The sequence below is a fragment of the Stegostoma tigrinum genome, chromosome 9, assembly GCF_030684315.1.
Source record: "Stegostoma tigrinum isolate sSteTig4 chromosome 9, sSteTig4.hap1, whole genome shotgun sequence".
Lineage (NCBI taxonomy): Eukaryota > Metazoa > Chordata > Chondrichthyes > Orectolobiformes > Stegostomatidae > Stegostoma > Stegostoma tigrinum.
The window spans coordinates 46,825,659-46,947,359 of record NC_081362.1 but is presented as its reverse complement, the minus strand read 5'-3'; the positions used below and the strand labels follow the sequence as shown (position 1 = coordinate 46,947,359).

Genomic DNA, 121,701 nt, shown 5'->3' with positions numbered 1-121,701 from the left:
TTTCTTTCCACAATGCTGCTAGATCTATTGAGTTTTCCCAGCCATTTCTTTTTTGTTTCAGATGTATAGCATCCACCGTGCTTTGTTTTATACCAGACTATGTAGACTGGTCTGAGCTTGCCACCCTGGTAGATATGGTTTCAGCCATCTAGAAAAATGCCCAGCCTGGTAGGAAGAAGGGCTATGTGAATGATTTTGTCCACTCCGCCAGCATAAGTGCCACCATGCTGTCTCCAATACCTCTCACGCATTCTATCTTTGCCACCACAGCACCTCCCACCAAGGCTCATGCTCTACCACTCTCACTATTGCCTGCGCATCTTCCTTCACGTACTCTCACGCACCCTGATCCCCAATACTGCCAAGACGGCATGCCTTCAGTGCTGCATACTCATTTGCTTGGGCCGCATGCACCAAAGTTAACAGCTGTGCTATTCACTTTCATCTCTCCTAAGATCAGCTATTTCTCATTCCAGGAGAAAAACAGCCCACAATAGGATAGAGTCGAGATGGATGGTAGGCTGCCCATCACTTGGCTTCTCATCCCTTATGAGAAGAGGAATCTGATTCTGATTGCTACAAGCAGCTGACTGATTGTGTCTCTGACTGGGTGTCAGAGGCTACCCGTGACTTCCTGTGCAGAGATGCAGTGCATGAAGACCATGAAGATTCTTAGAGGCTGGCACATGGATGCCAATATCCATGATCATGGGCTGGATGTGGTAGATGCCCATAGAGTGTGCCCTGAAATGTTGGTACCTGGTATCTAACATGGAGGTCTTTTGGAGCAAGTAGCTAGTTGAAGTTGCTGTTTATCTGCACTGCTGAGAATTCTTGGCATCTAATTTTGCTCATGGCAGATGGTACAGTAGAAAGTTGCATATTGAGAAGGTGAGATCTGCAGTTAATAATGATCCCTTGCAAGAAAAAATCCTTCATTGTAGGAAACTCACTCACTGCTATTTCGCAAGAGTCTTGTCTTGACCTATAGACGTTAGTTGAAAGATGCTGTGATTTGTTTCCAGAATCATGATAGACCTCATTTGACTTCTCACATGATTCTGCCACATTTCTTGCCATTCTTCATTGTACATAACAATCCATTATTTTAAGAAGTTACAACAAAGAACTTAGATAACTTCAAGGCAATCTGGCAGAATCAACATGGTTTTGGAACTTAGGAACAGGGGTAGGTTATTCAGCCCCTTGAACCTCCTCTGCCATTCAGTAAGAATGGCTGATCTGTAGCCTAATTCCACTTGCCTGCCGTGGGTCCACATCCCTTGATACCCTTGCTTCATTAAAAAAAATTCTATGTCAGATTTAAATTTAACAATTGAATTAGCATTGACTGCCATTTGAGGAAGAGAACATTCCAAACCTACACTACTTTTTGCACGTAGAAGTGCTTTCTAATATCTCTCCTGAATGGCCTGGTTCTAATTCTTAAAGTATACTCCTGGCTTCTAGAATCTTCAACCAGTGGATTTAGTTTATCTACTTTGTCTTCCCCTTTTAATATCCTAAAGACTTGAGCCTTCTAAATTCTAGGAAATAAAGGCCTAATTTGTCTAGTCTACCCTCATAATTTAATCACTGAAGTCCAGGCGTCATCCTTGTAAACCTGCATGGAGCTCCCTTTAGAGCCAAAACATCCTTCCTAATGCCCAGATCTGCTCACAGGACTCTAATTACAGTTTTGTGGAACTGAAGCATAATGTCTGTATCCTTATACACCAGCCCTTTGAGTATAAGACCAGGATTCGATTAGCATTCTTGTTTATTTTCTGCATTGTTCGTGACATTTTAAAGAGGAATACCTCAACTCCCAAATCTTTTTGGCCATTTGTGAGATGAGTTCTTTGAGGAAATAAGATGCACAGTAGTTAAAATAGAGCTGGTGGATGTACTTTAATTAGACTTCTGAGTAGATTTCCAGAAGGCATTTGATAACGTGCCATTGCAAAGATTATTACAGAAAGAGCTCATGGTGCAGTAGATAGGGAAGTGACACGGACAGAAGATTGGTTGGCCAATAAGAAGCAAAAAGCGAGCATAAATGTGTATTTTTTTCAGGTTGGCAAAATGTAACACTGATGTGATTACCACTGTTTCAAATTATGCAAATTACTTGGATGAATGGACGGAATGTACAGTTGCCAAATTTGCTGAAGGCTCAACAATAGGTAGGAGAATAAGTTCTGAAAAGGACAAAAATATGCTACAAAAAGATACGGGAGGTTCTATTAGTTGGCAAAGATCTAGCAAATGGTGTATAATATGGAAAAATGTAAACATATCAATTTTGGCAGGAATAATAAAAATAGTCATCTCAATGGTGATAGATTGCAGATCTCTGAGATACAAAAGGATCTAGATGTTCTTGTGCATGAATTGCAAAAAGCTAGTGTGTGGGTCCAACAAGTAAAGAGGAAACAGAACAGACATTTATTCAGTGTGTTATTTATTGTAATGGGCATTGAATACTTAAGTAGGGAAATAATACTTCAGTTGATTAAAATAAAGAACTGCAGATGCTGGAAATCAGAAACTAAAACAGAAATTGCTGAAGAGACTCAACAGGTCTGGCAGCATGTGTGGAGAGAGAGAGCAGAATTTGTTTCAAGTCTAGAAGAGACTTTTCTTCAGAACTGATATTGTAGCTAGGAAAAGATGGTGTATATGCTGAGGACAGGGATAGTAGGGAAAAGGAGTGAGCAGATAGGTGGAAATGGAACCTAAAGAGGGAGGCAACAATTAGGGAGACAAAGGGATAGATGGTATGCCAGGCAGAAAGAAAACTGATAATGGAGATCATAAGTAGGTGAAAGAAATCCATGTCATGACAGGAACAAAACAGAAGTTGCTGGAAAAGCTCAGCAGTCTGGCAGTATCTGTGAAGAAAAAAATCAGAGTTAATGTTTCAGGTCTGGTGACGTGGAAGGAGGTGTTCAGATTCTCGAATGATTGAAATCGAGTCCTGAAGGCTGCAGGTTACCCAAATGGAAAATGAGATGCAGCTTTTCCATTTATCCCAGGCGGTGTCATGATATGGGCTGCTTTCTGATCTGCTGAGTTTCTCCAGCAATTTATGTTTTTGTTTATTCAATATACAAGGTGCTGGTGAGATCACATCTGTAGTATTGGTCACCTTTTTTACTAAGATGTAAATGTTTAGGAAACAGTTCAGGGTAGACTTAACAGATGACGCAAGTTGTCTTATGAGGAAAGGTTGGGCAGTATAGGCTTAAATCTGCTGGAGTTCAAAATGTTAGAGGGGACTTCTTTGACACATAGAAAATCCTTAAGGATATTGACAGGTAGATATTAAGGAATGTTTTCTCTCATAGTATCACGGTTTAATAATGAGGGCTCAGTGATTCAAATCATATAAGGCGATTTTGCTCCTCAAAGAGCAAGAGTAAGTCGTTGCTTCTCTTAAGCAAGAGAGTTCCAGAGTATTTGAATATTTTTAAGTCAGAGTTGGATCAATTCTTGGTAAAGGGGGTTGAAAGGTTATCAGGGATAGGTAGGAATGGGGATCTGAGGTTAATATCAGAGCAGCCATAAATTATTAAATGTCAGATCTCGCTGAATGGCTCCTTGTTCGTCTGTTGTATAGCCCATCACTTGCTGCACCATTAAACAGCTTACACTTCCAGCAATGTCACAAGCAAATATTTTCAGCTTAAGAGTAAAGGGCCATTAAGTTAATGGCTGATGCTGTTAGATGTCCTGCTGCAGTGAATTCTGTGATTTTTGGGTTCCAATTTAAAGCAGTTTCCTGGTTGTAGGGGATTTGGGGCAAAACACGACTTTTAGTATTAGGAAGAAATGGCAATTAGACATTGGGATAAAAGTTTGCTTAAAGAAAACACTTGCCCCAGTGATCGGGCTAGCTTGCATTTGATTTGAAGTAGCTCCTTATTACACTTGGCTACATCTGTGGACAGAGAAAGAGAGAAAATGTTTTCGGTCATAAATGACTCTTTGGTTCAGATGATACTGCCAGACTGGATTTTCTTCAGGTTAACAAAGTGTGGAACTGGATGAACACAGCCGGCCAAGCAGCATGCCAGGAGCACAAAAGCTGACGTTTCAGGCCTGGATCCTTCATCAGAGGGTCTAGGCCTGAAACGTCAGCTTTTGTGCTCCTAAGACGCTGCTTGGCCTGCTGTGTTCATCCAGCTCCACACTTTGTTATCTCAGATTTTCCAGCATCTGCAGTTCCCATTATCTCTGGATTTTCTTCAGCTTTTTCTGTTTCTATTTGAGATCTCCAGCATTGACATTGTTTTGCTCTGCTCCTACTCATGCTTGAAGGATGAAATGTATCACATGCAAGGACCGGGTTCAATCCCGAAATGTTAACTTCTCTGTTGTCTGCAGATAGATGTTGATTGGCCAACTGTGTGCTTCTTTTCGGTTTTATCAATATTAGTCATTGTGATGACCACATTGAAATGAATTGTGAAACCATTGCAGTGATGTTTTCAAGAAACAGAGAGGGTCAGTTTTCAGAGATAATGGGAACTGCAGATGCTGGAGAATCCAAGATAATAAAGTGTGAAGCTGGATGAACACAGCAGGCCAAGCAGCATCTCAAGAGCACAAACGCTGACGTTTCGGGCCTAGACCCTTCGTCAGAGAGGGGGATGGGGTGAGGGAACTGGAATAAATAGGGAGAGAGGGGGAGGTGGACCAAAGATGGAGAGAAACAAGATAGGTAGAGAGGAGAGTATAGGTGAGGAAGTAGGGAGGGGATAGGTTAGTCCAGGGAAGATGGACAGATCAAGGAGGTGGGATGAGGTTAGTAGGTAGGAAAGGGAGGTGCGGCTTGAGGTGGGAGGAAGGGATGGGTGAGAGGAAGAACAGGTTAGGGAAGTGGAGACAGGCTGGGCTGGTTTTGGGATGCAGTGGGGGGAGGGGACGAGCTGGGCTGGTTTTGTGATGCAGTGGGGGAAGGGGAGATTTTGAAGCTGGTGAAGTCCACATTGATACCATTGGGCTGCAGGGTTCCCAAGCGGAATAGGAGTTGCTGTTCCTGCAACCTTCGGGTGGCATCATTGTGGCACTGCAGGAGGCCCATGATGGACATGTCATCTGAGGAATGGAAGGGGGAGTTAAAATGGTTTGCGACTGGGAGGTGCAGTTGTTTATTGCGAACTGAGTGGAGGTGTTCTGCAAAGCGGTCCTCAAGCCTCCGCTTGGTTTCCCCAATGTAGAGGAAGCCACACCGGGTGCAATGGGTACAATATACCACATTGGCAGATGTGCAGGTGAACATCTGCTTGATATGAAAGGTCATCTTGGGGCCTGGGGTAGGGGTGAGGGAGGAGGTGTGGGGGCAAGTGTAGCACTTCCTGCGGTTGCAGGGGAAGGTGCCGGGTGTGGTGGGGTTGGAGGGGAGTGTGGAGTGGACAAGGGAGTCGTGGAGAGAGTGGTCTCTCTGGAAGGCAGACAAGGGTGGGGATGGAAAAATAGCTTGGGTGGTGGGGTCGGATTGTAGATGGCAGGAGTGTCGGAGGATGATGCGTTGTATCCGGAAGTTGGTGGGGTGGTATGTGAGAACGAGGCGGATCCTCTGGTGGCGGTTGTGGCGGGGGTAGGGTGTGAGGGATGTGTTGCGGGATATGCGGGAGACACGATCAAGGGCGTTCTTGATCACTGCGGGGGGAAAGTTGCGGTCCTTGAAGAACGTGGACATCTGGGATGTGCGGGAGTGGAATGTCTCATCCTGGGAGCAGATGCGGCGGAGGCAGAGGAATCTATGCCTGCCTCTTTGTAGGTTACGTGGAACAGTCCCTCTTTCGCACTTACACAGGCCCCAAACGCCACCTCTTCCTCCGTTACATTGATGACTGTATCGGCGCCGCCTCTTGCTCCCTAGAGGAGCTCAAATAGTTCATCCACTTCACCAACACCTTCCACCCCAACTTCAAGTTCACCTGGGCCATCTCCAACACATCCCTCACCTTCCTGGACCTCCCAGTCTCCATCTCAGGTAACCAGCTAGAAACTGATGTCTATTTCAAGCCCACTGACTCCCACAGCTACCTAGAATACACCTCTTCCCACCCACCCTCCTGCAAATATTCCATCCCCTATTCCCGATTCCTCCGCCTCCGCCGTATCTGCTCCCAGGATGAGGCATTCCACTCCCGCACATCCCAGTTGTCCACGTTCTTCAAGAACCGCAACTTTCCCCCCGCAGTGGTCGAGAATGCCCTTGACCGCATTTTCCGCAACACATCCCTCACACCCCGCCCCCGCCACAACCGCCCCTAGAGGATCCCTCTCGTTCTCACATACCACCCCACCAACCTCCGGATACAATGCATAATCCTCCGACACTTCCGCCATCTACAATCCGACCCCACCACCCAAGACATCTTCCATCCCCACCCTTGTCTGTCTTCCGGAGAGACCACTCTCTCCGCGACTCCCTTGTCCACTCCACACTCCCGTCCAACCCCACCACACCTGGCACCTTCCCCTGCAACCGCAGGAAGTGCTACACTTGCCCCCACACCTCCTCCCTCACCCCTATCCCAGGCCCCAAGATGACCTTCCATATCAAGCAGATGTTCACCTGCACATCTGCCAATGTGGTATATTGTATCCATTGCACCCGGTGTGGCTTCCTCTACATTGGGGAAACCAAGCGGAGGCTTGGGGACCGCTTTGCAGAACACCTCCGCTCAGTTCGCAATAAACAACTGCACCTCCCAGTCACGAACCATTTTAACTCCCCCTCCCATTCCTCAGATGACTTGTCCATCATGGGCCTCCTGCAGTGCCACAATGATGCCACCCGAAGGTTGCAAGAACAGCAACTCATATTCTGCTTGGGAACCCTGCAGCCCAATGGTATCAATGTGGACTTCACCAGCTTCAAAATCTCCCCTTGCCCCACCGCATCACACAACCAGCCCAGCTCATCCCCTCCCCCCACTGCATCCCAAAACCAGCCCAGCCTGTGTCTGCCTCCCTAACCTGTTCTTCCTCTCACCCATCCCTTCCTCCCACCACAAGCCGCACCTCAATTTCCTACCTACCACCTCATCCCGCCTCCTTGACCTGTCCGTCTTCCCTGGACTGACCTATCCCCTCCCTACCTCCTCACCTATACTCTCCTCTCTACCTATCCTCTTTTCTCTCCATCTTCGGTCTGCCTCCCCCTCTCTCCCTATTTATTCCAGTTCCGTCTCCCATCCCCCTCTCTGATGAAGGGTCTTGGCTTGAAACATCAGCTTTTGTGCTCCTGAGATGCTGCTTGGCTTGCTGTGTTCATCCAGCTACGCACGTCATTCTTTGAAGTTTGTAGCACATATAGATAGGATGGTTAAAAAGACTTTTTTTTAGCATACTTGCGTTCATTGCTGAGACCACTTGAGTATAGGAGTTGAAATGTTGTATTGAGGTGGGTGAGGCCTTTTCTGGAGTACTGTGTCCAGTTCTGGTTGCGCTGTTGCAGGGAAGATATTATTAAGGTGGAGAGAGTTCACAAGAGATTTACCAGGAGACGGGCACTTTTTTAAATTGGAGTGCAGGAGTTGAGAGGTGGGCGGGGGGAGGCTGTGTGACCTTATAGAGATTTAACAAATCATGAGGGCCATAGATAACATGAATTACAGTTGTTGTTTCCCTAGGGTGGGGTATTTCAAGATGAGGAGGCATATTTGTCAGATGAGAGGAGAAAGATTTCAAAAAAAGACCTGAGGGGAATTATTTTACACACAGTGATTTGTGTGTGGAAGGAGCTTGCCGAGGAAGTGGTGGGGACAATAAGGATTATAGTTGTTGGAAGCCAGGGTCTACAGGTGTGAGACTGGCAAAGCATAGCAGGTCAGATAGTATCCAAGGAGCAGGTAAGTCAACTTTTTCTGTGGAAAACCCTTTATCAGGAAGTGGTGGTTGCAGCTACAGTCACATTATTTAAAAGATGTTTGAATATGTACATGAATAAGAAATGCTTGGATTGATATGAGACAAGCACAGGCAGATAGGGCTAGTTTAGTTTAGGATTATGGTTGGCATGGAATGGTTGGAGAGAAGGGCCTGTTTCTGTGCTGTATGACTCTAAGACAGCGATCCTACTGGTTGTGCTTGAGCAGTACAGCTGAGACGTGGCTCCGGGAGGGGGACACACTTCCGCAGCAGCAGTAACCAGCGAGAAATGGCTGCAGCCGAGCTGCGCAAAGAGCTAGAAGATTATTTGAAAGGGCTGAACATCGAGACTCTGTGTGAGGAACATCCTGAGGTGAGCGCTTGGATCCGGAAAGTGAGCATTGAGTAACAGCTGCAACCGCCGGAACTGCGGAGCGGTCATAGCCACCATCTGGCCTTGGTGCTGCAGGCTGATCCCATCTACCGGGTCAGTAACCCAGGGGACAGCTAAACTTAAACAGAAAGTAAAAGGGAAACGGAGTGCACGTTAGGGTCTATTCTAATGCTTCTCCGTGAACAAATGCCATGTTATTTACAATATGATGCTGTTAAGAGAGCTATTTAGTTCAGGATTAGTCTTTTTTGCGTAGGTAATGTAGAGCTTGCTGAGGAGTAGCTAAACCGAATAGCATAGATCCGGTTAAGGGGAAGCTGGGGGAACGAACGTCATGTTGAGGGGGTGAGGTGAAGGAGAGAAGGAAGTTCTTGGAGAATATAAATATGCATGTGGACACGTTGAGGCACGTGGTCTTTTTCACGTACTTCAGTTGAATACAAAGTATTATGCTCTCCACGGAGTAAACTTGTTTGGGCTTAACCGAGGTTGTGATGTACAGTACTTAGTAACTTGTTAAGTGTTCAAATAATGAAATGAGGCTGGATGAACACAGCAGGCCAAGCAGCATCTCAGGAGCACAAAAGCTGACGTTTCGGGCCTAGACCCTTCATCAGAGATGGGGAGGGGGAGAGGGTTCTGGAATAAATAGGGAGAGAGGGGGAGGCGGACCGAAGATGGAGAGAAAAGAAGATAGGTAGAGAGGAGAGTATAGGTGGGGGGATAGGGAGGGGATAGGTCAGTCCAGGGAAGACGGACAGATCAAGGAGGTGGGATGAGGTTAGTAGGTAGGAGATGGAGGTGCGGCTTGGGGTGGGAGGAAGAGATGGGTGAGAGGAAGAACAGGTTAGGGAGGCAGAGACAGGTTGGACTGGTTTTGGGATGCAGTGGGTGGAGGGGAAGAGCTGGGCTGGTTGTGTGGTGCAGTGGGGGAAGGGGACGAACTGGGCTGGTTTTGGGATGTGTTGGGGGAAGGGGAGATTTTGAAGCTGGTGAAGTCCACATTGATACCATTGGACTGCAGGGTTCCCAAGTGGAATATGAGTTGCTGTTCCTGCAACCTTCGGGTGGCATCATTGTGGCACTGCAGGAGGCCCATGATGGACATGTCATGTAAAGAATGGGAGGGGGAGTGGAAATGGTTTGCGACTGGGAGGTGCAGTTGTTTACTGCGAACCGAGTGGAGGTGTTCTGCAAAGCGGTCCCCAAGCCTCCGCTTGGTTTCCCCAATGTAGAGGAAGCCACACCGGGTACAGTGGATGCAGTATACCACATTGGCAGATGTGCAGGTGAACCTCTGCTTAATGTGGAAAGTCATCTTGGGGCCTGGGATAGGGGTGAGGGAGGACATTTTTCCATCCCCACCCCTGTCTGCTTTCCAGAGAGACCACTCTCTCCGTGACTCCCTTGTTCGCTCCACACTGCCCTCCAACCCCACAACACCCGGCACCTTCCCCTGCAACTGCAGGAAATGCTACACTTGCCCCCACACCTCCTCCCTCACTCCCAGCCTCACATTTCATTATCTTGGATTCTCCAGCATCTGCATTTCCCATTATCACTAAGTGTTCAAATAGATGAGTTTCTTTTAGTACACTTTTTCTGCAGCCGAAGAATGCATAAGGAAGGGCAAGCGATGATTCCTGAAAAACAGATATAATCGATCAGTAAAACAAAATTTCCAAATAGGACACTGGTTGTATGTTGCAACTGAATAGTGTAACGATCTTTTATTGCTTTAAAATGACATGCGAGCGGTGAAAAATCAACATACTTAATACTTAAGATATGAAAATATGATGGAAAACCATTCACACCTATTAAGAAGCCCCACAATGGTTGATGTTCGGTATAACAGCAGCTGAGGAAGTCTGAGATAACAATGTGTAGAGCGGCATGAACACAGCAGGCTACCAGCATCAGAGGCGCAGGAAGGCTGATGTTTCGACAAAGAGGGTCTAGGCCCGAAACATCAGCTTTTTTGCTCCTCTGATGCTGCTTGCCCTGCTATGTTCATCCCGTTCTACACATTGTATTCAAAGATTCTCCAACATCTGCAGTTCCTACTATAGCTGAGGAAATCTCCCTTATTCCCAACTTGATGTATCTGGGCCCCAGAGATGAAGTTGAAGTTATTCACTCTGAGCAAAAATAAACCTGTGAACAAAAAGAAAACTTTACGTGAAAAAGTTAGACGGTATCCTGTGTGCCTTCAATACTGAAGTTTAAGGAACAACATTGTGTCTGTAATGAACAGCTTACTTAATACACATAATGGTGGGCTGATGTGTTCTAGCTCTAAATGGGAAAAGTGAATGCTATTTTGATTGAATTTCTTCCCAAATCAGTTGTCACATCCTTAAGGATTCATTTGAGGGCTTGGTTTGGTTGATAGGAAGCAAAATTTGGAGTATTTTGTTCTTGATAAAAATGCTGAAATTTATGGAAAAGTTTAAATTAAACTAGTTTACCTCCTGTTGTATTTCACGGTCTCCTTACTACTTGTTTGCTTTTGTGTTGTTGGTTCTCAGTGTCTCCTTTTTCTGATTCTCATTTAAACTTTCTGCTTCTTTCTTCCTAGGCATGTGAGAATAGTTTGGGATTATGGTCGGCACGGACCGATGTCTGTAAACTTTTTTTTAAACTCTCACTGCCCTCTTCACCTTGTCTGTTAGTGTTACCTTTCAGTTTGGATGGATGGTGTGACAGGAGGAGTTACCGCTGAGAATTGCAGGCTATATTATCCTTTCAAAATTCTGAGGAAAACATGGCTTGCAGCCCCAAATAATTCTTCTCTGCCCATCACTCATACTACTATTTACATGTCCTTTGCTTTCTCATACTTTTCGCTGCTGTTTCTACTCCTGCCTCTACCTCTTTAAGTCAGATCTTGAATACTCCTTTTCCATTTACTCGACGGTCACTTACCCAGTCTTCCATCACTCAGTCCACCTGTTGGCCAGTGGCAAAAAAACCAAGTGATCTCTTATCTTCATTGTCATATCTGCTTTTCCCTCTCTTATAACTTTAAGAAAAATTATGAATCCTCTGAAATTCAAAGGTATTGAGTGGAAAAGCCAGGTCTGAAGCGCATGTATTGAATTCTTGTGGAAAAGGATCACCTTTGGTTCCTATTGAGTCGTAGAGTTGTACAACACGGAAACAGACTCTTCATTCCAACTTGCCCATGCTGACTAAATATCCTATATTAATCTAGTCCCTTAATGAATTTGGCCCATATCACTGTAAACCCTTCCTATTCATGTACCCATCCAGATGCCTTTTAAATGTTGCAATTGTACCAGCCTCCACCACTTCCTCCGGCAGCTTATTCCATACATACACCGCCTCTACCTGAAAAGGATACCTCTTAGATCCTTTTTAGATGTTTCCCTTTCACCTTAAATCTACACCGTCTAGTTTTGAACTTCCCTAAACTGAAAAAAAGACTGGCTATTCACCTCATCCATACCCCACATGATTTTATAAACCCTCAGCCTCCGATACTCCGGGGAAAATAGTCCCAGCCTATTCAGCCCCTTCCTATAGCACAAACACTCCAACCCTGGCAACATCCTTGTAAGTCTTTTCTGAACCCTTTCAAGTATAACAATATCTTTCCTATAGCAGGGAGACCAGAACTGAATACAGTATTCCAAAAGTGGTCTAACCAATGTCCTGTACAACTGCAACATGACATTCCAACTCCCTATACTCAATGAAGACCGAAAGAACCGTGAATGCTGTAAATCAGGAACAAAACCAGAAGTTGCTGGACAAGCTCAGCAGGTCTGGCAGTATCTGTGAAGAAAAAAAATCAGTTAACGTTTCAGATCTGGTGATCCTTCCTCAGACGTCTCCCTTTTTTGAGGAAGCGTTACTACACCCGAAAAATTAACTCTGATTTTTTTTTCTTCACGGATGCTGCCAAACCTGCTGAGCTTTTGCAGCAACTTCTGTTCTTTTTCCTATACTCAAAGCACTGACCAGTAAAAGCATATGTACCAAATGCCGCCTTCACTAACCTACCTACCTGTTCTCCAATTTCAAGGAATTATGATCCTGCACCTCAGAGTCTCTTTATTCAACAACACTCTCCGGGACTCTGTGTTAAGTGTAATCCTCCCCTGATTTGCCTTACCAAAATGCAACACCTCACATCTAAATTAAACTCCATCTGCCACTCCTCGGTCTATTGGTCCAACTGATCAAGGTTCTGTTGAACTCTGAGATAACTTTCTTCACTGTCCACTGCACCACCATTTGTGGTGTCATCTGCAAACTTACTAACGATTCCTCCTATATTCACATCGAAATCCTTTATATGAATGACAGAAAGATTTGGAACTGAATTTGCTGGTCAGGATGACTTGCTGATACTGTTACAGGGAACCAATGTAATCAACAACTGCACCTCCCGGTCGCGAACCATTTCAACTCCCCCTCCCATTCCTCAGATGACATGTCCACCCTGGGCCTCCTGCAGTGCCATAATGATGCCACCCGAAGGTTGCAGGAACAGCAACTCATGTTCCGCTTGGAAACCCTGCAGCCCAATGGTATCAATGTGGATTTCACCAGCTTCAAAATCTCCCCTCCCCCCACTGCATCCTAAAACCAGCCCAACTCATCCCCGCCTGCCTAACCTGTTCTTCCTTTCACCTATCCCCTCCTCCCACCTCAAGCTGCACCTCCATTTCCTACCTACTAACCTCATCCCGCCCCCTTGACCTGTCTGTCCTCCCCGGACTGACCTATCCCCTCCCTACCTCCCCACCTATACTTTCCTCTCCACCTATCTTCTCCGCTATCCATCTTCGGGTCTGCCTCCCCCTCTCTCCCTATTTATTTCAGAATCCTCTCCCCATCCCCCTTTTCCGATGAAGGGTCTAGGCCCGAAACGTCAGCTTTTGTGCTCCTAAGATGCTGCTTGACCTGCTGTGTTCATCCAGCCCCACACTTTGTTATCTCATAATCAACAATCTGCTGTGTAATCTTCCTGCAATTGTCTTAGACCGGTTACATGTTGAGTGAAACCTTTCCCATTAGGACACTTGCCTGGACTGATGGCACCTTCCTTTTGCCTATGTGTACAACCTATGATCCCTGGACCTGCAAGGAAATCATGTGAAGGAAACAAAGCCACACCCTACTTCCCAAAGGACAGTACTTTTGATTTTAGCATATCAAGCACATCAACAGAATGTTTAACCTTAAAATTCATGTCACTCAAAGGCAATTTTATATTTTGGTCATAGCTGACAAATGGACATTAGCTTCATTTGGTTACATGATGGTGGCGAAATTCACTTCAATCCCTGTACTGGACAGATGGAAACTATGGTGGTTGGTTAGGATCTACTGCTGTTCATGTACCACATTATACCCATTCCCAAATGTTGCAATTGTACCAGCCTGCATCACTTCCTATAGCAGCTCATTCCGTACACTCACCACCTTCTACATGAAAAAGTGCTCCTTCTGTCTCTTAAATCTTTTCCCTCTCACCTTAAAACTATGCTGTCTAATTTTGGACTCCCCCACCCTGGAGAAAAGACCTTGGTTATTCCATCCTATCTATGCCCTTCATAATTTTATAAACCTCTATACTGTTCACCCGTCAGCCTCTGACATTCCAAGGAAAATAGCCCCAGTCTATTCAGTCTTTCCCCTTAGCTCAAACCCTCCAACCCTGGCTACATCCTTGTAAATCTTTTCTGAACCCTTTCAAGTTTTACAACAACCTTCCTATACTAGGGAGACGAAAATTACATGCAGTATTCCAAAAGTGGCCTACCCAAATGTCCTGTACAGCCGCAACATAAACTCCCAACTTCTGTACCCAATGCACTGACCAATAAAGGAAATGCATACCAAATGCCTTCTTTACTATTATGTCCACCTGCAACTCTGTTTTCAAGGCACTCTGAACCTGCACTCCAAGATCTCTTTGTTCAGCAACACTCCACAGGACCTTACCATGAAGTGTATTTGCTTACCAAAATGCAGCACCTCACATTTATTTAAATTAAACTACATCTGCCAGTCATTGGCCCATTTGATCAATGTCTTGTTGTAATTTGAGGTAACCTGGCTTGCTGTCCACTACACCACCAATTTTGGTGTCATCTGCAAACTTACTAACCATACCTCCTATGTTCACATTCTAATCATTATATATAAATGATGAAAAGCAATGGGTCCAGCACTGATTCTTGGGGCACACTTGAGAATTGAGGCTTGGGGACCGCTTTACAGAACACCTCCGCTTGGTTCACAATAAACAACTGCATCTCCCAGTCATAAACCATTTCAAATCCCCCTCCCATTCCACAGACGGCATGTCCATCCTGAGCCTCCTGCAGTGCCACAACGATGCCACCTGAAGGTTGCAGGAACAGCAACTTATATTCTGCTTGGGAACCCTGCAGCCCAATGGTATCAATGTGGATTTCACAAGCTTCAAAATCTCCCCTCCCCCCACTGCATCCCAAAACCAGCCCAGCTCGCCCCACCTGCCTAACCTGTTCTTCCTTGCACCTATCCCTGCCTTCCACCTCAAGCCCCACCCCCATCTCCTACCTCCTAACCTCATCCCGCCCCTTGACCTGTCAGACCTCTCTGGACTGACCTATCCTCTCCTTACGTCCCCACCTATACTCACCTCTACTGGCTCCATCCCCTCTTTGACCTGTCTGTCTCCTCTCCACCTATCTTCTCTTCTATCCATCTTCGATTGGCCTCCCCCTCTCTCCCTATTTATTTCAGAACCCCCCTCCCCTCCCCCATTTCTGATGAAGGGTCTAGGCCCAAAACGTCAGCTTTTGTTCTCCTAAGATGGTGCTTGGCCTGCTGTGTTCATCCAGCTCTACACTTTGTTGTCTCACACCTTCTGAGTTTAACTGGCCAAATCCATGTCAAAGTGAATGAAGTCGGAAACCTTGGTGAACAAGGTGTTGTGGAAGTGGCACTTGCAGTGTGTTAGATCCTGAAGATGTTAACAGACCTGAACCTGAAATTGAGGGTGATAGTCACCTTGACAATGACGGGTGTGGATGGACGTCTTCAAAGAGATTGCAGAGGTGTCTGCAACCACATGCCTTGAAGTATTGCTTTCAGTAATACTGTGAAAGATGACTTTTAGCCGACAGAACATACACTCATGATATTGCCTTCTCCAAGGTGTAGCCCTGTGTCCTCTGAGATCCAAATAACTGTGTAATATGTGGCTGCTATGTTACAGGGAAACTTCTTGGCACTTGCATGAAATTACTCTTCTTGGAGTTACACAAAGTTGCTGTTCACTATGAGATCAGCAAACTCAGGGAGAAAAAGCTACTTCTGCCAGCCTTTTCCTGCTAAACACAGGCTGGCTGATTTCAGCCTTTTACTGTCACTATCAATCCATTTCACTCAATGAGTACCACAGTGCACCCCCGCTTTTCCAAATCGACAAGGTTTGGACACAGCATGGAACCCTGCACTGGACAAGGAAGAAAGAATCCAATGTTAAAAATCCTATTTTTCTTTAACTGACCCAATTATTTTGCTGCCAGACCAAAGTGGTACTCTACTGGCCTCCAAACACACCTGGGGAAAGCCAGGAGTGGATGACGTCAGAATCTCAATTTGATGTCAGTGTCCAAGAACTTAATTTCCTGTATGCTCTGTAACCTGCCTTCACTTGGCTTTAAAAATCCTGCTCTGTATTTGTCTCTCCCTGGAGCTGTTTGTTTGTCTGTGTCTCTCAAACGTATTTTTCATTCATTGGCAAGTTGACATTTTATTTCCATGACACAAGTAGCAGGAGCTTTCTGCCTCTTTAAAGTTCAGCCATTTTTTTGAAAATGTATGGATATTTTTTATTAATTTAGTATATTTCCTTCAGCATAAAGTGATCATAGGCCTAGACCATAGGGCTGCTCTCTCAAAGAGATAATTAGTGGTGATTTAACTATGCTTGAGGTGAAAGATACGTCAAGAAGGTAGGAGGCTCATGTTGACCTCAGCCAGTGTTGGAATTGAATCTGCACTGTCAGTGTTTCTCTGCATTGTAAACCAGCCATCCAGCCAACTGAGCTAACAGACCTCCATTTGGCAAAAAAATGAGAACCAGTGTATAATCCTACCATTTTTCTCTCATGTAGCTTCTTTTTTTATATAAAAACAGCACTAACTATAAACTTCATTTAAGCTTTTTGAAATTTGGCCCTAAAATTTCTTTAATTTTGAGAACCATCGGATAAGAAACTGCTAAAGTCTAAAGAAATTATTGCTTATTTGACTCGTTAAATTGCACTGAGGCATCTTTGGAAGTTGGTCAAACACTATATGCTCAGATTGCATTTAGGGTTGCCAACAGATTAAATGTATTCCTGGAATTTTCATTATATGAGTTGCTCCACATTCCAGCCATTAGTCATCTAAAACATTAATCTTTACATCATGCTGCCTTTCTACACCAATTGGAAAGCAAAAGACTCACTTCTCAATTGGATGCTGCTTGACTGTCAGCCAAACTGCATTTTATTCCCATTTTCAATATTTCTATATCTATTAAAGAAAAATGGGAAGAACAAGATGAATGAGAGGAAATATCAATAAAATAATAATTTACTGCCCCCTGAATTGTCTGCCTGGGGTTGCAAACAGCAATTTCCTGGTGATTGATCTTCAATTCCAGGCCAAAACCAGAGGATTGACAATCCTATTTGCACCATCTGTATTCAGGCCTAGACTGAGGCTCTGAAAGGTTGAAAGAATGAATGAAGGCAATAAAATGCAGAAAACCATGGCATTTAAAAAAATAAATTCTCAGGATGTGGATTTGGTCGGCAAGATTGACTTTTATTGCCCTAGCCTAAGCTGTCTTGAGAAGAAGATGGTGGACCATTTTGAACCAAGTCATCTAAAATATATATCACCTAAAAACATGGAAACAGGTTCTGGATGTCTAACTGAATCATACCAAGTGATAGTGCATTGAATTGTCATGATTTGATACAACTGTGTGGCTTGCCAGGCTACTTCAGAAGGCTGTCAAGGATCAACCACGTCAGTGCGTCAGTCTGTGTAAGGACAAGCTAAGTGAACCAGTGAGTCTCCACATAAATCTTGGTATTGTAGTGGTTTTAATTGATAGTAATTTTTTTTTCTGGTTAGTTTCAAACTCAATTCAAATTCTCAAACTGTCATGGTGTAACTTGATTTTGCATTTCCACAATTATTAGTCCAGTAAAGTAACTACTATATTCTAGTACTTATAAAAAGCATTGAAAGTTTCAATCACTGAGAACAAATGGTCGCAATTTTGTGGTTAAAAGATGACGTAGCGCCACATTGTGGTGATACAAAGAATCATGACACGAGATGAGATTAACGTCAGGGAATGAATATGCAGACTTCTTTTGTAGCAGAATTTCCGCAGGAAATGATTACATGACACTTTTAAGGATCAGCACACAAATCTTGCTATATTAGTGGTTGGACTTCCTATCATTTCACATGGTGAATCAAGAACAAATGTAGCCTTCAAGTGATAACAAGGTGTGGAGCTGCATGAACACAGCAGGCCAAGCAGCATCATAGGAGCAGGAAAGTTGACGTTTTGGGCCCAGACCCTTCATCAGAAATGGGGGAGGGGAACAGGGATTTGATATAAATAGGGAGAGAGGGGGAGGCGGATAGAAGATGGATAGAGGAGAAGATAGGTGGAGAGGAGACAGACAAGTCAAAGAGGTGGGAATGGAGCCAGTAAAGGTGAGTGTAGGTAGGGAGGAGATAGGTCAGTCCAGGGTGGATGGCCAGGTCAAGGGGACGAGTTGGGACAGGTGATAATTGGATCAGGGTTCATAGGTCCAGCTTTAAAAGATCTACATTCTGAGCTTATTAGAGTGTTTGCTCAATAAATGTCTATGTTCACATGTGCTCCCTTGCTGTGTCCTGCACTGGAATAAGATTGTTTCAGGTTTATCTAGGTTATCACCCATTGTAAATTTGAATGTAAAACATACCAGAAATTAGTTGACGGCAAGTGAATGCAGGCAGATGATTCTTATGTAATATATAAACAATTGACTATAATATTCTACAAAGCCTAAATTTATTATGAATTTTAGAAAATTTGCTCTTTTTTGTAGGTGTTCACTGTTGAAGCCATGATGCCTTATGTACAACACCTTAAAGGGGCACACAGTAAGAATCTGTTTCTGAAAGACAAGAAGAAAAAAAGCTTATGGTTAGTGACCGTCTTATACAATAGACAAATCAACTTAAATGACCTTGCAAAGAAGCTTGGCTGTGGAAGTGGAAATCTGCGCTTTGCAGACGAAGGAACAATGCTGGAAAAATTAAAAGTTGGTCAAGGTTGTGCGACACCTCTTGCTTTGTTTTGTGATAAACAAGGTGATGTAAAATTTGTGTTAGATTCAAACTTTGTGGATGGAGGACATGAAAGAATCTATTTTCACCCAATGATTAATTCAGCCACTATGGGTATAAAGCCTGTAGACTTCTTGCATTTTGTAAAGGAAACAGGACATGAACCTACAATTGTAAAGTTTGATTAAAATAGAAACAAAAGCTTAAATAAAATGACATGCAACTGACTGGTGCTTTCAATTTTTACAATACTCTTTTCTTCTGAAATTGAGATTACTTTCATTGCCGTAAATAATTCCACTAAATTGTTCTAAACTTTTAACAGAGGGTCATCCTTTGTATTAATGGAAGAGTGCCACTGTCTCAAATGTATTGATTACCTGCTGTATCTTATCTTTTACCACCAATTGTATAAAAATATGGAGAGAATCACTTACAATGTATGTGAGAGTTGATTTCCTTTTCGTAGAAAAGTTCATAGCACAGTGTTTTGTCATTTATTTCCCTGGAGATGCAGTTGGGAGTTAGTGCTGGAGACACACACACTATTTGAATATAATGGCCTTTTATCAAGCAGTCTGAAGTCAGATTAAACATAATTTGATGCAGCATTAATCTCTACTCCTTCCTAAACATACTTCTGCTCCAAAATCAGAAAAGTACTCCCTTATATCTCATGGCGACAGTTTTCCATAGAACATAGAACAGTACAGCACAGAACAGGCCCTTCAGCCCACAATGTTGTGCCGACCATTGATCCTCATGTATGCACCCTCAAATTTCTGTGACCATATGCATGTCCAGCAGTCTCTTAAATGACCCCAATGACCTTGCTTCCACAACTGCTGCTGGCAACGCATTCCATGCTCTCACAACTCTCTGTGTAAAGAACCCGCCTCTGACATCCCCTCTATACTTTCCACCAACCAGCTTAAAACTATGACCCCTCATGCTAGCCATTTCTGCCCTGGGAAATAGTCTCTGGCTATCAACTCTATCTATGCCTCTCATTATCTTGTATACCTCAATTAGATCCCCTCTCCTCCTCCTTTTCTCCAATGAAAAGAGACCGAGCTCAGTCAACCTCTCTTCATAAGATAAGCCCTCCAGTCCAGGCAGCATCCTGGTAAACCTCCTCTGAACCCATGTTTCCACAATATCCAACTTGAAGATTTCTGATTGAAAGGACAAGATTTTCAAAGCTTAAATTGGAACCAAAACATGAGAGTGCTGGACAGAGCAGCTGGCCTCCTCCTCTCCAAGGAAAATAGTTCCAACTTCTCCAATCTTTTCTTACGACTGGTGTCTCATGAGTGGAAATATTGGAAGAAAGATGACAGCCACTTTGGCACATGGCTGGATCACATAAATTATAAGATGAATTAGTTAATTTATTTTGGTGCTGACACTCAAACAGTAAACTTTGACTGCAGCACTAATATGGCACAATCATAGTGTCCTCACTGCTGAACCAGGAGCCCTGGGTTCAAAATCCCAAGCTGCTCCAAGGTTTTGAGATAACATCTCTGAACAGTCATTGCTTGTATCCATGGTACTCTGTTTTCACTGATGTAAAGAAAAAGATAGGTTTGTGGGGATCAAGTATGCTTTTTCAAAATATACTCAAATGAACTGAAGTTAACTGAAACAAAGTGTCACAACTTCCTGTTGCTCCAGTGTATGGAAAGCAGGCTTCTCACAAGTCAAGAATGTCTTAGAAACCCTCCTGGGCTAAGCTCAGAGTGCCTCTCAGATTTGAAATACATAATATTCTATAGGAAAAAGATTGCATGCCAGGAAAAATAAAGCGGTGGAGAAAGAGAACCCTAAGGAAATAAAAAAAACTTGAGTGAGCATACAGTTCAGGGACTTTGGAGACAGTGTGGGAATTGAATTGATAAATCTTTGTTTTCTTTCCTTTTTAAAAGTTTAAAATTCAGTAGTCCAGTTAAGAGATTAACACAGTGGCTGTCTCTTCAACAGCCATCAAACAATCCCAGAGGCTTGAATAAAGCCTCTGTGGGCGTTGATTACTGAGATAAACTAGTGTGTCATCTCAGCCGAATGGAAGAGAAGGCCTTATGAAAGTGGAAGTCCAGTGAGCTTCACATGGTCAGGAAGGAGAGAGCACAACCAGAATGGTTTTTTATAATCCACAGAATGGCAGCCAGCATTTATTGCCCATCTGTAATTGTATAGAAGGCAGTTAAGGGTCAATCACATTCCTGCAGGTCTGGAGTCACACGTAGGCTTTACTAATGACTTCCCTAAAGGCATTAGAGAACCAAATGGATTTTTTCCTGACAATTGACATTGGATTTTTGGCCATGATTAGACGCTTTTAATTTCAGATATTTATTGGATTCAAATTCTACCCTGCCAGGATTTGAACCCAGGTCCCCAGAACATTACCTACATCTCCTGGATTCCAAGTCCAGTGATGATACCACTGGACCATCACCTTCCCTGAGACAGTAGGCATATAGTTTAGAGACTTTGGAAGCACCGTGGGGAAAAGGTGTATTTTGCTTGTATTTTTCTGGTTCATAGTTTGTAAGGTTTTTTTGAAAACTGGATAAAATGAAGCCCATGGGCCCAGCACAAAAACAGAGTAACATCACGTGATATCTGTAACTTCATTGGTTAGTAAGGTCTGCTCATTTTTGTTTTTTATTTGTGGAATGTGTGTATCACTGGCTCACCAGCATTTATTGCCTGTACCTAGTTGCCCTTGAGAAGGTGAAGGTGAGCTGCCTTCTTGAACCACTGCAGTCCACCTGGTTGACCACAATGCTGTCAGGGAGTGAATTCCAGGATTTTGACCCAGTGACAGTGGTGGAATAGTAATATATTTCCAAGTCAGGATGGTGAGTGGTATGGAGGGGAAATTGAAGGTGGTGGTGTTCCCATATATCTGCTGCCCTTGTCTTTCTTGATGGAAGTGGTTGTGGATTTGGAAGATGCTGGCTGATGATCTTTAGTAAATTTCTGTAGTGCATCATGCATAATGTTGCTACTGAGCATTGGTGGAGGGAGTGGATGCTTGTTGTAGTGCCCATTGAGCTGGCTGCTTTGTCTTGCATGGTGTCTATTGACTATCTGTTGTAGGTTATCTCAGATTGAAGGTAAATAGGAGAAATATTTACAGATAGAGTCATAGTTTGATTAAAACTTTCCTTCTGGTCTTTTAGTTTGTAAATGAACAATTAAGTAAATAAAATAGAAATGCAGCACCTAGTGATGTATTGGACCTGCATTATGTGGGAGATGGTGGACCCCATTGTGGTTGATAATAACCATATCTGTAGGAGGTGTTGAAGGACGCACCAAAGTTTGGGACAGTTGCTGCCAAAGCACGGTGGAGAAAAATCACTGTCTGTCTTTCTGCTGAAATTAAAAGGGGTCCTGTATAGTTATCGGTCTCTCCTAATGCCTCAGATATATGTAAATATAATCCTGTACAAGTAAGAATTGCCTTAGGTTTGTTTGCTGGTTAGAGTCAAACTCCAGTGTATGTGTCTTCATATGCTACTGTACAGAACCGAACTGCGTAATGTGACTATATCTATATACAAAGATATTTTTATGAATAAAAGATATTTTTGAAATTGAAAAGAAATGTTAGTTTCTTGAGGAACATCAGCTTGGGAGTTCATAGCTAGAATCTGAGCTTTGAACACTGCAGCACATCAGGGAGGGAGAAGATTTACCTGGATGCTGTGCTTCAAAGAGACAGTCACACCCCTTAGATTAACAACATCTAATTCAGTCAGGGATAGGAGGGTGTGACTATGAGCGAGTCAAGTAGAGTGACCCAGGAAGTAGTGCTGAAGGAGCCTCAAACCTTGAGTTTGTCTAACAGGTTTGAGATTCTTGCTGATGAACTCCAAGAGAAGAATGGGAGCTGTAGGGAGGATTAGCAGACTGAACCATTCGAGATGGGGGAGAAAAAGAGGAATTTATTTGTAATCAGGGATTGTATAGTCACAGGAATAGACAGTTCTCTATGGCCAGGATTGAGAGTTCCGAAACTGCAATGCCAGTTTAGGATATCTCATCCATGCTGCAGAGAAACTTGGAATGCAAGGGGAAAGATTCAATTGTGTAGTCCATGTGGCTAAATGATATAGACAGAAAGGTTCTGCTGAAGTAATATGAGCAACTAGGAGCCAAATTAAGAAGCAAAACCAAAAGGGTAATAATCTCCAAATTACTACCTGTGAGACAAGTAAATTGGCATGAGGTCAAAAAGATTAAAAGGGATGGCTCAAAGATTGGTGTGGGAGAGAAGGGTTCAAATTCATGGGACATTGGCATCAGCACTGGTGATGGAAGGAGCTGTCGAGTTCAGACAGGCTGCACTTGAATGCTGGGATCAGAGTCCTGGAAAATCGTATAACCAGGGCTTTAAACATAATAGTAGGTAAACCATTAAGTTTTGGGAAGTGACATGAAAGACAGAAGGGTTAAATTAAATAGAAAAAAGTAGCCCCACTTAAGTGCACACCGATTTTCAGGAATATAAGGTGATATGAAGGAGGGTCATTGGACCTGAAACCTTAACTCTGCTTTCGCTCCACACATGCTGGCCAACCTGCTGAGTTTTCCCATATGTTTCTGTTTTGTTCCATTTCTCTCAAGATTAATACAGTTTTGTTTGGTGGTTAGGAAGACACAGATACCAGAGAGGGTGAGTGAAGGTGTAGCGTGCCAGGGAGGCGAACACAACATATGCCCAGTAGATGGTGGGGTGGATATGGCGGTGGGGGTGTTGTCGTCGGGGGGAGGCGGAGGAAAGAGAGAAGAGTGACAGGTAAGCAGAGGAGAGCTTGTGGTAGGTCAGCGATGGCAAGTCTGATTGGATGGGGTTTTGTGTGTTTTGGGGAGCTGAAAGGGGAGGGGGGAAAAGCAGGTAATGGAGGGAGTCAGTGGTGGAGGTTGGGGTTATGTCCAATAGGGTTTGGTGTCAGATTCATGTGTGTTGGGAGGATGATTTGATCTGTGGGGTTTTGGGAGTCTGGAGGGATGAAGTAGACCTATCTAGTGAAAGTCGATGGGTGTTGTTGGGATTTGGGGGGGGAAGGGGTTTAGCCTCGATGGGTGTTGTTGGGATTTGGGGGGGGAAGGGGTTTAGCCATGTCTGGTAAGATTTGAGGGACCAGTGTCAGATGGATCCTATGGCGTACAGGTTAGAGTGGGGTGATGAAATGGTCAGTGCTGAATAGGGAGACTTCATAGTTTCATATTAAACAACAGTTGTAGCAGATTTTAATTCTAACTTTTTCCTGACAATCATTAATGTAATGAATGGGAATCGTCAGATTTGAAACTTTTTCTGAGAATTCTAGATGACAAATAATTTCCAATCAGAAGTTTCAACATTCTGAGGAATTCCCAGAGAATCAGCTGTACAAGAACTTATGCATGGTAAGATCTACCACATTTGTCTTTGTGCTTTTGCAGCCTGGCAACTGCAGGCCAGTCAGCTCAACCTCTGAGGTGGAGAACTTCTGGAAGCAATGATTTTGGAAGAAATTAATAGTCAGAGTCAGCGTAATACAGTATGGAAACAGGCCCTTCAGCCCAAACTGGTCCATGCTGACCATGGTGCCCACTGAGCTTGTTCCAAATGCCCGCATTTGGTCCATATCCCTTTAAACCTTTCCCATCCAAGTACCTGTCCAAATGTTTTTTAAATGTTGCTATTGCACCTGCCTCAGCTACTTTCTCTGGCAGCCTATTCCATATACGCACCCTCTCTGTGCAGTGAAGTTGCCCCTGAGGTCCTTCTTAAATCCTTCCCCTCTCAGATTAAATCTATGCCCTTTAGTCTTCCATTCCCCATCCCTGGGAAAAAGACTACATGCATTCATCCTCATCACTTGTGCAAACATACATTAACTAAGGAAAACCAGCATGGATCTGTTAAGGTCAAGTTGCATTTAACAAATTTATTGGAGTAAGTAATTACAGAGGGTTGATGAGGTGGACACTATGATACAGTATACATTTATTTCTGCACAACAGGCTTGTGTGCAAAATTAAAGCTCATGGAATAAAAGGGATAGAAACTATATGGATACAAAATTGATTAAGTGACAGGAAGTAAGAGTAGTGGCTAATGAATGTGTTTTGGATTGGAGGAACGGTTATAATGGAGCTCTACGGGGCGGGGGGGGGGGGGGGGTGGTTGCTGTGCTTGGTTCTCTGCTCTTCCTGATGCATATTAAAGTGGCCTAAACTTTGGTGTACCAATCATAATTTCAAAATTTGCAGACAATACTAAACTTGGAAGTACTGTGAATGAGGAGGAGGAGGAGGGTTGAAGTGCAGATTTCAAAAGAACAGAGACAGGTTAATGAAATAAGAAGACAAATGAAATATATGCAGAAATGAATCACCTTGGTAGGAAGAATATGGTGAGATAAAGGAAAACAAAGGGCATAAATTTGAGGGAGGTGCAAGAGCAGGGGTATCAGATAGTATATGTACATCAATCACTGAAGGTGGCAGGAAGATTGAAAGAGCAGTTAATAAAGCATACACAATTCTAGACTTCATTATTAGGACATAGAGTACAGGAACAAGGAAGTTCTTTTAAGCTATTACAGAATCATGATTCAGCCTCAGTTGGAGTTGGTGTCGGTGTCCAGGTCTGGGCATCACAATTCAGAATGAATGTAAAGACATCAATGAATATGGATGAGATTCAAAATAAATATATTTTGAAGTGATAAAACTTAGGTATGTAGGAAGACAAGTTGAAACTGTTTTCCTTGAGAAGACATTTGATAGAGGGTCCAAAAACATGTGGGGTCTGGATAGAGTAGATGTGGGGAACTTCCTATTGGAACTGGAGAGCACAGGTAACTGGTAACAGCAGCAATAGCCTTTGGAAGGAAAAAAAAATTACACAGCAAGTGTATAGGATCTGGAATGTACTGCCTTAGTGTGATGGAGACAGGTTCAATCAAAGCTCTCAAGAGGGAATTGTTTTATTATTCAAATAGGAAGAACGAGCAAGACTGAGGGAAGGCAGCAGCGGAGTAACTTAAGATGAATGGTTTCTTTGGAGAGTCAGCACGGACACAGTGGGCTAAAAGTCTTCCTGTACTATAACCATTCTAGGATTCAGAAATAATTGCAGAAAATTGTATGAATATTGGTGCAAAAATTAAGTAATAATAAGATTCTAAAGATGCTCCTATTAAAGCACAAACAAACATAAATGATCTTGAACTAGTTTATTGGAAAACACAAGCACTTTTTCACACTGTCAAGAATGTTGTTGCGTGAAGTGTTTGTTTCCTGTACCCATTACTCTAACAGAACACAAATAAATTCATTTAAAATTAAACTGCATAAAAAAGCAAACCATGTAAAAATCAAAATATTGCATTTAAAGAAAGTACACATCAAGAAGATGGCATCTCATTTCTTTACTCAAAGCAGACATTTGATTAGTAATAATTTATAATCACAGTCATACAGAATAGAAAATAGCTTGCAACAGTTATGACTATTTTTCCTAGACCAGCTAGAATATCTTACTCATTAAAATAATTCAAATTGAGCCTACAACAGTAGTTATGATTTAAATAAATACTTTTAACAGATTATAGACAAAAACTTCAGAACTATTATTGAAAGCTTGCCTTTTCTCACATAACTGATACATGATCAGAGTAGTGGAAGCAGATTTCCCTTTCTTGATATGAAATGAAATTTATTTCAAAATAAGTATTTATGACAATGGAGTTTTAAAATATATTTGAAGTATGGTAATTATTAATGCTTATTTACAAACAAAAATAAATATACATTATTGCTTTATTTAATAGCTTATACCAAGAATAATTGCCCAATTCACTTAAATAGGTTTCTCCATCTATATAACTAATTCCTTGCATCTAGCACATGTTCATAACATTAACCCTTTCAAAGGTATCTCATATGAAAGTGTGGCTTTAGAGGTAGTCGATGTCATAGGATCATGCATCTGTTTTAATTTCTACAAAAGCATCTGTTTTGAGTTACCAATCAAGTAAATATGATTGAAATCAAAGTAGTACAAAGTACCAGTAAGATAGAGTAAACATGAAAAAAAGAGCATTTAGTTCCTTCAGATTTTTAAACAAAGTGTTGATAAATGAAGTACTACACAAAAATATAAAATTACTGAAACAATCACTTATTAATATTACAGCTACAGTGCTGCCTGAGCCACCAACTGAATAAACCTGAATAATAAAATTTATGACTGGAGATTTAGTAATTTCTCTTTCTTTTCTCCCAGCCAAATTAAACTTGTTGGGTCAAGGACTTCCATTTGATTGGTCCACTCCTATGGGCAAAGTGCTGCTGTGGTTTCCCATTGCCTTCTGCTCGATGGCTGACCAGGAGTTTCTCACACTCTTACCACTTGCCTTCAGACATACAGAAGGATTTACAGGCTGGTAATCAATCTGTTTGACCATCTTACAAGCATACTTTCCATTGCCAAAAAGGTCCTGGCATGGGACTCTAACATGAACTAGATGTATAGACAAATATAGTGCAACAAGACCTCCTATTACTGAAAGATCAAAACAATCAAAATCAAACAATGAGGTTGCCCCACGACATGAGGTCTATTTTCAGCTCCCTTCGTTTCTGCAACCTCTTCACAGCAACTACTTTCAATGGGCTATCTTTCTTCAGCTTTGTGCATTTGTAAAGCCTATGATGGCTGTGATTCCCAAATTCCCAAAGAACACCAGAAGAAATTCACTCATACTTGCTTTTAAAAAAGGTCCACATCAACCTAAAGACCATTCTGAAGCCAATTATATGTTCATCTAATACTACTACAAAAGTAATTCAACTTCCTCTCAGCCCATGATCGTACCTCATGCACTGTTTCTCAAATTAACACTCAAAATTCTTCCAGTCCTAACTGCATTACTCATTGTTGGCCCTCAATGATTCCTGGCCTGAGCTAACTCATTGCTTCCCACCCAATGACACCCACCTACCTTTATAGTAACATCATTCCAAAGAATGGTGCAAACCAAAACATAAGAAATTAAACTGCCGTTGAATGCATGCTTGTTTAAGAAATCTGTTTGCAAAAGACAATATCTCTGTGCCACCACTGCTGTCTTGAGGATTACTGCTTTTTCCTCCCTTCTGGAAGCCCCATTTGCAGCATTATCACAGTCCTACAAAGTCGCAATTTGGCAGGAGTCAGGCTGTCTAATTTTTCATGATTGCGCAGTGAAATTTTCACTGATTTGAGACTCTAAAGTAATTTCTTTTGAAGCACCATATTGACTTTTTTTTAAAATGCAAAGTACACATCAAGCACACTTAAGACACTCTCACAGTTCACAGTAACTTTCCCTATCCCCCGACAATTTTACAACTGTTGCCCATCTACTTAGCCTAATCCTCTAATCATCTCAGTGGTTAGCCCTCTGATTGCTTACTCCTTCTTACAAAGGAGAACTTAAAGTTATGATATGACTAAGCCACCCAAGTTAGCAAAACATTTATTTTCCAAATTTTAGCTTGAACTTTCTAGAAATTAAACATCAAAATTCCCTGTAAATGTTGAACAGTAAACAGACAGTTCACCGAAGCAAAACTTCATAACTACACACAACCTAAACGATTCACCTTCACAACAGAAACACACCTGCGAAATCATCACTACTTCATCGTAATGCTGTTAATTTTTTAACTCTAAGCCACTCAGTTATTCAAATTTGCTTTCGAAAGCTGCTTTTCTTTGCATCCGACAACAAACTTCATTGTTTGAGTATTGTACAAGAATACTTTTCTGTTTAATGTACAAGAAAAATACCCATATTTTCACAACAATTTTACTTTTTGAGCCCGTTATACCAGATTTACCATTCACTTCCTTGAGCTTGCTCCGCCATTCAACAGAACTGAGAGGTGCCTAATGGAGAATAAGAGGGATTGAGTGGATGGGAGAGGGGGCAGACAGGAGGAAAGGTTGGAGTAACAGAGGGTTTTAGGGAAGGATTCCACAATTTGACACCTGGATGACCAAAAGTACAGCTGCCAATCAATCTTGAAAGGTAAATAAATATTGAAGATTATTTTTATAATAGCTAGACTGAAGTATCATTGAAACTGTTACTTAAAGTTTCAGAAAATTGGAAGACACAAACAGACTTTTTTGCTGGTAAAGGAACTTGTATGATGCATATTGGAGACGTTCTACCATGAGACTGAGAAGACGAGCTTTCACTAGAACTGCTCCGAGTCTCTGTACTTGTGCTACTTTTCTTCATCTTTCGCCTCTTTGCCAAAGGAGCGTTTTCAACACTTTGGAGGAAAAATCCTTCTCTCTTGCATTTATTAAGAGCCTAAAGTAGAAAATAACACAAGGAATAATGGTATTGTCGCAACAAATGTAACATTATATAAAAGTAATCTTGAAAGATTTCCTAGTTAAATGCATTGGAAACTGTAGGATTATGGGATTAATTTAACTGTTGACAAACAGTTCACAATGTAGAAAATGTCATGTTGCTGAATTTTGATCAAATTTTCAATGCTGACAAGATGATATCACACATTCTTTCCCAATGACAATTTTTCCAAAGCTCCTTCCAGCTTTAAAACAAATGTAGTGTGCCCCAATAAACACCTGAAACAAAGTATGTAAAATGTTATAAAGAATTACTTTCTCCTTGCCAATTTTCTTACCTTCTCCTCTGAAGGTTTTCAACTTCGTGTTGGGCTACAGTTCAAAAGATAGAAGGCATGTTCTACTACTTCATCTATGCAGCTATTATTCATGAACAACCTAATTTATCAACAGCCAAATCCAACTGACTCCTTCAGCACTGTTTACACACACAAATTTCTAGCAGTTCCATCTTCTAGACTTGAATCGAGGGTGCCAACAACTATCCTGGTTACTAGTTACTGGATGGCTTCAGCAACTTGTAGGAACATGGTCCCATTTGAAATATGTACATAAGCTAGAACTTTTATTGTGGGAAGGGGACATAATGTTTCAAGCTAATCCTAACATTTGAGTGGCCTCGTAAATGTGGTATTTGTGGTTACTTCATGACCAGTGCATGATATTTGAAAACCTTCAAAAGTGTTTTGTTAAAGGAAGAACATTGCTCTGGGGTAAAAACGGAAAGAACTGCGGATGCTGCAAATCAGAAACGAAAGCTGAAATTGCTGGAAAAGTTCAGCAGGTCTGGCAACATTTATGGAGAGTAGAGTAATCAGAATTAACATTTCAGGTGCAGTGACTATTCCTCAGAACTGCTGAGGAAGGGTCATTGGACCAGCAACATTAACACCTCTCCACAGATGATGCCAAGACCCGCTGAGCTTTTCCAGCAATTTCAGTTTTTGTTACTGCTTTGGAGTATATTGACAAACTAATGCTGAGATATTACTGTAATATTATCATTCCAGTTTAATTTCTGATTTAAAACTTAAGATCTTACCATAAAAGAAGATTTGAAGTAACTGTTAGTGGAAGAATCAAGAATATTTGGAGACACCAATGTATTAGAGGACAAACAATGGCTATTTTGAAGCCAGTTGTTCAATCTTGAGCTAGATAACTTCAGACGAGAGTTTGGATCCACAGTAAGTAAACCTATAGAAGTGATGGAATTATATGTAGTGTCATTCTAAAATAGATACAGATACACAAGATTCCAAATAGATACAGGTCCAGATAGATACAGGTACATTAAAAATACTATTTCCTGGTCTACTTTTATGTATGTATGTGCATTATCTATATGTATCTACACATATTTGTAAATAATAAATAAGCTACATCATACTAGTTTACATAAATGTGTTTTGTTGCAACACTACCTGAGTAAATTGTCTGCAATTTATTTGGTAAAAGTTAAAACGTACATTACCTTGCACCAGCTCTTTAGCTTCTTGTGAAACATTGTTCCAGATTTCTCCAGCAAGTGAAAAGTTTGCCTCCTTTGTTGTTCTTATTTGTTCATCAGTGTTTGGTATAACAGTTCTCTGCATACTTTGGAAAGGAATCAGTCCTGACAACATTGTATACTAGAATACAACAAAATACATAAGCTTTATAATTGGCTAATTCCTGAGCAATGAAACATGTAGTAAATATTTAGGGGGAAGCATCAATCTCACAAATGACCTTTCTGATAAGGTGATTGTTGTGCCATTAAAAAAACGGATTTGGTAGCCAGCATCAGGAAAAAGGTTTTGGCAATGTTTGGTGAGGCTACAGTATCCTATAACAGAACATTAAATCTGCCACTTCTTTTCCTTTCTCCCCTTGAAATTCTTGGCTATGACAATTTAATCTGGATGGCCAGGGAATGGCAGATAGCCAATGCTGTCAATCTGATCAAAATTGAAACCATCTGAAATATTGCTGGACTAATCTCTAACAGTAAAGCACTTTATGTTGTTAGGGACTACATTTCTGAGAATGTGAAACTGAATCGGAATAGGCAAAGGAAGGAACTGAGATAGTTTCCTCATTTATTTTTCATGTAAATTTATTTGTAATCGATCACTACAAGTTTTTCAGCAAACTTGTAATTCAGACTACTTTGGCACTGTATAAATTTAGATACATTAAGTAGAAGCATGTTCAGTGGCATTGACAAATAATGAAGACAAAATAGCAGTTCAAATTCCATCACAGTAGTTTGAGAATTTTAATTCATTTTTAAATAATCTGAAAACGATAATATATCATCAGATAAAGTGACCATGAAATGACTGGATTGTGCTAAAAACCTATTGGTAGAGAAGAAAACATTAATTTCTGTTGGTGTGCGACTCAAGTCCTATACCAATAAGGTTGTACCTTAACTGCATTCTCTAGTGGCTTGACAACCCATTCAATTGTACTAAAGCACAACACAACCACCACAACAAAGATAATGGGAACTGCAGATGCTGGAGAATTCCAAGATAATAAAATGTGAGGCTGGATGAACACAGCAGGCCAAGCAGCATCTCAGGAACACAAAAGCTGACGTTTCAGGCCTAGACCCTTCATCAGAAAAAGAATTGACTGCAATAGTCCAAGACAAAGGGCCAATACCTTCTTAGGACAACTAGAGGGTGGGTAACAAATCCTGGCCTTGTCAATTACATCCACATTTCAAGGATGTTTTCCAAAACAAAAGGCTAGAACAGTCAATTAATTAACAATAACTTCTGCAAGAAATTAAAAGGAATGAATTCAGGGTAACATTTGTACATTGAAATTTCATATTCTGGACTAGGCCCTTCATCACCCTACTCCAATAAACGTGTGATCATTCAATTTGGAGCAAAAACAGGAGGGAAATTATCTTAATGGTGATAGCTTAAGAAAGGGTGGTGGGTCTGCGCAATTCTCTGCCATAGAAAATGGTTGAGATCAAACCATTAAAAGTTTTCAGGAAGGAGTTAGATATAGCCTTTAGGGTTAAATGGATTAAAGGGTATGGGGTGAAAGCAGGAACAGGATACTGAGTAGGATGATCAGCCATGATCATATTGATGGCACGGCAGACTCAAAACATCCAAATGCCTACCCCTATTTTCTATATTTCCATGTTAATACTTCCGCAGCAATGCTTCACATTGGCTGTAGCTGCAAGATTATATTGTAGCAAATGCATTAGGGTACATTAAGTGATCTGTTGCTTCTGGGAGAAAATTACACTCAAAAAGAAAGTTTGAATCAGTGATGAAGTGCAAAAATGCATGAATCAGTTTTGAGAAAAAAAAACATGCAAAATTATGTCAGATATTTAACATCGGGAACAGAGAGTTGATGCATTTACCCATGCGTAGGATAAAATAAGTGGAATTACAGACATAACTTGCATTTTAAAAATTATTTCATTTAACCTTTTTAATTATACATTTGGTAAAGTATGTAGCACAAGTCTTTTATAGAGTGTCAAGCCACTAAATAAATAAGCAAATTTTCTTCAATGTAACCTTTCTAGTAACTGAAGATCTTAGTGTTGGGAAATTAAAAATGTTTCCCATACTCATTCATAGAAATAAGATTAAGCTGAAGTTTGTAAATTGACTACTCTTCATAGCTTCTCCAAACTGGATTACAACTATAGATAACAAAGTGTGAAGCTGGATGAACACAGCAGGCCAAGCAGCATCTCAGGAGCACAAAAGCTGACGTTTCGGGCCTAGACCCTTCATCAGAGATTGGTTAATTTCTCATGTACTATTACATATAAGATGTTGTGTATGGAATTCCCAAAAGTATTCCAAGATTTGGAATTTCAGTTTTGCCAAGTTTGTTGGCACCGTACCTCAGTGGTTAGCACTGCTGCCTCACAGTGCCAGGGACTCAGGTTTGATTTCACTCTCGGGCGACTGTCCGTGTGGAGTTTGCACATACTCCCCATGTCTGCATGGGTTTCTTCTGTGTACTCCAGTTTCCTTCCACAGTCCAAGGATGTGCAGGTTAGCTGGCCTGGCCATGTTTAATTGCCTGTAGTATCCAGAGGTGTTTGAATTAGGTGGATTAGTCATGGGAAATGGGTTACAGGGAAAGGTTAGGGTGGTGGGTCTAGCTGGAATCCTCTTCGGAGGGGTGGTGTGGACTATTTGGGCCGATTAGCTTGTTTCCACACTGTAGGGATTCTGTGATTCTCAGATTTTTGAGATGTAAATCCCACACATGCAAGGACAACTATCAAAAATGCAACAACATCAATTCTTCCTTTACAAACATTTGAGTGATACACAACTCAAATATATTTTATATACTTACTAATATTACTCCAAGACTCCACAGATCACAAGACTCATTATAACCATTTTGCTTGAAAATTTCAGGAGCTGCGTATTGGAAAGTGAAACATGGAGTTTTCAACGGCTGGCTGTCGGAAGGTTTAACTCTTGCAAACCCAAAATCTACTACCTTGATCAGTGCGCCATCATTCTGATCAGTAAATAAAATATTCTGTTTATAAAAAGAAACAACAGTTAAGTGTAATTTCTTGCATTCATTAACCTTTAAAAACATTTGTCCACAAGTTAAAGATAAAATTGTGAAGTGTCATACAACATAAACATAGAACATTACCACCGACCTGTGAAACCAATCTGGAGCCCATCTAACCTACACTATTCCATTATTATCCATGTTTATCCAATGACCATTTAAATGCCCTTAAAGTTTGCACGCACAGTACTGCTGCAGGTAGGGCATTCCACGCCCTTACTGCTGAGTGAAGAACCTACCTCTGACATCTGTCCTATATCTGTCACCCCTCAATTTAAAGCTATGTCCCCTGGTGCTAGCCAACACCATCCGAAGAAAAAGACTCACTGTCCACCCTATATAATCCTCTGATCATCTTGTATGTTTCTATTAGTTTTAAGATTTATTTTCTAAATTTTGAAGCATTTCTGCCATAGGTTTATGTATACTTGTTTAGTAGAGTCAGCATTGAATTTTTGTTTCCTTACGGCACATCAAAATACAACCAAAATAAGTCATACACAGAGTATGCATTTCTTTTGTCAAAACCTGACATTTAACCCAAAACTCCAAAGTTTTGAATCAATTTTCAAAACATTGGCTGGAATGTGAGATAAAATGTAAAAATTGATAAATCCTCCTGAGTTATAAATGTGAAAATTTGTTAATTTTAGTAAAAGTACTTCAACTCTTAGCTCAACAAATGTTCAACTGCATTTCTCCAAGACGACAATCTGGATCAGTGTTTAGCATTATGAGTGCATAAACTAACTCTTGTGATCAACTGCACATTAATTATGTTACTTGATAGTCTAGTAACCTAACAATCAAAACACAGCACATTTTCAAATGCATTAGCATGCTACCAAATGATACTATTGAGATGCACATTATGACAACCGATAACAAGTGCAGTGTCACTACAGGCGTATTTCATAGCTATCTTTAAAAGGTACATCAAAACACAAACATCCTAGTAATATATTTTGTTTACTGCACAACACCGAGCCACCTTGTCGTAAGGTCTGACAATAGGGCAAAAGTAGAATCTCTATAAAGTGGAACAATGGATGATGCAGAAGATCACGTTGACAGACCAAGATATTTTAATCGCTGCTGCAATTAACACAACTCAATTATAAAAAAAAGTAACACAATTATTTCGCCATTTGTCCATCTGAGAATAACAGATCTCTAAGACCATTTCATTAATTTCTTTGCCTGTACAACCAAATTTACAGCAGGCAGGGCAAAGAACTGGCCAAGAGATGATCTTAAGGAGGTATACGAGATACTGAAGAGATTGAATAGGTAAATCTGTAAAATTACTTTAAGTGTAACTGTGAGAAAAATACAGGTCATACATTGAAACATTCTAAGACTGGTATCAGGAAGTTTTGCCCTGTAATCATTTAAGAACCAATGGGATGTTAAAATAATGTTCATTTCAGATCCTTCTGGAAGGATAAACGAGATGCATCTAACATTTTGAGCTTTCTCAACTATTCTATAATTTAGTCATTTTTGAAAAAACTATTAGTGTTGACTTTTAGAAACAGGATCTAAAGAAGTTATTAAAAGTAAACCTAAAGCACTGGTGAGAACAATACAGTTTGGCGATGTGTTGGTTTTCCATCAAAGAGAATAGTTTCACTATCAGTGGGGTCAAAACCCAGAGGACATAAATTTCAATTGATTGTAAAAGAGCCAGATGGGAGAGGAAATTACTTTTATACAACAAGTTACGATTTGGAATGCATTGCCTAGAACAGCAATGAAAACAGAGTCAATAGTAACTTCAAAAGAAAAATGGTTATATAACTAGAAAGCAAAATGCGAAGCTATGAGGAAAGAGAAAGGCAATGGCACTAATTAGATAGTTCTTTCATATACTGGATAAGACATGATGGACTGAATAGTTTTCTTCTCACTAAGAATTCCATCATCCCCATTGGCCAATGGTTTTCCAAAATTCCCTCCTACCCGTCTTGAACTCACACCTTTCTCTAGATTCCCTCATAATATTCCTCATGACCTCTCAAAACTACACTACATCTAATGCTTGCTCCCTCCACTAAATTACTGACGATCCAACTGCCCACTCTGGGTCTCATTAGCTGGTATTATTAATATCGTTTGCTCTTGAATTGCTGCCCCTCTCTGCTTGAAGTCTGATTTCAACACTCCTTTTAAAAAAATCCCAGACACCATCAACCCTGTAAATCTTTCCCTAAATTCCAAGCTCCCTTTACTCTCTTAGGTCTCTGAATTTGGGGTCATTCCCAAATCCACGTCCATCTACTTTCCTGGAACTTCATGTTTGAACCACTCCAATGAGGTTTCCTACCTGACAGGAGTGAACCAGCTCCTATCAATTTCTAAGATGGTATCCTTTGTGACTGGGAGAAAGATAAACTTTCCCTCCCAGATCTGTCATAGTTTTTGATATGATTGACCATACCATCCTCCTCTATTGACCTCCGAGCTGGATAGGATTTTCTTGTGGTTTAATTTTTGCCTGTCAAACTGTTTTCATAGATCCATTCAGCGTGGTTTCTTTTCTGGCTCCCTCATGATTAATTACTGTATGTGCTTCCTCCTATTTCTCACCTACATGCTTCTGTCAAGCAACATTATCCACAAACAGGATGTTAATTTTCACTAATATGCTGAAGACACGCAGTTCCACTTCACCACAACCTCTGCAATACCAGAGGAGTTGGGAATGTTATCAAATAACTCATCAACATCTGCTACTGAATAGAGGAAATTACTACTCAATTAAGCATTGGGAAAACTGAAGAATTGTTTTCAGCAACTGCTCCAAATTTCATTCCCTATTACTGAATCCATTCCTATCTGACAACAGTCAGAGACTAAACAGATTTGCAGGCAGCTTTGGTGTAATGTTTGACCTGGTATGACTACATTGCCATTCCCATTTCCAAATATTGGCTAGTTTATCCCAGCTCATTCATAACTTTTGTCACCTTTAGATTTATCATTGAATGGATTCTGGTCTCTCATATTCCACCTTGTGAAAATTTGAGTTCTTCTAAAATTCTGCTGTAATATCTTAACTTGCATCAAGTTCTTTTCACGTACCATTTTGTGTTCTCACCCTGACACTGCCCCGACTTGATTTTCAAATTCTCATCCTCATTTTCTAACATCCTTTAAGAAAGGAAACTGCTGCCCTTGCCTGGTCTGGCCTGCTTGTGATTTCAGACTCACAGCAAATGAGGTTGACTCATAACTGCCTACTGGGTAATTAGACATTGGCAATAAATGCTGGCTTAGCCGTAACACCCACATCCCAAGAATGAATCAAAAACAAAATCTCTCCATGGCTGGTTTCTGTGAACACTACAGCTCTCCAAGAAACTTGCACTCTTTCATTTCTGGCTTCTTCAGTGACCCCAGTCTTAAACACAATTTTGGTGATTACACCACTCACCCTCCCTTCCTTGCTTTCCTCCATAAAATCTGCCCTTTTGACCATGCCTTTGGTTATATGCTCAAATACTTCACATGGTTTGGTGCCATTTTTTGCTTTAGAATACCCCTGTGAAATGCTATGAGACAATTTATTACATTACAGGTGCAGTAAGTGATTGTAGGAGAATAACAGCAGATATCCATCCCAACTGATCAACCCAATATTTATGTTTCACATGAACCTCCTTTCCACTTTAACTCATATCAGCATGACTTTTTATTGCTTTATTTTTCATGTAAGTAATTAGACTCCCTTCAAAATGTTCCCCACTTTTTTTTACCTGAACTATTTCAAGTGGTAACATTCTGCATTCTAACCAATCTTTGGGCAATAAAATTTCAGATGAATTCCTTACTGGATTTAATCAGTGACTATTCTAAATTTATGATCCCTAGTTTTGAATTTCCTTACAAGCAGAAACATTTTCACAATATGTACAATATGAAAGCCCTTGACCATTTTAAAGGCCTCTATAAGGTCACTTCTCAACTTTCACATTGAGAGAAAAGATCATTAACTAGTTTCATCTTTATTCATATTAGGTAATGACCTGTTAATTCTAGTATCAACTTTGTTAAACCCATTACAGTACCTTCTGAAGCGCCATAAAATGTCTTTTTATTAACTAGAGACCAGAACTGTTCAGTATTCTATGTATCAAAGCTCTATGCAAATATAACACAATTAATTTGCTTTTGCATTCCGAATCAGAAATAGACACTTTTTTATGACTTGCCAAATTGTTAATTTTAATGTTTTTTGAAGTTGTGTCCTTAGATATCTTTGTTCCCATTTAGACCCTAACTTCCCAACAAATATGTGGCCTTCTTGTATTATCCTCAATGGCAAAATGTTGTGATCTATGCTGAACTAAAAGAGCATACTTGAGGTATTCAAGAAACTGCACATCCTGTGAAAAATAAACTTTATCTACAGTTATGAACCTAGAAATAGCCACCCTGATTTTTAAAAACTAAAAGAACTGTGGATGCTGTAAATCAGGAACAAAAACAAAGTTGCTGGAAAAGCTCAGAGGAAGGGTCACCGGACCCAAAACGTTAATTCTGTTTTCTCCTTCACAGATGCTGCCAGACCTGCTGAGCTTTTCCAGCAACTTTGTTTTTGCACCATGATTTTGTCCAGGTTCATCCTAAGCAGGACTCTGTGTTCTATTAGCTGTTTCCAGGAACATAGAGTGAAATAAACTCTCTACGTTTGGAGGACCATCAACTCTATGGAAAATGCTCTTTGATCCGTCTAACACGCTAGTTTTTAAATGCAAAGCACTGTCCTCAAATGAATGTTATAGCCTGGCACATTCCAAGGTTCAAGACTACATGCTAGGGGATGCACTAAATCTTGCGGCAGCCACCATGGAGACCCAAGAGGGCAAAAGGTACTATCTAAGGCCTTTCAGCCATTATATACTGACAGGCAGAAAACTGCTGAGCCCCTCAGGCCACTTACCTCAGAAGCGATGTAGATTGTGGATGTCAAGGGTATTAAAACTATATTGAGGCACTCACAGTGGAACACGGGGTATGGATTAAAAAAGTACTATTATGCTTCCTGTCAGTTTCAAGTCAAAGTGTTTTATAGTTACGAAATTTTACTAAGGTCATACATTTTTGGTACTAGTTTCCAAAATTACTAAAATTTGCAACATTACGTTCACTAATATACCTCTGGTTTTAAATCTCTGTGCACAATTCCACAATCATGCATATAACGAACTGCAGAAACGAGCATGCTCATAATTCTTCTGGTTTCAGATTCACTGAAATGCTTCCTCTTTTTAATACGTTCCAGTAGTTCTCCTCCTTTTAACAACTCCGTAACCATGTATGTATGTAACTGGGAGAAGAGCAAAACGGAATTATTGTTTAAGTGGAAAAGCAGTTTTTCATGACATATATCAAAGGATGGTAAGCTTGTAAATTTGCTTCAGCAGTATACCAATTCTACTCCCAGGCCATTTTCAGGGAGGTTGAATGGGAGGGTGGAGTTTAGTAGGGTGGGGGGAGGTGCACTAGATTGCATGTGGCGGATAGTCAATTCAGCTTGCTAATAGACTATTAAAAAGGTCCCCAGAGGCATTGTGGAAAAACTGTGCAAATATGACTACCTAGTAGCAAAGTAGGAGGGCTAGCTTTCCAGTCAGGATTAGAGGGTCTTCCCAACTTCCTAGTTTCGGCAAGAGGTCATCCTATGGGCGTGGCATGGCTGCAGTGACAGGTTTCTAATCTTAAAATTAAGAGAATTGCAGAGAGGGCAGCTACATCTTTAGGTGCCCATAGTCTCATTTGCATAGGAGTGCAAGATCCTGTTTCTTTAGCACTGGAAGGTTTCTTATTGGCCCTCCAACTTTGACAGTCCTCCCACTGGTTAAGGATGGCAAGCTCAACACCTGGTGAGCAATTCAGAGAAAATCACTGCCAGATGACTGTAAGATAATAAAGTGTGAAGCTGGATGAACACAGCAGGCCAAGCAGCATCTCAGGAGCACAAAAGCTGACATTTCGGGCCTAGACCCTGCGGTTCCAGTTTTTAACCTTGATGACAGGATCCTGAATCCCATGTGGAAAAACTTACCCATTTTTAAAAAATTACTGATTTTATTAATTAGGTAAAAGAGTTTAAACAGAGAATTTATAGACACGGGAATTTAGTAAAGGAACTGAACTATTACACACAGGGAAACATTAAACTTTCAAACAAATGGGATCAATTGCATACCATCATGCATAATGAAATATGTAATGATTCCAAATCGGAGTAAACATAACAGTTAGTCAATTTTTAGAGTTATTGATGTACAAGCTAACACTATATTTGGCAACAATTCTGTGATTTTGCCTAATTGTAAAAAGTACAGCTTCAGGGATTGTGGCTTGTTCAGCAGATATTCCTATACAAATAGTTTCAAATTCCCAACCATGAACAGTGCAATTCAAACATTAGCTTTCAACAATTTAAAACTGATCAAAAATTCTTATTTGTAAACAGAGCTGTGTGGATGGGTAACTTTATAATATTATCTTTGATAATATTAAAGCTAACTATTTCCTGGCTTGTGCGTTTGATAAAACAGAGATTTGTGAAAGAATATTAAGAGAACGAATTGTTTGAAATGCAAAACTCAAAAAAGATGTGCACTAAAAATCAGATTAAGTTTGTAACAGTCAAAAAGTTAGTGAATCATTATTCTTCACCCTTGTGAAGTTTCAGATTTGTTTTTGCATCTTATCTTTTTATTGTACCTGATCATGGTAAACTTCACATAGTTCAACAATGTTAGGATGGGCCCCTAAAAGCTTCAGTGCTGCAATTTCCCTTTGCGTACAGGCTTCCATTCTAAAAAGCAACATAACATGTTAGGGCAAATCATATTCTACAACTGCATGGATAACAAATCATAAAGGTTTATTGTTCAGAAACAGATCTAAGTATCCTTTGATTTTGTTCAAGTTAGAATTAATTATTAATGAATTTCAATATTGAATAACAGACTCCATTAGAAGCATCACAGCTAAGCTCATGTCCAAATTTGTGATGACTTGATGCCCATGATTACTTGGTGCATACTTTCTGCAGTTGGCTGTATAAAAATAAAATTCCCACTTGACTTCTCCTCACTAATTCAACTCTCAGAGATCATTTGAGATTCGACATTCATCACTGATTGACCCTACTGTAAAGAATAAAGCTTAAATCAAGGATGTCTTAGCTATTCCAAGTATGTAATGATTCATCAGAAGGATCTACTTACATCATGAACAAAACTGAAGTTGCTGGAAAAGCTCAGCAGGTTTTAGCATCTGTGAAGAAACAAAAATCAGAGAATTAATGTTTCAGGTGCAGTGACCGTTCCTCAGAATAGATGGTAGCTGGGAAAAAGTAGGTTTATGTGCAGAAAATAGGGAGGGGGCTGAGGTAGGGAGTAAACAATAGGATAGAGCCCAAAGAGAGTGAAGAGCAGTTGGATAGACAAAAGAGTTGATAACGATCTGTCTAGGAGGGTGAGTTAATGGGAGTTGTGAGTGACTAACAATAGGTAGTCCTGACATTACACACTACCTGTTGCTAGTTATTCACAGTCCCCACTAATAACTATTTACCCTCCTCGACAGGTTGTTATCAACTCCTTTGTCTATCCAACTGCTCTTTTCTCTCTTTGGGCTATATCCTATCGTTTACTCCCTACTCCATTCCCCTCTCTATTTTCCGCATATAAACCGACATTTTCCCAGCCACCATCAGATCTGGGGAAGGGCCTCAGTACCCCAAACATTAATTCTGATTTTCTCTTCACAGATGCTGCCAGATCTGCTGAACTTTTCAAGCAGCTTCTGTTTTTGTTCTTGATTTACAGCATCCACAGTTCTTTCAGTTTTTATCCACCTACATCAGTTGTTTTGAAACTGAAAATAATTTACAAACAAGATGACAGAATTCTAAAAACAAAGCAACATAAATTTAATGAATTTCCTGATGAACTGATCTCTTAATTTTATAACCCAATTGTCATTACCGTCTGCTGACGATTTTGACACAGTATTCCTGTCCAGTTCTTTTATGTCGACACTTCCTACAAACAGAAAAACTTCCTTCACCAAGTGGCTTCTCTTTCATGTTCAATTCATAATTCTGGTAAAAGAGGGAATCCTAGAAATACACAAATTAAAATCGAAGTTTGTCCATGTGGTAAAATAGCTTCAGAACGTAAGTTTCATGAACTGCTTAGCTCAGTTAGTTATGGTTAGTATATAATCTTAAAAGCATGACAGCAGCTCAATACTATAATTAACAATAGAACTTTTCAATCTTTAGAAGTTATCGTAGATCTTGAATTTCATTAGTTCAAATATTAATCTGTAACAATGATCAAAGATATCTGATGTAGTGCTAAGTAGAATAGAATATACTAGAGACATTGTAAGCAGACCAACCTTTGACATAGCACTGCGTGTAACAGTATTGTTGTCTGGTCGTTCCAGGGCCATCTGCAGATCATAGATGCATGTATGATTCATTATGGCATTTCGATTAAACAGTATAGAAGGCGCAACAAATGAATAGCCCTGTGGGGAAAAAGAAGAGTAGAAACATCAATGTGATATCAATATATGGGATTCTTAATAATTTAGGCATCAAGTTTATTTCATAACCATTTAAAAGTGTTTAAATTACAGCTCGTGTACTATTTGCAAACCCCATCAAAACTAAGTTATTTGTTTCCTTCCTCCCTAGGTTCTGATCAAAACAGCAGAAACTAGAAAACATTGCAAAATAATCCTAAATCTCTGGTAATGCAATAACGTTTGCCTAATGCTATTATCAATTGAAATAAAGTTATGGCTTTACAAATTCTCTAACAATAGGTCATTTTTTCTTAATGCTTGCAAACACGTCCAAACGCCTTTAAAGGTATTTGAAGTTTTAAGGATACAAGAGAAGCAATAATGAACCAAATTTTTTATTTGATATTGTTGTAATAGGATTATTAAACAAAATCCGTTATTTTGGACTGTTTCAGGTTCAAAACTGAATCACATGAAATTGCTTCAATTTTTTGCTAGACTATTCAATATCTTTGAAGTATACCAGTTATTAAATGAGCTTTGCACATAAACATTAAGAAAGACAGCGCATGTTTTGTCACAGACTACTGTCAAAAGTTTAAGATTATATCATTTACAAGATTCTCACCAACGTCATTTAATTCTGCGATAATAAAATGTGAGGCTGGATGAACACAGCAGGCCAAGCAGCATCTGATGAAGGGTCTAGGCCCGAAACGTCAGCTTTTGTGCTCCTGAGACACAGCAGGCCAAGCAGCATCTCAGGAGCACAAAAGCTGACGTTTCGGGCCTAGACCCTTCATCAGATGCTGCTTGGCCTGCTGTGTTCATCCAGCCTCACATTTTATTATCTTGGAATCTCCAGCATCTGCAGTTCCCATTATCTCTCATTTAGTTCTGCCTTGTGTTAGTTCAGAACCTCACTGGCAATTCAGATCACCAATACAAAAAGACTCAAAAACTGATGTGCTGGATTAAGTCGATAGGGGAAGCTGTTCCTTCTCAAAAAAGCATATAGATTTAAAATGATGTGTTGATGAAGCAAGGGTAACGTGACATAAGACTTCACTCAGTGAGTAGTATGGTATGTATTGCCTGAAAGTATGGTGAAGGCAGGTTCAATTGACACTTTCAAGAGGACACTGGATGATTATTTGGTTAGAAATGATGTACAGGATTTGGGAAAAAAGTAGGAGACTGGCATTAGGTGATGATGCCCATTTGAAGAGTTGCTGCAAGTACAATGGGCCAAATGGTCATCTTCTACACCATAACCCTTTTGTGATTTTGTGAAGTTAAAAATGCTAGGCTACGATTTACTTTCACTGGGTGAGGAAGTTCACAATAATATATAAAATGGTCAAGATGGTTCTCAAAATTTGAAATTTCCATACAGAAATGGAATTTTCTCCTCAAAAATATCCTATGTTTTCCAAATGGCTGAATTACTATTTCAATGATGCTGCTAAGGTATTACTGAACTACTCAAGCATCTGGCCCCTTGTTTTACCCAATGAATATGAGAAAAGATTTTCAGATCCGGGCAATACAGACACTCAAGAGAAGCCACTTTGCACTTTCCACCATTTCCTATCACAACACTTATGCAGACCCCAGCAGAAACTCTAATGAAGTTGAACATCACATTCTGTGTTTAAAGAAGTGGACTCAAATCTAATGAAAGATCTTTGTCATTTTACAAGTTTCTTCATTAGTAGTGATTTCTGCTGAGGCCAAGGCCCGTGGCACGGCTGAGACCACAAAGGCAATGGCATCATAGAATCATAAGATGGCTGCAGCACAGAAATAGGCTATTTAGCCCATCATGTCTATGTTGGCTCTCTGCCATTGCAAATTAGTTAATCCCACTTCACTGCCTTTTCCCTGAAAACCATGGATTTTTAAAAAATTGGATAATTGTATATTATTCTTTTGAAAACCACAATTGAATTTGCCCACCACACTTCAAATCCTTTCTAATATATGACATCCAGAAGGTTAAAATGACGCTCCATTTGAGGCTGAAAATGTATTTCATAAAAGATCACCATAAAGTCTTTACTTTTATACTTTATGTTCCTATTTATAATGTCCAGAATCCTGTATGTCTTTCCAAACTTACCCAACCTCCAATAAAAATTTGTGCAAATATAAAGCTAAGGCAGGAGGAGGACTATAATTGTACACCTTATTTTATGTTGTCTCTCACTTTTTTCTTCCCAAAATGTATCACTTCACACTGCTCCTTATGAAATTTAATCTTCCACTTGTCTACACAACTAACCCAAGACCTCTTGAATTCTATACTTTACTTCTTTACAGTGTACAGTACTTCACATATTTGTACATTGCAAAAAATCCACAAATGACAAAACTGTGTCCTGCACATCCAAGTCGAAGTCATTAACACAGTTCAAGAAAACCAGAGTACGTACATGAGATCATGTTCATAAAGGGGTTGTGGAAGATGGTGAGGGAAACACTTGGTTCAAGTCACTGAGAATGAAGTGTAGGGTGAAGTCAACACAAAGACAAGGCACTTTTTGCTCCATGTGGGAAGCGAGTGTGGAAAATTCTAGCAAAGACAATCATTGAAACTTACAGCAAAATGGATGATGCTGTACACTATGCTACAGACTGATAGATGACGCAATTATAGATTCAGTGCGCTTTCAATTAGAGAGCTTGAGGAACCCGATGACTCTGAATTGTTAATGTATGCCCACTTGCCTGCCTGTTTCCCTAGCCAGTGACACAAGGCCATACAAATGCTCCAAGAATTTACAACACAGCACAAATACACCAAAAAAAGTTTGACTAGATTAACAATATGATGGCCTGTAACATGTTTGTCTGAAGACAGCACACAGCAGGAAAAAAATGGTAGTTCCCACCACCCCCACCTTGAGATAATACCTGACATTTTACAATGCTCTGGCCGATGAATAAAGACCTTTCATAGATCTCCTGCTTTACTGTGCTTTCAGTTGAATCTGTTGTTTTTTATGTAGTTTGTAGACATATTGGATTATATAATATTGTATTAATATGGAAATGGGGCATCTTCTGTCATCATGAAGCTCCATTTAACATGATGTGCTGTTTAACATTAATTTGAATGAATTCCTTGAGATTAAACTGCATTGACATGTTGTATGTATAATTGCATAGTTGAGGGGTCAGCCTTCTCTACTTTTGCAGGTTCAAACAATGCAAAATTTATACCAAGTATGCAAGCCTTGCCTTGAAGAAGGCTTTTAATACTTTGTGAAGTTGATGGTCCATTGACATCTTGCTTTGTGGACTGATACATTTTGATCCACCCACAAGGCACTGAATGTGGGAGATGCAAAGCTCTCTTTGAAATGCATGTTTTCCACCATACACATTGAGATTATTACATTGTTTAATCTTTTATTAACCAGCATAACATTAGACAAACTTATAATATCAGATTGCTACAACAATAAGCAAACTGAAATGTGCAAACAAAAATCTAATTAGGAGTTAGGACTGGCCTTTTGTATCACCTTGCATGGATACTAACAGTATCTAGTTTAGCAATTTGAAAACTTGACCCTGTTACTCAAGTCATGTTGTTAAGTATACACTTGAGTAGCTGAGATGTTCATGCATAATTTCCTTTCCCTCTGGCAATGTAATACAGAGAAAAACAAACCTGTCCCCGCCTCCCTAGCCTGTTCTTCCTCTTACCTATCCCCACCTCCCAGCTCAAGCCGCACCTCCATTTCACACCTACCAACCTCATCCCGCCTCCTTGACCTGTCCGTCCTCCCTGGACTGACCTATCCCCTCCCCACCTCTACTCTCCTCTCCACCTATCTTCTCATCTATCCATCTTCGGTCCACCTACCCCCTCTCCCTATTTATTTCAGTTCCCTCTCCCCATCCCCCTCTCTGATGAAGGGTCTAGGCCCGAAGCGTCAGCCTTTGTGCTCCTGAGATGCTGCTTGGCCTGCTGTGTTCATCCAGCTTCACACTTTGTTATCTTGTGTCCCATAATGTTGACTTCTGCACTTTGATTACCACTAGGTCATTGATAACTATCTAAAATTTTGACAGAAAATGAGAAAATGTGCATACTTTTTAAAATATAATAATGGATTGCAATTTCCATAAGAAAGATGCAAACAGAGAAAAATAATCAGTCACAAAAACAAAGTTGCTGGAAAAGCACAGCAGGTCTGGCAGCATCTTTGGAGGAGAAAACAGAGTTAACGTTTCGGGACCCGAAACGTTAACTCTGTTTTCTCCTGCACAGATGCTGCCAGACCTGCTGAGCTTTTCCAGCAACTTTGTTTATGCGACTGATTTACAGTATCCACAGTTCTTTTAGTTTTTAAAAATAATCAAGTCACCTGTTTGATGCAGATGCCCATAGATCAATGTTAAGAATCTAAGGTTTTGGAGTAGATCTGTAGCTTGGGTTCTGGGTGTTGAGGTCGGTTGGCTCGCCGAGCTGGTTTCTTGTTCCGCAGACGTTTCATTACCGTGCTGGTAACATCCTCAGTGCAGCCTCTGATGAAGCGTTGGTGTGTTTTCCCACCTGGTTTTTAAACTCTGGGGTCCGCTGCGATGGATTGCCTCACTTCTGGTTTTTCTTCATAGTGGAATGTACGTGGGGTCGAGTTCAATGTGTTTATTAATAGCATGCTTTGTGGAGTGCCATGCTTCCAGGAATTCTCGTACTGGTCTCTGCCTAGCCTATCCCAGGATCTTGGTGTTGTCCCAGTCGAAGCGGTGGTTCTCCTTGTCCACGTGGATTGAGATGAGTGAGTGTTGGTTGTGTCTTTTTGTAGCCAGTTGGTGTTCATGTACTCCTGTTGTTAGTTTCCTTCCTGTCTGTCTGATGTAGTGTTTCTCGCAGTCTCTGCAGAGGATCTTGTAGACGACATCGGTCGTGTCCATGGCCGGGGAGTGGGTCTTTAAAGAGTACTTTAAAGAATGCTGAGCTTTCACAGTGACTGGTTCCTTCCAGTTGAGCACAAATGATTCTTAACATCGTTCAGGTTGGTTGGCTCGCCAAGCTGGTTTGTTGTTCCGCAGACTTTACTATTCTTTAAAGAACCGCTCCCCAGCCATGGTCAGGACCAATGTTGTCTATAAGATCCCCTGCAGAGACTACGAGAAACACTACATCAAACAAACAGGAAGGAAACTAGCAATAAGAGCACATGAACACCAACTGGCTACAAAAAGACACGACCAATACTCACTCATCCCAATCCACATGGACAAGGAGAACTACCGCTTCGACTGGGACAACGCCAAGATCCTGGGACAGGCAAAGGCAAGCACAAGAATTCCTGGAAGCATGGCACTCCATGAAGCATGCTTTTAATAAACACTGAACTCGACCCCATATACATTTCACTACGGAGGAAACCCGGAAATGTGGCAATCCATCGCAACGGACCCCAGAGTTTAAAAACCAGGTGGGAAAACACACCAATGCTTCATTAGAGGCTGCACTGAGGATGTTACCAAGCACAGTAATGAAATGTCTGCGGGACAACAAACCAGCTCGGCGAGCCAACCAACCTCAATGATGTTAAGAATCATTTGTGCTCAACTGGAAGGAACCAGTCACCGTGAAAGCTCAGTAGGAGGTGGACCATAGCTTTAGGTCCGTTCACTGGTTATCATTCTCTTGCAAATTGTTTCCTGACTGAAATACAGTCAGCACATATGACAATACAACATTTGACAATGCTTTAAATGATATTTTCCTGTACAATTTTTATAGACATAGTGGCAAGAATGGTTCAGTCTCTGGCCTTGGTGCCTCAAGCAACAAATGTGTTTCGCCCACCCTCCTTCAGGTTGTCCAAAATAATCAGAATAAAGAAATGGCCACTGGATAGACATTATGGTTCTCTCCCATTGCTTATATGCAGGAATAGGTTGGGGTTTTGAAAATAACTGCTTTCAGATATCAACAGTACTGTGGATGACAAAGCTAGCAAAAATGAGAAATTTATGAAAAGTATTCTTTCAAAATAATTTCTAGATTACTGAGATGGGGTGCTATAGTCTTATTGGCTCATTTGTTGGTTTCTCAATCATGTGTTGTTGTCAGGTCACCATTATTTTTTGGCCCTGATGAAGAGTTACTGCCCTAAAATGTTCAGTTGAAGTGGGTCAGATAGGTCTTTTAAGTTTGAAGCACATAATTACAGCTAGCAAGATCAGTTTGACTGTAGACTAAATTATTGGGGGAAAACTGATCCAACGCTTTTGTACAAAATCAATTATGTCTGTAGTTTGCATTTATGTGAAATCTACAAGTCAAATTCTTAATCATAATTTTCTAGACCTCCTGTGGAAGAGCAGTTGGGCATAATTAATTCGAGAAGCAGTTCAAACCAGTTCTTCTATAACTGCATCTAAGTCCTTTTTGTGTTAGGAATATATAAATTATCCAATTTGATACGATTTAACAATTGAGTATGGGCAACGATAGGGAGGAAGGGAAAGGGTGCTCCTTTGTGTCCAACTTTCTCAGCTTCCAAAATTTTTTTCTTATTTTTCTTCTACAGGGAAGAAGCTAGTTATTTGGTGAGTATCTGGTAGTGATTTAGGTTAATTCCATTCCTGCGGTTCTACATAGTATAACAACTGGTGATAGGGCTGAAAAAATCTATAGAAGCAAAAGTGAATATATAATTTAACAAAATATGAGAAGGTAAGCTAGTAAACATTAAGAATGGCCGGACAGACAATGTGTTATAGCTGCAGTATGTGGCAGTTCCAGGATGCTAGTTTAGTCCAGCGCAAATGTGTAGAGTCAATATATGAAGTTCAATAAGTTTGGTTCAGTACTCATGAGCTGGAGACTGACCTATGGACATTAAAAAATACATCAGGGTGGGAGATGGTTATATAGATTCTTTACACAAGGATGCAGTGATACCATTTAGAATTGCATCATTTGATTTAGGCAGTTCTCAGGGACAGGAGTGTGCCTTCGACAGTGAGGCAAGTAAGGGACCCAGAGAGCAGGAATATGCACATGTCAGCCCTTGCAACTGTCCAACAGCTTTGAGATTCTTTCAACTTGTCTGGATGACAGTGGGGGTTGCAGGGTGGATAAGCTAACTGACAAGGCATCACACCACAGAGTGTCATTCAAGTAGGCGGAGAAATAAAAAGAATGTAATCAGGGACACTAATAGTCAGACGAATTGACAAATAATGCAAGTCCAGATAACAGGGTGTGGAGCTGGACGAACACAGCAGGCCAAGCAGCATCTTAGGAGCAGGAAAGCTGACGTTTCCGGCCTAGACCTGTCATCAGATAGTTCATTGCCTGGTGCAAGAAATTCAGGGCTGGAGAGGAATGTGCAGTAGAAGGGGGAAAAATCCACTTGCTGTGGTCCATGCAAGTAGCAACAACATTGGAACAGCAAAGGAAATGGCTTTTCATAGTCAGTATGAGGACATCAAATGAAACAGCCAGATCTCAAAGGCATAATCTCTCGATTACTGCCTCAGCCACCTGCAAATTAGCATAGGGCAAATCACATTAGAGAGATCAATGTATGTCCCAAAGACTGGTGTGTGATTTGTCAGTTCCAGTTCATGAGGCATTGACACCAATACTGGCAAAAGTGGTATCCATAGCAATGGGATGGTCTCCATCTAAATCATGCTAATGAGTGGTGTTCTTCGTGTAACTAGGGAAGTAGATAGCATTTCAAACTAAATAGTGAGGGTAACAGATCAAATTTGGAAGTTGGTGTAAATCATAGAGAACAGCCAAGGTACAAGAAAATGTTACGAATAGGGAATGTAAACAGGCCATAACAGAAATGGATAAAGGGTACAAATCTATGCGTAAATTATCAGATAACAGTAGAAGTTACAAAAAGTATACAATGGATAAAACCAAAAGGTACATACAATCCAGTAGCCATTTGGTAGACATAGCTGCTGGACAATGTGAAATGGGATCTGAATCTTGAAGAGTGCAGCACACTTAACAAAAATCGTAGGGTGTGGGTGCCAATGTCTGGGCCAGCATTTATCATCCATCTTTAGTCACCCATAAGAAGGTGGTGAGCTGCTGCTGTCCATTTGCTGCAGTTAGACCACAAAGACATTAGGGAGCGAGTTTCAAGGTTTTGACTCTGAGACACTGAAAGTAGGGTGATATATTTTCAAATCAGGATGTTGGGTAGCCTGTAGGGCAACTTGCTGGAAGATCGGGAAACTAGGAAATCATGGTGGACTGACTTTGTTAGTTAATGGTGATGTTAATACAATAGAAAAGGGGTGATGCCAGTTCAGGAAGCCAGCATATGGAAATGATTTGGATGGAGATGAGAAATGATAAAGGCAAGAGGTCACTTGTGAGAGTGGTTTACAGGTCCCTCCACAGTAACCTCACGATAGGGTATACATAAAAAGAAGAAATAGTGAGAGCTTATCAGAAAGGCACCATGATAACCATAGGAGATTTTAATCAGCATATGAACTAGAAAAGTCAGGTAGGAAAGGCAGCCTAGGTGTGGAGGTAATAGAATGCATTTGGGATAGTTTCTTGGAATAGTATTCTCTGATGCTAACCAGGACCAGGCATACTAAACCTAATATTGTCCAGTGACATAGGACTAATGAACTCTCTCATCGTGAAGATGACCCAAGTTAGCCACAACTATAGTAGGACTGAGAGATAATAGACTCTAGCATTGGCAGTTCCTGAGATAACAAGGTGTGGAGCTGAAAGAACACAGCAGGCCAGGCAGCATCAGAGGAGCAGGAAGGCTGACGTTTCGGGTCTGGACCCTCCTTCAGGAATGGGGGAGGGGAAGGAGGCTCTGAAATAAATAAATAGAGAGGGGGAGGTGATGATAGAAGGTGAATAGAGGAGCAGATAGGTGAAGAGAAGACAGACAGGTCAAGGAGGCAGGGATGAAGCCAAACAGGTGAAAGTAGGCAGGGAGTTGGGATGGGGGTTGGTCAGTGAGGAGGGAGGAGTGGGTAGGTGGGAGAAAAGATGGACAGGTCAAGGAGGCAGGGACGAGATGGGCTAGTCTCGAGATGAGGTTGGGGGTGGGGAAATTTTGAACCTTGTAAGGTCCACATCGAGAACATTGGGGCAGCAGGGTTCCCAGGCGGGATATGAGGTGCTGTCCTCCAGCCTTCAGGCGGCATCGTTGTGGCGCTGAAGGAGGCCCAGGATGGACATGTGGGAGGGGGAGCTGAAGTGGTTCACAACTGGGAGGTGTTGTTGTTTGTCACGAACTGAGCGTAGGTGCCCCACAAAGCGGTCTACAAGCCTCCGCTTGGTATCCCTGATGTAGAGGAGGCCACATCGGGAACAGCAGATAAGATATACCATGTTAATGGATGTGCAGGTGAACATCTGTTTAATGTGCAAGATTTTCTTGGGGCCTGGGATGGAGGTGAAGGGAAAGAGGTGTAGGAGCAGGTGTAGCTCCTTCTGCGGTTGCAGGGAAAAGTGCCGGGAGTGGTGGGGCTAGTGGGAAGTGTGGAGCGGGTGAGGGAGCCATGGAGACAGCTGTCCATCCGGAAGGCAGATAAGGATGGGGAGGGAAATATATCCTTGGTAGTGGGGTCAGATTGCAGGTGGCAGAAGTAATGGAGAATTATAAGTTGAATCTGGAGGTTGATGGGGTGATATGTGATGACAAGGGGAATTCTGTCTTTGTTCTTATTGTTGGGAGGGGGTGTGAGACCTGAGATGCGGGAAACGCGAGAGATGTGGTTGAAGGCAATTTCAACCCCTAGGGAGGGGAAATTGCAGACCTTGAAAAATGAGGACATCTGGGATGACCTCATCCCCGCCTCCTTGACCTGTCCATCTTCTCTCCCACCTACCCGATCCTCCCTCCTCACTGACCAACCTACATCCCAACTCCCTACCTGCACGCACCTGTACTGGCTTCATGCCTGCCTCCTTGACCTGTCCATCTTCTCTCCACCTATCTGCTCTTCTATCCACCTTCTATCATCACCTCCCCGACTCTCTATTTATTTCAGAGTCCCCTTCTCCTCCCCTATTCCTGAAGAAGGGTCCAGATCGATAACGTCAGTTTTCCTGCTCCTCTGATGCTGCCTGGTCTGCTGTTCATCTAGCTCCACACCTTATTATGGTAAGACTGAATTTTGGATTCATTTTGAGGGTGAGAGAAATGGGTCCAATACTGTTTTTAACATATAAATAAAGGACAATTATGGAAGCATGGAAACAGATGGCTAGTGAACTGGCAAATTCACTTAAAGGAAATGCTTAGACAGATATCTATGTGTTAGTTCAGTTTACAATATACAGATTCAATACAACATCATGAGTGTCTGGTTGTGTAGAAAGTGAGTCTGGAAAACTAATAACGGAAAATAAAGAAATAATAGGTGAACCGCACACGTATTTTACATCAGCCTTCACCATACAGGGTCTCAGAAGCAGATATAAATCAGGAAATTGGAACTTGGAACTCAGAAATTTCCAATTACCAGAAAAATGTTTGAGTAAATTGTTGGAGCTATGGGTAAACAAATGCCCAGGTTCTGAAGAACATTATCCTATGGTCTTAGAAGAAGTGGCAACTGTGAAAGTTGATGTATTGGTTTTAATTTCCCAAACTCCCTGATTCACAGAATGTCCCATAACCATGGAAGCTACAAACGTAGCTGCTTTATTCAAAAAGGTACAGTCAGAAAGGAAGAAAATCCAGGTCAGTTATCTTAATATCTGTGGAGAAAATATTGGAAGCTATTATGAAAGATTTTATAGTAGGTCCCTTAAAAAGTTCAAGGCAAGCAAGAACAGGTAGTATTGTTTTGTGAAAGTGATATCATGTCTGCCCAATCTAGTGGAGTTATTTGAGGAAGTAACTTGTACTGTGGATAAAGAAGAACTGGTGGATGTACTGAAATTAGAATTCTAGAAGGCATCTGATAAAGTGCCACCCAAAGGTTATCACTGAGAACATGTCAGGGTTGGGGGCCAGCATTTAGGCAGGGATGGAAGACTGGCTGCCTAATATAGAGCAGAAAGTAGGTATAAATGGATTTTTCTTTAGTTTGATAAGTTGTAATGAGTGGTGTACCACAGGAATCAGTGCTAGGATTTCAACTGTTTAACATTGAGATAAATGGAACGGATGAATGAACAGAAAGCGTATTGTCAAATTTTCTGCTGACACAAAGATAGTAAGTTGTGACAAGGCAATAAAGAGACTATCAAAGGATATAGATGGATATTCGAGTGGCAAAGAATCAAGTACGTGGAAAAATGTGAAATTGTTTATTTTTCATTCATCATGCCAAAATGATGAACCCAGAATGATCAGAACTTACGGCGATCTCAGATCCAAAGGGATCAAGGTGTCCTTGTGTATTTATCACAGAAGGTTAATATGCTGGTACAGGAAGTAATTAGGAAAGCTAATAAAATACTATCAATTATTGAAGGGAATTAAATACAACAGTAAGCAGGTTAAGCTTCTGTTACTGGTGAGACTACATCTAGAACTCTGTCAATGTTGGTCACCTTATATAAAGAAGGATGTAAATGTGTTGAAAGCAGATCAGGTAAGGTTTACAGTCTAATGCTTGGAATGGATGGGCTATCTGATGAGGAAAGATTAGATTCGCTAAGCTCATATCTGCTGAAGTTTAGAAGAGTAAGAGTTGACATGATTAAAACATCAGATCCTGAGGTGGCTTGACAGGTTGGATGGGGAGAGGATGTTTCACCTTATAGGAAAGTCAAGAACTAGCGATCACTACTTAGAAATTGATTGTCGCTCATTTAAAACAGAGATGAGACGTTGGCCCCCACACCCCCATCAGTAGCCCTTGTGACTCTTCCTGAAAAAGTGGGGGAAGCAGAGACCTTTAATGTTTTTAAAACACAAGTAGATAGATTTTTATTCAACAACGGCTGAAAGGTTATCAAGGTAGACAGGAATTTAGATTTGTTACAATCAGATAAGTAACAATCTAATTGTGATTCAAGAGGTAGAATGGCCTACTCCTGCTCCTATTTGTATGTTAATTCTATTTCTCTCTCTACTATTGTTACCTGACCTATATCCAGCATTATGCTTTTAGATTAGATTTCCATCAGCTGCAGCCTTTGTTTTCAAATAATTATTTTCAGTCTAAAGCAAGTGCAAATAATGGCATAATTGTCAATCATCTATTTTCTGGTTGATTACTAATGAAGTCTATCCTTCCTTTTGTAATTTCATTACCTATACATTGTTTTGTTAAAAGCACACCTTCAAATGAGGCGGGGTTTGACTTTATTGCCCCCAATCTTATCTATTGCATTCACCACTCACAATACGGTCTCCTTTACGTTGTGAGAACAAACGTAGATTGGTTGACTGCTTTACAGAACACCTCTGCTCTATCTGTAAGAATGATCCTGATCTTCCAATTGTTTGCTATTTTAATAAACCGTCTGCTGTAATGTTTCAATAAAATGGATTCCATGCTTGAGGAACAACACTTCATTTTCTACTTCGGCACTTTACAGCCTCTAGGCCCTAATATTGAATACCACAATCTTCACATCTTGACCACATGTTGCCTGTTCTCCATTTTTCTCACATCTTTCACTGTCTTCCCCCTTGTCTTTTTTTTGGGTCTTGTTTATTTTGATCTCTGTAGTCAGGATCTATTTACTCCCTGTTGCATTTATATTTACACCCATTTTACATTTCTTTTACCCCCATTAATAAGCCCTTTGTCTTTTGCCCTGGGACTCTACTCCATACATTCCCTTTGCTCCTCTTCCACATCTCCACAAAGTAGTGAAAGAAAAGCATTTTCCAAACTCCTTCAGCTCTGAAGAGGAGTCATATTGGCCTTGAAACATTAACTCTGTTTCTCTCTCCACAGATGCTGCTACACCTGCCGAGTTTCTGTAGCATTCTTTGTGATTGTTTCAGATTTCCAGCAACTGCAGTATGATGCTTTTATTGCTAGATTTTACTTAACATTCGTTAACACTTTAATGCTTGGTCATACAAATGTTGAATATTTAGATATACCTTAAATAAATCTGTATGCTGGGGAAGAGCAGCAGGAGAATAGGCTGGATCCATTCGTGTAAACTCCTCTGCAAAGTTGCTGACATCAAGTTCATTTTGGATGACTGGTTTGATGGGAGGTTTGATTGCCTTGGTTACTAAATCTCTCCAGTTTAGGCCCTGAAGATAAATTTGGAAACATATGTAAAGAAAACCTGTAAAGTAAACATTCCAAATAACACTTGAGGATGAGTTTAAAGGTGGAACATGAAAATTCGGCTTTTAGTAAAAGATTTTCACAAATATTGTTACAGTGCTCAATTGAAAAGCTGCAAGGTCAGATTAGTGTCATTTTCCAAGTGATTTTGGTACTCATGCCATTACCTCCAATATATCTATCATTTGGAAGTGAGACAGATAGCTATGTATCATTAGATATTTGGATTTTTTTGCGCTGTTTTATGGACCTATAATTGTCGATATGGGAGATTGATGTGAAGTTACAATTTTAGATTAGTGCTTGTATTTCCACATTATTTTAGAGATTGTTTGTAAAAAAAAGAACGTGGCTAGTTAGACAATTTGTTCTAGGAACAACCCATGCTACATTAAAACATGACAATCTCAATTGTCAATGTTGTCTTTCACATCATTGCATTTCCAGCTTACAGCCTTACCGGATAGCAGCAGAGGTCACAGTAGCAGAACAATAATGTTAATGAATCTATCCGACAGCTAAACTCTCATTGAGAATGGTTCATGCCAGGAACACTACTTCTGATTTATATTTCATAATTTCTTAATGGAGATTTTGTTTAAAAGCAATGCTGTATAATATGTTAATAAAATGTGAGGCTGGACGAACACAGCAGGCCAAGCAGCATCTCAGGAGCACAAAAGCTGACGTTTCGGGCCTAGACCCTTCATCAGAGGCTCTGATGAAGGGTCTAGGCCCGAAACGTCAGCTTTTGTGCTCCTGAGATGCTGCTTGGCCTGCTGTGTTCGTCCAGCCTCACATTTTATTATCTTGGAATCTCCAGCATCTGCAGTTCCCATTATCTCTGTATAATATGTTGTTCACTAACCAACTGCAGCTTATTAGAAAACCATATGTGGGATAATTTTAGTTTTGGTTAGTAATTAAAAGATGAGGAACAGATAGTACTGTTGAACATCTGATTTCAAGACTCATTCATGATGCATATATGTGCACTTTCAACTTTCAGTGCATATATTTGGTATAATGAAAGAGGAAGACCTGAGTGTGCAAGTATGCTTTCAGCATTAATTTTACAACTTCAGCACTATGGATACAATCAATAGCTAAAAATCAGGCATGACAAACTGTAAATAACAAGTTAGTGCAGCAGAAAGGAATTATTCAATTTCAAATTTCATTTTTTTAAATATATAAAATAATATTTCCCACAATAGCACTGTGCATGATTGTTATGGACCAGCCAAGACCCCCCCCTCAAAATATTTTAAGAAGGTAGCCTATAATCTAACAGTTTTCTTATTTTAAAGGCAAATGTTAAGTTCTGTGTTCCAGATGCAATTCAACTGGTCAAACTACTCAGTGTCAAGCAAAGCACAATTTATTCAAGCACTATAATTAAAATACAACAAAAGAAAGAATAATTTAGAATAACTTAATTCTATTAGAAAACGTAACAGAATAATAGATGCAGTAGCTATGACTAATTAACTGTTCCAATATAGTAACATCCCATAAATACAACCCTTTGCAAAAAAAAGGCAAATTTAGAAATCACATTTTCTCACATGCAACGCCCGCCCAGCTTCTAACTCTAATCAAGAGATGGGAAAAATAGCTTCTACTAAATCTGAAAGCTAAAAAAAAACTATAAACCCTGGCCCAAGAGAGCTTGCCACGCCCAGCCAGGCTGCTTCCATAGTTCCAACTTTTAAAACGACTCTAAGCCCTCATAAGTGGTTACATTATCACAGACTGCTCATTACGTTTCGTTTAATCCTTCTTTTAAAAGAAATCAGGACAAAATACACCTCTTAAAGCCACAGTGATAATGGGAACTGCAGATGCTGTAGAATCCAAGATAACAAAGTGTGAAGCTGGATGAACACAGCAGGCCACCTGAGGAATGGGAGGGGGAGTTAAAATGGTTTGCGACTGGGAGGTGCAGTTGTTTATTGCGAACCGAGCAGAGGTGTTCTGCAAAGTGGTCCCCAAGCCTCCGCTTGGTTTCCCCAATGTAGAGGGAGCCACACCGGGCACAATGGATACAATATACCACATTGGCAGATGTGCAGGTGAACATCTGCTTGATATGGAAAATCATCTTGGGGCCTGGGATAGGGGTGAGGAAGGAGGTGTGGGGGCAAGTGTAGCACTTCCTGCGGTTGCAGGGGAAGGTGCCGGGTGTGGTGGGGTTGGAGGTAAAGGGGTGGGGTTGGGGACCGCTTTGCAGAACACCTCCACTTGGTTCGCAATAAACAACTGCACCTCCCAGTCGCGAACCATTTCAACTCCCCCTCCCATTCCTCAGATGACATGTCCATCATGGGCCTTCTGCAATGTCACAATGATGCCACCCAAAAGGTTGCAAGGACAGCAACTCATATTCTGCTTGGGAACCGTGCAGCTCAATGGTATCAATGTGGACTTCACAAGCTTCAAAATCTGCCCTTCCCCCACAGCATCACAAAACCAGCCCAGCTCGACCCCTCCCCCCACTGCATCCCAAAACCAGCCCAGCCTGTCTCCGCTTCCCTAACCTGTTTTTCCTCTCACCCATCCCTTCCTCCCACATCAAGCCGCACCTCCATTTCCTACCTACCACCTCATCCCGCCTCCTCGACCTGTCCGTCTTCCCTGGACTGACCTATCCCCTCCCTACCTCCTCACCTATACTCTCCTCTCTACCTATCTTGTTTCTCTCCATCTTTGGTCCGCCTCCCCCTCTCTCCCTATTTATTCCAGTTCCCTCTCCCCATCCCCCTCTCTGATGAAGGGTCTAGGCCCGAAACATCAGCTTTTGTGCTCCTGAGATGCTGCTTGGCCTGCTGTGTTCATCCAGCTCCACACTTTGTTATCTTGGATTCTACAGCATCTGCAGTTCCCATTATCACTGATACAATTTTAACCTCACTGCGAAGCCTATTCCAGGGATGCATAACCTGAAGAAGTTACCCTCCTCCCTCCAGGGAATCTCTCTCCCACTGCAACTCTCTTGTAATCTCTTCAGCCTTGAAACTGCTCGACCATGTCCTGAAGCAAACCAGGCACCACAGTCACATCACCTTCGTCAGCACCTGCCTAAGGAACCGGATCATCCCCAATGGACTACAGTCTACATTCAAGCCTTCCCAATTTGGCCCCAACCGTGACCACCTCTATACCCAGAACATCCAGACCCTTCAGAAGCGTTTCTCCCTGTGAGTTCTGAAACAGACACTTGCAGCCATGCGCCGGCATCTCCAGGGACTGCAATCTGGCCTGCCCAGCTCAGGGCCTGCCTCTCCCAGACCTGCAAAGGACCTCTCCTGTTTTTTATCCTCCGCAGGATCCACAGACTGAATACCCAGTTCTACACAGCTTTACTGGACTCCAAAAATCATAAGTACAACAAACTCACTGGCTCCTGCCACCCTAAAGAGGATTCCTGCACCTCCCAAATCCCCAGCCTGTCCCTGCCCCTCCCCCACCATGCACCCGCCGCCATTGACCATGAGGACACGGACGGTGACCCCATCAATGACGTCACATCCGCCACCGCCGGGCACACCACTTCCGGGACCGCGAACGCGACCGGTGCTGCAGTCACTGCCTCCACTTCCAGAACCAACACCACACAAATTACCCTCACCGCCGCTGCTGCCGCCCACTCCGCTCCGCCCACAGCTGATGCCGACGGAACCCCGCCCACAGCCTCCACAGCCAGCAACCCCAGAGAAGACAGCCACACTGAGCCCTGCTGCATCTTCACCATCCCCGCAGACCTCCCACTGACTGAGGATGAACGGTCAGTCCTAAGCAAGGGGCTCACCTTTGTCCCCCTCCACCCACACATCAACGAATACAAGTCAGGTTTGGACATAGAGCAGTTTTTCTGCCGGCTTTGACTCCACACTTACTTCTTTATCCGGGAGCCTAACCCTCCCTCCACTGACCCCTTCACCCGCCTCCAACACAAGTCCTCTTCCTGGACACCACCCCCAGGCCTCCTACCCTTCCTTGACCTCTTCATCTCCAACTGCCGTCAAGACATCATCCGCCTCAACCTCTCCACCCCTCTCACCCACTCCAACCTCTCCCCCGCAGAACGGGCAGTCCTCCGCTCCAACCCCAACCTCACCATCAAACCCGCAGTCAAGGGAGGCGCAGTAGTAGCACAACGCACTGACCTCTACATCGCCGAGGCCAAACGCCAACTTTCCGACACCTCCTCCTACCGCCCCCTTGATCATGACCCCACCCCTAAGCACCAAACCATCATCTCCAACACCATCCACGACCTCATCACCTCAGGGGACCTCCCACCCACAGCCTCCAACCTCATTGTTCCCCAACCCCACATGGCCCGTTTCTATCTCCTTCCCAAAATCCACAAACCTGCCTGCCCTGGTCAACCCATTGTCTCAGCCTGTTCCTGCCCCACCGAAATCATCTCCACCTGTCTGGACTCTATTTTCTCCCCTCTGGTCCAGGAACTCCCTACCTACGTCCGCGACACCACCCACGCCATCGACCTCCTCCAGGACTTCCAATTCCCTGGCCCCCAACACCTCATTTTCACCATGGATATCCAGTCCCTATACACCTGTATTCCGCATGCAGATGGCCTCAAGGCCCTCCGCTTCTTCCTGTCCCACAGACCCGACTAATCCCCCTCCACCGACACCCTAATCCGCCTAGCCGAACTCGTCCTCACCCTCAACAACTTCTCTTTCGATTCCTCCCACTTCCTACAGACAAAGGGTCTGGGTACCCGCATGGGCCCAAGCAATGCCTGCCTCTTTGTAGGTTACGTGGAACTGAGGGAAAAGTCCCTCTTCCGCACCTACACAGGCCCAAAACCCCACCTCTTCCTCCGTTACATTGATGACTGTATCGGCGCTGCCTCCTGCTCCCCAGAGGAGCTCGAACAGTTTATTGTCTTCACCAACACCTTCCACCCCAACCTCAAGTTCACCTGGGCCATCTCCAACACATCCCTCACCTTCCTGGATCTCTCAGTCTCCACCTCAGGTAACTAGCTAGAAACTGATGTCCATTTCAAGCCCACTGATTCCCACAGCTACCTAGAATACACCTCCTCCCAACCACCCTCCTGCAAAACTTCCATCCCCTATTCCCAATTCCGCCGCCTCCGCCACATCTGCTCCCAGGATGAGGCATTCCACTCCCACACATCCAGATGTCCATGTTCTTCCAGGACCGCAACTTATCCCCCGCAGTGGTCGGGAACGCCCTTGACTGCGTCTCCCGCATTTCCCGCAGCATATCCCTCACACCCCGCCCCCGCCACAACCGCCCAAAGAGGATCCCCCTCGTTCACACATACCACCCCACTAACCTCCAGATACAACGCATCATCCTCCGACACTTCCACCATCTACAATCCAACCCCACCACCCAAGACATTTTCCCATCCCCACCCTTGTCTGCCTTCCGGAGAGACCATTCTCTCCGGGACTCCCTTGTTCGCTCCACACTGCCCTCCAACCCCACCACACCCAGCAGCTTCCCCTGCAACCGCAGGAAGTGCTACACTTGCCCCCACACCTCCTCCCTCACCCCCATCCCAGGCCCCAAGATGACTTTCCACATTAAGCAGAGGTTCACCTGCACATCTGCCAATGTGGTATACTGCATCCATTGTACCCGGTGTGGCTTCCCCTACATTGGCGAAACCAAGCGGAGGTTTGGGGACCGCTTTGCAGAACACCTCCGCTCGGTTCGCAACAAACAACTGCACTTCCCAGTCACGAACTATTTTAACTCCCCCTCCCATTCGTCAGACGACATGTCCATCATGGGCCTCCTGCAATGTCACAATGATGCCACCCGAAGGTTGCAAGAACAGCAACTCATATTCCGCTTGGGAACCCTGCAGCCCAATGGTATCAATGTGGACTTCACAAGCTTCAAAATCTGCCCTTCCCCCACTGCATCCCAAAACCAGCCCAGTTCTTCCCCTCCCCCCATTGCAACACAAAACCAGCCCAGCTCGACCCCTCCCCCCACTGCATCCCAAAAGTAGCCCAGCCTGTCTCTGCTTCTCTAACCTGTTTTTCCTCTCACCCATCCCTTCCTCCCACATCAAGCCGCACCTCCATTTCCTACCTACCACCTCATCCTGCCTCCTTGACCTGTCCATCTTCCCTGGACTGACCTATCCCCTCCCTACCTCCTCACCTATCTTCTTTTCTCCCCATCTTCGGTCCGCCTCGCACTCTCTCCCTATTTATTCCAGTTCCCTCTCCCCATCCCCGTCTCTGCTGAAGGGTCTAGGCCCGAAACATCAGCTTTTGTGCTCCTGAGATGCTGCTTGGCCTGCTGTGTTCATCCAGCTCCACACTTTGTTATCTTAAAGCCACAGTATCATCACAATGATGAAAGTTATTTTTGTCTTAACTTCCAGGGAAAATGTTGACTCATGAAAAATTACATTAAACAAAGAAGTGACAGAGGTGATACAGGGTATTAGTCTTCTGGATTAGCCTCAACCTTGCCTCAGTGCAAGTTCAAATCCCAAAATTTAGAAGTAATTGCAAAAAAGCATGCTTCTATTCAATTTTGTCAAAAAATTTGAGAACATAGAACAAGTTTAATGAAAATTAGAAATTTATGTCTCTCTTCTTCATTTAGTTATTGCTACAAGGTAAACTTCTATTTATGACTGGAGTAGTTCTTGAATGATACAGCACCTGGAAAAATGAATGAGACTTTATCTCTGCAGCTCCTGTCAGCCCTGATCCAAGTCTTTGTTTCGGATCTTTCACCAACAGTTTCTGTATTAGATCCTTGGCAGTGGACTGAATTTCCACAGGAAATGGAGGATCATTTTTTAAGATTCGCCTAAGAAAGAAAAATAATTATTCCATCAAGAATTTTTTTTGATTGACACATTTCCGCAAATAAAAATTAGAATAGTACAACGTTTAGAATTTAAAATTTAATTGGATTATTCTGATCAAATTTACAAAGAAGAAAAATAATTTTATACTTTAATGATAAACTTGTCAAAACTGATAACAAACATTAATTGTTCCTCCAAATTTGCTTAAAGTCATGCATTGTTTTACATTTCGCAACAGCAGTTTTTAAACTCTTAGAAGTAAAACTTCCTTTCCATCTTCAGCTTTAAAAAGTAGTTGGGTACCCATTGGCTAATATGAGTGATTCAAAATAACACCTAAAATGCTTGTAAACTGTAATTTCCTGTGACTTCTTCCCCTCAGTTCTTTTCACTGTGGATGACTGCACAATCTTCATATGCCATTTCCTGATAGCAACACAACTGAAATCTGGAGCTCAGTGCTATGGAAATAACAAATACTGATGCTCCACACCATGTATGTGTGATCCACACAGGCTTTAAAACCAAAACTATATGTAAGAAAAAATTAAAAGAGCTTCAAGCAGTTGGTAAAATGCACTTGTGAATTCGTTTTGTTACAGAAAAAGTTCAATATTTTGCATTGCAGCTCAAACATCCACTCAATACAACACACTGTGGATATAGTACCTAAAACTACATTTCAGAAAAAACACCAAATGGGCAAACCTTTGAAAATAAATAAGAAATCAATCTTTAACAAAATTAGTTTTTAATGGGGAAACTTGTAAGCAATTACATATAATGAATAAAGATCTGAGCTGTTACTGGAACGTTGTGCAAATTCTAAATTTGGAAGCTCTGTGGTTTAATTAAACAGAGCACATGTAACCTGTTTTTTGTTTTAAAAATGTGTTCAGATTGAAATGATAAATTTTCAATATACAGGCTCAATCTGAGTACATGGTCTCTTTTCCACATCTGTGTAATCCTGCATCGTCTGTTGCTGCAAATAGGCTTGTACCAAATTGTATCTGTTAGAATATCTAAGAAGGATCACACCATAATGTGATATCCTCAACAAGGCCCACAGGGAGATTGATTAGTGATTCCCCATGGGAAGGATCTGGTGCATTTTGCTACTGCAACCTCATGTACTTATTTCCACAGGACATTATGCTGCAAACTGTTTCAGCAATTTCCTATCCTGTGTCAATACACCAATTTGCTGCAACCCTCTCCTCCGAAATCTCACATTATAAGAACAATTGTTGATGGAGTGTAAATAGAATCGGTACTGTTTCTGCTATATTAGGCTTCATTTGTGGTTGTTGACAGAGTTGCTTGCCTAAATTGGTTAATCCTACACAAATTAGCACAGCAAGAAGTTTTTTTAAGAATTGGTAGCTAAAATGGCCCACCCTTAAGCTATAAACAGTATACATCAGAGGTCATAACAGCGTGCTTTTAAGAATTTTAGAAGCATACTTTTGAAATTCACCTGATGTAACAAATTAAAATTTTGTTTTTCTAGTGGCCTTAGACTGCTTTAAGCATTACAGCTGTGGATGCAAATACAAAGAAATAACACACATAAATAACAATCTCAATTCTCGCTCAAGCTTGATAATGCTGTTGTTGACCTCTTTAAAATAATCTTTTTGGAGTGGTGATACTGGTACTTGCCTCAACACGTAAAAAGGCACTGTCACTGTCATACTATAGAAGTGACCGAGCATCATTATGCAGCTTAGATTGCCCTTCCACTTCAATGAATAAAACACAAATATTGAAAACTTTGTCTGTTACACTGGATGAAGTGATTAAATGTAAAACAAAAAGTTTAATCAAAAATTTTACAGTCAAACTACTTTGTGCTTTGTTCTCACGTGTCATAACCCGTACAAGACCCATGGGGAATCACTAATCAATCTCCCTGTGGGCCTTGTTGAGGATATCACATTATGGTGTTCAACGCTAAGTTTTGTAGATTAGAAAACATTATCCTAGTGTCACCTCGAGATTTCCGAATGAGAGTTTTTTGCACCGTCCACGGTGAAAGGCGAAGCTCCTGTCAGCAGTTCGTACACAAGGACTCCAAGACTCCACCAATCAACTGCCTGTTGAAAACCAATATATAATTTCTGTCAGTTTTAGCTTAGTGGCAGCATTGTCATCTGAGTCAAAATGTTGTGCGTTCAAGTTCCACTTCAAAGACTTCAACATGTAAATACAGCTGGCACGCCAGTGCAGTACTGAAGGACATGTGCATGAATGGAGGCACTGTGTTTCAAATGAGACAATAAACAAAGAAGGTCCCATCGATCTCTCTGGTGGATATAAATAATCACATGTCGGAATGGAGGGAGATCCCCTCATATCGTGGATGATACATCTCCTTTAACGAGCAAATTTTAAAAAGAAAGTCATTATTGCATGTGGAACATTTTGTGTTTCCTTGAATAAAACTGTGACTATACATTAGCTGCAAAGTGTCATGGGGGTTCTCAATGCATCAATATTTTAATAATTGATTAATTACTAAATTAACGAATTTAATAACTCATTAATTATTAAATTAATAATTTAATTTAATTAAATTTTTAATTTAATAATTAAATGAACAATTAAGTTCATTTAAACTTAATGAACTTAAAATGAACAATTAAGTTTTGGGAAGTAACATGACAGTCAGAAGCATTAAATTAAATGGGGCTACATTTTCTATTTAAAATCTGGAGTGGACCAGTTTCTAGGCATACAAGATACTGAATAATACTTTGTTCATGACATGAATTTCAACCTGCATTTCCAGGTTTTAAATGTGTATTTCAATAAGCAAATGATGTACAAGTGATGTTGTTATTAAAACCTTTCACGGTATTTTCCAAGAATTACAGTGATCAGATAACTGCTTCAAAGACCAGACAAGAAAATTAGGCATTAAAAATTGAGAGTTCGTGCTTTCAGGTAGCAAGACAAAGGAAGAGCCAGCCAAGAGTTTGATTCGTTTCCCCAAAAACTTGCTTATGAGAGTCAATCTTACAAGGCTGTACGCTGTAGTTATAGAGGTCATTTGGCTGCTGGAGAAGCCAGCGTGTCAATAATGGCAGAGTTAGAGCGACTACTAGTCTTTATGACACAGTGGCAGTCAATTTCTCTCCCCATCTTGAAATTATCACTGAACCTCAGTTGGTTCAGTTGGGGGTGGGTTCTGTGTATGGAAATTTAGTGAAAAAGGGGTGTTGGAGAGATGGGGGAGAAGAGTATACAGCAAAGTTATTAAAGTTTCAAGAGCAGATAATAGGACAGAATGGAAACAGTCAGGATTCTAATTTCAGGCTCGGCAAATAAAGAGATAGCTATAAGTAGAATGGGGGGCTGGGAAGTCAAAACGGGCCTAATGGTGCTCTATTTAAATGCATGTAGTACATGAAACAAAGTACATGAGCTAGTAGCGCAGTCAGAAATTGGCAGGTACAAAGTTGTGGGTTTCACAGATATGCGACTGCAAGAGGATCACGGCTGGCAACTAAATATCAAAGATACACATCCTGTCAAAAGGATAGGCAGATGGATGGGGTTGCCTTGTTAGTAAGAAGTTAAATTAATTCAATAACAAGTAGTAATATAAAGTCAGAAGGTGCAGAATCTGTTTTTGATTAGATTTGAGAAACAGAGGAGAAAAGACACTGATTAGAGTTGTCTACAGGCATCCCTGCAGTACTTTGGGCACGGGGAAGAAAATAAGTCAGGAGACAAAAAAGGCACAGCAGGAAAGTATTACTCTAATAATTATGGGGGAGCAGCTGGAATCAGATGTAACAGTATTACATTTGAGTAAAGATAGCTGAAGAGATATGGAGGAAGAGCTGGCCACATTAGATTGAAAAGGGGCCTTAGCAGGGAAGATAGTGGAGCTGCAATGGCAGGGTTTTCTGGAGGCAATTCTGGATGCACTGCAGAAATTCACCCCAAGAAAAATGCAGCATACTAAAGGGAGGGTGAGTAAACCATGGCTGACAAGGGAAGTCAGGGACAGCATAAAGGAAAAAACATATAATATACTGAACATGTTAGTGGGAAGCCAGAGAATTGGAAAGCCAATTTTAAAAAATGAGCAGAGGATAACTAAAAAAAGCAATTAGTGGGGAGAAGATGAAATGTGACAGTAAGCTGGCTAGTAATATAAAAGAAGATTTTGTTTTGTTATCCATAAAGTAAGGGAGAAGCAAGGATGGACTTTGGACCACTGAAAATGAGGCTGGAGAAGTAGTAAGAGTTATACAGCATAGAAACAGACCCTTTGGTTCAACTTGTCCATGCCAACCAGGTATTCTAAACTAAACATGACCCATTTGTTTGGCCCATATCCCTCAAACCTTTCCTATTCATGTTTCTGTGGAAATGTCTTTTACATGTTGTAATTGTACCCAGCTCTACCACTTCCTCTGGCAGCTCTTCCTACACCTGCACCGCCCTCTGCATGAAAAAGTTGACCCTCAGGTTCCTTTTAAATCTTTCTCCTCTCACATTAAATCTATGCCCTTTAGGATTGCACTTCCTTACCCCGGGGAAAAGGCCTTGGCCATTCACCTTATCTATAACCCTCATGATTTTATAAGCCTCTATAAGGCCACCCCTCAACCCCGACACCCCAAATAAAAAAGTCTCAGCCTATCCAGCCTCTTCTTATAACTCAAACCCTCCAGTCCTGGCAACATCCTTGTAACATTTTTCCTGTATCTTTTCTAGTTTAACAATATCCGGTATAGCAATGAGGATCAAAGAAAAGGCTGATGAACCAAATAGACGCTATGCATCGGTTTTCAGTAGAACATCGCGATAGTCAGGAGCAGAGGTATGTGTAGCGGTCAGCACTAAGGAGAAGATGCTGGGGAGCTGAAAAGTCTGAAGGTGAGTAAATCATCTGTACCAGATTGTCTACACTCTATAGTTCTGAAGGAGAAATCCAAGGAGATTGTAGAGTACAGGTGGTGATCTTTCAGGAATGACCATAACCAGCTAATGTAACACTCCTGTTTAAGGAGGGACAAAGGCAGAAGATAGGAAGCCGGTTAGCCTGACCTCGGTCATTGTCGAGAATTTAGAGCCCATTATTAAGGGTGAGATTGCAGAGTATTTGGAATTGCATAGTAAAATAAAGCACAGTCAGTATAGCTTTATCAAAGGGAGATCACGCCTGATAAATCTGTCAGAATTCCTTGAGCAGGTAATGAGCAAGTTAGATAAGGAGGCAGTGGACATGGCCTATTTGGATTTCCAGAGGCCTTTGACAACGTGCTGCACAGGAGATTGCTAAATAAGACAAGAGCCCATGGTTTTAGGAACAAGGTACTTGCTTGGATACAGGATTGACTGACAGGCAGACAGCAGAGAATGGGGACAAAAAGGTCTTTTTCAGGATGGCAGCAATGATTAACGGAGTTCCATAGAGATCCGTGTTGGGGCCACAACTATTCATGTTACACATTAACAATTGGATGAAGGAACTGAGGGAATTATTGCTAAGTTTGCAGATGACCAAAAACAAATGGTGGAGAGATAGGTAACGCTGAGGAAGTGGGGGGACTACAGAAGAGACTTGGACAGGCTGAGAGAGTTGGCAAAGAAGTGATAGATGGAATATAATGTGGAAAAGTGTAAGGTTATGCACTTTGGTAGGAAAAATAGAGACAATGGCTATTTTCCAAACAGGGAAAAGCTTCAGAAAGCACAAAGGGACTTGGGACTCCTAGTGATGGACTCTCTCAAGCTTAACTTGCAGGTTCAGTTAGCAGTTGGGAAGGCAAATGCAGTGTTAGCATTCATTTCATGAGGTCTAGAACACTAGAGTAGAGATGTATTGCCGAGGCTAAGGCCCTGGTCAGACTGCGTTTGGAATATTGAGCATTTTTGGTCCCTGTACACAAGGAAGGTTACAAAGAACAAAGAAACCTACAGCACAGGAACACTTCGGCCCTCCAAGCCTGTGCTGATCAAGATCCTCTGTCTAACCTGTCATCTATTTTCTAATGGTCTGTGTCCATTTGCTCCCTGCCCATCCATGTACCTGTCCAAATATATCTTAAAAGATGCTAACGTGTCTGCGTCTACCACCTCCACTGGCAACGCGTTCCTGGCACCCACCGCCCTCTGTGTAAAGAACTTTCCACGCATATGTCCCTTAAACTTTCCTCCTCTCACTTTGAACTCATGACCCCTAGTAATTGAGTCCCCCACTCTGGGAAAAAGTTTTTTGCTATCCACCCTGTCTATACCCCTCATGATTTTGTAGACCTCAATCAGATCCCCCCTCAATCTCCGTCATTCTAATGAAAATAATCCTAATCTACTCAACCTCTCTTCATAGCTAGCACCCTCCATACCAGGCAACATCCTGGTGAACCTCCTCTGCACCCTCTCCAAAGCATCCACATCCTTTTGGTAATGTGGCGACCAGAGCTGCACACAGTACTCCAAATGTGGCCGAACCAAAGTCCTACACAACTGCAACATGACCTGCCAACTCTTGTACTCAATACCCCGCCCAATGAAGGAAAGCATGCCATATGCCTTCTTGACCACCCTATTGACCTGGGTTGTCACCTTCAGGGAACAATGGACCTGAACACCAGATCTCTCTGTTCATCAATTTTCCCTAGGACTTTTCCATTTACTGTATAGTTCGCCCTTGAATTTTATCTTCCAAAATGCATCACCTCGCATTTGCCTGGATTGAACTCCATCTGCTATTTACCTGCCCAACTCTCCAGTCTATCTATATTCTGCTGTAATCTCTGACAGTCCCCTTCACTATCAGCTACTCCACCAATCTTAGTGTCATCAGCAAACTTGCTGATCAGACCACCTACACCTTCCTCCAGATCATTTACATATATCACAAACAACAGTGGTCCCAGCACAGATCCCTGTGGAACACCACTGGTCACAGGTCTCCAATTTGAGAAACTCCCTTCTACTACTACCCTCTGTCTCCTGTTGCCTAGCCAGTTTTTTATCCATCTAGCTAGCACACCCTGGACCCCATGTGACTTCACTTTCTCCATCAGTCTGCCATGGGGAACCTTATCAAACGCTTTACTGAAGTCCACAAGGTTGCGCTGGCCTTGGAGGGTTTGCAGAGGAGGTTGACAAGAATGATCCCAGAGATGAACAGCTTGTCACGTGAGGAGTGGTTGAGGATTCTGGGTCTGCATTCAATGGAATTCAGTAGGTTTAGGATCTTCTGACTAAAACTTAAAGAATACCAAGAGGCTAGGACTGAAGGGCATAGCCTCAGAGTGAAGGGTGATCCTTTAGAACTGAGATGATGTGGAATTTCTTCAGCCACAGGACTGAGAATCTATGGAACTCATTGCTACAGCAGGATGTGCAGGACAAGTTATTGAGTGTATTTAAGACTCAGGTAGATAGGTTCTTGATTGACAAAGGGATCAAGACTACAGGGAGAAGACAGAAGAATGTGGCTGAGAAACATATCAACTGTAACTGAATGGCAGAGCAGATTCAGTGCTGAATAGCCTAATTCTGTTCCTAGATTTTTTTTTCTATTCATTCACGGGATCAGGGCGTCGCTGGCTAGGCAGCATTTATTGTCCACCCCTAATTGCCCAGTTAAGAGTCAACCACATTGCTGTGGGTCTGGTGTCACATGTAGGCCAGACCAAGTAAGAATGGCAGTTTCCTTCCCTCAAGGGCATTAGTGAACCAGATAGGTTTTTCCAACAAATGACAATGGATTCATGGTCAAAAACAAAGTTGCTGGACAAGCTCAGCAGGTTGGGCATCATCTGTGGAGGACAAAATAGAGTTAACATTTCAGGTCTGGTGACCCATCCTCAGAACTCAGTCAGTCCCCAGACCCGCAATGTTAACTCTGTTTTCTCCTCCACAGAAGCTGCCAGACCTGCTGAACTTTTCCAGCAACTTTGTTTTTGTTCCAGATTTACAGCATCTGCAGTTCTTTTGATTTTAAATGGATTCACGATCATTGTTGGACCCTTAACTCCAGATATTTATTAAATTCAAATTCCACCATCTGCCGTGGTGGGGTTCGAACCCTGGTCCCCAGAACATTATCTGGGTCTCTGGATTAACAGTCCAGCGATCAGACCACTAGGCCATCGCCTCGCCTTATGATTTTGTGGTAAATTCCTTTGGCTCTAGTTCAGGCTAAAGGTAAGGTCATGGAGGTTGACACGTGCAACTGCAAGGCATAGTCTGAAGGTAAATATAACTAGTTTCAGTTCAGGTTAAATCAGATGCTGGGAAAAACCACACTACTGATTTACTCAAAAAAATTAAAATAGATCAAAAGTTGCTCAACCTCCAGAGTATCGAACAAGGTGGCCTTGGATGTAATGGCTGCATTAAAGATTACCTTTCAAGCTTCATGGAATTCAGAAAAGGCTCCCGAAGATTAGAACATGGCAAACGTAATCCCACTATTTAAGAGTTGGGGGAGCAAATGACACCTCCTCCTACCGCCCCCTTGATCATGGCCCCACCCCCGAGCACCAAACCATCATCTCCAACACCATTCATGACCTCATCACCTCAGGGGACCTCCCACCCACAGCCTCCAACCTTATTATTCCCCAACCCCGCACGGCCCGTTTCTATCTCCTTCCCAAAATCCACAAACCTGCCTGCCCTGGTCGACCCATTGTCTCAGCCTGTTCCTGCCCCACCGAACTCATCTCCACCTATCTGGACTCCATTTTCTCCCCTCTGGTCCAGGAACTCCCTACCTACGTCCGTGACACCACCCATGCCCTCCACCTCCTCCAGAACATCCAATTCCCTGACCCCCAACACCTCATTTTCACCATGGACGTCCAGTCCCTATACACCTCCATTCCGCATGCAGATGACCTCAAGGCCCTCCGCTTCTTCCTGTCCCGCAGGCCCGACCAGTCCCCCTCCACCAACACCCTCATCCGCCTAGTTGAACTCGTCCTCACCCTCAACAACTTCTCTTTCGATTCCTCCCACTTCCTACAGACAAAGGGGGTGGCCATGGGCACCCGCATGGGCCCCAGCTATGCCTGTCTCTTTGTAGGTTACGTGGAACAGTCCCTCTTCCGCACTTACACAGGCCCCAAACCCCAACTCTTCCTCCGTTACATTGCTGACTGTGTCGGCGCCGCCTCTTGCTCCCCAGAGGAGCTCGAACAGTTCATCCACTTCACCAACACCTTCCACCCCAACAACAAGTTCACCTAGGCCATCTCCAACACATCCCTCACCTTCCTGGACCTCTCAGTCTCCATCTCAGGCAACCAGCTTGTAACTGATGTCCATTTCAAGCCCACCGACTCCCACAGCTACCTAGAATACACTTCCTCCCACCCACCCTCCTGCAAAAATTCCATCCCCTATTCCCAATTCCTCCGCCTCTGCCCCCAGGATGAGGCATTCCACTCCCGCACATCCCAGATGTCCAGGTTCTTCAAGGACCGCAACTTTTCCCCCCACAGTGGTCGAGAACGCCCTTGACCGCTTCTCCCGCATTTCCCGCAACACATCCCTCACAACCCGCCCCCGCCACAACTGCCCAAAGAGGATCCCCCTCGTTCTCACACACCACCCCACCAACCTCCGGATACAACGCATCATCCTCCGACACTTCCGCCATCTACAATCTGACCCCACCACCCAAGTCATTTTTCCATCCCCACCCTTGTCTGCCTTCCGGAGAGACCACTCTCTCCGGGACTCCCTTGTTCGCACCACACTGCCCTCCAACCCCACCACACCCGGCACCTTCCCTTGCAACCACAGGAAGTGCTACATTTGCCCCCACACCTCCTCCCTCACCCCCATCCCAGGCCCCAAGATGACTTTCCACATTAAGCAGAGGTTCACCTGCACACCTGCCATGTGGTATACTGTATCCATTGTACCCAGTGTGGCTTCGTCTACATTGGGGAAACCAAGCGGAGGCTTGGGGACCGCTTTGCAGAACACCTCCGCTTGGTTCGCAATAAACAACTGCACCTCCCAGTCGCGAACCATTTCAACTCTCCCTCCCATTCCTCAGATGACATGTCCATCATGGGCCTCCTGCAGTGCCACAACGATGCCACCCGAAGGTTGCAGGAACAGCAACTCATATTCCGCTTGGGAACCCTGCAGCCCAATGGTATCAATGTGTACTTCACAAGCTTCAAAATCTCCCCTTCCCCCACCGCATCCCAAAACCAGCCCAGTTCGTCCCCTCCCCCCACTGCATCCCAAAACCAGCCCAGTCTGTCTCTGCCTCCCTAACCTGTTTTTCCTCTCACCCATCCCTTCCTCCCACCCCAAGCCGCACCTTCATTTCCTACATACTAACCTCATCCCACCTCCTTGACCTGTCCGTCATCCCTGGACTGACCTATCCCCTCCCTACCTCTCCACTTATACTCTCCTCTCCAACTATCTTCTTTTCTCCCCAAAAAAAAAGGTCCGCCTCCTGCTCTCTTCCTATTTATTACAGAACCCTCACCCCATCCCTCTCTCTGATGAAGGGTCTAGGCCCGAAACGTCAGCTTTTGTGCTCCTGAGATGCTGCTTGGCCTGCTGTGTTCATCCAGCTTCACACTTTATTATCTTGAACTACAGGCCTGTTTAGTTGACGTTAGTAAGAGGGAATTTGGTCGAATCCATGAAGGAGGATGTGAAAAATAGACACTTGGAAAATAATCACATAACTGGACTGCTTCAACAGGAATTAATTGAAGGTAAATCATGTTTGACATCGTTGTTGGAGTTTTTTTTGAAAATGTTATTTGTAGAATAGGTCATGGTGCACATGGGATTAGGGAGGGAAACGGATTGGCATGGATTGAAAATTAGTTTAGAGACAAAAAAAAAGTAGGAGTAGATGGATTAGAGCTCAAGACAAGTTTGTTTTTAAGACCATAAGACACAGGAGTGGAAGTAAAGCCATTTGGCCCATCGAGTCCACTCCACCATTTAATCATTTCAACTCCACTTCCCTGCCCTCTCCCCTTAATTCCTCGCAAGATCAAGAATTTATCAATCTCTGCCTTGAAGGCATTTAACATCCCGGCCTCCGCTGTGCTCCGTGGCAATGAATTCCACAGGCCTACCACTCTCAGGCTGAAGAAATGTCTCCTCATTTCCGTTCTAAATTGACCCCCTCTAATTCTAAGGCTGTGCCCATGGGTCCTAGTCTCCCGCCTAACGGAAACAACTTCCCAGCATCCACCTTTTCTAAGCCATGCATTATCTTGTAAGTTTCTATTAGATCTCCCCTCAACCTTCTAAACTCTAATGAATACAATCCCAGGATTCTCAGCCGTTCATTGTATGTTAGGCCTATCATTATATTCTATAAGGACTAAAAAGTAATATTTCCAAATTTGCTGATGGCATAGATAGGTGGGAATGCAAGTTGTGAAGAGGATACAAGGAGATTTGGATAGGCTAAGTTAATAGACAAGAATATGGCACTTTGAATAGAACGTGAACAAGTGCAAAATTATCCACTTTGGTTGAATATTAGACACACAAAATGTTTCTTAAATTGTGAGAAATTGTGAAACATTGATGTCCAAAAGGAACCTAGCTTCATTGTTTATGATTCACGAAAAGCTAATAATTGTTTGCAGCATCTAGAAAAGACAGTAAAACAGTATGTTGGTCTTTAGTGTCAGGGGATATGACCACAGAAGTCTTGCTGCAATTGTATACAGCCTTAGTGAGATTGCACCTGGAATACTGGTTTTGACATGCCATACTGTGTCTGTATTCTTTAATATTTGAAAGACCAGTGATGAACTTGTTGAAGTTTACAAGAATTCTTACAGGGTGTGACAGGGTGGCTATAGACATGACGTCTGCCCTAGGTGATGAGACTAGAACCAGGAGACATAGTTTCAGATGACTCAGTAAGCTGTTTAAGGGGTGGAAGAATTTCTTCACCCAGAGTTTGTGGAAGCGCAATCACTGAGCACATACAAGAAATGGACAAATTTCTGAATACAGATCAGGTATCCTTTATCCAAATGTCTGAAAACCAAAAAGACTTAAAAACTCCAGGTCTTTTTGAAAGCAGACCCAAACAGACCTGTAGGCACACCAAGTTCAGGCCCTTCCAAAAAAGAGCCTTTGCTCGGCCTGAATGCACCTAAAAGTGACGTTTTGTCCCAAAGCCCCAAAATCAGGCTGCCCACGGGTCTCGTTCAAGCTCTTTGGGAAAAACAAACTTTACTTTTAGGTCTGTTTGAGTCCATTCAGGCCAAGCAGAGATTTTTTTTCTTGCCCCTCAAAGGGCCCGAACAGACTTGAACAGAGCCAAATGGACCTAAGTGGTAAGTGTAGTGAAGAATGGATGCAAAGGAGTAATAAGTGCAGTGATGATGAGGGAAAAAATGTTTATAGATACCATCATGTTTTTGAGAAAACTAATATGAACCCATTCCCCTAACATACTGGGGATACAGCGAGTTCAAGAGTTAAAAGAATACTTTGCTTTTGATTGTGAGACGATTAATAAGAGGTCATAGAGGGCAAGGTAAGTTTATTTGAAAATGAAAAAAAAATCCTTCATCCGAGAAACACGTGGTTCTGTGGTTTTCAAATAAAGGATTTCTGATCTATACCAATAATATCAAAGGATGTGGGATATGCACCAGAAAGTGGGATGAAGTAAATGATCAGTCAAAATCTAAAATAAATGGCTGAGCTGTCTTAATAGGCTGGATGCTACACTCCAGATCTCATGTTCCTAGGGCAAAGCGAGGTGTGTGGAGTGGGAGTGTGGTTGGATGATAGCAGTGGTTTTAATGAGGGAAAGGGAGACAGGGGAAAGAGACAGACAGAGATGAAGAGAGCACACACGTGACAGCACTATCTTCAGGGCCGCTAGTTTCTCATCCAAGTAACATGTGGTTTCCTCACTCTGCTACCAAAATAAGCCATTTCACTATATTGAATTTCAATTTCATATCTGCCCAATCTACAAATCTGTTACGTCATCTATTTTGGCGCAATACATTATTAGCTAAAACCCAGTATGGTGTCAGATATAACCTATACATGCTACCCAGTTTGATATCAGCGCATCATCTCTAAGAAATGAAGACTTAGCTCCTGTTTCCTGAGCTTCGGATTTGATAAATCTTAGAGATATATACAGGTCAGCCAATATTAAAAATGTCAGTGTGACAAAATTGCTGTTCATATAACTTGTTTGGTGACGATGTCACATAGATTGCAAAATCTCAGATTAAATGCCTGATCTGTGCTATGTTCACTAATGCCAACAGGGCCCCAACACTGCTAATAACAGAGTTCAATAATCTTGAACAAGTGACTTTTCACGTGACCATCATTTTGCTGGAAATATGATCATGTGACTTAGGCTCAAATTCAATACCCTGCAGACCTTTGGTGATTTTATGCATAGACAGTTGCTAGGTGGGCATTTATGGATATAGGAGATAATGGTGGTGTGGGATCAAAATTTAGAGATAGTAAAAAACAGTTCAACTTATTGCTGTTAATTACAAAATTGTGTAGAAATCAAAAATGTGACCATCTAGTAATTTAAATTTTATTTTGTGGCGAACGATAATGTTTATATTTGTTTACCTTATCATGGCCACTACTTCCTCCTTGAATAATCTCTGGTGCCATATATTCAATGGTACCACAAAATGAATATGTTCGTTCATCCTAAAACAAAAACAAATGTGCAAAATGAGTGTGCAAACCAATTAAAAATTTACATAAATTTAGTAAAGTTTTGAAGCCTACAATCTCCTCTGCCTAACAGTCAGAAAATGCAAAACAATCAATACTATATCATTGCAAAGTAACTCAACTTTTAAAAAACAAGAATTACCTCAAAAGTGACAAATTCCTTGCTAAGTCCAAAGTCTGTCAAAACGATGTGACCATCACCATCCAATAAAATATTTTCAAGCTTGATATCTCGATATATGATGCCAAGCTACAATTGAAGGCATCAAATAGTTTAATTTCTTTGAAAAAAATTGTCCTGGAAACTAATGAATTAGTTAATGATGAGCAACATAGATTCCTACAATCATGGCACAATAGTTACAATAATTAAACTGGCAATTCTGTTTCTCTCTGTATCACACTTACCTGATGAAGGTGTTCTAGTGCTAATACAATCTCTCCTGCATAGATTCGAACATCTTCTTCTGTGAAGTGTTCCCTTTGGTACAGATGTGTAAACAACTCACCACCATTCACATAATCTACAGAAATAATTTGGACAATAAAGTTTCAAGACTTCTAACTTATAATTGAATTGTTAGATAATATTACTTGATAATATATCATCAGGCAACTGAACATATTGTGAAATGATTAACCTTGCCATAAATCTTCTTGACATAGACAGATTTTCATGCCTGAGCTCAATTGTTGAGCACATAAAATATTAGACACTATATTTCACAACAGGCTGTAATTTTGATGAAAAAGCAGAGAAACTAAAAGGAATTCTAGATACCATAGATACACAATCAATCAACAATTACGACTGCATGCAAAGAGAAACAGAAAAGTCAATATTCCAGCAAAAGGGTTCAGATTATAGGTTAAAATCATGATTTATTTCAAACATCTGTATGAATCAGTTTCTCTTTAGTGTAACCTATATCATTTGGAGTTTGGATGTTACTTTTTAACTGTCGACACAATAACATGCACATTTAAACATTAAACAATAATTGGAAGGGTTTTGTCACCAACAGGCCCTTCTGACATTATTACTAGAAGTGTGCACAACTTCTGTCTTCTCTCCTTTTGCTTTCTTTCCCTATGTGATTATTGTTAAAATTCTATGTGCCAACATCTTAAACACAAAGAATTGGAGACTGGGCAAGCTTTTCTTTGGTGAAATCCAGTCGTAGCCGAAAATGCTAGATCTAGGAAGACTATTAAAAAGAGTCATCTAGTCAAAACAGAGAGGCTCTGGATCAAGCCACAATTTTTCTGCTCAACTCCATTGCCACTAACTTAAAAACCCAGCAGCACAAAAGGTGGCTCAGGTGTTTTTCAAAATTAAATTTCACTTGCAAATATTTTGTATATCATTGGTTTCACTTTATTTATATATGCATCATTGCTATTTGTGGAGGCTAGCTTAGACAGAGATTCAGTGGACTTGCACACCTCATAGTTTGGCATGTGTCAATATTTATTGAGGAGTTAAGGACATTTCCTTTAATGTGGTAGAAACAATGCTGTGCTTCAATGTTCATTTGGTATTGTACTCTCTGAGGCATGCTGAAATTGCAGGCTGAGTTGGCTCCTCTTTCTGTGCCTTGTAAAACGACATTCTCAGAACCATCTCAACCAGAGCAACTGAAATATTCTAAGTGTATTCAAAGCCCTGTAACAATAACTGTTAGACAACATCCCTACAGAAACCCCCATTTGGGCAACAACATTGCTCATTTCCATAACTTGACTGACTGCCCATATAACCACTTCCCCCACCACACCCTGTACAGCAGACCCTTTTCACTTCACTCCTCCAATGTCCTAATCCCACCTTCTTTCCTCTGCCGGATCTCTCTTCTACTCCAATGTCCCTAGCCTCACACCAAACACTCCTCATCAGCCCTAGGACTTAAAGAAAGAGTCAATTCTCTTACTCCCCTCCCTTTTGTTGTATAGCTAAACAAGGAAAACTGCTGACATTACACACACCTGATCAAAGCCAACAGGTGCACACCACCTTTAAAATGATCACAAATGGAATGCTACAAGTTTCCTGGGTGATCTACAAAAACATAGTACAAGGAAACGAGGGCGAGCTCCTGGCAAATTCAGCTTGCCGCTTACTCCGAACTATTTCCATGTTGGAAGTCGGGTACTAACATTTCAGAGCACGCTCCATAGGCACTGGCACAAGCATCCACATCCATGGACATTGGCATCCATCAAGTACCAGCTTCAGAGAACCCTCATGGCACATCTCTGATGCACTTACAGGTTGCTTTTGCACTTCAATACTGTATTGTGGGCTGCACAGCAATTATCATTGTAACGCTGCAGCAATCATACTGTGTGCTAAGGGACATGCATCCAGCTAATGGATCGGACCAGGCTGCAGCTTTGGGCTTTCTCCTCATCATCATAGCACTCACTACTTTTAACCTTATCTCAATGCTCATTGCATCCCGGTCTGGCATTGTCTTGTCTTTTTGCACTTTGTTCCCTCAGCCAGAGATAACATGCTCAAAGTGCTTCTGTCTTGCCTTGCTGTTTAGTGCAGACACAAAGCCAGGAAGCCAGTCATTGTTTACAAAAGCCTTTACTCACCAATTCCTAGCACAGTAAGTCACATCAGGGACAGTTCACATCAGTCTAAGGCCTGCTCATGACAGTCAAAGTTAGGATAAAGAGCAAGGAACCGAAATGACAGGCATCACACTGTTAGTTGCAAGTCTTTCTGCCCTATTGTTGCCTATTACTTTCATGGGATGAGACACAGACAGGTATTACAGAAGGCAAAAGTGGGTGGCAAAGCTAGAACTGTTGGTCCACGTGGGGAGGTATTATACTTTAATGCAGAGGGAAGGCAGGAATAGAGGTGTCAGGGTTGTAATGGGTGAAAGCAAGTGAGAGATGTTGCAGGTAATAGCGAGAGCGGTGGAGCTTGAGCTTTTGTGGGATGGGATACAGCAGCAGAGGTAAACTGAATACAAGGTATCAGAAGGAAGATGGCAGGCAGAGTGGAGAAGGACATTGACTTGCTTCCTACATTGCTGGGCATTTCTCCAAAAAGCTGAGAGCACCTTAAAGTGGGCAGCAACCTTAAACCAGGCTTGGTGTCATGGTCTCCACTTGCTGACCTTTTTTGGGTGAAGGGGTGGGAAGAAAAGGGAAAAAAAAGAGTCTCATATCAGCTCCACACTCCTAACTGGAGCTTCAGGATCCAGGAAAGCTGGAACTGAATGGCCCCAGAGATAACGGGGTGTAGAGCTGGATGAACACAGCAGGTCAAGCAGCATCATAGGCCGTGTTCATCCAGCTCTACACCTTGTTGTCACAGATTCTCCAGCATCTGCAGTTTCTACTATCATTGAATGCCCCCATCTTGCCATGATGGGACAAATGTCAACGACAGTGCAGGGACTGATGTTGTCTGTCCAAGTACATTGCAGGCTTTTGAAGTTGACACAAGCGCAAAAGATGCTGGTGAGTTCTAAGATATTGGAATGTTGTTTGGCAAGTTGTTGGTTAGGTGTGTAGCAATATAGAGCAGAAATCTGATGTGAGAGAAGTGTCTTAGGAGAATTGCAGGCAGGTAATAAGGTAGGTTTGGTGAGAAACCTTCCATAAAATCTCATGCAACTTGGATTGAATCACAAAAATGCGTATTGCAGCTGTTGGTTTTGAATCACTTTGTACAATGCCATCGGAGATTAGTACATGAAACTGAACTGCTTTTCGTTACCTCTACAGCACTTCAAATTACGTAATACTTTGACAGACTGCTACTATGAATGTTATTTCTGGATCGACATTACCTGTTTCAGTGCTTGTGCAAAAAAGTCTTCTCTATTGTTGCTCTCTTATTCCCAAACTTTTGCTCGTTCGTATGCAGATTATCCTAAGATATCAACTTTTACTCTTCTGTTTTTCAGAGAAAACAGTCCCAACCTGTTTAGCTTTTCCTGATAAATATTACTTCTTATTTCTGATTTCAACTTTGAAAATCTTTTTTTCATTTCCTATATCTTTTATATCTTCTATATCTTTTCATAAGACAAGGTTGAGGAGCAGGCTTAGTTAGAGCTCCTGGGGTTTGCTCTGCCATTTAATAAGGTTATGACTGGCCCAATTATTGCCTTAACCCCCACTTTTTCGTTTTAGCCCCATGACCTAGACTCACTTCTTGATCAAAAATCTTATTCTGCCTTGAATGTATATCAGGAGTACTCCCCCTGGGAACAGAATTGTATAAATTAATGACAACGAGAGAAAATATTTTTCATCTTTATTCTACAATGGAGACACAGATTCTTTTCTTAAAACTATTCCATTAGTTCTAGACTCCTCCAGAAGGAGAAAGATCCTTTCAACATATGCCTTATGTATGTTAATAAGCCCCTTCAGGATTTTTTTAAAAGTTCCAACAAAATTACCTCTCGTTCTTCTAAAGACAGTGAGTATTTTCCCAAACTGCGCAATCTTTCTTCATAAGAGAAAGAAAGGGAACATTATGGCAATCAGAATGGTGCACAACAAGTGTGATCTAGTGGATATTCTATACAAGCTTAATTTAACTTCTTTGATTTTGAATTCTGATCTTCTGGGAACGAACACAACATTATGCTTTGTTAACTACTTTACTTTTAATAATTCTTAAATCTGCACCCCTAGATTTCCTTCCATTATTATCCCATTGAACCACTTGGTGATGAATTTTTGCTCCTGGGTCAGGAGTGCAGAGGAGAAATATTTCCAGTTCTACCAACTTGGCCCAGAACAAGTAAGGAGGTTGATACATCTGGAAATAAATGGGCAGAAACTTGCCATGGGTCTTCGATACTGTGCCCATAAATAGAAAAAACAAAAATATCCTTCTCGCTCACCACACACCCTACCAACTCTATTCATGCTAAACCATGCTACGTGTTACATGAGAAATTTAACATAAGAAATAACAGCAAAAAGTACAAATTTCAGACTTTTGAACCTGCACTGCCTTTCAACAAAATCATGGCTGATTTGTTCCAATTCACTCAATAACCTTTGATGCCCTTGTCCAAAAAGCTACTTCTGCCTCAATGAATCATCTCCACTGCTTTGAGTCAGTGTCCCAAAGTCACAATTCCTTGAGAGAAATCATTCCTCCTCTGTGCCCACCCTAACACTTCTTATATCCTCTGTGCCAATCTACTTCTCTATATCCATCCTCATAATATATTTTCACCCTTCAAGTTAACTGATATCTACTCTCCAAGGTTCTTTATATCTCTAGGTGCCTATTTAGTCCCAAACCATGTCCCATCCAGCATCTTTTTCCCTTGCACCTACTATACTTAGCTTCAGACATGGGCAAACCTCAGGACCAGTGGTAAGATTAAATAACATGCAGTTTAAGTGTTTTGTGCAGACTTCACTTTATTGAAAAAGAACACTTGCATTTTAAAAACACATTTACTGCATTTACATACCTTCCAATGCACAAAAGGAATTACCCCAAACATTTAATTCAAATGTATTATCTCTTGTGATAGTTAGCACTGGAATTTATAATCCCACTTCAATAAATATATAACAACTAGTAGGTGTCAATAAACTGTGAAATGGTATGCATCCTAATGTGATACTAGAAAGTTGCAAAATTAGTCACATACAACTAATCCAGTGATAGTTGCCTTCAGGTTTATGTCAATGGAATAAAAGAGTAAGGCATGTTTGTAAAAAAAAATCCAGACAATTTTCTTCCAAAGACTGTCCATCCAAACAATTCCAGAAAGTTCAAACCTGCTCCTACAAGATTTTAGGCATCCAGGTCACCAAAATGACATGAGAGTGGGAACAGCTAATGATTTATATGGGCAGCTGCCTCCGCAAAATATTTGCGCATGCAATATTTTTATATTTGTCCCCACCATTCGGCATTTATGAACTGAAACAAACTAGCTATAAAACAGAAAATGAAATGCTAGGGTTAAGGCTTCATATTTGGACTGACAGAACATGCGAGGTTGTTTTCTGTGAATGATGTGGATTTGGGAATTAGAAGTACAATATTAACATTTGTGGATGAGACTAAAACTTATTGAAGTGTACAATGATGCATACAGGTAACGTGCAAGATGACTGTGTCAAATTGTGCAATGACAAGAAGTGAAAGGCAATTTCCGCCCTCCCTATTTTTGCAGAAGCTGAAATGGAACTACCAAATTTGGGTTTGGGACATTGTATATATGGCAGTGTACTCAATTTTGCTACAAAAAGAGTATATTTGTCATGATAAAAATCAAGAGCTTAGTTTCCAAAGAGTAACTGACCTTACGACCCTTTTCAAAATTTGTCACCTTACACATATCAATACTGAAATTAATTTTCCATTTGTGTATTCCTTAAATTCATTATTCTTTTTTAGTTTGGTCACATTTTTGGAAATAACATTTGGACTACGTATATTTGAATAATATTATAGTATTATATAATATAATATTATTATATTATTATTAACAATAAAACAACATCATCGCCCCCTTACCCTTATACATAAATCACAAAGTTCACCAAGTACTGTTTCCTCCAAAGGCTTTGCAGATTACTGATCTCAGCTGATGGTACTATTAGAACGTACCATCTAAATGATAGCTCATTTGCTTAATTTATTTTTTGTTAGATATACGGTAGTTAGTTACTGAAACATAGTCACACAAAGTTGCAGATTTTTAAAAATCAAAACAAATTTACACACAAAAGAGTGAATAAAAAACAAACGAGGAAACATAGTTACAGAGAACAAGATTTTAATACATATAAAAAAAATTTTCAAACTGCTTCCCAACACTATAAATAAATTCAAATTGTCAGAAAATTATATCCCTATCAAGCCCTCTAAGATAGGAGAGATGAGGAGATGTTGTTTCCTCTTGTGAAACAGTCTAGGACTAGAAGGCATAATCTTAGAATAAGGGGTCATCCATCTAAAATGGAGATGAGGAATAACTTCTTCTCTCAGAGGGTAGAAAGTCTGTGGAATTCTTGACTGCAGAAGCCTGTTGAAGCTGGGTCATTAAGTATATCCAAAGCCAAGATAGGCCGTTTTTTAAAAAATATCAGTAAGGGTCAGCAGCCTTGTTTGAATATGTTTCAGTAACCAACTACCATATAACTAACCAAAAATAAATTAAGCAAATAAGGCTTGAGAGGAAACAGAAGGGAAAGTGAAGTTGAGGATTAACAGGTCAGCCGTGATCCTACTGACTGGCACAGCAGACTTGAAGGGCTGAATGACCTACTTCTGTTCCTATATCTTGTAGACTTAACATGTTCCCAGAACTGCTCTCTTCTGGACTGAACTCTGTTCACTACTCTGAAGTTCAAAACAAAGCTGATGGCTTAAAAGTGTTTACTCTGCCTCTCATACACCCATACATCTTCTTGGAACTGGTACACTGAGGCCACTGTCCAAATGACTTTCTGACAGGTTTTAAAAAGAATTTCACAGAACTGACCAAAATTTACTTGAGCCCATTTTTAAAACAATCCAAGTTCCAAAATAATCACAATATGTATTGCATAAGAACTAGGAGCAAAAGTAGGCAATTCAGCTCAAGCCCACACTGCCATTTAATAATCATGACTGATCACACTTTGGCCTGAACATTATTTTCCCCACTGCTGTCCATAACCCTTCAACCCATTACTAATTAAAAATATATGTCACTACCTTAAAATTTCCTCAACATCCCAGTATGCACTGCACTCTTGTGTAATGAATTCCAGACTCATGACCCTATCAGAGAAATAATTTCTTCTCATCTGTTTTAAAGCTGATACTCCTTATCCTAAAACTATGACCTCTTGTTCCAAATTGCCCTACATGAGGAAACATCTGTTCTAAGTCTGCTTTGTCAATCCTCTTTAGCATCTTTTTTACCACAATTTTATCTTCTCGCACTCCCCTAAACTCCTAAGAATATTGGCCTAAATGGCTCAGTCTCTCTTCATAAATCAGATGTCTCATCTCTGGAATCAATCTAGTGAACCTCCTCCAAAGTAACTATACCCCTCCTCAAATATGGGGACCAAAACTGTACACAGTACTCCAGGTGCAATCTCACTAATGCTTTGTAAGGTTGTAGCAACACGTTAATGTTTATACACTGCTCCTTTAGCAATACAGGTCAAAATTCCATTTGGTTTCCTTACTGCCTGCTGTATGTTCATACCTGCTTTCTGCGATTCACGCATTAGATCACCCAGATCCTTCTGCGTCGAAGCACACTGGCGTTTCTCTTCATTTAGATGAAAAGTTGCTTTTCTAGTCCTCTGATCAAAATGGATAATCTTACATTTATCCATGTTAAACTTCATCTGTTAAATTTTGGTGCATTTACCTAACCTATCCACATACATAAGGAAATGTCTTATTTCTTCATTAGACACCGTTACATTACATACAATCCGTCAGAGTAAAAATGCTCAAAGGTGTTATTTTGGCTCTGGAAGGAAACTATAGGGTAAATATCTTGCTGAGTTTCTTGGCTTTGGTATCCATGTCTTACCTTCAAAAACTACTTGTTTTATGAAAATAAAAGCCTGAGTTCCATCACAGTAACACTGTAGTGAAGCTGCAATGTCAGAAAGTGATGCAGCCTGTTTCCTTGTATAAAATCTTAATGCTCAAATGCACATTTTCACATGCACTGCTTGGTTTTGGCCTTTGCCCCAGCATCGTTCTTCAGCTAAGAAAGCAACGCAGAGACCTATTCCAAACATGTTTAAAAAGCAATGTCACCTTGAATAAAACAAAGAACTGCAGAAGCTAAAATCCAAACAAAAACAGAAACTACTGGAGAAACTCAGCATGTCCGCTAACAGAGAAAAAGTAGAGTTAGAGTTAATATTTCAGTCCAGTGTTCTGAAGAAGGGTCACCGAACCCAAAACATGAACTCGGATTTCTCTGCACAGATGCTGCCTGACCTTCCACGTTTATCTAGCAATTTCTGTTTTTGCCATACTTGATTACTTTACAAAGAGATGCGCAAAGGTCAATCGAATAGGACTTCCACCCTATTTTGCTCTCCCCTCCCATGGTCTAATGAAGCAGAACATCTCTGAAAGAAGACGTATTACGGATTGCAAAATAACAGAAAGAAGAATCAGTGCCACAATAATATACGAAGAATAGCACCAGAGGTCCAAGATGATGGCGGAGAAGCAACATGGTGTCCAAGCTCCTGGCCTGGGGCTCGTCTGTTTCCATCTGTTTTCTTTGTTACTGTTTACTTTTACTCTTTGGAGTCCTTTTCAACATCTTAGCAGGGCAAGAGTGGGCTTGGCCTCTCAAACACGTGTGGCAGGAGTTGGCTTCTCGGAGAGTGGGCTGAGGAGAGAAAGCCCTCGGAAAGCTTGTAACAGCAGCGACTATAGGCCCAGCAGAAAGAGACAGAGCATTGTAGCTTTCACGTTGGTGGGCGAGGCGCAGGACTCAAGGCGGTGGCGATGGCATCAGTTTTGAAGATGGCAATGGCAGTGATAGCGGGGCAGCCTCTTCAGTCAGCGGAGAAGGCAGCATCTGCACTTGGTGAGCGATGCAGTACTCCCATAGCAGTACTCCTGGCTGATTGATGGAAGCAGTGCTTGCTTCAGTGGCTGTGTGGTAGGCCCAGTGTGGTGCTCCTAGTGGCAGAGCAGTGGCAGCAGTCGTGGCCCCAGAGTGGGACTCTTGGAATGGGCTGTGATGGGGAGGCATTGTTGGGCAAGCAGCCCATGTGGAGACAACCCCCAAAGTTGAGCGGAGCACAAGAAGGGAGGAAGAAGTCTGTTTTTAGTAATATCTTAATATTTTCTTTAAGTCAAAATGGCGGCACAGCATGGCGACATATTACACTCCACTATTTATTTGTTAAATGCAAGTGACAATAAACCGTTCAATTCAATTAAAGAATTGTCAACATTTAAAATAGAATGTACTGAAGTACTAAGGAATCACTTCACTGTTACCAATGTACATCACAATGCAAAGGATTGGGAGAGAGATAACAATGCACAAAATTTAGATGTAGACATTTTGTAAGGAATAGGACAAAAAACTATTACCTAGTATAAGATGAAGCTTGGTGTCCGTTTGGAAAGCATAGTGCAATGTGACTAGAAAAGGAGACTGTCGAATATGTTCTAACACTTGCCGTTCTGTCTTGATGTGCTCAGTTGTTTTTGCTTTTTGTACAATGGAAGCCTTCTTAAGCACTTTCATCGCATAGAGTTTGTTTGCATCATGGCCACTAATTTTTCTAACCAGAAAAACTTTACCATATGCTGTGAAAGTACAATAAAACACAAGAATAAACAAGTTATTAACTGTAAAGCATTACTATTTTCTCTTAATAGTTGTTTAAAAATCCTAAATAGCAATCATTATAAAGTAAGATTTTGCGCCAATCTTCACAAAAACACAATAGATAGGTAAAAATTTATCATAGGTCACAAAGTCATAGAGCTTGTAAGGTCTTTAGTACACTGCACCAAACTAGATTGGTCACTGTCATTCTTGGATTTGTAAAACGGCGCGAGGGAAATGCGCTTTTATTCTTCCTTCCTTGTACATTTTAGAAAAGCATTCAGCTTTCGTATTCCATCTACCCCAGCACAAACATCAGAAACACAAAATATAAAGGGCTATTACCAAGAATTGACATCCAATCTACTCTGCAACACTGTATGTTTAAAACAGTAACGTTGTACTGTTAGGGTGCAAACATTTATTTTATTACATATTTAATGTTAAATTTTTGCGCAAAAATATATGTTTTTCCTCATTAATAAATTCATTGTAATATGTAGTTATTGTATTCAGTTTATATAGTTAATTTGAGAAATCTTGTGGTGCAACGGTAGTCTACCCTTTGGCCGGAAGACATGAGCTTAATTTCTATTTGCACTGGAGAATGTCATAACATTCCTGAATAGGTCAATTAAAAATATTTTTTAGGGCTGTTGTGGTGCAGTGGTGCTGTTCCTAGCTCTGGGTGAGGCCAGAGTTCAGGTCCTAACTGCTCCAGTGGTGTGTCATGACACATTTGAACAGGTTGTTTCAAAATATCTACACATCCAACTTGAATAGGAGAAACTATAATATGAAATCTATCCTATAACAAACTAATTCCTCTGTAGCATTAACATGTTCCAACTGCAGCATTCTAATGCACTTCAGTTAACTGCAAGCAAGCTCTTGATATCTCAGCAATTATTTAGATAGTAGCTCACCCATGCAGATTACAAGGATTCTTTTTCCTGACTGCTCCCTGGCAATCCCTGCCAGAAATTCACGTATTTTGGCCTGAAGCAGTTATTATGTCTCCTTGAGGTCAAATATCCTTAATAATCACTGACCAATAATGACCAATTGGGCAAAGTACTAGAATGCAGCTAGTGCCTGTCACACTGTTCCACCAAAAAAAGTAGCTGATTTAGCAATGGTGAGCATTAAAGTAATGTTTGAGACATTTTTAAAAAGTATACAATTGTTTTAATAGCTCCTTAAACTGGTCTCAGTTCAGAACAGTATAATTGGGTCTTTATGCAACTGGGTTGTGCAAAAACAAAACACAGCCAGAGTCGGGTTGCTAAGCATAGCTGATAATTTTTGCAGGAACTGTCTGCATGCTGATACAAGGTGAAGATAGTTATTGCAATAGTCAAGTTAATCTTAAATTAATCTTTTGGAAGAAATTATCACACTGAAAGCATTTCTGTATTTTAAAAAGATTGAGAAGATGTCCAAAGTTTTGTGACAGGTGTGTTTGCACTGAGTCAAGTATATACACCTGCAGTCTGATGAACAGGGTATGAATATCTGAAAAATGGCATGTTCATCTCCACTTCTACTTGTAAGTAATTTCTCCTTCTGTTAACATTGACTCATGTCGTGTAAAAGAAAACTGTATTCCCAGGCTTACTGCTAAGCGTCACTGAAGTTCTAGAAGATATTTTGAGGTTTGACATGTCAATGAGTTGTCTCTTCCACACTCTAGTCAACAATTTGGACTTCTACATTTCACACTTTCAACTTCAGTAACTAATTACTGTCAGTGTGATGTAATTCAATTTTAAAACTAGGACCTGATTAGTAATTCTCCTAAATTTTAGACTTCACCAACCCTTTGTAGTAGGGCTCAGAGATGGGAGAGCTTGGAAACTGACTGAAGAATGTACCAGCAGGCAAATCTGACATCTTCCCTCTGCCTTGGGCACAACTGGAATGCCTGGCAACTAAGCAGCCAATGTGGTGATTAAAGGCTCAATGAAAGACCAACTCCCATCACCACCAATATTTCAACAAAATGAACTAAAAGGGAGACCACAAGGGCCTCTTAGCTGGTTCTGGAATGGGGGGTTGTAGACAGCAGTCCTTCTTTATGATAGATCATGGCCCAATGAATGATCCCTCTGGTGACACCAACTGCCCCTGTGACTGTAGCCCTGGTTCCAGCTCATTACAGTAAGCTCAAACTTTGCTTCCTTCATCTTTTTTCTTGATAAGATAGTGGTCCTGATAGCAGCATTTTACTTATCCACTGCTGGTAAAAGGCTGCCTTGAGTCTTGCCATCAGATGGTACAGGACCAACTCTCACTTCCTGCCCTGGCAATAAATTTTTTTCTAACATGGAAGAATTTAGCGCTTTGTTTGCAACCTGGAAAAAAAGTCAGGATGAGAGGCAAATTGTCAGCCAGCATGCAAATGAGGGATAGAGATGGAAAGATCTGGGGTGCAACTGTAGGCCTCCTATGCCACAAGGTAGGAACGATTGGAAGGCTGCGTCCCACTATGTATATATAATTGAGTAATAGTTGATCTTATGTAAAAGTTGACCCCTGGCCTTTGGGCAAATAAACCAAATAACTTTTACTTACTAATTGCTCACTGCTGAAGCCAAACTTCAACTGGAACTAACGTCCTCAATAACAGAATCATAAAACAGCACACCAATGAAGTTGGCTTTTTGGCTTATGCTGATATGCACAGGCATGTGCTATTCATGATCATCACCTGACTGGTCTTTGGTGTGGTCACACCATTCTCACCTTCTGAAGAGACAAATTTTACACAAAGCAAAAATAGCAGATACACAGGCCAGTTCTAATTTAAAGCTGGTGAAACTGCAGAGCAAATAAATAATTGAGTAATTCAACAACTGAAACTCCTTTCACCCCAACCCTTGATACCAACCTAAAAAAAGACTACTTTGCATGCCAGCTCTTCGAGGCTGTGCAATCTAGACCTTCAGCAATGCTCACCAGCTCCCTGAGGCTGCTGGTCCCCGACTGACGGGCATCCACAGTCAGGGAGGGTCTTCAGTGGTGAGTCTCCTGATTGGGCAAGAAGCTTGCTAGACAAGTGTGCTATTCTATGATTCTGTGGATGAGAAGGTTAGCAACAGTTTATGTACGACTTCAGCAGTAATTAGTAAGTAAAAGTTATTTGGGTTATTTCTCCAAAGGCGGGATCAATTTTTACTTGAGATGAACTTTTGCTCAGATACATATACACTGTGGGATGCAGCCTTCCAATCTTTCCTACCTGCTTGTCTAAAAGGCCTATGATTGCACCCCAGATCTTCTGATCTCTACCCTTCATTTGCATGCTGGCTGACAACTTGCCTTTCAATCTGCTTCCAGTACTTACTTGGTGCTTGATCAGGTCAGCGTTCTTGCTGGTGGAATGGGGCCTAAGTGTTTAGGGCAACACTTGGCACACCGAGCACTAAACCTATGCTGAAGTCTCAGGCACTTGACTTTTATACAACAATATACATTAATTGTGGACTCTTGTGATACAGCAGCAGTGTCTCTACCTCTGGGCGAGGAGGCTTGAGTTTAAGTTCTAACTTCTTCAGATATTTAATACAATATGTCAGAACAGGATGATTAGAAATATCTAATGTTGATTGTCGTATGCTGCAAAGCAAGTATTCTGTAAGGGCATCTTTATTCAGGATGCAGTAGTTTTCAAGCCCCTTCAGCCACTGGGTGTCCGAAAACCAAGAAAACATGATGTGGGTTAACTTAAAAACAACACATTAAATAGGCGGCATTAAATATTTAAATAATTTGTCTGCCTAACTTGTCCCATCTGTATATAAACTGAAGTTAATGGTTAGCGTCATGATTCAGATTAACATTTTAACATCTCATCTGATCCAACCCACCCAATTTTGGATTTCTCCCCTTAATGTTTCACTAATGTATCATAAGGAAGGGAAATTCCTTTTAACAAGCATTCAACTTGAACTATTTGCAAACCCCACTCAGGTGGTAGTAATTTTTACTTGTGAGATAAAGCTACAGATGGCCTGCAGCCATGCTAATTTGAAAACACACAATCTCGTCTGATCTCACAAACTAAGCAGACTGGGGCCTGGTAAGAACTTGGATGGGACACCGGCTAAGATTACCAAGTGGGGAAGGAAAAAGCCCTCTTGTGGCACAGTGGCAGTATCCCTACCCCTGCACCTGGAAGCCCAGGTTCAAGTCCCACCTGCTCCAGCGATACATAATAATATCTCTAAACAGGTTGATTAAAATATTTTCAAAAACTACAGTTGCTGACCACATCACCATCAAGTGAAATCCTATCCTCCCCTCATAAACATACATGCAGTTCCTGCAGAGATCATGCACAATGATTAGGAGCACATTATTGTTTGATTTTTCTTTGCCTAGCCCAGTGGCACAAATTGACCTGAACAGATCAGTGTTTTCAGTACAAAATGCAGGTTGAACTTGAAATGGTTCATTCTTTGTGGTTTGTTAAGCCATTTTTTTAAAGCACAAAACAAACAGATACAAAAGAAGCTTTAGCTAAAACTCACCTCCTGTTCCCAAAACTTTCAGTAGCTCAAAGTTTTCTAATCCAACTCTTTCTCTATGTCCAGTGAGGTTAGCTGCCAATTAAAGTACAGGATGAAAATAGCAATATAGAACATAGCAATTCAGTTATTCACATAAAAAAAGTAGTAAGATTCTTGAACAATTTTCCCCACAGTGTTATCGAGATGGAAAACTTTCTCTTATGAAGTGTGAGGTATTGACATACACCATCCTCAGATTACATTTGCTTTATGACCCAGGTTCTGGTCAATGATTTTCAAGTAGGAGTTGCATTTAAAGATTTATATTATGTTCCATGCGGAGATCTAAACTGTGGGGATATTGAGAACAGAGCCTGAATTCAACGTAATCAAGGCAGAGACTGGCTCAAAAGGTAAAACCATCAGGAAAGGAAAGAATAACTTGGAGTAAGGAAACTGCTGTGAAGGCTTAAAGTAACAGATGATAGGAAGGGCTCTCCATAGTCAAAAATACAACAAATTAGAAGACACAGAGCAGACAGAGCTAATAGCTCCTGCTTTTGTGCAGAATTGGCCATTGGGATGTAATTACATGAATTTTGATGAGCCTTTTTCTATATTTCGGTCCAAACTCAGCTATATGTCACCAAACTCAACTGCCAATTGGGCAAAGTTCTCGACGCATTAAAGTAGACATAATTCATGCTATTTAACTTTAAAAAGCACAATATTCAAACTCACTGCTACGTCACTGACATCTTGCCCTCTCAATGGTTTCCTATTACATCTCGGAGGGTCGGCATGACTATTTGCTAAATCTGCTCAAATGACATCATGCTCTGCATCACCAGTCAGCAGTAAAATAGTCCATGGCATCTGCACTACCAAAGCTACCTAGAATGATGGTGACAACTGCGGTCCTTCTCAACTCCCACCTCAATCTCATTCTGGAATATGGTTTGGTGGAGGCTATAGATGGCATGACCATGGTTCTTCTGCTTTCCATCAGAATTGCCACTTACCTCAGACCAATCCTCCCCTTATACATCCAGATTCCCTAGAGGTGTTGGCAGGACAGCTTTAGGTCAACTAGGATTAAGAGGAAGATAAACTTCATGGTAGCAATGAATAGTCACCATCACTTGATCTGACACCCACAGTCATTGCAGTTACCAGCACTGCATGAACTTCAGGGCCTAATCTTGAGTCAGAATCTGTGTTATTCAGCCATTGGGCAAGACTGAACTACAGCCAGGAATTTTGCCAAATCCCCAGAGGGTGAGGTATCAAGTATGTTACGATGTTGTACAGAACTCATGATGATTTTGAAAGGGCAACATAAAAATGGAATGCAGATGATGGTGGACAATAAAGAAGTTTGGTGTATTACTGTCAAGGAGCATAGTGGAATCTGGGTCTGGTGTGACAGAGCTTGGAACCTACCCTTTCCAATTCCCACATGGCAATGGCTAATTGCATAGTAGCACCAGTGCACAAATCCATGGAACAATTCTGTTGCAACACAAGGGGGAAAAAAAGCCTCCCATTTTCTCAGTGATCTAGTGGTAACTCAAATCAAGGTCACAAGATCCAAACTTGCTGCATTGCAGGTTCACACTCATCACTATGGGTACAGATCTCTGTGCTGAAACAGGTCCATATGTTTTAACAGCAGTCCAGCAACCTGCCCTTCAGCAAATTACCAAGACTGGTGACCTGCCACCATGTGACAGCAGGAGTGACAGAGTGACTCCAACATGAAGACATTCATCGTATTCAATGTCCTGTAACCTCTTAGCCAGCCAAAACTGCTCTACCCATGGTAAAGGTGGCACAATCTGAATCTAGGCCCTCAACGCCTAAAGATGCTTGACGGCATCACGGATGGTCATTCACAATTCCGCAAGCACAAAGTCAGTAGACTTTCACAGACATATCGCAATCACAGAGATAGCATAGCTTTGGAGCACTAGGACAAGGAACCACATCTCCAAGGCAGGCACAAGAACTACTGTTGATGGAATTAGGTGGTGTTGTAGGAGAAAGATGCTTTATGCAGATTTGTGTTTGTCCTTCATTTAATTAATTTATTGAATGTGGGCATTATTAGCTGGGTCAGTAATTAATGTCCATTGCTAGCTGCCTTTGAGAAGTTGGTGATGGTAAGCTTTCTTCTTGAACTGCTGCAATCCATTTGGTGTAGGTACGCCCACAATTCCATGCAAGATGGAGTTTCAGGAATTTAACACACCAACTCTGAAAGAATAGATATTTATTTCTAAGTCGAGATGGTAAGTAGTTTGGAGGGGATATTGAAGGTGATGATGTTCCCATGCAACTTCTGCCTTTAATATTCTGACAGAATGGGTTATAGGTTTGGAAGTGCTATCTAAGGAGTCTTGACGAATTACATCAGTGCATCCTGTACATAGTACACATTGGTGCTACTGTGCGCTGGTGCTGGAAGGAGTGAATACTTGTGGATGTGGTGCCAATCGAGTGGCCACTTTGTTCTGGATGGTGTCAGGCTTCAGTGCTGGTGCGCTCATCCAGGCAAGTGGGGTACATTCCAGGACAGAGATAACAAGGTGTAGCGCTGGATGAACACAACAGGCCAAGCAGCATCAGAGGAGCAGGAAGGCTGACGTTTTGGAGAAGGATCTAGGCCCAAAACGTCAGCCTTCCTGCTCCTCTGGTGCTGCTTGGCCTGCTGTGTTCATCCAGCTCTACACTTTGTTATCTCAGATTCTCCAGCATCTGCAGTTCCTACTATCTCTGGAACATTCCAGGACAGTCTTGATTTGTGCCTTGTAGACTGTGGACAAGCTTTGAGGATTCATGAGTGGAGTTACTCACTGCAGGATTCCTAGCATCTGACCTCTTATAGGGGCAGTATTTATAAGGTTCACTTCAGTTGTTTCGAATGATAACACCCCAATGTTGTCACGCAGGATTCAGCAATGGTAAAGACTTGACTACCAAGGGATGATGCTTAGATATCCTCTTGTTGGAGACGGTCATTGTCTGGCAATGCATGGTGGGAATGTTATTTTCCAATTGTCAACACAAGCCTGGATATTGTCTAGGTCTTATTGTATTTGGGCACAAATGGCTTCAGTATCTGAGAAGTCAAATTAGAGCTGGAAGTTGGGTAAGCAGGCAGTGTGGTCGGATGGAATGGTGTTTGCTTGATGAAGTTAATTCAGTGGAAGTAGGTTCTCAATATGCTTTCTTAAATGTGTACAGTTACATGGAATCCATAGTGCCTCCTCCTTTTCCCAAGATAGCCTTCATAATAATAGTTGAATGGACATAATAGTCAGGACGAAGCAGATTACCACAAACTTGGAGATCTTGTTTGCCATGCACTGTGCAAGCACCCCCCAAATATTTTTGGCAGTGGAAGTATGATTTCAGGAAGTTTACTGCCTGCTCTATCAGGTATGAGTTACTCCATGGTTTTTAATTATAAGCCTGCTTGAGTAGTGAGATAGCAGAAGGGAATCCTAAGACATATGTAGTATGTAATTTTGTCTCTTGGCAGACAGTCTCCAGCTCTTCTGGAAGGCCCAAAGATGGTGGGTAAGACAGGCTGGTGCAGAATGGGAAACATCGTGGCATGCATCCACGAAGATGAAAGCTTTACTGCAGCCACATAATATTGGAATGCCAGATCATCTTTTGATAAAAAGTTGGCATATTGCTTGGTATAGTTTTTTTTTAAAAATAGGTTTCAAAAACACTAAAGACATTTTCAGGTTTGTGAAATTGGAAGCTTTAATGGCACACCAGTTCTAAATACTTTGCAGACTTGTTGACTCTGTGGTGGCTCTTGAAGCAGGGATCCACAATGGAAAATTTACTTGACAAATCCAATGTCCTTTCTGGTAAAAGATGATCAATCAATCCAAAAAAAGTGAGCTGCCCAGGCCTGCTTCAATCAGTTTAAATTTCAATTTAGCAGCAGATATCACTGGTCAGAACGATAAGTTGAAGAAATTTTAATTTAAAATTATTGGCTAACTTGTATTAATTAAGCAATTAATTTCCAATGGAAGGTAGTTTGATTTAGATCAATAATTTTAAGCTGCTTTTATTCAGAGTAAGAATAATAGATTGCAATTGGATACACTTTGTAAATGCATTAATATTTCTGCTTTATACAACACAAAGATAGCGTATGATTTTGAACTTTATTGATTATGCGTGGGTAGGAATTTTAAAAACTCTGGTTGGATGACAGAAAGTTAACGGGTTATTTGATTGCATAAAGTATAGATTTCACATTACTACTGATGAATATAATAGAATAGTGGCAGATGGAATTTAACTCCAATAAATGTGAGGTGATACATTTTAGAAGGTTAAAAATTTGTCTGCCTCAGCCTTGAATATATTTAACAGCACGGCCTTGACAGCCTTCAGTGGTAATGAATTCCGCAGATTTACTATCGTGAGAGAAGAAATTCTGTGTCATCTCCACCTTAAGTAGGCATTCCCCTATTCTGAAAGTATCGCTTTTCCTTCAGGAATAATATCCTATCTTTCCATTTTGCATTCAGTAGACCTCTGGTCCAAATACAGACATGAGATCTTAATTAAATCCTCCATTTTCTTATAGAATGGCGTAGGTAGGCGCAGGGTAACGAGGCTCGTGTTGAGGTAAGATCACTGGTCCTAGACTTTCCCACAAGAGGAAAAAAACTCTCTGCATTAACATTATCAAGCCCCCTAAGAATATTTAATATTTTAATAATGTTACCCATCATTCGCCTGAACTCCAATGAATACAACCTACATAACCTCTCAAAAAAATTGCTCCATACCCAGAATCAAATTAGTGAATCTTCTCTGGATTGCTTCCAATGCAATTATGTATTTCCTTTGGTAAGATGATCAAAACTATTTACAATATTCAAGATAGGACCTGACTAGCACCTGGCACAGTTTCAGCAAAATCTTCCCATTTTTATATTCCATTCTCTTTGAAATGAAAGGTTAACATTCCATTTGCCTTCCCTCCTAACTGCTGAACTTGGACGGTAGGTCTTTGTGATTCACATGCAAGGACCCCAAATACTCTGTGCTGCAAATTTCTTCGATCTTTTCCCATTTAAACAATATTCAGTTCTCTAATTCTTCCTGCCAAAGTACATAACCTCTTAATTTTTCCTAATTTCACTCCCAAAAGATTTGTCTTTAAGTTTTTTTGACTATAAATGCCTAGTTCTAGACTTTCCAATTAGCATAAATACTTTCTTCCAATCTGTCCCCTTTAATGTATTGAAAAATTCCATTATCTAATAAATTCAAAAGAATACAACCTTAATTTCTGTAATAAAAACTGAAACTGCTGGGAAAACTCAACACGTCTACTAGCATCTGTAGATACAGAGAAAAATAATTAATGTTTTGAATTGAATAAAAGTTGATTAATTTCAGAAGAAGTTCCCTGCACAGACTAGGAATGCTGAATAAATTTAGATCCTTGAAAAGCAAGGAACTGAAAGGAGGGTGTAAATGGAAATAAGGAATAAATCAGGTCAGCCGTGCACTTAGAATAGAACAACAGGCTCAAAAGGGCCCATCCCGACCCCAATTTTGTGTATTTTTATTCCTAGCATTCGTAGTATCTTACTTTTAATCCTGGATTCTGAAATCATTCCCTTATAATTTAATCCAAGTGTCATGTTGGCAACTCTATGCCACATTCTAAGGCCTGCATATGTTTTTTGAAGTGTGGCAGATTGGTACAGGCATTCAGACAAATGGCAATGCCATTAATCAGAATTAATTTGCCACACATTCAGCACTCTCACTGATAAATGTTGATTTATATATAGTATAAATGTTGATTTTCCCCTTTAATTGATATTCTTGAAAATTATCCTGATGAGTGTAAGATGACAAACTTTGACACAAGGTGGGGTTTTTCAGCAATACCAAAGATTGCAAGCCTTTCCTTTTCTACAATGTTGCGACAAAGAATGATAAGCTTGGAAATTGAGTGTGTTTTGGAACTCAGCAAAAGGATGACCAAGAAAATGATGGAGACAGAAAACAAAATGACAGCAAACAAGATATATATAAAAAAACTGGTTTTGTGATCTTCCATAGGAATGAAGTAAGAGATTAGGAAAATACATGGGTGTCCCTTAGAGGCAAAGACTGAAATTATAATGGGGATTAAAGAAAATGACAGAAGTAAATAGATGCTTTGTTATCGGGTACATAGTGGCCAACTCAAAAACATTCCAGACAAAGTGGGTCTGGGTGAATGGAGAATTTTCACAAGTAAATGGCACAAATAGTTGTTAATCCTAGGGTTTTAAAATAGTGGCTACAGAGATTGCATACCCTTTGTTTCTTGGGGAATTGAAAGATAGCAAGTATGACAATGATATTCAAGACAGGGGAAGACAGTATATAATTAGCTTGAACCAAGTAGTACTAGGGAACCATTGTTAGGAATGTGGTAGCAGAGCACTTGGAAAATCATAACGATTGGACAATCAATACAGATTTACGAAAGGAAAATCATGTTTAATAAATCTCATACAATTTTTGAGGTCACAAGTAGCAGGGTAGATAAAGGACAACTAATAGGCTTAGTTTTTTGATGTTCAAAAAGCATTTGATACTTTTTTGTGCTAACTCATCATACAATACTAGGACTCATGGAAGTTAGCAATACATTAGCATGGAATAAAGTTTAGTTGACACCATTTCCTATTAGTTAAGTCATTTTTAGGTCAGCAGGCAGTAACCAATAGGCTCCCATAAGAATCAATACTTGGTCTTCAGCTATTTACAATCTAGAGTAATTATTTAAAAGGAGGGTATTGTGTACAATTTAGCTTTGTACTGTCAGCAAACCAGGATAAGTCGGAAAGTAAGCATTAGAGGACACAAGGTAAATGGATTAAAATTTTAGACAAGGACATGGTAAATAAAATACAACACAGAAAATGTTATCTAGCTTGATAGATCAGAAAGATACAACTAAGGCTGGTGAATTTAAAGCTGTGGCGGGGGGGGTTTAAAAAAATGTAGCATGTAGCTTTTCTGCTGCTTTCCTTAATCCACCTCCCTTCTTGGGCCAATAGCAGAGGTCTTGAGCGCCTCAATGTCCATAAGTGCTGTGTTAATGGCCATTTAAGTGCCCTGTACCACTTCATCTGGTGTGGAGCCCAACAGCATTTACAGAGCAGGCTGTCACTAATCGGCGGAGGCAGGTGATGCACTGAGGTACCCTGCCACAAGTCATAACCACTCTTTTGCTCAGGCCCCAAGCCTCTCTAACAAGACCTAAACAAGTTCTGAAGAAGACTCTCGAACCAAAACATCAAATTTCTCATTCCTCTGATGCTGTCTGGCCTGTGTTCCTCCAGCTCCACACTGTGTTGACTCTGACTCCAGCATCTGCAATACTTACTATCTCCCAAAACCCCAACCCTTCTGCTGAGGCCACAACGATACCCCTGGACTCGCATAAAGTCCAGCCAGCATCAGCTCCTCTTTTTCAAGAACTGTAATCCCAGCACAGGCTACCACTTGAACTAGGTGCCGCTCTCCAGATCAGGGCAGAACCTCAACTTAGCCAATTAACAGCTCTGAGTGTTAAGAGCCTGCAGAACATCAGGCATCAGTGGGGGGTGTGTTCCTAGTCAACTCTTCAAATGTGGATTGGAGAAAGCTTCCCATCTAAAACAGCCTGCTCATGGTGATTTCCTGAGTGGTGGAATAATGGGAAATGTTGGTTTTAAGGAACCTAGATACCCCTGTGCACGAGTGAGAGTTGTCATGTGGGTGCACCAAGCAATTTAGTGCATAAGGTGTTTGAATGCAGGATGATTGGAGCAAAAGAATTTAAATGCCCTGCTGAAATTATATGGGAGCTTACTGGAGTAGTGGTTTTAACTTTTCTCTCCTTGCCTCGGACGTGCAATAGTTGCTTTGGAGGGGACACCACAGGGGTGCTAGTAAGTTAGGCATGCTCCAACAGTACAATGTTGCTTATGTCTTGTCCTCTTGCTAGAAATACTTGTAAGATGGTTGTTTTCATGAAGTGTTTTATGGCAGATGTCACATGACTACAGTTAGCCAGGAAACATGTTACTATAGTATTGCATTGCCATCCAAACATCCTACTTATTATTATACAAAAGAAACTCCATGCACTATCACTTACATCTTGACTTTCCCAGATTATCAACTGTGCATGCAATCTCAGATGTTAGCAGTTTGTTATTCTAGTCAATATCTTCTTTTGCATATTCCTTAAATTGTGTGGGTCTCTTAAATGGCATGCGTGTGTGCTGTTGTTGGCTGTTCATCTGAGTAATGTTCCTTCACTAGTGAGTGTTATTTGCAAAATAAAAATCACTCATTGTTGTCACAGTAATTGTTCCACTTCTGTTGTTTGCAAACTGGGACCACTGGTGAATCTGTAGTTTGTGAAGATAGGGAGTTCATAGCTTCCTGACTGGCTGCTTGTAGTAGATGAAAAGCTTCACTAGTGGCACATGTATACTCATAGTTGTGACAAATATCTTTTGTTGCCCACATCGGCCACATTTAAATTGAGGTGACACCTGCTTTACACAAGTCTAAGTAATTAATTGGACTGGCTCTTGTTGACAGCATTGAAGGTTTGCAGCCTGACTGGCTCTCCAAAGCTCAACTCCGATGTTCACCAATACTCAACATTGCCAACAGTTTAGCATTTTGTTAACATGGAATTAGGCTTGCTGCCACTTCACCTTGATTTTCACACACTTCTGTTACTGGCTTCAGTAGCTGTTTACTATTGGAAGAGTAGTTTGGGTGCAGTGTGGCATTAACCTATACACTGGACTACTCTCCACATGTTTGGAAAGTATGCTTCTACATTTGAAGATTGCCTCATTTATACCAGTGCTTGATTTGCTTGATTTTTTAACAATTTGGTTGACAACTTGAACTTTCCAGGCCTTTTCAAAGTAACTAAATTCTTTATTCTTGAACTGATGGCCATTGTCCCTCGTCACCATAAGATACAGAGGCAGAAGTAGAACATTCAGCATAGGGTCTAGGCCTGAAACGTCAGCTTTTAAGCTCCTGAGATGCTGCTTGGCCTGCTGTGTTCATCCAGCTCCACATTTTGTTATCTTAGAGTTTGCTCTGCCATTTATTGATATCATAGCTGATCTGATAATCACATCGTCTGGAATGTTTTAAAATCTGAGGTGTGCTTTCAGGCATTCCAAAATTTCACTTGTAGTGGAGATCAGGTGGTCTAATTTTCTTCTTTAGCAGTCCCTCAGAATTGAGGGTGACTTGCTTCCACTCCAGGGGCACGGTGGGTTTTGCAATGGCTGATTAGTTCAATCCTTAAGCCCAGATTCTGCCACAGATGGGGTAGGTGACAGCTGATGAGACAACTAGGCGGGACATTCTGGTTTCTCTGCAGTCTTTCTGCTGCAGGCCATTGACCTCCACATGCCCCAGTGGTGATGCTCAAAGTGGTTGGCGCCTTCGCTTTGCTTCTTCTCCAGTTTGTGCATTCTAGCGAGAGCAATTTCCAAGTGTCAGTGGGGATGTTGAATTTGTTTAGGGTGACTTTCAGATGTTCTTTTAGCAATTCCTCTGCCCTCGTAGGATCACTTATTAATGGAACGGCTCAAGCAGAACACTTAGAGTCTTGGTCAGGCATGCGGACAACATGGTCCACCAATTATAGCTGGTCATAGCGACCGGTGCCTTGATTCTGGAGATATTGGCCTGGGAAAGGATGCTTACATTGGCATGCCAATACAGCTGGTGGATTTTCATGATTATACGAAAGCAGCGCTGGCAACAACTTTCCAGGGATTTGAGGTTCGACAGTACATGTTTATGTTTTCAACACATATAGGGCAGTCTACTCTGTAGATAAGCTTGATGCTGCATTTAAGGTCTCAGATTTCGAACACCCTGACCCTCAGGTGTCTGAAGGCAACACTGGAGCATTGATGAAATCCAACATCAATGCCAATGTTCGCTCATGCCAAACAGGAAGTTCTCTAAAATCAGTGTCACTGGTGATGACAATTCTGAAGTACCAAGATTTTAATTATGAACTCACCTTGCAGGTTGATACTAATGAGACAGAACTCAGAACAATCCTTATGCGGGAAGGATGACCAGTTGTATTTGCTTCCAAGGCATTAATCCAAATTGAATGATGCTATGCTCAGATCAAGAAAAAGAGTACCTAGATACTGATACACTAGCAAGAACTGATGATCTTTTCAACATTAAAGAGGAAAGAGATCTATTCTGAGCTTTATCCATGATCTCACTGGGATGCTATGTGTCGTCAGTTGCTCTCTAGCTTGTTTAGCCTGGTACTCATTGCAAACATTTTACAAACTGACATGGGTTCTTAATGTCATTGCTCAAGTTTAGCCAATATAGCAAAACCCTTACAGTTCTCTGACTTGACTCAATTCCTTCGCTTGAAAAGATGCACTTCAGCATCACCTGTCTTAACTCCTTAGAGAAAATGACTATTTCCTTTGTTCAAGATGTCACCTTGGGCTTCCAACTGATCTCTTTAAAGGCAAGAAGTGCTTATGATCACTAAAGTGTTGTTGATGCTATCAGGCCATTCTTTTACCAATAATTCTAACGGCACTTGGAGAGATGCATCTCAATGGGTAATTCACTTGATTTGAGCAAAAAAAAACTGCTTATCTGTCCGATTTAATAACACCACATGATTTCCCAGAGGCTATCGAGCTGTTACTTCATATTGTGAAATCTTCCAGACCCACTGTGTTGCAGCAATCCTTACTTTCTTTAGAGGAAGTATTCCTCTCAATAGCACATCAGTAACATACATCTGTGTTCACTGTTTGTATGTCATGCCCAGCTGGTACCTCTGAAACAGGAGTAACATTCTTTGCATACACTTTGGTAGAGATTGCACTAATTCAAAGAAAATGGCTTGTCACTTTCTTCCAAAGATGTATTAATGATTTTCGGGATTTAGGTGAAGTGTTTTTGATGTTATTGCATAACTGATGTGTTTGATTTTTGTAATTAAAAATGCCTATTGTTTTTCTGGCTCAGCTTCAGGTACAACCAGTGAGCTCTTTCCATAAGTCCAAACTAGATATTGACCAGTTCAGTGAAGGCTTCTTCCATGGTGTCTCCACATCCATAAAGCTAACGGTTTCTATTCTGGATAGACCAGGCTATTTCACGCGGTCCACATTGATACTTTGCTAGAACAGTGGAAATGCCAAAAGGCAAGTGCAACATCTGTATCTTCTGAATGACATCCAGGATATACAGCTAAAAAGCTGCTGTTTTGATCCACCTTCACTTGCCAGTATTCACTCTTTGCATGGAGGGTAATAAATATTTTTGCATTGGCAAATTGTGGTAAAATTCCATTAATGGCTTGCATGGAGTAGCAAGACCCCATCAGAACTTCATTTAGATCCTTCAAGACCATGTATACTCTCAGCTTTCCAAGTTCTTTCACTGCCAATCCATTCTATAGGAGTTGTCACTTCCTTGATTATTCCTTTTTTTGCCTCCAACTCTTCCATCTTGCCTTTCAGGATGACCTTAGGAACAGTTGGAACTTTCCTCAGAAATGCTGCATTGGTCTTACATTCTCTTCCATGAGATAATATTACCCAGAAAGAAATCCCAAATTCTGTATACACATCACTGTATTCCTCTAGGATCTGTTCCCTGGTCATTGCTTTAATATGCTGCACATGTTACAACTCTCCTTTAGCAAGTTGAGAGTCATTTGTCTAAGCATTTAATTTGCTCTGGCTGAGATAAGTGGTTTTTGTTTGCCATATATGATCTGGAATTCCATATTTTTAATCTTGTCCTTATATTGGGATCTCAAGAGTAATCCGTCTTTTCAGATTGAGCATGATGCCATTTACCTAGCTTCAAATTTGCTTTTGAATGGTTTTATTTTGAATCATACTGTTGAGCCACTTTGTGCAGGTCAGTGATTTTGCATCAAATATTTATCTGACACTTTATTTTTACTTGATGCCCTCCTTCTGCAATCATCTCTCCACAATCCCATCCATTTATCACCTCTTGATCTGACAGAGCCAACCTGTTGTATGGTATAGCACGATTCATTAGAATCTTTAACTGACATCTCTCCAGTGTCCATCAGGATCAATTTGGGCTTGCTGTGCTTCCTTCCTTTGAAACATGAGTGCAAAATAATTTAATTTCTTGCAAGAAAAACTACCGTTTTATGGTTTGAGATAGTTTGAACTGCCAATGCTGGAGTCTGAGATAACGTAATGTTACAGCTGTATAAGTTGTTGGTGAGGCTGCACTTGGAGAATTGTGTACTGTTTTGGTTACCCTGTTAAAGGAAAGACATAGTTAAACTAGAAAGCACGCAAAGATGATTTACGAAGATGCTGCCAAGCCTGGGAGGCCTGAGTTATAGGGAGAAGTTGGACAGAATAGGACTTTAGTCCTTGGAACATAGGAGAATGAGGGGTAACCTTATTGAGGTGTATAAAATCATGAGGGACATAAATACGATGAATGCACATAGTCTTTTTTGCAGGTCTAGTGAATTGAAAACTAGGAGGGCATAGGTTTGAAGTGAGAGGGGTAAGATTTAAGAAGGACTTCAGGGGCAACTTTTTCACGTAGACAGTGTGGTGCGTAAATGGAATGGGCTGCCAGAGAAAGGGGTTTAGGCAGGTACAATAGCAACATTTAAAAAAAAACATTTGGATAGGTACATGGATGGGAAGGGTTTAGAGGGATATGGATCAAATGCAGGCTATTTGAACAACCTGAATAGGCATCATAGTCAGCATGGACCAGTTTGGGCTCAAGGGCTTGTTTCCATGCTATATAACTCTGACTCTGTGACTGCATTAACACAATTTATAGAATCCTGTGATTTTGAGCAACCAAGAGGTAATCTAATTAAAGAAGAATTGTTTTGGACATGAGAGATTTTGCAGTGAAACCACGAGGAGAAACTTACTCTCAGGAAAACAACTGACTGTGCTAAAACGTTGAGATTGTAAATCAATAGTTAGAGCATACGGCAAATCAGACCAGTGTTTGTATTTGATCTTGTAGACATTTTCAAGTAAAAGGAGTGGAAAGATCATAAACAAAAGATGCAGTTACTCAACAGGATATAATAAAGGAAAATAAACCAGATCCAAGGCAAACACAAACCATAAAATTGATAACACAGTGTGGAGCTGGACGAATACAGCAGGCCAGGCAGCATCAGTGGAGCAGGAAAGCAATCTCAGCAAAACAAAGGAACTGAATAATTTCAAACACTCACTCGTACAAGCAGGAATGAAAATAATATTGTCATAATAAACATACAAAAGATATGCACTAATTAAGATTTTCAACATCAATTCACTACTAGATAGTCATCCTATAAGTGCCTGACAATTGCAATAAATTTCACTGTTCTTTTTGAACACAGGTTTGCTGCAAGCAGAATCCAATTCCACAAACCTCAGTACTGAAAAATGTACTTAGCTCATAAAATGTATAACTGACAAAATAAAGTATTGCTATCTATTTCTGCTAATATGCAAAAACAAGCACTGTCATGATTCACTGAAGTGGTAATTAAAAGAACAGAATTTGTGAACTGAAAGGAAGAGAACGAGAGCAATCCAAAACAAATGCCACCAACTTGCAGTCTCCATATTTTCCTCTGCCTCAAATGGATTATCTGCCCTTCCTTTAGAAAGTTACACAATGGCTTCCTCCTCAAATACTCCCATTGGTAATACATATAATTCAAAATGTCTGCATTTTCTTCCCAACTTTTCTTTTTACTTAAAATAATTTTAAGTTAATGGTTCCTTAGCAAGGCACACGAACCAAATGAAAACAAGCCTTTCCCTGTGTACCTCATGAAATTCCAATCTAAATTATTGCTAGGGATTCCATACTCCAATGAAAGTAATTCCAGTATTTCATGTCTTCTGTGCAACTATAGTTTCTCATCTTCGGTATAGTCTATAATGAACACCCACTACTGTACACAATGCCTCGTCTATGCCAGTGAGTTCAAATTTGCACAAGGTTCTCTAATTGTGCACTGATCAATATCTCTGCAAATACATTACCTCTTTGTTCTGGTATTATATGGCTTTATTTTATAAAATCAGCAGACTCACTGAAGTCAAGAAATTGTACATGTTTTCACCAATAAATCTTCCTGCTTCTCTTCAGCTTTCAGCATCTTCCCACTGAGTTTATATTCATTCCCAAAAATGTTACAATAATAACAAGTTATGTTTTAGGGCGTTTGCTAGATATTCTACATAAGCTTAGCTTTAATTACCACTTCTACAGATGCCCTAAAACACAAAATATACCTCAATTTGTCTCATAACTAGCTATAGGATAGTAAGACACAAATGATTATACAGTCATCTCTTAGAACTATTTGTAATGGATCACATCCCATTCAGAGATGGTAAGAACTGCCGATGTTGGAGTCAGAGATAACTGTGTAGAGCTGGAGGAACACAGCAGGCCTGGCAGCATCAGAGGGACAGGGAAGCTGACATTTCAGGTCAGGACCCTTCTTCCTGACCCGAAGAAGGGTCCCAACCCAAAATGTCAGCTTTCCTGTTCCTCTGATGCTGCCTGGCCTGTTGTGTTCCTCCAGCTCCACACTGTGTTACATCCCATTCTGTGGTTTTCTATCAAATTGAGAATCAGGGTAAAAACCTACCAGCTTATTCAATCAAACAGAAATTAAAGCAAAACAGTGCAAGGTTAAAGTTTCCAATTCTTTCCTTTTTTTCCACATAACAGATTGGTAAGTTACTTTATTACATTTGAAGTATGCTGTATTCATGCAATGAAAAAAAACTTGCAGATGCGTAGCACCTATATCACAATAAAACATCCAAAGCAGGTTCAAAAAAAATGAATCAGACAAAAACTGACACTAACCCAAGCAAGGAAACATTGGAATGGTTAACCAAAGTGTTTCAAAGACATAAGTTTTGATCTGCCTCATTACGAAGGTGAAGGATAAGGAGATAGAATTTGAGGTCTCAGGGCCAAGACAATGATGGGATAAACGAAGTGGGAGATGTTTAGTTATGCCAAAGTTGGGAGAAACTCAGAACTATCAGAAGACTGCAGGGGTGACAGAGGTAACAAAGATATAGAATAGTTAGATCAGAAATGTTTGAACTCTAGCAATTTTAGATTTGAAATGTTGCTAGACTGGGAGCCAATGTAGGCTAGTGAGAGGAGTGATGAATGAATGAGGCTTGATGCAAGTTAGAATCTTTGCAATAGCATTTTGGATGGCTGAAGCTTATGAAGGATGAAAAGACAGTACATCAGTTTTAAGGGCTTTGGAGCTTTGAGTGTGAAGGTAACGAACTCACGGATGAAGGTTTCATCTGAAGGTGAGCTGAGACACAGGTGAAAAGGGGCAAAATTGCATAAATGGAAAGATCAAAAGATCAAGTAAGCTAAGGTGAAACAGATAGTATGGTTATGCCAGGGAGGGGCAACAAATGGATGGACAGCAAACAAAAGTTTTTGGTGAAAGATGAAAATAATGATTTAGGTTTTCTTAATGTTCAACTGATAGATATTTCAGCTCGTCCAAGAATAAATGTTGGACAAACAGTCTGACAAAGTGGTAGTGGAGAACTGGAGAGAGATGACAGCGAGAAAGAACAGAATATTGTCAACAGAAATTTGGGAACTGAATTAGGCGATAGTCTGATGCAGCAGTTGAAATGCTGCTTCCCCATAAACTTTTAATAATTTATTAGCCTGCCCAGCCCAATAAAATATACTCGACTTTTGTTATTAAAAATATTTTGATTCTAATTTCTGGCAGGTAGATATAAAATAAGACGTTGTGGACATGACTTTTTAAAACAGAATGCTGTGTAAGCAGGTCTTTGAAATAAAAAGCTTTGAAGTGGTCTAGTCCATTAAAGATTGTGTGGGATTGCATTCACTTTCTTCTGAAATAAAGCAGCTTGTCAATTTTTATTATTAAGTCATTTTTTCCCTACCCAGTGTTTACTCATCTTTGGGAGAAACTGAAGAAAACATCCAACTAACTTGAAATATCTAGCTCAGAACATATCAAGATAATATTTCACAGGAAATTCAGCACAAAAACAGGCTATTTGGCCCCCTCAATTTAATGACACACTTTCTGCTCCACTGAAGCTCCCATACATTTTCTTATCTAAATATACCAGGTTATGACAAGGTCTGTATAAAAGATTGAGAAAATGGCAGGAGGAGCAGACGAACCTCATTGATTAACACTCAAGTGATTTCACCTTTAAGAGAGGAAATAATGAGGGGTTAGTGGGCTGCAGTGAATTTATGGGATAAATTTCAAAAAAATATTTAAGATAATCATCGGAGCTGTGTAGAGACCCCCAGTGTCAACGGCAAAGTGGTAGACAGTTACATGCTTGTACAAACTGCATTTATACAACATGATGGGAAGATTTAAACTTCCACATGTATTGGATTTGCACATAATAACATTTCAGAAATGTAGTGAATGTCTTGAGTGCCTCTCACCAAAGAATGCAGATAAACTTCTACAAAGGGATGTCCTTGAACCAACAAATATGTGGAAAACCATATTACTCATCACTAAATGTAACATGCCAGATCCAGTTAACAACCAATCATAGGTGAACATTTGCCTAATTGAAAACGTAATATTTGAATTCATTGTAACATTTGAAAGACAGAAATTCAACATTTCCAAATCTACATTTGGGCAAGTCCAACTTCAATGATTTCCACAACAAAATGGCCAATTTGTTAAAAAGGGCAAAATAACAGACCAGCGGGAGTAGTTAAAAAAAAACAACATTGTGTTAATTTATACCCTTCAGGGACAAGAGCTCTACTTACCAAAACAGGCAGTCATAGACAACTAAAGAATTAAAAGACAACAAATAACTGAAAGAAAAAGGTGCACAACCCTGGTAAATGAGAAAGATACAAAGAACAGCAAAAGAAGACAAAACAGAAAGAACTACAAAAAAAAGAAAATAACCTCAAGGGATAACAAGGTGTAGAGCTGAATGAACACAGCAGTCCAAAGAGCTGGGTCTTAAGGGTCTAGGCCCGAAACATCAGCCTTCCTGCTCCTCTGATGCTGCTAGGCCTGCTGTGTTCGTCCAGCTCTACACCTTGTTATCGCAGATTCTCTAGCTTCTGCAGTTCCTACTAGCCCCCATAACTTCAAGGGATATCAATTTAGTTTAGAAATGTAAATTGAAAAGAAAGGAGGATCGTTAGAAGCAATGTGGAGCCTCACAAACTTCCTGAGGTGGCTTAGGAAATTCCAAAAGGACCTGCACCAGCTTTTAAAGATGTACCATAGGAAGAATTCTATCTGGGTGCATAATGGCCTGGTACGGCAATGCTCTGCCAAAGACTACAAGAAACGACAGAAAGTTGTGTGCACAGCCCAGAACAAAATGCGACCCAACCTTCCATCCATGGACTCCATTTACATTTCTCATTGCCTTGGAAAGACTGCCAACATCAAAGACCCCTGTCACTCCAGTAATGCTCTTTTCAAACCTCTTCCAGTCAGGCAGAAGATATAGATGCTTGAAAACACACACCGCAACAGGTTCAAGATAACAAAGTGTGAAGCTGGATGAACACAGCAGGCCAAGCAGCATCTTAGGAGCACAAAAGCTGACGTTTCGGGCCTAGACCCTTCATCAGAGCTCCCTGAAGGGTCTAGGCCCGAAACGTCAGCTTTTGTGCCCCTAAGATGCTGCTTGGCCTGCTCTGTTCATCCAGCTTCACACTTTGTTATCTTGATTCTCCAGCATCTGCAGTTCCCATTATCTCTGCAACAGGTTCAAGAACAACTTCTTCTCTGCTGACTTTAGACTGCTGAATGGATCACTCCTACTTTAAATAATATTGATCTTGCCAAGGTTGATCTTTCTTTGTGCACCTCCTGTGCAGCCATAACCTGGTATGCCTTGCTCTGTCTAAAGTGCCTTATTATCTGTATATCCTACTCAGCCTGTACTGCTCGCAAAACAGAGCTTTCTACTGTGCTGAGGTACATGTGACTACAATAAATCAAATCAAACTGAAAACATTCAGCCAACGAAAATAAAGAAGTGTTGAATCATTAGTATGCATTGGTGGAGTACATACATTAAAATAGGGCCTCCTCTTCCCAGTTCTCTCAGATAATTTGTAAATGAAAACTGAGATATTTTTGCAGCGTTCTAGGAGGTTACTAAAGTCCCATATCAGCAGTATCCCAAAACTCAAATGCTAAATGCCATATACTTATCTGCAGTTTGTTACATGTTGCACATCACCTTGCTTTGCATTCTGAATTTTAGAAAAACCTTGAGAAAAATTAAATCCATGGCTAAAATAACATTTAAAAGCATCAAATTTCTAGTTTTCACAGAAAAGTACTAGATTTCCAAAAACACAGATCTTGAAGATACAACTTGCATTATATGAGATAAAGCTTCTCCTAATATAAAGCACAGATTGAAAGAATAAAGTGTGCCTTGAGATTGACCTTAGGCCATCAGTAATAGTTGCACAACAGAGCCCATCATGTAACCTAGCTCAACACTTTCGAAACAACAAGAGTTAACACTGACGCTAATTTCAGAAAAAAACGCTTCTACAATCTACACAATTTTGGAAATAGTGGTTTTCAATATGCACACAATAATCAAAGCAAGTCAGAAGTTCAAATATATTCAAACCTGCAAGGAACAGGACAGAAAGTTATCGATATAGTTCTATCCCAAAATGGTGTGGGTACTCATTGTATAAATTTTGCAATTTACTTATTTCATAGTACTATGCATGTAATGTGGAAATGGTGTTTTGGTTTAAAACTTTAAATTAACGTTACCCTTCCTTCAATATCCTATCCTTAAGTACCCTGTTATCTGTTGAATTTGTTTGTCTATTTTTGTTGGTACATAGAACATAGAACATAGAACAGTACAGCACAGAACAGGCCCTTCAGCCCACAATGTTGTGCCGACCATTGATCCTCATGTATGCACCCTCAAATTTCTGTGACCATATACATGTCCAGCAGTCTCTTAAATGACCCCAATGACCTTGCTTCCACAACTGCTGCTGGCAACGCATTCTATGCTCTCACAACTCTCTGTGTAAAGAACCTGCCTCTGACATCCCCTCTATACTTTCCACCAACCAGCTTAAAACTATGACCCCTCGTGCTAGCCATTTCTGCCCTGGGAATTAGTCTCTGGCTATCAACTCTATCTATGCCTCTCATTATCTTGTATACCTCAATTAGGTCCCCTCTCCTCCTCCTTTTCTCCAATGAAAAGAGACCAAGCTCAGTCAACCTCTCTTCATAAGATAAGCCCTCCAGTCCAGGCAGCATCCTGGTAAACCTCCTCTGAACCCTCTCCAAAGCATCCACATCTTTCCTATAATAGGGCGCCCAGAACTGGACGCAATATTCCAAGTGCGGTCTAACCAAAGTTTTATAGAGCTGCAACAAGATCTCACAACTCTTAAACTCAATCCCCCTGTTAATGAAAGCCAAAACACCATATGCTTTCTTAACAACCCTGTCCACTTGGGTGGCCATTTTAAGGGATCTATGTATCTGCACACCAAGATCCCTCTGTTCCTCCACGCTGCCAAGAATCCTATCCTTAATCCTGTACTCAGCTTTCAAATTCGACCTTCCAAAATGCATCACCTCGCATTTATCCAGGTTGAACTCCATCTGCCACCTCTCAGCCCATCTCTGCAACCTGTCAATGTCCCGCTGCAGCCTACAACAGCCCTCTATACTGTCAACGACACCTCCGACCTTTGTGTCGTCTGCAAACTTGCTGACCCATCCTTCAATCCCCTCATCCAAGTCACAGATAGGGGAGATTATAGGTGGAGAGGAGACAGACCGGTCAAAGAGGAGATTACGAGAGAGTTGCAGTGGGAGAGAGATCCACTGAGGTTTTTCCAGAGGGTAACTTCTTCAGGGTAGGCATCCTGAGAAGAGACTTTGCAGTGGGCTTAAAATAGTTTCAGAGACAGTAGGAACTGCAGATGCTGGATAAACTATCATCTCCTCTATCCATCTTCTATCCACCTCCCCCTCTCTATCTATGACTCATTTTTCTCCAAAAAGCATTGTCAACCCGAACACAAAATTTCAATGTATGAAAGTTTCAAAAAAGCCAAGAAAGAAAGTATTTATTTTTCTAAAAAGATCATCATCATCATACTTTGAATCTTGGATGCCAAGACAGGACATTCACTCATTTACTAATCATTTCCATTCTACCAACTATTCACTACTTCCACAGGGGCCCTCATAGTTGAGTTCAAGAATCCCTCCCCTGAGCTAGTCCAGGTTCAAGTCTCACCTGGCATGGAGGTGTGTCATAACATATCCAGGTAGGTTAACTAATTTCACAGCCTCCAAGAGTGTCAACAGCAGACAAAAGTCACCTATGTTAGCCACCATTAGTTTATAAAGCTGTATCACTACCATTTCACTCAGGTTCACTGCTGCTTCTGTGAATTGTCTGACATTCACTCCAAGTTGGACTACAATTTCCTCCACTGTCTCCAGTTTCTATCAAAAGACCTCTTCTTTAGTCACCTATTTCATTAGCTGTAATCTCCTGCTCCTACCCTACCATCTCAGGCTGAACCAGCCAACTCACTACTTAAAATGTCCTAATCAACTTCTAGTTGAGCTACCAACCTCATTACTTCCATTATAAAAGGCTATTTATTTGTATCTCCATGTTGTCAATTTCCATTTACAGGTGCTAAAACACTCATTAACACTTTTTAACCTCCAGAAATGAGCATTTTTCTGGTCAGTCACCCATTTTCCTGTTCCATTAACTTGGACTCATCCAAAGCATCGCTGACAATACCATAACCTGCTGCTCTTTCTAAAAAAAAACCATGGGCTCACTGACTATGTTCCCTGATAAAGATGGCAAGAAAGGAAAGATTCACAGGTTTAGCATCTTGAAGGTAAACAAACTGTCAGGCTGTCAAGGGAAACAAGTGAAGAAAGTACAGGAGGTTCTGAAAATTATTTTCCAATAATATTCACTGGTTAATGTAGACCATAAAGCTTATGGTTGTCAAGAAGGGATACACGAAGTGGCTACTGGCTAGTCAGGCAAACTGCAGTGATGAGGAGATAAATTGTTGAAGAGTAGTCTGATAAGAACTTGACTGTTATTGGTTTGCACAATTTTAACCTGATTATATAGCTTATATAAATCTTGATACAATTCAGCCTTCAGACTGTGAACCTATAACTGGAATAAAATATCATTATTCTGATATTCAGCCTCATCCACAGGAATGGCTTGGGATTTTTGCTCTTACAAAAAAAACACAAACTTCACCACTATATTCAATTTTTGATCATCACATTCAATTCAATCAATCACACAGAATAGAAATTACGGCACAGATTGGTTGGATTGAACATTCTCTTTGGGTCAAACGGTCCACGTTGGTATTTATGGTTAAAATAAGTAGTGGTTCTGTTCCCACGTGCTTGTGCTGTTCTCAAATCCTTTCATTTCATTTCCCCTCAACCAAAAATAGTCTCCCAATCTTTACACTAAATCTCATACAGTATGTTTATGTCTGATTGGCCTTCCTTCTAAAACTATGTTTCTACTTATCCTATCACTGATTTTTATCATTTGATTCACTTTTATTAAATCATGCATAATTTGCATGATTAAAATATTCTTTCATTTGTAAATGTGAGTTACATATCCAAAAAGTTGCAATAAAAAGTCATTTGCAGTATATAGGACTTTTTCCTTTCAATATAATAGGAACACTGTTCAAATTCTTAAAGTAACAATTACACAGGCCGGTTTCTGATCTCCAACATGAATAGCAAAGAATATTTCAATGAGCTCACTCAGTTCATTGAGACTTTGTAGCTTTAAAAGGGACATACTTGCACATCAAGCTAACAACAACTTTTTAATAACACTAACGCTATCTCCAGACTGACTTGAAAGCTTCCACCGCTTCTTCACACATACCAGTTCTCCCCATCAGTTTGATATACATTGGTGCTGCCAGATTTGATCACTTATTGTCACAATTCGTCAGGGTACTGCACTAGAAATCAGGGTACTATTCCCAGAATCATCATGAATGTGAGAATTTAATTAAACCATCAAAGTGACAATTTTATCTAATTGTCGAATTCAAGTTAAAAGAATATACACGCTAGATTGATTACAATAAAGTTGTTTTCTTGTTAATAAACTGTTTTCTTTTTAAACAAATGACAAAGGACTATTGGATTGCTAATCTATAACTCTGCATTTAAACTGTACCTCTTGCTCAAAATAATCATACACATACAAACAAATACTTAAAAGAGACGAATTAAAACACACATTGTGGGTAGAGAAGGGCAAAAAAAGTCGTAGAAGCACAATTATGGTACTAATCCAGATAACAAACATAAGTTGTTTTCTTTTTGACTCATTCTAATTATTTGCTAACGATGCAAGGTTGTGGATACACCAATTCTCAGTCTTTCATTCACTGATTAAAGATTCACCCTTTCAGTGCTTCTGAGGGTGGGCATTGCAGACTAAAAAAGTACAAGAAAGACGAAGAACAGTACTTAGGAATTTTCTTTTACTCTGCCATGCAAAAGGGAGTGAGGTTGGATGCTTTCTCTTTGCAAACTGGGTGTTTCTGCTGTAAAGTCCGCGCACCCATGGATATAGCCGCCTGCTCAGGTACCATTCAAGTGGTTGTTACTACGCTGAACTCCCCTGAGTCCACAACAACTGATCCTGATTAAAAAGGCAAATCAAAAGACTGTTTCTGGACAAGATTACGTAGAACACAACTGGCAGTGCCATTCTCTCTGGAATGCTCTCTCATTGCTTGAATAAGGCAACATTGCCACTAAAACTAAATGTATTCCAGCAACTTGATATTGAAACTACAAGTATTTTCTTACACAATTTCCTTGGTTTAAAACAATATTTTCTCCATTTTTAGTTCATAGTCCAAAAAGGGGTCTTTACATTATATGGTTAATGAATTCCAGAATATAAAAAAGCTAATTTTGGCCTAGTAGTATTATCACTGAACTGTTAATCCAGAGACCCAGGTAATGTTCGGCCGACCTGAGTTCGAATCCTGCCACAGTAGACTGTGGAATTTGAATTCAATGAAAAACATCTGGAATTAAGAGCTGAATGGTGACCATGAAGCCACTATTACTTATGAAAAAAATCCTTCTGGTTCACTGATGTCCTTTAGGGAAGAAAGCTGCCATCCTTATCTGATCTGGCCTACATGTGACTCCAGACCCACAGCAATGTAGTTGATGCTCAACTGCCGTCTGGGCAATTAGGGATGGGCAACGAATGCTGGCCTAACCACAGATGCCCACATCTCCAAGAATGAATAAAAAAATTAAATAGTGGGACTATTTAATAAGCAAGTCCACCATAGTAATTGTGAAGTCACCAAATGCAGACTTCCGTTATTCATTTACAGGAGGTAGAAACTGCTCACAGTTGTATCTACTGCCTGTCCTAAATTGCTCCAAGAATGTGGTGCTGAGCCAACTTCTTGAAATGCTGCAATGTGAGAATCTTTTTGCACTGGTTTGGTCCAAATGAATGGCTTCCTGTACTTTTTCAAAGGGATTAAGAGTCAAAATCACACTTCTATTTGTCATGTAAGTCAGTTTGGTAAACAAAGGCAGATTTCACTCCCTAAGATAGACATTACTGAATCAAATGGTGCTTTTGAAAATCAGATATTTTCAAGGCTACCATTACTGAAACTAGCTTTCATTCTGATGCTATATATCAGTCATTTTTGATTTTAATTGCTGTGGCTATTTACAGGGGAGAGGCTTGCTAGATGACTTCAAAGGGCACTAAGAGGCAGAGGTAAACCATAGGTTGGTGGTAGGATATTTCCTTTTATGAACGACAATGAACCACTGAGATTTTTACAAAACTTGCCACTTCCTTGCCATTTTTCTTCATGCTTGCTCATAACTTATCAAATTTATTGATAATTGTACAAACATAACAAATACTCAACACAGAATAGATGACCTTTGAATCTTCAAATTGAGTCATGCAGCACGGAATCAGATCCTTTGATCCAACTTGTCCGTGCTGACCAAGTGTCCCCAAACTAAACTCGTCCAACATGCCTGTGTTTGGCTCATATCCCTCTAAACCTTTCATATTCATGTACCTGTCCAAATGTCTTTTAAATGCTGTAATTGTACCCACATCTATCACTTCCTCTGGCAGTTCATTCCACACATGAACCAACCTCTGTGAAGAAATGGTGCCTTTCGGGCCCCTTTTAAATCTTCCTTCTCTAACCTTAAAAATACACCTCATTTTGAACTCCCCCACCCTCAGGAAAAGACCTTTTCACCTTATCTACACCTTTCATGATATTATAAAACTCTACAATGTCACTCTTTAGTCTCCTATGCTCTCGGGAAAATAGTCCCAGCCTATCCAGCCTCTCCAGACCCAGCAACATGCAAATAACTCTTTACTGAACCCTCTCCAACTTAATAATATCCTTCGTATAGCACTGCTACCAGAATGCACTAGTGAACAAGGTCCTCCAAAAGCGACCTCACCAACATCCTATACAAACTCAACATGACGCCCCATTTCGTACAGTAGATGATCTAAGCAATGAACGCAAGTGCTAAATGTCTTCTTAACTACCTTGTCTAACTGTGATACAACTTCCAAACAGCTATGAGCCTGAATCCCCAAGGTCACTGTTTGACAACACTACCAAGGGCCCTAACATTAACTGTTATAATCCTGCCCTCGTTCATTTTACAAAAATGCCAATACCTAGCATTTATCCAAAATTAAACACAATCCTGCCTCTTCAGTTCATTAGCCCATTGGCCACAATCCCTTTGTAATCCTACATAACCTTCTTCACTGTTCACTATACCAATAACTTTGGCGTCGCTCACAAACTTACTAACCACGCCTCGTAGATGCTCATCTAAATCATTTATATAAGATATTACTTCAGCTTGTTTCCTAAAGAACTAGTCATCAACATCATTCTTTGCATGTATATCTGGTGACTGAAAATTTCCAATTAGGTATCAGACTATAATTGAACAATATTTATTAGTACATTACTCTTTAACAGGTCTTGGGGCAATAAATGCAGATTTAAAAAGCATATATGCTTTCACTTTTATTGACCAGACTACTTATCAACAAAACGAGGAAACTTCTATATATGAAGTTGCCTAGTATCTGATCAAACTTGATTATCACTCATGTAATTGTTTTTTGGGTTAAATAGAGTAGTTTTTGCCAAATAATATGATCTGCAAATAACATGAATAGGGATGAACTTTTAGCAAAGTTTGTGAGAAAAGAAAAATGTAAAGCATACATTGTAAACTGAAAACGTTGCAGAGATTTGAGCGCACAAAAAGCTGAACCATAAACGTTTAAGAACAGTAATGTGGTTGCTACTATTACAAGCTCACACTTCAGGCTTTTGTTTTGTAGCAAAATAATACAACCATTCCTGCTCATGTTCTTGAGTGTGACCTTTTTAAGTACAGAACAAACATGAAACAGCACAATCTTTGTGCCATTTGAAATTATCAAAAGTTATGATGCACAAATCTAAAGGAAGTACAAAAATTGATGCAATGTAACCTTTGTTTCAAAGTTATAACAGCAAGCTTATGCCTCATATGTTTAAAAGAAACCAGAATAAAACATGTTTATGTTAACTAAAAATATTGAATGAAAACATTAATTATTTTCACAAAAGAAATGGAATAAACTGCAGGAAGTTACACTGTAGTTCATTCTATACTTTCAGCTCACATCAAGGAAATCAGTTTAATATGCCAGTTGCTATCCTATGATCTCTGATGTTATATGTTTTAGGTTTGTATCATGGTACATGGCATTGCATTAACCATTAGCTTTCATTAACCTGTCAAAATAACTCAAGACAACCCTAAGATTCAGTAATTGTTATTTCTTGTCAATATACTGCATAGAATAATTCAGATTATATGAGACAATTTCAGATATACCAAAAGCCAAACTGTCTTTCCGAATTAAAACAATAACAATGATATCCTACACAAATAGTGCTCAATAAAGCATTAGAATCAGACCACCCAATGGACCATCCCACATGCATTATGGTAGGATGGATTATTATTGATACCGATATCTGGGTGTAAAACCTACATCATCCCAAGTTTGATCGTTACAGCTTTTAATTTGTAGCTTTTTTTTAAAAGAAGAGAACAGAGCTAAAGAACAAAATTCTTACCCAAATAAACCATTACAGGAGTACAAGTTCAAATGAATTCAGAGGTATTTGATTCTGCTAAAACTACAAAATTATATATAACTGGAAGTATTTCCTCTTGAATTGCACCACCAATAGTTTAAAATAATAAATAGGTAATGCCACCTACAAATATTTAAATTTCACCCAGATGCAACCTATAGACTTTTTGATTTATTATTGTCACATGTACCTAAGTACAGTGAAAAGTTTTGCTTTGCATGCAGTACAAGTAGATTATACGATACAAAGATCATAGGGTGATAGAACAGAGCAAGGAATACAAAGTTGTAGCTGCAAAGAAAGTGCACAAAAAGCAAGAACAACAGTAGACTTGCAATTGGAGAGGTCCATGCAGAAGTCTAATAACAGCAGGGAAGAAGTTGTTCTTGAACCTACTGGCATGTGTGTTTAAGCTTTTGTATCTTCTACTTGATGGAAGAGGTTGGAAGAGATTACAACTGTGGTGAGAGGGGTCTTTAATGATGTTGACTGCCTTTCCAATGCAGCGAGAAGTGTAGATTGAGTCAACAGATGGAGGGTTAACTTGCACGATGGACTGGGCTGTGTTCATTAATTCTCTGCAGTTTCTTATGGTTCTGGGCAAAGCAGTTACTGTGCTAAGCCGTAATGTATCCAGAGAGAATGGTTTCTATGATGTATCTGTAAAAGTTGGAGAGAGTCCTTTTGGACATGCCAAATTTCCTTAATGTCTGTCCTGAGGAAGTACAGGCATTGTTGTGCATTCTTGATGGTCGCATCAACGGGGATGGTCCAAGAGAAATTGTTGGTGATCATCACTCCTAGGAAGTTGACACTCTTGACCATCTCCATAGGAGCATGCCCACCCCTTTGCTTTTTGAAGTCAATGATCAGCTCTTTGGTCTTGCTGACTTTAAAGAAGAAACCGTTACCTTTACACCAGGCCACCAAGCACATTATCTCTTTCCTGTATTCTGTCTAGTTATTGTTTTATTTCCAGCCTATAATGGTGTTGTCGGCAAATGTGTAGATGGAGATTAGATGAAATTTGGCCACACAGCCATGAATGTACAGGGAGTACAGCAAGGGGCTGATAATGCAGCCCTGCAGGGTGCCAGTTTTGAAGATTGTTGTGGAGATACTGCTGCTGCCTATTCCTGCACTGATTGGGTCAGGAAGTTAAGGATTCAGTGCAGAGGACAGAGCAGAGACCTAGGTCTCAGAGTTGAGATTAGTTTGGTCAGGATTATAGTATTAAAAGACAGAGCTGTTATCAATAATATGCAGAAGCCAGATGTAGGTATCCTTATTAACCAGATTTTCCAGGGATGAGTACAGGGCTAGGGAGATGGCATCTGTTGTGGACCTGTTGTGCCAGTAGACAAATTGTAAGGGATCAAGGCAAGCTGGAAGGTTAAAGTTGATATCAGCCATGACTAACCTCTTGAAGCATTTTTATTGTGGAAGTCAGAGCTACCAAGCAGTAGTCATTGAGGTACATTGATGTGTTTTCTTTGGTATTGGGATGATGGTGGTCTTCTTGAAGCAGGTGGGGACTACAGAGATTGTAGCAGGGAAAGGTTAAAAATATCAGCAAATACTCTCATTAGTTGGCCCACACAGGATCTGTGTGCACAGTTGGGACTCTATCTGGGCTGGTCACATTTCATGGGTTCACTATCAAGAAAACCGATCTGAAGTTTGCAGTGGTGGCTGAGCTACTATGTGCATGAGGCTGTTGGGGTAGGTGACATTTCACTGACCTTCTGTTTGAACTGAGAGTAAAATGCATTGAACACTTCAGGGACGGATATATTCTCATCAGTTATTCTGTTCTGCTTTGTTACTAGTTATATTGTGTAGGCCTTGCTGCAGGCGGCAGGAGTCCATGTGGTTAGCTTGGTCTCAAACTTAGTCCAGTATTGACAGAACTATCAGATCATGATAATTGCAATAGTTTCCAATGGTACCTTATTAAATCCTTGTAATGCGGTCTTCAGCAACTGAGAGTTCTAGACACCCTTTGCGTATACTATCAGACATGAACAATTCATTTCACTGGCTGCACATCAAACTACTCACTTCAGGTTCAATAATTTTAAATGTTGTCAGGATTATTTAACATAAAATGTATGTGGAGCTCAGTAGTTAATTTCAGTTCAAAATGTGCAAAACATACTGTAAATAACATTATGTCAGGACATTATCAAGTTGGAGAGGTTCAGAAAACATTTATCAGGTACTAAGGGTTTGAGTTATAGGAAATGTTTGGAGGAAGATGGACCAAACAGAGGCAGCTGGGACTGGTTTAGTTTGGAATTATAGTCAGCCTGGACTGGGTGTACCAAAGGGTCTGTTTCTGTGCTGTATGACTCTTCTGACTATGATTTAAACTTCAACAGGCATTCAAAAATGTGTGTAAGGTAGCTTGAATACTTTCAGTGTAGAGAATAGTGCAAGAAATTTGTTTAAAAAAAAAGATTGTTACAAACTGTACAAAGAATAGCTATTCCATACAGTATGTATCACTGATGAACACATTTAATATTTATTTCTACAGTCATTGCAATTGCAACAGAAATTCAGAAAATATTTACAGCAGTCAGATCACGTACATTTACTGAAAATAATTTATGTACAAAATGACTATAGACAAGTTTGTTATAGCTGCCATGTTTTGTTTCCTTATCACTTGTCAAAATGATATATTTAAATTTTAACAAATCTTGGAAGTACCTTTCCACCACAAGTTTTTTTGCAATTATATAAATATTTCAGATCTTCATAGGTTTTAAAAAAGTGCAAGACAGCGACAGAATCCAAAATAACTACGTGGTTTATTCACCGACATTATTTATATAAGCGCCAAACCAATGAAAAATATTTGTCATTAAAAGAATGTTGACAATCTTCCTAAAGCTTTGCTCTGTTTCTTTGTGGGGTGGGGCAAAGAAATCACAAAGCATAAATCATTCTGACAAGAACTTGCATATTTTTATTTGGGTCGCTTCCTTCCAGTTTGCTATCATCTGACTCCGGAATGCATTACATTACACCTGCTGCCAAAAGAATAATTGGCAAAGATCTTTTTCCGTCCCCCCCGGCCTTCACAACGTGAATAGAGAGACTCAGTTTTGTTTTCCAGCTTACTACAACACGCAGTTAAAAATTGTGCAACAAAGGAGTTATGAGACTCGTCGATCCATGCAAGTCCTGTTGTTTACAGACTGACTTGCCAGCTGACAGATCAGTACAGGAACAGCAGGTTAAGCGTCAAAATGTGTATTTAAAAAGCGAACATGACAAGGATTCAATAGACTCCCCATAATGACTTAATAAATATAATTTTTAATCCAAAATATTTCTTCTGCAAAGTAAATTCATTTGAATTTAGAGCAAAGGTTGCTCAACATCAAAGTAAAGCGTACAGAGTTTTAAATCGCAAAGCAGACAATACATTTTCTAAAACTCTTACCACTCGTCAGTTCGTGTTTTACAGTACAGCTCCCCTCCCTGCTGAGGTCTCCCATGCTGTACATAAACCCGTCTAAACTGAGCGTTAAAACACAAGTTGTCAAAGACACAAAAGAAATAAAAAGAAAACTGCACTAAACAACCGGCGACCGCCGTCTGCCCATTCTCTCTTTTCCCGAGAGCAGCTGTCGCTGGACACAGTTTGTCTGCTGCATCCTGGGACTTGTAGTTTTCCTTCGGCGGTCCCTCCGTTTCGTTCCCTGGGGAACAGCGAGCCTTCAAACTGTGCCTCCCAGCAAGCTTTGCACAAAGCGCGCTTGCTCAGATGCGGCGGCTCAATAGCCCCACCCCCATCTTCCCAGATCGAGTTTATTCTCTCGTTTTACTAATAGGGAGAGTCCAACAAATTTCGGGCTGGGGGGGAGGTGGAAATTATAAAATTCTATTTGTAAGCTAATTGATTCATTTACAAATTGAAAATGAGGTGTATGACTAATATCGCTGTGCTTTCATCGAACTTCTGGCGCCCAGTTCTAACTCTCCGAACACCATTACCAAGAGTCGAAATGTCAACACCTGGAGCGAGTAAACTGTCACCGCGCGAGCGATTCCCGTAAAGAGAACTCGAGCGTGAGCGCGAGCGGGAATTGCAACAAGGTTCCTTTGCGACAGTGATCAAAAGAAACCGCAGGAACTCAGTTACGGGTTTAGCCAACACAAACACCTCCACATTTTCTGACCGAAAGTAGAACTCTAGCAGTATTTCCATTGTTTGTTGTTTTATTGTTTTTGATTCACCACATGCCACAAGAGTTTGTTCATGACAGTGATCCGCCTGATCTGGCAATAATTCAGAAAAACCGTGTATTATAAATCTTTGCATCATCCAGTGCTTATTGTAAATCTGTTATTTTAGGCAAATTAATTATTTAAAG

General features: G+C 40.8%; 2 protein-coding genes across 2 annotated transcripts; one reads left to right on the top strand and one right to left on the bottom strand.

Moving 5' to 3' along the window:
- Positions 1-8,125: 8,125 nt before the first annotated feature.
- On the top strand, positions 8,126-19,516 carry prorsd1 (prolyl-tRNA synthetase domain containing 1). The gene is made up of 2 exons (XM_059648514.1): positions 8,126-8,263; positions 18,424-19,516. The coding sequence occupies exons 1-2, from the start codon at positions 8,180-8,182 to the stop codon at positions 18,850-18,852; spliced, it is 513 nt and encodes a 170-aa protein (XP_059504497.1). The 5' UTR covers positions 8,126-8,179; the 3' UTR covers positions 18,853-19,516.
- Positions 19,517-25,888: 6,372 nt separating this feature from the next.
- On the bottom strand, positions 25,889-120,952 carry LOC125454890 (ribosomal protein S6 kinase alpha-5-like). Its single transcript, XM_059648513.1, has 17 exons — positions 120,768-120,952; positions 90,905-90,976; positions 86,132-86,350; positions 76,456-76,571; positions 76,190-76,297; positions 75,937-76,020; positions 64,327-64,430; positions 62,180-62,330; positions 55,289-55,447; positions 42,108-42,239; positions 41,690-41,823; positions 40,419-40,512; positions 38,842-39,012; positions 33,447-33,638; positions 30,580-30,736; positions 30,148-30,302; positions 25,889-29,040 (listed from the first exon to the last, which is right to left on the bottom strand). Exons 1-17 carry the CDS (start codon positions 120,829-120,831, stop codon positions 28,783-28,785), a joined length of 2,370 nt encoding a protein of 789 aa, XP_059504496.1. The 5' UTR covers positions 120,832-120,952; the 3' UTR covers positions 25,889-28,782.
- Positions 120,953-121,701: the final 749 nt, after the last annotated feature.

Excerpts from the sequence above, each read along its gene's own strand:
- prorsd1 (XM_059648514.1), top strand. The coding sequence starts at position 8,180 with ATGGCTGCAGCCGAGCTGCGCAAAGAGCTAGAAGATTATTTGAAAGGG. Across the intron at positions 8,264-18,423 it reads TGTGTGAGGAACATCCTGAG|GTGTTCACTGTTGAAGCCAT; the intron begins GTGAGCGCTTGG and ends TCTTTTTTGTAG.
- LOC125454890 (XM_059648513.1), bottom strand. The coding sequence starts at position 120,831 with ATGTACAGCATGGGAGACCTCAGCAGGGAGGGGAGCTGTACTGTAAAA. Across the intron at positions 76,572-86,131 it reads CAAGCTTCATCTTATACTAG|ATTATGTGAATGGTGGTGAG; the intron begins GTAATAGTTTTT and ends TTATTTCTGTAG. Across the intron at positions 33,639-38,841 it reads ACAGAGATTTAAAACCAGAG|AATATTTTATTTACTGATCA; the intron begins GTATATTAGTGA and ends TTTTATAAACAG.